Source organism: Aotus nancymaae, unplaced genomic scaffold (genome assembly GCF_030222135.1).
Source record: "Aotus nancymaae isolate 86718 unplaced genomic scaffold, 86718_ANA_hifiasm-v0.15.2.pri h1tg000059l, whole genome shotgun sequence".
In the NCBI taxonomy this organism is placed as follows: domain Eukaryota; kingdom Metazoa; phylum Chordata; class Mammalia; order Primates; family Aotidae; genus Aotus; species Aotus nancymaae.
The window spans coordinates 9608160-9730055 of NW_026988473.1; the positions used below are offsets into that span (position 1 = coordinate 9608160).

Consider the following 121896-nt stretch of genomic DNA (forward strand, 5'->3'; position numbering starts at 1 on the left):
CAGGGCGGAAAAGAAAGCGTGCCCCGTGGCATACAAGCCACACCCTGCCTGCGGGCTTGCACAGCGGGGAGGGGGCTGCAGGGGATCCCCTTTACTGGGCTGTGTGTGTCTGTGGGGGCTGGATCCTGCCCTCCAGGGGGCCGTTCTCAGTGCCTGCTCTCTGTGCCCCTGTGAGGTTTATCTGACCAATGTGCAGGGCTGCCGAGGTCCCTGGATGAGACAGGCATTGGGCAGGAAGCCCCGGGCTTGATGCCGGGCAACACGCCCACGGGTGAGGTCTGTGTAGGGTGTGGGAAGGAGTGTGGGTGGCGGAAGGAAGCTGGACCTGGCCCTGCCTCCACTCTCACCCTCAGCCAGGCCCCACCAAGGCTTCTTCCTCTAGGAAGACCTCCTTGGTTTCCACTCTGCATTTAGGTATGGCCTGCCTCTTCTTCCTCCATCTTCTATGGAGTCTAAGCTCCCTTCCGACTTTCCCCTCTGACAAAGGGGTTGGATAGAAAAGTGAGAAGTCTAAAATTCTGTAATCCTGAATGCTCGTTCCTCTCCAGACCCTGCTAATACCCAGTGTGGACAGAGTTTGTCCAGCCAGGTTCCAGGACAATTTCTGATACAGGATGTGTGAAGAGAACGGGCTATTCAAGGCACAAATGAGGATTCTTCCTGTGGGGTCCAGGGCTTATCTGGAAGTCCTAGCATCTGGATCCCAAAGAGGGAGTTCCCAGGGCTGATGTCAGGGAACAGAGAGGTTTCTTTATGTCGAGATCCAGAGTCAGGCAGGCCACACAGCAGCCACCACTGGAAATGGGATCTTTCAGCCCGAGAGACACTCAAAGGTGCTGGGACAGAGAACTCCTGAAATTTTTTTTTTTTTTTTTTTTTGAGATTAAATCTCATTCTGTTGCAAGGCTGGAGTGCAGTGGCACAATCTCGGCTCACTGCAACCTCCGCCTCCTGGGTTCAAGTGATTCCCCTGTCTCAGTAGCTGGGACTACAGGTGCCTGCCACCACCCCTGGCTAATTTTTTTTTTTTTTTTTTTTTTGTATTTTAGTAGAGACGGGGTTTCAACATGTTGGCCAGGATGGTCTTGATCTCCTGACCTTGTGATCCGCCCGCCTTGGCCTCCCAAAGTGCTGGGATTATAAGTGTGAGCCACCGCACCCAGCCAGCAGAGAACTCCTTTTATGAGGCCCTGTTTTCCACTGCCCCCGAGGTGTGTGGGAATCTAAAGGGAGGCCTGTGGGGCCCAGCTAATGAGCTCCCATTGTTCTGGCCAGAGTTCGGGAATCCCCGGGAGTAGAGAGGAGGTTCTATTCCCAGATTCTCAAGGGGTAGCTAGAATGACACGTGGGCGCCAGAGCCAGGGACAGAGCTCCCTGCCCAGGCACTTCATCGAAAGCTACTGGGCTACAGTCTGGTCTCTGCCTCCTCTGAGGGTGTTCCTGGCATAGGAAGGTGTCTAGGGGCACACGGAGCCCAGGTGGAACATTCTCCTGACCTCGCCATCCAGGCTTGTCCTTCAGCATTCCACCAGCTGCCTGACGTCATGGGTGGGCACTTGTGTATTTTTCTGGGGAGAAGGCCTGCACCTTTAGTCTGCGCCTCAGCGCCTCCCATGCCCCTAAAGAAGTCTCTAGAAGCTCTGGTGCGGGCCAAGGTGGCGCTACCTGGAGTGTGGTTTCATGTTCTGTTGGTTTGCCAGGTTTTGCTGCAGAGAATGCAACTTCTCCCCACCTCAGAGACTGCGGCGTGGTGACCTGGCCTTTGTGCTTTGTGTCTTAATTGCTGAGCTCCTTGTGCAATTGGTTGTTCTGCCACAGATGACAGCATTTCTTTCGTCTCCCCAAGTCCTGCGGTGAGGTGAGGATGCTCTGTTCTGAGGAGCCTCGGGTAGGGTGCTGGGGCTTGTATGATTCGTATTTAGAGCTGAAATGAATCCGTTACATAGAGAAGAGAGCTGAGGTCCCCCCAAGGTCAAGCGACTGACACAGGCCCACACAGCTAGTCCAGACTTAAGGTTCTGGATCCCAAGTCCTTCCTCCTGCATTCCCCAACCTTCCCTGTTGCTGTGGCAACAGCAACAAAAGGGGCCAGACGGAGTTAATCCTAGTACTTTTGACGCAGCAACCTCGTAACCGACCGCACACCACCACCCGACAAGCACGAGCTCTTGTTTGTGCCTTACAGCTGTGGCCGGGAGTGGATGGTTCTGTTGTCTGACCCCAGAGTCCCTGAGTGTCTCACAAAACTGTCCTGTTCCTTTGGATTTTCCCGATCTCTTTTTGCATTAACACAGGCTTCTTCCACTCTGGGAACAGCCCATTCATGTCAACCAAAATTCTAAAGTTAGCACCTTAGTACAGCCGATCAGATCTGATACGAAGTCCCACTGGCCCCCTACTTTTGGTGGACAAAGGGGCCTCACAGGCTTCGTCTCTCCTGGGAATTTGAGGAGTTCAGAGATCAGGAGAGGGGATGGGACACAGCGAAGCCTGGTCTGGCAGAGAGGGGTGGGTGAACCTCACCCTGAGGTGTTTCTTCCTCCGTATGGCCGCGGTCCTTTCTGATGTCAGATGCTTTTGTTTCCTAGGTGTATGGGGACTGGGACTTGTGCATTTCAGAGTGCTTGTCATGACTAGGCCCAACTCTGGGGACAGGGCGGGGACGACTACTCCCAGGTTCTCAAGAGGAAAAAAAATTCTGTACGTTTCAGAAATGCGATAGATCTGTTATCAGCCCTGTGCGCTGCAAAATGCAAGTTCCTTTCCTATTTGATCTGACAGTGAAAAAATTCAGATGCTTTATTGGAAGGTTAGAAAATAAAAAAGAACCCCTTCTCAGTCCAGAGAATCTGCCCCCCATCATCTTGGCGTGTCTGCAGCTGTGCCGGGCCTGGGCTTGTGGGTGGACCAGGAGTCAAGGCTCAGAGAGGAGCAGGGGAGGCTCAGAGGCCTTTGCTCTGCAGCCCCACCCACAGGCCCAGCAGGGTGGGCCCCTGTGCTAACACCCACCACCACCCTCCCCTCAGTTCTTGTCTCCATCTCACTTTGTCCCTCTTACCAGTCCCAAGGCAGAGGGCCAGATTTTCTTTACTTTTCTTAACTACCTCTTTTTTTTCCAGTTAGGAAAAATAATACTTATTTATAACGTCTTGTATAGTTTGGAAATACATAATACATGCAGAAAAAAAATAAACCTGGCGGGGTGTGGTGGCTCGTGCCTGTAATCCCAGCACTTTGGGAGGCCGAGGCAGGCAGTTCACCTGGCTGTCGGTCAGGAGTTCAAGACCATGCTGGCCAACATAATGAAACCACATCTCTACTAAAAATACAAAAATTAGCCAGGCGTGGTGGCATGTGTCTGTAGTCCTAGCTACTCGGGAGGCTGAGGCAGAAGAATCACTTGAACCCGGGAGGTGAAGGTTGCAGTGAGCCGAGATCTCGCCATTGCATTCCAGCCTGGGTGACAGAGCAAGACTGTCTCATAAAAGAAAAAAATTAAATCAGCCCAGAATCCCACCAGGCAGAGGTCTCCCCAGTAACCCACAGCTGTGGAGGTTGGTGCCAGCTGATGACCTCCTCAGCACAACCAGTTAGACCTTTATTTACTTCAGCTTTTCTCTTTACTTATAAAGCTTTCCCCCCTTCATTGTGAAGGTAGCATACTCATTGGAGACAATTTGGGGAGCACAGAAAGATATTTTCATGCTTCTTTAAGCAAAGAGAGGAAATTTATTCCCATCTCCCCAAGGTGACTGCTATGATCAGTTTGGAGTAGCTCCTGGTCTTTGTGGCCTTGTGAAAAAGCCTGTGTTTCTCTAGCTGTGAGCATGTTCTACAGAGGATTCTGAGTCCTGGTTTGTCACGCAACAACAGAGTAGCATAAGCGTTTCCCGTGTTAATACAAACAGCAGCTCTCATGTGTGTTCTGGGCTCATGTGCACAGACTCTGCCCAGCAAATGTGCAGGGCTCACTTCTTAATTCTCGTCTTGCTCAATTCTCGAGAAACCTTCTGAGGCAGGTGCTATTATTAATTTTGCAGACAAGGAAGCTGAGCTGGCCTCCCTGAGGTCTAAGAGTCAGGGAGCGACGGGGCATTGGCGTCACAGGCTCAGCCGGCTTCGGTTCCTGCTCTTCATCGCTAGGTTCTCTCTCCTGTGAATTTTTAGTAACCTTTCTAGTTTTGTATAAAGCCAGAAAATGATCATTGTTAAAAATTCAGAAATTACTTAACAGCACAAAGAATATTCAGAATCCTCTCACCCAGTGATATTTATTCTGCCAATTGGCAGATTTTTGTGCGTAGATAGTCTTCATATTTTTATAGTTGATGTTATTCTAACCATTCAGTTCCGAATGTGGTGTATTTTAAAATTTAGTTTTGTAAGTGTTTTCCAAGTCATTAATTCCTCTTGGCGAAACAGAATGTGTATTGATGGTTTATTAGTCTATTGAGTGGTTGGTCTTGATGGGTGTAATCACTTCCCCGAGGTTGCACGTTCAGCGCGGCTCTCTTTCTGAAATCATAAATAATTTAGGAATCAATACATTTCTGCACAAAATGGTTTGTGTACTTCTGACAGTTTCTTTAGGCTGCACATATTCCCAGGAACCGAATTGCTGGGCTGAGTGTTTTTACAGTTCTTAACTTATATTGCCAAATTGTTTTCCAGATGGTCGTAAGGCTTTCAATTAGCAATGTCCTGTTTACTCCTAACTAGATGAATATATGACTTGTTTTAACTTGCATTCCTTTTTTTTCTAATGAAGCTGAATTTCTAAATGTGTTTATTGGTCATGTGTGTGTCTTCTTTTGTGAATTGTCTAAAGCAGGGGTTTCCAATAAAACTTTCTGTGATGATAGAAATGGCCTGTATCTTCCCTGTTTAATAGGGTCCATATGGCCTGTATCTGCCTGTCCAATAGCAACTAGCCAAATGTGTCCACTGAGTACTTTAAATATAGCTAGTTAACTGGGTACATTTTAAATTTAATTTTGTTTACTTTTAGACTTAATTGATCTAAGGTTTTAATTGAAATCCTAAATTAATTTAAATTTAAATGGTCGAATGTGGCTAGTGGCTACTATATTGGATAGCACAATCCTAAGCCTTCCCCTAGTTAGGCATTTGGGTCTCATTGGGTGACTTATATTGATTTGTATGAGCTCTTTATTTGTTATGGCTACTAATCTTTTTTACATTTGTTGCGAAGATTTACCCCAACTTGCTATTTGACCTTTACTTGTTCGTTCAGGTTGTTTACAGGGTACCAAAATGTTAGGTAGCCAAATCTAGTGATCTTTTTTTGTGGTTTCTCTCATAGCTTTAGGGTTAGAAAGTCCTCCCCCACACAGAGGTTTGATAAATACTCTCATCAACTTGTTTCAAGTCTTTCTGTGATTTTTTTTTCCTTTAGCCCTTTAATCCACCCAGAGTTAATTTTGCTGTGTGGTATGAGGTACAGTGTGTCTTAGTCACCTCTCTGCTTGGCGTAGAATATGTACCGAGTGTATTTTATCTTAGATGGGACACTTTGGCGCTCTGCTGGTTGAGTTAGGGTGGGCAGTAGGTAAGCAGGATGAAATTAAATAGTAAGTAAAACACTGCTGTTTAACATATTGATTTGTTTTTAAATTTTGATGTTTATGAAGACTTTAATGGCAAAAGAAAATGACAGAGTGTAATTTTCAGAGAAAGATGCAAAATCACACCTACAATGTAATATGAACCATGTTTATAACTGCAATGAAAATACTGGAAGAAATACTCCAAAATATTAATGGTAATTGTCTATAGGGGGTTGGTATTTTTTTTTTCTGCTTCTTAACAATTCTATTCTTCCCCAATTGACTATGGTATTTTTGATGATCTGAAATATTATCAAATAGAGCATTTGGAGAAACAATGCGTGATCACCGGCTACCTCTAACTCCCCGTAGCCGTCATCTACAAAGCCTGCAATTCACACAGCCAAGCTCTGTGCTTAGGGCAGGCTAGTTGGCAGGGAAGGATCCTCACTGCTTTTCAGTTCAGGTTGGGACTGAAATTCCTTTGTAGTCACTCACAGCATGTGAGTTTCTCATGCAAGTGATACAACTTAGGACTGTCTCCCCATTCTTAAAATAAATATTATAACAGCTTTGCACAGGGCCAGTGAGGATACGTTTCGTTGTTGATTATAAAAGCATGCACACACACACGCATGCACACTCACACACACACACAGAGTATATGCATATGCAAAACTGCAGATATCATCAAAATGCATTCAAAGCGCCAAAGAGCACCAACATACATTTATTTTATTTTATCTTATTTCTTGCTTTTTTCACTATTGAAATATGTTAAGGTTATTTTTAATTTTTTTTTCAATTTGACCAACATGTATTTTTAAAAAGCAACGTTCCCTCATCCTATCACTTCTACCAGCCCCACTCCTCAGCTGTAACCACCACTAAAAGTTTGATCTGAATCTTTATTTATTTTACAAAATGGAAATGGGATCATATTATTCTGATTATTATATTATTGTTTCTTTTTTTCCACTTTCCAATAAATTGTGTTTGACTTTCCATGTCAGTACAGGCAGATTTATGTCATTCTCTTTAATATCTGCACAGCCATCTGTAACATAAATGTGCAATAATTTTTTTTTTGAGATGGGATCTTGCTATGTTGCCCTCTTTAATATCTGCACAGCCATCTGTAACATAAATGTGCAATAATATTTTTTTGAGATGGGGTCTTGCTATGTTGCCCAAACTGGGCTCAAATTCCTGGCCTCAAGCAATCTTCCCACCTCAGCCTCCCAAGTAGCTGGGACTACCATGATTTATTTTATCCTTCTTTATCATTCATCAACGATTTGTCTGCCTGTTACAAGGAGAGCACAGCAAACATGTCTTTAGGTGCCTGTGTTTAGTATCTTGTAGGATGGATTTCCAGATGTGATGTTGCTGCATGCATACGAACCTTTAAAAATGTTGAAAGATAGGTGGGTGGATCACGAGGTCAAGAGATCGAGACCATGGTGAAACCCCATCTCTACTAAAAAATACAAAAATGAGCTAGGCGTGGTGGCATGCACCTGTGGTCCCAGCTACTTGGGAGGCTGAGGCAGGAGAATTGCTTGAACCTGGGAGGCGGAGGTTGCAGTGAGCCGAGATTGTGCCACTGCACTCCAGCCTGGTGCCTGGCAACAGAGCAAGACTCTGTCTCAAAAAAAAAAAAATGTTGAAAGATAATGCTCAAGTGATTATTTTAAGAAAGCTGAACCATTGACATTATTATTGTCATGGGAGGAAAACTTTGATTACCTTCCATGTCCTCAATTCTGAATGTTACTGATATTTTTTAACTTTTACCAATATGGTAGGTAGAAAATATCAATTGAGTTTTAAATTTTTATTACTTTAATTAACAGAGAGATTGAACATTTAAAAAATATGTTTTGTGGACATTTGTATTTGTTTATTAGTTATCTAGTCATATTCTTTACCTCTTTTGTGGGGCGGGGGTTGTCAGTCCTTTTCTGGTTGATTTGTAGGTGCTCTTTATATATAATGTATATTAATCCTTAGTCTGTTGCATGTGTTGCAAATATTTTCTCCCAGACTGTCATTTGTTTTCTACTATTTATTTTTTATAATATCTTCCACTATTCATACATTTTAAATTTTCATGGGGTCAAAATTCTTTCTCTTCATGATTTTTAGTTTTTGTACCATGCTGAGAAAGACATTTTCCACATTTAAGTTATAAAAAATTTTTCCCCTATATTTTCTTCTAGTATCTTTTTTTTTTAATTACACAGAAACCTTTAATCCAACTGTACTTTATTTTTTAGTATGCCGTGAGATGTGACTTGTTTTAATTCTTTAAAATTACCTTTAAAATTTTTTATTTTTCAGATTTTTCAGGTTTTATTCTCCAAAAGGAGAGTAGCTGCTTCAACATCACTTTTTGAAAATTCCAGGTTTCCTTCCATAGTTTAAGATTAGCACTACATTATTGAATTTTAAAATAAATGATACAAATTTCCTTTTCTGAATTCTTTCTTCTTTTCCATTGATTAATCTGTTCCTGAAATGGTATACCCAATTTTAATTTGTATAAATCTTTAGATTGAACTATACTCTTGTTATGGGGAAGGACATTATTCTTCTTGCTCTAACAGTTCTTTTTCTTTTCGTTTCGTTTCGTTTCTTTTCCTTTTTGAGATGGAGTCTCACTCCGTCACTGGGCTGGAGCCCAGTGGCATAATCTCGGCTCTCTGCAACCTCTGCCTCCCAGGTTTAAGCAATTCTCCTGCCTCAGCCTACTGAGTAGCTGGGACTACAGGTGTGCGTCACCATGCTCAGCTAATTTTTGTATTTTTAGTAGAGACGGGGTTTCACCATGTTGGCCAGGCTGGTCACCGTCTCTTGACCTCATGATCCGCTAGCCTTGTCCTCCCAAAGTGCTGGGATTACAGGCGTGAGCCACGGTGCCCTGCCATTTCTCTAACACTTCTTAGCTATCCTTCTAAATTTTCAAATAAATTTGTCAAATCTCCCCAACCCCCACCCCTAATCCCATTAGATTGAAATTTCAATGAATTTCTGGATTGATTTGAAATAGAATAAACATGTTTACAATATTGAGCCTTTCCACCAAGGATCTGGTATTAGACTAAATAAAATTTATTCTCCTGGGTTCAATTTCCCCATTGGTGAAGAGAGGAGGTTGGATTTGATTTGAAGTTTTCTTCACGCTCTATAGTGAAAATCAACAACAACAGCCACAAGGACGACAACTGTCATTATCGGGACTAAAGCCAGCTGGACACGAGAGGAGGAGGCTGTGGAAGACATCAGCTCCTTCCCCAGGAGATTTTCATCCAGAGGGAAGATGTAGCATGTACAAGAAATTTTGGCCCAAATGCTCGGTTAATGTGTTGCAAATTCATGGGCAGAAGTAGGTTTTTTTTTTAAAAAGACATTAATAAATGGCTGGAGGGAGCTGCAGCTGTCAATCTGGCTGACCACCATCGTTGAGAATGCTTTGTACGTGGAAACTTTTTTCACTATTTTTAGTGAAATAAAAATATGAAAAAAGAGAAATTAGTAAAAACAAAAATAACAATGATGACTGTATCTAAAAATTCCTAGACCACCCCACACCTTTTTTTAGTGCCTTTCTATTTATATTTAAATATTTTTTTCTTTGAGACCGAGTCTTGCTCTGTCACCTAGGTTGGAGTTCAGTAGTGTGATCTCGGCTCACTGCAATCTCCACCTCCTGGGTTCAAGTGATTCTCCTGCCTCAGCCTCCCGAGTAGCTGAAATTACAGGTACAGGCCACCACTCCTGGCTAATTTTTGTATTTTAGTAGAGATGGGGTGTCGCCATGTTGGACAGGCTGGTCTTAAACTCCTGGCCTCAAGTGAACCATCCTCCTCGGCCTCCCAAAGTGCTGGGATTACAGGCATGAGCCACGGCACCCGGCCTGCCTTTCTATTTTTAGGAACCAGCTAATTTGGCTGAGTGTTTGCCTCTGACATAGTAAGAATGTGTCCAGTCTTGGACTCAGAGCTTCTCAGGGTCAGATGAAACCACGGAGACCAAACTCTATTGTGCGGACCAGGAAAATGAGTCCCAGATTGGGGTAGGGACTTCCCCGGGTCGCACAGCAAATTAGAGGCAGGAGGACTCCTGAAGGCATGGGGGGTGCCTTATGGTTTATCTCGTTTCCCTCCTGGCCTCTGGAATTTAAGGCATAGTTCTTCTCTGTGGGGACACTTGCAACCCTGGCCGCCCCAGCCTCCGGATGGGTAGCCTGAGGGTCGATGGAGGGTCTGGTGGGTGGGGAGTGGGCACTGCGCCTCCGTGGAGCAAGCTGCTACCACTTCCTGCTGATTCAGGCCTCTTGAGAAGCCCTGACTTTTATCGCTAAAACTCCCCGTGGTGCATTGTACACGGGGCCTGGGGCTCTGGCTTCTGATCCTGGATTGGATTCTGACCCGAGCCTGAGCAAGTCTCCTTTCTCTGGGGCTGCAGAAGGAGGAGACCTGAGCAGATGGCGTCCATGTCTTCCTGCCAGGGTCCCCGCCCACTGGAGCCCGCGGGGCTGTTTCCTGGCATCTGCCACGGGTTGGGTCTGCAGCTCCGTGTGTCCGTCCTGGTGGTGTGGGTGCGACCACAGTCCGAGTGTGTGTGATGGAGGGTGACCATTTGGCAGCGGCTCGTTAATGAAGTGGGCTCCGGGGTCGTGGCAGAAGATCAGGGAGGAGGGGCACCACGGCCTCACGCGCACACTCACTGTGAAGCCGTCCTGATGCACCGAGAGGCCCGACTCCCAGAAGGGCCCAGCCCTCTGGCATCTGCCCACATGCACAGGGGTCAAGCTGTGCCTAAAGGGAGCCAAGTCTCCCCAGTCACTCAGTCTAACAGAAGTCCTTGGCTGGTGTCCTCATCTGGGAGGTGGGGAGACTGCGGAGAATGGGATGTGGCCTGATGACCCACACCCCTGTGGACTGGCCCTCACCCTCTAGAGGCAGGAAACTGAGGCCCAGCAATATCGTCATCACCTTCCTCCTGTGAGACTGCCCTAGGTGGGTTCCCCTTCTTCCCAGAAGCTGGCTCCCACTTCCTTGGCACGATGAGGTGGGGTCCTCTGACTTGCCTAGTACAAGCATCCCGGGCCTCAGGCATCCCCGTCTCAATCCTTCCCTCTTCTCTCTTTAAAAATAGCTTCTTTGTTCAGAACACAGCCGCACCTCCACTCCCTGAGAAACCCAGCTCACAACGGAGACGTTTCTGTCCAAAGCAGTAACGTGGGTCATCTTTAGAGATGGCTCGTTCATTCATTCATCCCTTTGTTTACTAAGCAAGTACTAAGCACCTGGCCCGGGCTGGACACCCTGAGTACAAAGCGGATAGAACACAGTCCACGTCATGGGCCCGGTACTTTCCTTTGCTGGTGGCTGGAAGAGGTTTGGTAAGGGGCTTTCTCCAGGCTGTTGGGGACCTACCCAAATGTTCCTTAAAAAAGCAACGGGATCCCATCTGGAGGCCCTGCCATGGGTATGTCCCTGGAGACCCCCAGGGAAATCCTTGGCCCGAGGCCACCTTCTGGCTCTTGCTTCAGATCCTGCCCCCTAAAGGAGGGCCGGCTCCATCCCCACAGGGCCCACTGGCACCTCCCGCCTGTGGCCTATGCCTGTGATCACTGGCCCTTGGTCCATGGCAGTGACATTGCGGCTGAGCCCTTGCCACTGTGAGGGCCACACTGCCCTGTGAGTCAGGTGGCCCCCTGAGTCACGCTCACGTTTGCTGAAGGAGCCTCTGGTCCTCACCTTGGGTGGGTGTCTCTCCTCCCCCAGAGGCGCCACCATCACCAGCTCTGCAGGAAGTGGTTCTTTTCTGTCTGTTTCTCCCCCTTAGTCACACACAGAGGCTGGCTGGAGGTGGCAGGCCCTCAATTCGGAGGCTTAGAGGCTGCCGTCAACGGCAGGTGCCGGGTCCGGCTGGAGAGAGGGCCCTGGTGGGCCTGGGAAGTCTTTGGAGCATTTAATTTGTTTTTCTAAAATGCATGCACTTTTCCTATTTACTAAAAATATTGATATATGCTAGTCATAAATGATTCATAGAATACAGGAAAGAATGAAGAACAGTAAGCTCCCTCTAGCCTCACTAACAGCAGCCACCATTACTGCGTCTGATATGCTTCTTCTTAGACACTTTTCTTTGCAAACATATACATTTTAAACACACACGTGCACGAATGGGCCCATCTAACCCAGGTTTTTATGCTCAATGTCATCGCCGGCTTTCTGAGTTAGGAAATGTGGGTGCACATTCACTGTTTTCAAGGGAGTCATGGCGCATAAGCATCATTCTTCTTTCTGGGGACACTGAGAAGGTTTCCATCGTTCTCCTCTCACCAGCACTGCTCTGCCAAGCACCCCGTACAGTTAACTAGCGCTGCTCTGCGTGCACTCTTTCCATGATGGCTTTGCAATAAATCTCTAGGCGTAGGACTACAGGGTCATGGGGATATGCCTTTAAAGGCTCAGAGTATTGCTTCCTGTGTTTTCAGCAGGACCTGCTTTCGGTTGGGTGAGGGGAACCCAATAGAATCCCCTGCTGTCCTCCCAGGCCCCCTTGAGCCCCCTAATCCCTGCTGTACCCCTTCCCCAGTCCCGGTCTTCTTGTGGCTGGCAGACTCTTCCCCTGTCACAAGATCCTTACTGGTTGTTTCTGTCCTCTGTCCAGCCTTGTCGTTGTCATGATGATGTGCTTGCAGTGCTGGTCTGAGAAAGCAGGCGGCAGGGATAGGGTGAATCTGAGCAACGACCAAGCGTGCTGTCAGGACATGTGTTCTAAGCTGTGTGTCTTTGGGGCTGTTGCCTGGGTCTCCTGGCCCGCGCAACAAGGGTGCTGAAAACATCCAAGGCTTCGAAGCTCTTTGTAAATTGTAAAAGGCAGGGCAGATGTGAGGGAGACGATGATCAAGGAGGCAAGGGGCATCTTGAGGTATTGTAACTGATGAATCCCTTGTCCCTACCTCTAAGGGGACACAGGGACCTGCTGGAGACACACTGGGTAGTCTGCAGTCCTGCCCTGAGTGGGGGCACTGAGGGGCCAGAAGAAAGTGGGGGAACTTTGCTGCCAAGCCTGTGGTTCCAGAGGGAGGTCACGATCCTGGATTCATTCATTTATTCAGTAACTTACTAGGTGCCTGCTATCCACTAGGCACTGTCCTTGGTGTTGGGAGATATGGCAAGAATAAAACAGATCCAAAATCTCCCTGCCTGCCCTCACGCTCCTTACAGTCTAATCTGGAGGGATTGACAATGAACAAAATAAATAAGTAAAAGTATATTGTGTGTCCGACGGCAATAAATGCTATGGAAGGGACTAAAGCAGGAGAGGAGAAGGGGGAAGGGGAGGGAGAGACGGTAATTGAAATAGAGCTGTCAAGGAAGGCCGCACCCAGAGTGAGGAAGGGAGTTGAGGGCTCTCCAGGGGAAGAGTCTTCCAGCCCAGGACCAGCAAAGGCCCTGGGGCTGTCCAGTGTGCCCGAAGTCCAGTGTGGCTCAAGCCGTGTGAGCAGGTAGAGCACGAGGCTGTGAGGTGGGAGATGTAATGGGGGCCTTTTATATGGGATCGCTCCGCATCCAGCGGTGAGAACACCTCGAAGGGAGCGAGGGCAGGAAGCGGGAAGGCCAGTGAGGAGGCAGAGATGACTGATGACGACCGGGACCAGGGTGATCACAGTGGAGGTGGTGGGAAGTGGTGAGAGTCTGGCTATGTTTTGAAGGCAGAACCCATAGGATTTCTGGATGGATCACAGCTGGGATGGGAGAGAAAGAGGAGTCACAGGAGAAACCACAGTTTTTGGCCAGAGTACCTGGAAGGATGGAGAAGCTCTGTTGAGATGGGGATGATCAGGAGTTTGCTTTTGGCCATGTCACACTTGAGATGCTGTCAGACACCCAAGTGGAGATGCTGAGCAGGCAGGGCCGGGCGTGAGTCTGGGGGCCGAGGTGAGAGAGAGAGAGACAGCGAGCGACAGAGAGAGAGCGAGAGAGAGAGATCCAAGCTGGGAACATATTGGTGTTCGCGGTGGATGGGAAGGGACGGGGGGCGTTGGCGGCAGGGCCTGTGAAGTCACTGCCTGGCCTTTCTCAGCCCCTCAGTCACGCCTCAGAGAAGAGAGGCGGACATTTCTGCCCCAGAGCCCACCCACCTTGGCCCGCCAGCCATTCCCCTCCCCACCTCCTCTCCTGCCTTCCTTTCTTAGTCACCTGTTGTCTAAGTGTGGCTTGGAGGAGGGCGTTGCTATTTTGAGTTCTCTCTGCCCCCCACCGAACAGAGGAAAGTGCATGGGAGGCCGTCAGCGCCAGCCCCAGCAATCTTGAAAACCAGGTCACGCTGGAGCCTGGGGCCTCCACACTGGGCTCCAGCCGCATCTGTCATTGACCTGAGACTCATGCATCCCTGCTCCTGGCGGGCACCATCTGTCACCCACAGCTCCTCTGTCTGAGCTCAGGATGCAGAATGGCCGACTCCTTTGCTGGTTCCAAGCACAGGCCGTGGAAAGTGGCCTTACGTTCGTTGCATTTTCACAGAGGGACTTGTTCCCCAGGCTGACTGTCCACTGTGGCCACCCAGAAATTCAGTGGGTTTGCAGGTGCCCCACTCTCCTATTTCAAGCTACCCTCCTGCCTCGGCCTCCCAAAGTGTTGGGATTATAGGCATGAGCCACTGTGCCCGGCCATAATCAGTTTTATCCCATCAGATCTGGTATGTGGACTGAAACCTGTTTGTTAATTCCAATCTACACGGAGTCAAGCAGTACAAAAACTTGGAAACTTGGTTGAGTTTTTTATCTTTTATCCAGATTTTATCCAATTTAACCTAGATGCTCACTGGGTGGAATGTAAGAGCTCAGGGAAGATTCAGAACCCAAGCAAAAGTGTCTCTGGCTGAAGCTTTTCATCATTTGATCCAGCATATGTAAGGTTAGCTCCGAAAACAGAAATGAAAACACTGTTAATGATTTTAACAAATGCAAACCTTTTTTTGATGTATATTGCATGCACACACACACACACCCACGCACCCACACAGACGTACATCGTGTAACCTCCACCCAGCTCAAGATATAGAACATTTTCATCCCCCTCCCACCAAGAGCTAAGCGCTATTCTGCTGTCTCTCACTGTGGGTCCGTTCTCTAGCTTTCCATAAATAGTAGTGTTTAGAATCGTAGTGTGTGGACTCTTCCGTGCCTGGCCTCTTCAGCTCCTCATTATACCTATGAAATTCATCCACGTGTTTGAGTGTAGCAGGAGGTCTGGTTTTTAGTTGCTGTGCTGTGTTTTATGGTATGAAGGTGGCTTTTGTTTAGTGCTAATGATTTTACTTAAGCAACCTGAAGATGTAGATACTGTGTCTTTTTCAGGATTGTAGCCACAGAACCTGGCATGGACTTTGTCGAATGAATGAATGAATGAATGCATCATTGCTCTTGCCTTCAGTGGGCTTTCGCCAGGGCTGGGTTCTAGCCTCACAGTGTGGCATGGTCACCATATTCATAGACTGCCTCTCAGTCATGCTGGGCTTGTCTATTGAGGGCCTAGTAGTTGCTCATGAAAAGTTCTGGGGAGGGCCTGTGGTCCACAGTCCCCTGCCCCCCTGCTCTGGCCAGGGGATATCCTCTCTATCAGTCCCACAGCAGAGCATTACCTTGTTCTAATCTTAGTTCTGGGGTTGCTTGAGCCCCTGATGTGAGCCCTCTCCCCACCTTGGGGAGAGGGATGAGGACATTCCTACATCATGTCACCTGCAGTCCTCAGTGCATGCTGCAGGGGGAAATTGCCCAAACCAGAGAGAGGGACTGGACCTAGTGCCCTGCTGTGTGACAGTGGCCACACCACTGCCCTCTCTGGGCCTTGCTTCCCTCGTCAGCACAGAGAGCCTGGCTTTGTCTCACTTCGAGTTCTCTCAGGGCTTTGGTTCACCTTTGGTTCTCCTTTGCCAGTTGGCTTTAGGAGCCTGTAGGATGGGACAGGTGGGCGGTGTTCCAGAACTTCCCGCCTCTGTTGGCTGTTGGGATGGGCCGAGGGGTCCCAAAGCTGCCGGCCCTGAGTCGCCACTCCCGGCAGAAACCTGCTGCTCAGCCACGCGTGTTGCCGATTGGGCCACATCCCCCGGCTCTGCCCTGGCCCTCGCCTTTGATGGTGAAATGTGAAATCAGGAAGCGGCGAGCTCTTGAGTGAAGTTGTATCGAAATGAATCCATCAAGGCAAATGGGATCTTGATTTTTCTTCTGTTCCGTGGTTGCTGTTTCTTGAGTTGGAAACGTGAAAGGTGACAGGGTGCTTTCAGCAGAAAACGGAGTGAGATGGATGATGGAGCGAGTGTGGAGCGGGCCTGCTAGCACGCGGCCCTTGGTGGGGAATGGGCTCCTCCGACAGGCACTGGACCTTCTAACCGAGGTTCCAACATGCACTGAGGCTGGTCTACACAGGCCAGACATCTGGGTGGGCCCAAGTGAAGAGAGGCAGAATGTCTAGGTCAAGCTTGTCCAACCCACATCCCAGGATGGCTTTGAATGTTGCCCAACACAAATTCGTAAACTTTCTTAAAACATTATGAGATTTTTTTATGTGATTAAAAAAAAATCTTATCGGCTATAGTTAGTGTCAGTGTATTTCTTTCTTTTTTTGTTGATTTGTTTTTCTGGAGATGGAATCTCACTCTTGTCACCAGACTGGAGTGCAGTAGGACAATCCCAGCTCACTGCAACCTCCGCCTCCTGGGTTCAGGTGATTCTCCTGCCTCAGCCTCCTGAGTAGCTGGGATTACAGGTGCCTGCCACTACACCCAGCTAATTTTTGTATTTTTCGTAGAGATGGAGTTTCACCATGTTGGCCAGGCTGGTCTCGAACTCCTGACCTCAGGTGATCCACCCACCTCGGCCTCCCAAAATGCTAGGATTACAGGCATGAGTCATTGCACCTGGCCATGTCAGTGTATTTCATGTGTGGCCCAAGACAAGTCTTTCAGTGTGGCCCATGGAAGCCAAGAGATTGGATACCCCGGCCTAGGTGTTTTGTGTACACAGTAATAAATACACAACACGCCTGTGATCACTCCGTGTGCTCCTGAGAGCATCTCTACTCCATTATCGTATTCGTGTCTGCTGAGTTCAGATGCAGCTCGGATTGATTCTCTGCATAATCGGTGTTTCTTTCTTTCTTCTCTTTCTTTGAGACAAGGTCTCACTCTGTTGCTCGGGCTGGAGTGCAGCGGCACAGTCATGGCTCACTGCAGCCTCAACCTTCCAGGCTCAAGTGATCTTCCCACCTCATCCTCGCAAGTAGTTGGGACCACAGGTACACACCACCATGTCCAGCTAATTATTTTTTTGTAGAGACGGGGTCTCACTATGTTGCCTAGGTTGGTCTCAGACTCCTGGGCTCAAGCAATTCTCCCGCCTTGGCCTCCCAAAGTACTGGGATTACAGGCATGAGCCACAGTGCTCAGCCGTAATCAGTGTTTCATCCCATCAGATCTGGTACGCGGATTGAAACCTGTTTGTTAATCCCAGTCTACACAGAACCAAGCAGTATGAAAAACTTGGAAACTTGGTTGGGTTTTTAGCTTTTATCCGGGTATTTGGCTCGATTTAATATAGATGCTCATGGGGCAGAATCTGAGCACTCAAGACACGACCACCCAGTGCCTCCTGAAATACCACAGTGAGTCATTCCTTAGGGTGCCCTTTAAAAGCAGGAAATAGGGGAATCTTTTTGAATAGCACCTTAGCGTGGATTCTGTAGTCTGAGAAAGGGTCCCAGGACAGCATCAGTGCTGGGGAACTTTGGGAAGAGAGAGAAGGAAAGGTGGAGGGCTTGACCCTCTCTGCAGACTTCCCTCCTGGGGGCCAGCCCTGGATTGAAAAACAGGCAAGCAGCCAGGAGCAGTGGCTCACACCTGTAATCCCAGCACTTTGGGAGGCTGAGGCAGGCGGATCACCTAAGGTCAGGAGCTCGAGACCAGCCTGGCCAACATGGCAAAACCATGTACCTACTAACAATACAAAAATTAGCTGGATGCAGTGGCACGTGCCTATAATCCCAGCTGCTCAGGAGGCTGAGGCTGGAGAATCGCTTGAACCCGAGAGGAGGAGGTTGCGGTGAGCTGAGATGGCGCCACTGGACTCCAGCCTGGGCAGTAGAACGAGACTCTGCCTCAAAAAGAAAAAGAAAAACAAGCAGGCAGGTAGGCAGCAATGAAAAGAACACACGGCAACAGGGCCGCTCACATTTACAGGTCACTTTCCAGTGTACAAATTGCTCTCGTTTTAAAGACGAGGAGACAGACGCAGAGAAGCTCACGGAGGCACCAGTGCCACACAGCAAACAGGCAGCATTGTCAAGTGTGACCCTAGCACTTAAGACCTTTCCACGGCTGAGTGAAGTGTTCTCATAGATCTCCCAGTTGTCAAATTCCCTTCCTGCTTTTTTTTTTTTTTTGAGACGGAGTTTTGCTCTTGTCACCCAGGCTGGAGTACAGTGGCACGATCTCGGCTCACTGCAACCTCTGCCTCCCAGATTCAAGCGATTCTCCTGCCTCAGCCTCCCAAGTAGCTGGGATTATAGGCATCTGCCATCATGCCGGCTAATTTTTTATTTTTGTAGAGATGGGGTTTTACCATGTTGGCCAGATGGTCTTGAACCCCTGACCTCAGGTGATCCACCCACCTTGGCCTCCTAAAGTGCTGGGATTACAGGCGTGAACCACTGTGCCCAACCCTTTTCCTGCTTCTTACCTGACCACGCCATCAGCACGTCTTTAACTGCTGCTCCTCTGCAGCGTCCCAGAACTGAACATGTGAATGGCATACGTGAAATGGAAACAGGAAGTGTCTTTCTTGATGGTGGTCCCTGGGGCTTGGCCCTATCTCCCCAACTGGAGGGAAGCTTCTCATGGGACACGATCTCAGGCTTTCCTCTCTGCTCACCCCCAGCCTCCTAAGACTGCTCCATGGTTCAGTGTGGCTTCAAGTTGAAAACATGGCGGCAGGAGAGGTTTTGGAGGCTGGGAGTGAAGTGAAGTGGTTGACCTGGCCACTGTGTTTGAAGCCTCCGCGACTGGTTTGGTTTAACACAGAAGTGGAATCTGCATATTAAATGCTGCGATGCCTTAAAATCAACTCCCCCGAGAGCACCTTCCTTATTTTTCCCTTTGGCTCCATGTAAGTTGCTTTGGCAGGGTCTCTGCGGATCTCAGGCTTCCATACGAAAAAGTACTGCTTGCTAAGTAAAGCTTATATCCTGAGCCTCAGGGAGAAAACAAAGAAAAGATTTCCAGTAAAATCAGCCTCCACAGAAGTTCAGCAGAGGGGCCTCTTCACACCTGCCCCGGTTCTGAATGAACAGCACTTTATCTTCTCATCCTGTTCCCTGCTGCAGTCTTACGCCCCATGCCATCCCTCTTCCAGGTAGCTGCTGGAGTCGCCTCCATTCAGAAGAAATCTGGCCACATCACCACTGCTCTCCCTGCAATGGAAACGCCTCGGTCCAAGACCTGTAGCTCTGTGCCCTCACTCTCCCCTGTCATACACACACCAGGCTGGTCGTGTTGGTGGATTAATGGGACTGGACGGAGGGGACAGCAGGGAGTGGAGGTGGCTGTAGGGAACCAGGGTGAAGGCTACACCCCATCTAAAGAGAACCAACCCCACTCTGATTGTTGCCGTGTAAGAATATGACTTCCATGTTCCCAGATCCTGATTGTTCAACATAATTTTGGGAATCTGGGTTTTTATATGAAATAACCTAATTGTCAAGTGTTGGTTTATATATATATATTTAAAAAACGCCATATGGGGCCACCAACAAAGAGTGTCTGTGGGCCACACACCCACGTGTGTGGTGGCCTTTGCCCTTTGCTCTGTGCCCCCAAGACGTTGGCAGGTCTCCATAAATGCCATGCTCTTTCCTCTCTGTGACTTTCTCTATCCTGGTCCCTACACTGTCTTTGGCAGGTCAACCTGTCCTCATGTAGTGCTCGTAATGGCTATGTGACTTTGGGCCAGTTACTCACCATCTTGATGCCTCAGTTCTCCTCTATAAAGTGGGAGTAAGGGTGACTGGGAAGACTAGGTGAGTTACACAAATGCAAAGTGTTAGAAAACGCTTGACATATTGTCCACCAGTGTCGTCAGTGTCATCATCCTTATTATCGTCTTCCATCTAGTCTTGGCTGTCTCCTCTGAGATGCCTGCCTAGACTTCTTGAGAATAGCCTGTCCTCACCCCACTCCGATTCTGTAACACCCCATCCCCACAGCCATCTCACTGCACCGGTTTTCTGTTGGCTTCTCAGTACCCCCTGGACTGTGGGCGCCTTGAGAGGAGGATTGTATCTTTCTCTCCATGCACAATGTTGAACAAACACTTGGTCTGGAAGAGGCCTCCACAGAGGCTTACTGAGTGGATGCACCTTGCATGAACGGTGGCCTGGAAGCCTGAGACCACTTGCTATTTCCATCCAGATGTTATTGTTACCACCCAGACCAAGGCTGTGCTTCTTCTGGAGGCACAACAAGGTGGGTCTTATCTGGCCTCACCACAGCGTAACATCTATCCCTTCTCACAGCTCCCTGCTCTCTGATGGAAGCAAGGAAACAGGAAGTGAAATTGACAGGCACTGATCAACCTGGTTTCACATCTGGGGTGAATGAAAAGGATGGAGCCCCCCCACTTCCTGGGGTGGGGAGGGAGGGAGGGAGGTGGGGGTGGGGATGGGACATGAGTCATGGTGTGTCATCGAGAATTTTTTGGATGCATTGTTCAGTTTCAAAAGCATAAGGTGTTATTACTATGGGTTGAGAACCTGGAGCGCCAAATGACTGTGTCCCAAACAGGATGGCGCTGTCGGTGTCTGGTAAAGTACCTGGGAGTTTTCTTTGTTCCAAGAGGTGTTTGTGGCTGAGCAGAGGGGCCCTTACAGTGATGTTATGGTCCCCATACAGTAGCGATCCGGAACCTCTGAGCCCTGACTAGTTCTTCTGCCCCTGAGCCGGTGTTTAAAAGAAAAAAAAAACCCTCTGTGGTCGCAACCGAGATGTAATGATAGACTTTGAGCCCCGAGAGTCTCACCCAGCCTACTCCGGCACGTTTTGGGATGCTATGAAACGGAACCGAGCTGCCTGTCGTCATAAGAGAACTGAACGAGTGGGGGTAAGAATTGAGATCACCAAGAGTTGTGTTTCTCGCTGGTTGTACAAACAGGCGCTTGCCGGAAGCTGCCTCAGTGGGAACAAGGTGGAGTTTGTGAGGGCCCCGTTGAGTCTTTGCTGGGAATGATGGAGGTTTTTTCCACTTTCTCATTTTCCATTACTCTAATATGGTTATGACCTGGGACTTTTTGCGTGTGGGGTCCTGGAAGGTGTTTGTGATATTCGGGAGTTCTGGTGGGAGTCAGGTAGGGTGTGGATAGGGTAAACCTGAAACTTGCCCTAAATTTGTGTTCCATTCATCAATACCAGTTACCCGCAACATCTTTTAACCTTTATTCAAGAGATGCATGCGGTGGATGGAAAAATATGGGATTTGGAGTCAAGTGTGCCTGATCTTTCCTGGACAACTGGGTTGGACAAATTCCTCTACCTCTTTGAGCCCTGTTTCCTCATCTTCAATAATACATTTATGATGTAGAGTTTTGGGGCAATAATTAAAGGGATGATGAGCAGACATGTCCAGACAGGCTGACCATATGGCTGGAGAAGGTCAGTCTTAGGATCCCTCACTTGCACCGCCCTCCCAACGCTATTTATCTATTTTTATTTTGTTTTTTGAGACAGACTCTTGCTCTGTTAGCCAGGCTGGAGTGCAGTGGTGTGATCTCGGCTCACCGAAACCTCTGCTGCCTGGGTTCAAGTGATTCTCATGCCTCAGTCTCTCGAGTAGCTGGGATTACTGGTGCCCGCCACCATCCCTGGCTTATTTTTGTATTTTTAATAAAGATGAGGTTTCACCATGTTGGCCAGGCTGGTCTCAAACTCCTGACCTCAAGTGATCCACCTGCCTTGGCCTCCCAAAGTGCTGGGATTATAGGCCACCCTTTATCTGATTTTATTTGTGTATTATAATTTTTTTAAAGAGAGACCCCCAAATTGTATAGGTTTCAGGCTCAACGGAACCTGGACCCAGCCCTGATCTTATATCTTGAATAATGAAGAACTGGCTCTAGTGAGTAAGTGCTAGAATCCTGGCTTCCTCTGTCGATAGGGTCCAGCTGTTGGTATGCTGTATTTATCTCATATGCAGCTGCTAGGAAGAGCATTTACTTATTACCCCAAATGAGAATCACACCCCTAGGACCAGCTATCCTGTGTAGATAGTAACTATGGATAGTCCTCGATAGAAAATAAAAGGGTCAAGGTGACATATATATATATATAATTTTAAAAATTTGCTTCAGTGGCAGAAACAGGAGTAGAAGTGAAGGACTTGGTCCTAGTTGAGAAGTTTCTCAACTGATAATGACAGTTGACACGTACATCAGCTACTACAGGATCTCACAGGTGGGGTTATCAGTGGATAGGATGAAGATCTGTGAGGTGGGCAGGGCAGGGGTCATCATGATCCCCTTTTAGAAATGCACAAACAGACCCAGAAAGGTCAAGGAGGTCATCGGAGGTTGGACTGCTGTGAAAGGCACAGCCAGGATTCAAATTCAAGTCATCAAAACTCCAAATGTAGTGCTCCTTTTGTGGATACCACATTGCTTCTCCAAGAAGCTGAGAGCAAGAACGATGGCAGAGTGGCGCTGCTGACAAGTATTTGTTCTTTATGGAGAGCGACCCCATTTTAAGTGTGCCTGCTGCGACGGATGAGAGCAGAGTGGATGGTAGGGCTGTTTACTGAGCATCTTCTGCATCTGGGTTCACAAAGCCTTCTCAGTGCAGCCAGGTACACATCAGTCTCTCGGGTTGATGGAGGAGGAAGCTGAGGTCCACACAGGCGGTAGAGGGGCTGCTTGCTTCCTCCACTCTCTTTCCTTGGTTGTCAGGGTTCAAAGTTAATCTGATGAGGTTGGCAATGGTTCAACTTGTGGAAAACCAAAACGCCCGACTGAGTGGCCCCACGCTTTTTTTTTTTAGAAGAAAGGGTTTCACTGTGTTGCCCAGGCTGGCCTCGAACTCCTTGGCTCAAGCAATCCTCCTGCCTCAGCCTTCCAAAGTGCTAGGATTGCAAGCATGAGCCACTGCACCCGGCCGTGACGACCCTTTGATTCTGCGACTCTATTTTTCCTGATTGTTGAATTCAGGCTTTGGTATCACGCAGGGGGAGGTTTTCTTGTGTTTTGATTAATGTCGAATGTTACTCATCTAAAAAGTTAATGTTGAACATTCGTTGCAACTAATGTACCTATACACCTTCGGTTGGGATATTTATCAGTGCGAGGAAGCCTCCTAGATGTCAGAATGAGAAGGTGCTTTCCAGTGTGTCTATTCCAAGGGTTGCAAACCCGGGAACTACGGGGATCAGGCAGATTCTATACCCTGTGCTTCAGGCCAGGTACCAGTCGACAGGGTGTGGCAGGGCCATGCCATTCACAGTCAAGAACTTCAGCACTCTCTACTGACCAAACAAAACTTGTCTTAGAGGGAGAATGTAGACCACCTGCTGTCAGTTTACGACTCACAGGTGGGCAGACCCCTTCATTTCACCACCAGTTACTTCACTAAGGTCCTGAGCATCAAAGTAACTTGCCCGAGGTCAAGTTCGACCAGTCTTGTTTATTGTTGTAAATTAAAAAACAAAACAGAACACCTACATTTGGATGTAAGGTTTTATAGTTTAGTGTTGTCACACAAATTATTTTAGTGGGTGCTCATGATAGCCTCACTTTAAATATAAGATCGAGGTTCAGAGAGTTTGGCTAACTCCAACCCCGGGTTGGGTGACCCCACATCCTGCTTGCCTGGCACAGTCCTGATCAATACTGGTTGTCCTGTCATCATTATTAATAGCGTAATAGCCTCTTTTACTCTTCAAAGTGTCCTGCCTTGGGGGATAAACCACAGGCTACACTATGGGCCTCAGCCCAAGCCACAGACTTGGGATTCAGCCGTTTTCCTGGCCTCCTGAGGCGACACTTGTAGTGCACAGCCGTGCAGTTCTGACTCCTGATCTGGGACTCTTTCCTCCTGTGTCTTCTTGTGAGAAGGATGGCAAGGTGGGTAGAGCAGTGTGGCTGTAAGGAGCAGCATGGACTCCGATGTCCGTCTGACTTGGGTTCGAATCCTGGCCCTGCCACTTACCCGCCTGAGTTACTTAACCTCTCTGAGCCTCATTCTCCATTTCCATGAGATGGAGGTGGTAACAGCAGCTGCTTCATAGCCTTGGTTTGAGGATTCACTGAGAGAATGCATGGTTCCACTTAGCGCTGATGAGTGCTTGGAATCGGTTAACCATGGGCCCCTGGGGAATATGTCACATTCTGAAACATTTGAGGCAATCTATACCATCACTGACGCCTCCCTGAGGATGAACGATGGCCTGACCAGCTCCCAGGGCAGGAAGCCTGGCCTCAGCCCACGTGCTTGGGATGCTGGTGCCGGGGCTGGGCCTGTGGAACTCAGAGGGGTGGTGCTGAGGGTGTTTGTGACTCCCCGCTTGTTTCATGGAGGAGGTGGTTTTGGAGTTGAGTTTCTGGAGTGGGAAGGTGGTGGGTGGGCTGAGGCGCACTCTCAGATCCGGGTAAGACCTGTTTTCCCAGGAACTGCAGGGGCTGGTAAGGTACAGCCAGGGGGCTGGGGGCAAGGAAGGCTGAGCTGGTGAACCTGCCAGGGTCACGGGCTGGGTGTTCTCCAGGTAATCCAGGGAGAAGCACCCAGACCCCAGCCAAGCTGCCGCTCCATGGCAGAGGAGCCTGAAATCTAGTCTGGGTACCTTTGGGACTCTTTAGCATCCCCTGGGGGGCTTCAAATAAGAAATTCTTCTGTGCAGGCGGCACTCCAGGCTAAGTCAGGATTCTGGGGTAGGCACAGACTTCAGCAGTTTCTGCTGCTCCACTGGGGTTGGGCACCAGGGTTCCAGGCAGCGCGTCAGAGCTCAGCCCCCATTCTGGGTCCGATCATCATTTGCAGACCCATTTGTTACTGTGACAACCAATTATCATTGTGAGCAAATCGGGCAATGCTGGAAAAGCACTTTGTGAACCATTAGGGGTCATCTGGGTATAAGGCCACCGCCATCAATCCATCCGGCTGGTCACTCGGGACAGTATCTGCTGACAAATGAGTGTCACCGGGTGGCCCCCGGTTTGGGATTCGCTCTTTGGTCATGGCTAGGTGCAGTGGAGCATTGACCAGATGAAGAAAAGCACCTTTGGGGGCTTCAGGACGCCGCTGTGAGGTCTGCACTGGCCTGAACTTGCAGCAGTGATGCAGTGACCAGCTTCATGTGGGCGGCGCTGGGCCTTCCCCTCTCCAGGCCTCAGTTTCTTCCTCTGTACATGGGGACACGGTTGGGGGCCACCACATTGCTGTGAGAATTCAGCGTGAGGCTTCTGCTCATCAACACACTTTGAGGTCTCAAAATAAAAAATTCCCATTTGTTCACAACGATAAATGGCAGAAGCCTTAGTGTGGGCTGGAGCCTTCTCATTTTTTGTGATTCTTTGACAAGGCAAACCGATGGTCTCTTCTGATGATTTTCTATTTGCTCGGCTATTTTCCTACATTATTTGGGGACAGTTGTTCTCAAATTTCTTTTTTTTTATTTTAAATAGAGATGGAGGTCTCACTACGTTGGCCAGGGTGGTCTTGAACTCTTGGGCTCAAGCTCTCCACCGGCCTCGGCCTCCCAGAGTGCAGGGATTACAGGCATGAGCCACCTCACCTGGCCTAAAATTGCTTAAGAATTACAGGGGGACACTTTTAAAAAATGTAGCATTCCTGTTTCCATGCCAGAGGTTCTGTTCGGTTGATTTGGAGTGTGGCCCAGGAATCTGCATTTTCACAAATGCCCTTGGAGGAAGTGTTATCTATGTGTGTGTTGGGGTTGGCGGGGGGAGAGGTGAGCTCAGTGTGTGTGTGTTGGGGGGAGAGCTGAGCCCCCATTCCTTCCCTCCCTCATTTATCCCCAGCCTCCTGCCCCACCTTGACATGTCTCCACTGGGCACCTGCACTTGGCTTTGGCATAAATAGACCAAATAAAGCTGTGCAACCCTGGTCCAATTTTATAATGTTTCTTTCTTTCTTTCTTTCCTGTTTTTTTGAGACAGAGTCTGGCTCTATTGCCCAGGCTGGAGTGCAGTGGTGCAATCTCGGCTCACTGCAACCTCGTCTCCTGGGTTCAAGTGATTCTTGTACCTCAGCCTCCCCAGTAGCTGGGATTATAGGTGTGTGCCACCACGCCTGGCTAATTTTTGTGTTTTTAGTAGAGACAGGGTTTCACCATGTTGGCCAGTCTGGTCTTGAACTCCTGACCTCAGCAGATCAGGTTTGGCTGCTGCTTCTGACCCAGGAAACTGTGTTCTGTATCTGGGAGCCTCAGTTTTCTTGGCTGTAATGTAGGGGACGATATAGGGCTCAATGAGAGTCAGCCAACCTTCTTGTGATGCTTTGTGCTGGGCGGCGGGGCTCTGGGATGCCCTGCCTGTGGCTTCTCCCTGACCTTGGAGCTTGCCCCCTCCTGTTGCCCTGTCTTCGTGTCCCAGGGACCCCACTCTTCCTCACCCAGGCCTTCAGGCTGACCTCACATTGTGGCCAGTGTTTGGGGAACAGGAAGCAGCCCCATGATGGGCAGAGCCCAGCTCTCGGCCTGTGGGGCCGTGAGGAGGTTCAGGACAGATGACCACGTCTAATCTGAGCCCAAGGGACTGTGACAAATGGCATGAACCGCAGAAGGGACGCTGTGATGAGCAGCTCTTGGTCCTGGGGGCCCCCTCTGAGCTGCTGGGATAGGAAGAGTGAGGATGAGGCTGGGAGCAAGAGCTGCGGTTTGAGTGCAGGCCCATGTACAAGGCCGTCCTAAGCAGCTTGCTCACTTAACTCATTTAATCTTCAGTCGGCCCCGTGAGGCTGAAACTTACCGTCTCCATGGCAGAGATGAAGAGGCAGAGGCCCAGAGTCGCGAGGGAACTTGCCCACAGTCCCAGCTAGTAAGTCTAGAGTTCTGTGTTGAATCCAGGCCTGGCAGTGCGGCCACACCCACTCTCTGCTATAGTCATATGAATCATTAAGGTTGGCCTCTCATAGCACAGGACAATTTTCAAAAACACTTTTCCATATGGTAACTGAACTGATCCTTATAACACACTATGGGCCAGGTACTTGTTAAAAACAGCTTTGTTGAAGCATTATTTACATACTGCAAAATTCACTTTTAAAAAGAAACCTGGCCTCACTCTTGGCCAGGCTGGACTCGGACTTCTGGTCTCATGTGATCGTTCCGCCTTAGCCTCCCAAGTAGCTGGGACTATAGGTAACTTCACTTGTTTTAGTTGAAACTAAAAGTTTAATTATGTTTTGTAACCCGATAAAGCTGTGCAACCACAGTCCAATTTTACGATCTTTCTTTCCTTCTCTCTCTCTTTCTCTCTTTCTTTTTCTTTCTTTCTCTCTTTCTTTCTTTCGAGTCTGGCTCTGTTGCCCAGGCTGGAGTGCAGTGGCGTAATCTCGGCTCACTGCAACCTCTGTCTCCTGAGTTCAAATGATTCTCGTGCCTCAGCCTCCCGACTAGCTGAGATTACAGGCGTGTGCCACCAAGCCTGGCTAATTTTTATATTTTTAGTAGAGACAGGGTTTCACCACCTTGGCCAGGCTGGTCTCGAACTCCTGACCTCAGGTGATCCACCCACCTCAGCCTCCCAAAGTACTGGGACTACAGGTGTGAGCTACCTCACCCGGCCCAATTTTATAATGTTTCTCTCACCCCAAAAAAATTCCTTGGTACCCATGTGCAGTCACTCTTCACTTCCACCGCAGACTAAGGCGACCGCCAGTCTACTCTCTGCCTTTGTGGTGTTGCCTTCAGGTAAATGAAATCATGCAATCGGTGGTCTTTTCTGCTGGGCTTTTTTCCTTCGCATGCCGTCTTTGAGGTCCGTCCGCGCGGTAGCAAGTATGCATACGTGCTCTTTTTCACTGTTGGGTGTGATTTCACTGCACGGTTAGGCTGTTTTTGTTTATTCATTCACCAGTTGCTGGACATTCGGGTTGTTTTTAGTTTTGCCAGTAGGTTCTCTTCCTGTTATTGTGCCGTTTTGCAGCTGGAGAAACTGAGTTCTGAGGATGACTACTGTCCCCACTCTAAAGCTGAAATTCCTTGCTGATTAACCTGCCACAAAGTTTCAGAGCCATAGTCGAACCCCGTCAACCCAAACCCATCCCATGGTCCCTCATAACCCTTGGCTTCAGCTACGAGTCTGAGCACCCGTTTTTTTTCCCATTTGCTTTTTTTTTTTTTGAGAGAAGGTCTTGTTGCTCTGTTGCCTGGGCTGGAGTACAGTGGCACAATCTTGGCTCACTGCAACCTCGGCCTCCCAGGTTCAAGGGATCCTCCCACCTTAGCCTCCCATGTAGCTGGGACTACAGGTGTGCACCACCACGCCTGGTTAATTTTTGTGTATATATATATATTTTTTAGTAGAGATGGGGTTTCACCATGTTGCCCAGCCTGGTCTCGAACTCCTGGGCTCAAACAATCCAACTGCGTTAGCCTCCCAAAGGGCTGGGATTACAGGCATGCGCCACCACACCCGGCCCCATTTGCTTTTGAGAATCCCTATCCTTTTGCTACTCCAGCTTTCCCACAGAGGGGGAGCCACCAGCCACAAAGAACTTCGTGAGGCTGCTGAGGCCGGGAAATCAATTTAAATGGAATAGTGGCTTACTCTCTCTCAAGAGATGGGCTCACTTCCTGCGGCGGGAAGGAGGGCTGTGATGTGTGGTTTGGGCTTGGCCCGATTCTCCAGGTAGGAGAGGGAGGAACACACTGAAAGCCGCTCCTTGGTGTTAATTAATGAAAGCTCCCAGGTGCTGAGAGACTAGACCCAGAAACAAGCCGCTCCCGGGCACACAGACTGCATCTTCTGTTCTCTGTTCCCTCTTCCACAGTGTTGGGGAGACAGTGCTGGTCGGACCTCCACCTCCTCCATCTGCTGCCCCACGCCTCCAGCCCCCAGGGCGGGACTCCTCCAGGGTGTGGAGGGGTCATGGTGGGGAGATGCAGGCAAGGCAGGGGCCCCTCATCTGCAGGTCCACACTCACTGCGATTGTGGAGGGATGGCGAGGACAGAGCTCGCCTTGTCGCCCTGGTTTGGAAGGCCTGCTCCAGAGAGGCAAGGCTGGGTGGGAACTGCAGACAAGGACCTGCCTGGAGCTACCCCAAGACGATGAATGGCCCAGCGCATGGGGTTCAGGTTGGCCTGTGCTGATGTTGGGCTCCCTAGCCTCAGGGCGGGTCCCTCGTCAGGAAGGGAAGTGTGTACCCTTGACTTCCAGCCATTGGCTGGAGTCCTGTACCCTAGCCCTCCAGCCATCGGCTGCTCTGAGCTCCTGTCTCAGGAGGAGGCTCATCTTTCCTGGGGAGCAGCATGGGTCGGGGAGGGCACTGGACAGGGACTTAGCCAGAACTGGAGGGATCCTGGCCTTGTCGCTGTCCCATGTGACACTGGCCCAGGCTTTCCAGCTTTCTGAACTCATGTGTCCAAACCTGTGGAATGGGGTGAGACACCCACCCTCGTACCTGCTGAGTATGTTTCAAGCATCTGAAGGAGAAGGGAAAGCTCCCTGGGATTCGAGCCCAGGCTCCAGGGACCCAGCAGTTTCAGTGTGACCTGATCAGAGTATAAAAGCCTCTCACTTTTCCGAATTCCTTCCCAGGCCTCAGGAAATGGGAACTGCAGGTGCCTGCAGGGCCTGGGAGAGAATACAACAGTTCTGTCTAAGCACTTGGAGTTGAAACACTCACTGTTTGATCCCTCCAGAGCTGATTTGTTGGCATCAGCTGGCGATCATACATCAACGGCCAAGCTCACAGGAAGCCACTTCTACCGAGGCGTAAATGAAGCCAAAGGGAGTGTCAGTTGGAGATGGCTTTTTTGGAACAGGGAATCTCAATTATGATCGTATCCTAGCTGTGCTGTTATGGCACTGAAATTAGCAGTTGGTCCTGTTAAAAATCAAAGACAGTGTGAAATGAGTTCTGGGCAGCATTAAAAATGAGATAGTATCGCTGGGCACTGTGGCGCGTGCCTGTAATCCCAGCTACTCAGGAGGCTGAGGCAGGAGAATTGCCTGAACCCAGGAGGCGGAGGTTGCTGTGAGCCAAGATCGCGCCATTGCACTCCAGCCTGGGTAACAAGAGTGAAACTCTGTCTCAAAAAAAAAACAAAAACAAAAACAAAAACAAAAACAAAAACAAAAAAAAATGAGATAGTATCTTGCAGTGACGGGAAACACTATTGATAGTGTATAAAGTTCAGCTGGCAAGCTGCCCATGTAGATTTACAGTGTAATCACTGATACATCGTCTATTTTATAGTATTTTCCCTTCTTTCTTTCTTTTTCCTTTTTTTTTTTCCCCAGGCTGGTCTCAAACTCCTAGCTTCAAGGGATCCTCCCGCCTCGGCCTATATATTTTAATTTGTAAATTATAACTTTATATTTTTAATGTATAAAATGTTGAATACGTCATGTTTAAATGTATTATAATTCTATTTTATAAAATATCAGTTGCTGATATTTCTGTAGTAGAACGAAAGTTTATATTTAGGCAATTACCACCCGGTGGGCGCTGGCCGCATGCCAGATTGTAAACAGCCCTTGCTGTGTCTTAGAGTCCTCACAACCTTGTGAAGCAGATCCTCATCTTCCCCCCATTTCACAGATGAGGAAACAAGGCTGAGGAAGGTTAAATGATTGCCTAAGTTCGCACGCCTCGGAGGTGAAGCAGTCAGGTTCTCTGCACCTCCAGCCCCTCTCTCCATGCTGTTCTGTGGACTCACGCTTCCTCTGTGTCTGTGCAGAAGGGGGTGGGAGGCCAGAAGAAACGGCGCCTCGATGGGAGCTTCATTGTCTCAGGGTAGGCAGGTTATTTATGAGTGATTAAAATTTTTCGTTAGGCATTTGTTCATTTTCTAAAATGTCAGCATATGACTATGTGGGGAGATAAAACGACAGCAACTTTTCCTTTGCCCTCTCAGGTTCAGTGACTTGGGCCTAAGAATCAAAGTGATAAAAGACAATTGAACAGGAGAAAATATTTCACATGCAAGTTAGGGTTTCACAGGCAAGATGGGCAAACCCAGGAAGGGTTATATACCATTTTAACAAAAGGCAGTAAGTCTTGGAGAGGCAACTAAGGGCAGTCAGTTGTCAGAAGGTAAATATATGGGGGGACTAATGGAAGGTAAGGGTTATTTAGTAATATCTGATGCATCTTGTGCTGCGTAGTAAAAGTGGTCTCCGTCACCTGTGATTAAGAGTTGTCCTCCTCTTCTTGGTATGAGAAGGAGATATCTTTGCAAATGGAATTTTACGTTACTTTTACAAAGTCCGCCCACCTCAAACTCTTGAGTAGCTGGGACCACAAGTGTGCAGCATCAGGCTCAGCTAATTTTTTTTAACTTTTTGTGTAGATGGGGTCTCCCTGTGTTGCCCAGGCTAGTCTTGAACTAGGCTGAAGTGATCCTTTTGCCTCAGCCTCCCAAAGTGCTGGGATTACAGGCATGAGTCACTGATCCCTGCTTTCAGAAAGGGGGAGGACAGAGAGCTTATTCATTTCAGTGCACATTAGTCTTGAAGGCAAAGTGGTATATTTGGGGATGGCATACTCAATCTCCTTCAATTGTATATTACATTTAAACCAGGAAAAATGTGATTACATGTCTTGTTTTAAATGTACTAACTTTCAGCACACAGTTTAAAGGGAAAGAGTTGTGCTTTTAAAATAGTCACCGTGAACTTAGAAAACCAATGGGCCACTGAAATCGGAACTAAAGAAAGGACTGAAAACCAGTCAGCTTAAATAGCCATTAAAAAATGACAGGCTTTGGGAGCAGGGGTTGATGGAGCAGCCCAGAAAAGACCGGTGAGCTGGCGAGAGACACAACGCTGTGAGGCCACAGGAGAAACGGGAAGGGGAAGGAAACGGGGGAGGGGAAGCAGAGTCACTTGGCGCCAGACCAGAGGGGACCAGGGCCAGGACCCAGTGGTTTGTGGCAGACAGAGAGTGGCGCTGTAGGGTATGGACCTCTGTGGTGGACGTTGTTTCATTCATGCCATTTTAAAACAAGGAAGAGCCGAGGGGGAATAATCAGTCAATTCATTTAATTTAAAAAGGAAAACAGGCCCGGTGCAGTGGCTCACACCTGTAATCTCAGCACTTTGGGAGGCCGAGGCAGGCAGATTGCTTGAGCCCACGAGTTCAAGGTCAGCCTGGAAACATGACAAAACCCCATTTCTACAAAAACTACAAAAATTACCTGGGCACGATGGCCCGTGCCTGTAGTTCCAGCTCCTCGGGAAGCTGAGGTGGGAGGATCACCTGAGCCTGAGAGGCAGAGGTTGTTGGGAGCCACAGTCATGCCGCTAGACTCCAGCCTGGGTGACAGACTGACATCCTGTTTCAACATTAAATTAAATTAAATTTTAAAAAGGAAAACGAAGAAAAGCAAACTAAACTTATGATTTGCCACCCAAAGCATGGCTTCATTACAAAATTAAAAAAAGCGTCCTCTTCCCACAGTGGTGAAACCGTGTAGCTGAACGAAGAACACATAATTCAGTTGACCGTGTGTGAAAAATACATGTAAAGGGCTTTGAAATCTTAGAAGTTAGTCAGAAGCACGCAGCCTCGGCAGCCAGGGTTTATCAAGTGCCTACTGAATGCCAGGCACTGTGCCAAGATTGTCACAATGATTCGATAATTGTATCACTACTAGTCGCTGGCTTTGAAGAGTGCTGGCTCCATTCTAAGCACTTTTCATGCCTTAGCTCACGTAGACTCACAACAACGCAGTGGGATGAGGAAAGTGAAACAGAGCAGGGAAGTAAGCAGCTACTTAGTAGTGTGAGCTGGGCACCGTGACGACCTACCTTCCACCAGATAAGAAATCCGCGGGAGACGAGGTAGCTAACTCAAGGTCACGGGTACAAGCGCAGTAAATATTGATACACATTGTATTGGGTGTTTCTTTCGAACTGTTGTTTTGTGATGCTGGGCTGGGTGTTGGGGTTTATCCTAATCTGAACCAAGATGCTGCGGCATGGGGAATTTACCATCGCTTCTTGGCTAAGGCCAGGTCTTAATGACAGCTTTGGCTGAACTTTAGTTAAAAAGGAAACGCGGCGTGTAGCCAAGCAGGTAGCTTTCTGTGATCTCATTGGAAACTGGACTGGTGCTTCAAGAACAGGCATCCTCATGGCTTTAGCTAAGATTCTAAGGAGGAGGGAGGGGTCGGGGGGGGGACGGGGCAGGATTGGAAGCAGTTACCTGATGAATTGTGCTGAGTTAGCAATAGGTAGAAACAGAAAGGAGGCCTGAATGAATGTGTCAGGGAAGGCTTCCTGGAGGAGGCAGGGTTCACAGCGGCACCAGGGTGGATAGATCAGGAGGGAGGGTGGGCCGGGCAGTGAGGTGACAAGCACCAAAGCTTAATGACCAGAAAGAAGGTGATGCTCATGCAGTTTGCTGCAGACGTGCACTCGATGCAAACTTCTTGCCTGTGCCTTGCAGCAGTAATGGGGACTTTAGTGGGTAGAGGGCATTTTGGGTTTTGCTTTTAAATTGAGGCTTTCTCTCAAGTCACCCTAGAACCTGGGAGGCCACTCCTTTAGAGTTCTAAATTAGGATCTAAGTTAGGATCCATAGGAGGTGGCCCTTCAAGGGTGATTTTGATTTTACTGACTTTGTCACCTTTACCTGGTGGGCAGGGAAAAGATCAGCTGTTTTGATGGGTAAGAACAAAATGTGGGGTGGTTGAAGAAGATGTGGGAAGGGCCCACGGTGCACTTCATTCTGAAGTTGCAATGACTGAGGGTGACTTGAATCAGCCCATCAAAGTGACTCCCCCTCCTCGGGCGGCCGAATCATCAAAGCTGGGGAAAGGGCTGGGAGTTAGGGGCCAGTCTTTTGTCCTGTCTCTGACTTGTAACATCTCTTTATTTCCCTTCCCATTCACCATGGGTATGAGGCAATGGTACACAAAATGGAACAGGATGAAAAATAACCCAGAAAAATCAGGGTGATAGGAAAACATGGGTGAAAAGATGAATTGATGTGAAAGTTATCCATGTGATGCATTATATCAAAAGGTGTGTACATATTATAGGTGATGGGACACTGGTTTGATTTTGAGCTTCCTGGTGGCCAAAGCAAAGAGGCCAACCCAGAAGCTTGAGGGCCCTCTCTACTGTCCCAAAATATATTCTCATCATCTCTTGAACAACAAACAGCTAGCTTCATGATGTTGTTTCCTGCTAAATCCCTCAATGCCTGAAGGTCTGCCCCAAAGCACAAGTCAGTGAAAGCAGTTCTTCAAGGCCAAAGCAAGTGAATATTTGGGAAAGATATAAGCTGCTAGGTGTGATTACTGTCGCGGCGGGGATTTATATCGGGAGTCAGAGGCACTTTTTAAAGCTGGAATTCTCAACAAGGGTTTTCCCTAACTGCCTTCAGAAACTGGCCAGTCTTCAGAAATGAAGTGATGCACAAAAGTGTGCCTGGCACGTAGTAGGTGCCCAGTTTAGGTTTGTTGTTGCTGCGGTTAGATAAAGCCAGTCTGCCTGGTTGAATCTCACACTTGTGCTTGCTATATGACATCAAAAGCTCTTTGCTGGGAAGAGGTCCATTAGGAGCATTTACCAGGGGTGTGATGCTGATAGCAGGTGGATTATTGAGAGATTTGCTGCAGAGCAAACACAGAGCTCAAGGCATCCTAATATGTATGTTTGAGGTTTAAGGGAAAATGCAGGTGGTGGAGAAAACGGGCAGAACTCTAAGAGCAGTGTGTAAAAAAAGAGCACTCGACCACTGGGAGAAAGGCAGATGGCTGCACAGTTATGCTTCTTTGAATGCTCCTGGCCTGGCTGAAGACAGAGCTGCATTCCGGCATGGTTGTAGCCCAAGTTGGCATCAGAAGCCATCTTCCAGTCACCCTGCAGATCTGGAAATATGTATTGTTGAAGTCTGGTGGTAATTTGAGGGCTTCCACAGTATCATTTCAGAGAGGATCACTATTCTTAGCTGTGCAGATTGCTCTCAATTACACTGAGCACTTCATATTCTTAAGAAACCAGCTGCTACTGCAAGAAATGAGAGAATGCTACAGCTGGAGGCATCTCAGGAATTGCCATGTCCTCTTACAAAGGACGAAACTGACACCCTGACCTGAGTAGTGAATTCGTAGTAGAATTAACTCTACAGCAGAGGCTGACCCCCGCAGTCCAGATCATTTATTGGTATGTTAATGACTAAGTGAAATGTTGCAAACGACCTCTGGTGCATCAGTAGAACATCGGTTAAATAAATAATGGTACATCAGTGTGACAAGATGTATGGGTGGAAATATTTTAACATGGACCATTAAAAAAGAATGAGCGATGGTCTTTTATTGCTGTGGAAGGATGTCCATGACATACTGATGAGGAAAAGTAATTTACAAAACAGCATGTGCGTATCTCTATATGTTTGTCCATATGTATGTATGTGTATGTACAGAGGTGGTTATCTTCAGGTGGTAGGATTTCAGATTATTTTTACTTTCTTCTTTACAGACTTTGTGCAGTGTTTAGCCTTTTTTTTCTTTTTTTCCTTTCTATGAGTGTGGATTTGTTATAACAAAAAGTTATATTAATTTTTAAACATGTAAATTGCTCATTTAAAACAGGTTTCAATAAATTATCAAGGAAATACATGTTTATGGTACAAAACTTGGAAAATTATTTTAAAAACTAAAAAGAAAAGAAGAATCTCATCCAAATTTACCATCCAGAGTATCGTGGGCAGCCGCTAGGTTTGTTTGCTGTACATCTTGCTGGGATTTGTAAGAATCACTTCTGAAAACTGCATGAAATTCTCTTAGATCTATATGCAGGAATGTGCCAAATGGGTTTCCTCGATGTTAGACACCTCATTCTAGTTTTTCCTTATATAGTGGAGGATATCTTTGTGCGTATATGTTTGTTCACACTGTTTTCTTGGCAGTTCCTAAACGTGGGTCTCCTGGTCAAAAGCGCAGGCATTGTTAAAGCCCTCGGTGCTCATTTTCCAGCTGTTTTTAAAAGCTGTCTCTCAATTTACATTCCAACCTGAAGCACAAGGGAATTTTCCAGTTGCTTTTAAAAGCTCTCTCAATTTATATTCCAACCTGAAGTGCAAGACAATGCCTATTTTGACCCCAATCTTATGGACTTGGTGACTGTCTTTTAAAAATACTTAGTAATTAATGAATCATCTTTGAGCACTGCTGGCAAGCTGGAGTCTGGTGCAGAGCTCTGGGTGCTGTGTGTATTGTTTGATATTGGCTTCGTGACCTTGGCATCCCTTCCAACTTACTCCAATAAAGATCCCAGGGACATGAGGGACAGAGAGACCAAGTATCGTCACTTATAGGTTGAAGGCAGTTCTCCCTAAATCCAAATGGTATTTGTATGTGTGTGGTGGGGTGATTTAAGTAATTCTGAAGTTACCTAAAAGATAAGCTGGAGAGAATTACCAAGAACTTTTTGAAAAACAGATGTAATGAAACCAAGTTTGCCCTTCCAGATATTAAGATTTAAGTATTTTATAAAAATAGAATGAGAAGATAAGATAGAGCAAAGTTTATCTGATTTAAGAATGAAGGAAAACTTTACCAAACATAGAATATGAAGGAAGCCACAGAAGAAAAATAGAAATAGCTTTTAAAATTCTATTTTAAATTAAAAAAATGAGCAAAATTTTAAGCTATTATTTGCTAAGAACACATATTTGCAATATGCAGAAAAAGTGATGACTAGCTCTTGTATATATTCCTTCATTTAACATTTATTAAGTGCTCATAATGGTTGATGCACTGTTATAAATGCTGGAAATTCAAAAATATATTAAATACTTTCATATTTCCATAAGAAAAAGATTGAACCCAATGAAAAAATAGGTTAAAATGTAAACAATTCACAAAAGGAAAGCAATTTTTAAAAGGCCAATAAGCATATGAAAAACAACCCGCTAAGCTCCCTCACGATCACCAGCATGTCAATGAGTTCAACAGTGAGACATAACTTTTCACTCTAAAAGTTAAAACATTTAAAACGGTTAAACTGAATTTTGACCAGTTGAGGGATAAACTGGTTAAAATGTTTTGGAAACAATTTGATAATAGTTTTTTAAGATTATTAATATGATGTATAATTTGATCTAGAAATTCTAGCTCTAAGACTTTATCCTAAGCATTGAATTAGACATGTGGCCAAATTTTACCGACAAAAATGCTTATCACAGCATTGCTACACACACACACACACACACACACACACACACACACAAGCACACACAAGCACACACAAATAGACTCAACCAAGAGCTTTAACATTTGAGTAAGAGTTTAATAAATTAAGGTGCACTTATACAGTGGAGTATTATGTAGATATTCAAAACTTTTTTCTAAGAATATTTAATGTATATTACTAGGTAAAAATATGATATAAAATGATATAAATTTAAAAATATATGGGTTCAAAAACACACAATGTTCATACACATGTACATATATCAAGGACTGAACCCATGTAAAAAATTGTCTGGATGGATGAAAAGCAGGTTGTTAACTTTGGGGAGGAGGCTCTTAGTTCAATTTTTAATTTTAAATCATTAATATTTTGTTTTTAAAATTTTGCTGAGGGAGTACTGCTTTTGTAAATAAGGAGATGTTTTAGGAAGTTAATGTGAGATTAAAAATATGAGTAATATCAAGCACACACACAAGTACCTAGCAAAACACACAGGAGAAAATAACATTGATGAGTAGGAACTATATTTTTATTCTTATGTGTATTTTCTAAATTTTCTGCAACAAATAAATGCAGCTTTTAAAGCTGGGACGTAATCCATGACTATCATTATAAAATGTGTAGGCCGGGCGCGGTGGCTCAAGCCTGTAATCCCAGCACTTTGGGAGGCCGAGGCGGGTGGATCACGAGGTCAAGAGATCAAGACCATCCTGGTCAACATGGTGAAACCCCGTCTCTACTAATACAAAAAATTAGCTGGGCATGGTGGCGCGTGCCTGTAATCCCAGCTACTCAGGAGGCTGAGGCAGGAGAATTGCCTGAACCCAGGAGGCGGAGGTTGCAGTGAGCCGAGATCGCGCCATTGCACTCCAGCCTGGGTAACAAGAGCGAAACTCCGTCTCAAAAATAAATAAATAAATAAATAAATAAATAAATAAATAAAATGTGTAACACATTGAGTTGACCTTCCTGTTCATTTTTCCAGGCTTAGGTTGGCCCCAAATTCAGGAAACATAGGATAAACTTGTTTTAAAACATTCTATTTGTTAAACCTCCAAACCCTGTGCTCAATATGATTTTCTTTAACTGCTAGACACTTTTTCAGGTGTAGTACCTCTACGCTTGGCAATGGGTCCAATTGTTAATCTGAACAAGGTACAATAAATAATCACTCTTTGACTCTTGTTTCCAGAATTTTGGGATACTCTGAACTGTGTTTGTTGCACTGGAAGTTGCAGAAAAACATATTGCACATAGTATTCAAAATGTAATGTGCTGTTTATCTAAACATGGTGCAAACATTTTGGAAAATAGTTTGGCAGTTTCTTAGGCAATTAAACTTTAACACATCTACCATACAACACAGCCATCCCACTCCTAGGTGTTTGCCCAAGAGAAGCGAAAGCATGTGTCGCTACACAGCGTGTCCACAAAAACTCACATCAGTACTGCTCGTTAACGGCCCCAAACTGGAAACTACCCGGATGTCCACTAACGGAGAAAGAGGCGAACGGTGGTACACGAACATCTACATATATATCCACATTTCTCTACAGTGCAAAAGGAAACAACCACTGATCACACCACATGGACTCCCAGAACACGACAGTGGGGGAAGAAGGCAGAAACAAGCGTGCACAGTGTTCAATTTCATTTTTGTCATATTCTGGAAATGACAACAGTAAGCTGCAGTGACAGTGTCAGTGATGGTGGTTTCGTGGGGTTGGGGCGGGAGGCAGGAGGCACTTGCTGGGGCAAGGAGAGGTTCTAGATCTGAATTTAGGTGGTTGCATGGATATTTGTCAAAACTCATCCAGTTGTCCACTTAAAATGGGTGTATTTTATTGTATGTATATTATCTCTCATCAACGTTGATTTTTTTTAAGCGAGCTTATTCCATGCAGGGCCAGCTATAGAATTACAAATTAAGATGGTGGCAGCAGAGTGTTAAACCAAGCTTGGGACCCTGCACGTGAAGCTGGCCCTGGTGCTGTTTCCTGACTTTTTCCATACCAGGGTGTGTGTGTGTGTGTGTGTGTGTGTGTGTGTGTGTGTGTGTGAGAGCGAGAGAGAGAGAGAAATTTACATAAATGGGATCTTACTATCAGTGCTGTTTGTAAATTTATTTTTTAACTCAATAATAATGTGCTGGGGTCACCTCTCCAAGCCAACAAATTGGGCTCTGCTTCATTGTCCGCAGAGCATACCGCTGTGGGTGTGTCTAACCAACGACACCATCTCTGATCGATAGCCTTTGAGGATGTCTTCCATTTCCCATACTCAGCATCACTCGGCCTCAAGCAGTGCAGTGCTCTCTCACAGACGATTCTGAGGCCTCTGGGCCCCTCCTCCCCAGGCGGGTCTCCCGGTGCTGCAGGGAGGTTGTTTGCCTTGAGCATTTCCCTTCCTGCCTTCTCTTTGTCTTGAGCTTTAAATAGAATGGTGAGGGCTCTAGAATGATTGACTTTCTTAGCTCAGAGGCTGCTGCCACCACACCCCCTGGAGGGTCCCAGGAGCCTGAGCCCTGGCACCTGAATTATGCCTTGTCATTCCAGAGGCCTCGAAGGAGTTGCATGGGGCTCCTTAGGGGCCAGGAGTCCATGCCCCCAGCATTGTCATCGAACACTCCCTGCATTTTCCCTGCCATGTCCTGGGAAGGGCTCTGAGCCTTGGGATTTCCACAGTCCACCACGAGACAGCTTTATATCTCCATGGGCGAGAGGCACTTCTCAGTTTCAAAAGAGCCTCAACCTGCATTTCCACCACATACAGCTTCACATTGACTTCCCATGCCCAGAACTACCTTTGGGCTGCTGGCTTTTAGGGTCTACCCAGGTGAACCGATCGATGCTGCCAAGGGACTTGGGGTCACCTCCTGCTGGCCATCTGTCAGGCCACGCAGTGTTTATAGCCATCAGGGTTGTTTGAAGTGGGAGAGGACAAGTGGCCTCTGACTGGCTTCAGTGGCCTTGGGGAAGTCTGCTGACCCGGCCCCTCCCACTTTTGCTATGTAATATGATCTGCACCTTAGGTGGGCCTTATGGAGAAAACTTAATGCTCCAAAATGTTAAGGTTTTCTTTTTCTTTTTTTTAAATTAAATTAAATTTTACTTTATTTTTGAGACAAAGTCTCATTCTGTCGCCCAGGCTGGAGTCCAGTGGCACGATCTTGGCTCACTGCCACCTGCGATTCTCCTGCCTCAGCCTCTTGAGTAGCTGGGATTACAGGCGCCCACCACCATGCCGGGCTAATTTTTGTATTTTTGGTAGAGACGGGGTTTCACCATATTGACCAGGCTGGTCTCAAACTCCTGGCCTCAAGTGATCCTCCTGCCTCAGCCTTCCAAAGTGCTGGGATTACAGGCGTGAGCCACTGGGCCCTGCCAAGGTCTGGTTTCTTCTTTTCCACAACAGGAGGCGCTTCCCTCAGTTTTGAAGGAATTTAGTCTGTCCTGCCAGGGCACCTGACCTGAGCTCCCCACAGCACCGGGAAATACATCCTCTGCGAAGAGCGCACCGAGGAAGGGGAGACGCTCCTGTGGGAAGGGGCTTCCCTGGGAGCAGGGCCAGCTTCTGTTTTATCTTGTCTGGGTGGGCAGCTCTGTGTCCTCGTGGTCTGGTGGCCTCTGTGTTCAGTGAAGCAATCGCCATGAACACCCTGGAGAAAGGATCCTCCCACCCCATCTGGATTGAGGGTCCCGCTGTAATTGATCATCCGTGTGCCAGGGAGAGGGGATATTACATGGTCAAAGATAAACAAAATTGGCCCTGGCTAAAGGTGGTAAAGACAGATTTTATTCAGTGGTAGCTTCGATAGTAGGGAAGAGGCCCTACTGTAAACCGAGCTCAACGTTGATTTGTACAGAAGTAACTGGGCGTTTGTTTTTTGAGACAGAGTCTTGCTCTCTTGCCCAGGATGAAGTGCGGTAGTGCGATTATAGCTCACTGCAGCCTCAACCTCCTAGGGTCAGGCAATCCTCCTGCCTCAGCCTCCCAAGTAGCTGGGACCATAGGTGCACACCACCACACCTAGCTAATAAAAAAAAAAATGTAGAGACAGAAGTCTCCCTATGTTTCCAGGCTGGTCTTGAACTCCTGAGCTCAAGGGATCCTCCTGCCTTGCCCGAGATCATAGGTGTGAGCCACCGCACCCGTCTTGGGTGCCCTCTGACTGGGTTCCCTCAGTGTCCTCTGTTTTTAAGGGAGAATGAGGGAGTAGGAAGGAGTGAGCCAGGGCTCAAACAGAGTCAGAGAAGTGAAAAACTACGTGTCAGCGTGATGAGGCCAGCTGTGTAGACCAACTGACCTCTGTCAGAGTCAGGTTCCTGCCCTCCCTCAGGGGCTAGGACAGGCCCTATCCTTGCTGATGACGCCACTTCAAAGAAATGGTCTCAAGTCTTGAGAAAGCCACGTCTGGGCTGTAGGAGGCATACATACAACTCACAGGGAGAGAGAAAGGATTTACAACTGTAAGTTTTTAAAGAACTGTCCATCCTCACGTGTTGGCTGGAAGAAACGGTTAATTCTTTCGGCATCCCTGAGCTTTTCCACACAGGAGTGCAAAGCGGGGCTGGATTGTCCCAGGCGGGTGGCCTGAGGCTGTGAGAAGCTTTGCTAGAGCTTGGTTGAGTGTCTCAGTGTGGGGTTTGGATGGCGTTGTTCTTGCAGAATGCTTTGCAGTTTTCATCACAGAATGTCTGTCTTTCTCCAGCTTTGTTCTAGGCTGGTGATCTTCAGATGGAAAGGGGTATGGGTAGTCTGGAAGGGAGTGGACTTCCAAGTCAGCTTTCTTCTCGACTTCCTTCCACCTCACCAGTGCATCCATCAGTTTGTCTTCCCCGGCTGCCTTTCTTAACTGCTGTTCTGGTTCACCAAAAAGATGCAAACCTAACCCATCCTGGATCCTAGCAGGTGAAAAAAGCTTCTGGGGCAATAAAGGGACAGTTTGAGGTGTAGGCACTGGAACTAAGACAGGTAATAAATCATTTCGCAGGTCAGATGGCTTTTAATATTTATCTTCAATACCATTTTATTATTTATTTATTTACTTTGAGATAGAGTCTTGGTCTGTTGCTCAGGCTGGAGTGCGGTGACGCAATCTCAGCTCACTACAACCTCTGCCTCCCGGGTTCAAGCAATTCTCCCGCCTCAGCCTCCCAAGTAGCTGAGATTACAGGCGCCCACCACCACACTCAGCTAACTTTTGTATTTTTAGTAGAGACAGGGTTTCACCATGTTGGCCAGGCTGGTCTTGAACTCCTGACGTCAGGTAATCCACTCGCCTCGGCCTCCCAAAGTGCTGGGATTACAGGTGTGAGCCACCTCGCCTGGCCTTCAACAACATTTTAAAAAGTAAAAAATAATTTGACTCTAGATCGCATTGTGACATTTTTGGCCTCCAACTTGGACAGAGTTGGAAAAATTCACTATCACAAATTCCTTCTGGCTCCATGGATTCAGGGATCACATCTATAAAAACGAAAACAGGATGCTAATTCCTGTCTTATCCTAGCAACAAATAATATCCATCTCTGGGTATGTTAACTGAGTGAGAGAGAAAAACCTAAACACCCCATTCAGATAGCTTTCCAGTAACATTTGGCTTTCTGTGGCTAATCATCATTGATATTGATATAAAAAATAGCATCAAAATTTGTAGTACCCATGCTATTTTGTTTTGTGTGTGACTAATAATTGTAATGACGATGCAATCTAGAGGAAAAATAATTTCATCAGAGCCTTATGATCACAGGAAATAATAAAGTTTTAGCATTTTAATTTATATACATTTTGTTTCAAAGAATCAAAGGGCACTGGGCATGGCAGCTCACGCTTGTAATCCCAGCACTTTGGAAGGCCAAGGCGGGTGGATCACCTGAGGTCAGGAGTTCGAGACCAGCCTGCCAATATGGTGAAACCCCATCTCTCCTAAAAATACAAAAAAATTAGCTGGGCGTGGTGATGCACGCCTGTAATCCCAGCTACTCTGGAGGCTGAGGCAGGAGAATCGCTTGACCCGGGAGGCGGAGGTTGCGGTGAGCCGAGATTGTGCCACTGCACTCCAGCCTGGTTGACAGAGCAAGACTCTCTCAAAAAAAAAGAATCAAAGGATAATTACTGTAGGACTTCAAAGCATGATAACATATTAGGATAAGATTATGTGGAAGGGGTGGAATCAGAGCCCAAGGAGAAAAAAGGAATGGTGTAACGGCACTAGCTGCTCAAGAAAGGGCATGCTCGTATATTTTTAAAATGGATGATGGTGGGTAGCAATGTTGTATTCCACTAGGTTTATTTAAAGGAGGACATAAGTTTTAAAATGTCAGTATTGAAGTATGACATTGGATATGATATATGAATCACATCGTGCTGCGTCCAAGTTATGGCAAACCATTTTAGAAAACAGCTTTACAATGTGCGAGGGCCTGCAGTGCAGCTTTCTTGAAACCATTCTGCTGGACCAGAGGGAAGCACACCATGGCCCCATGCTTGGTTTTGTACTGCCCACAAGGCAAGTGTGGCTTTGACATTTTTAAATGGTTGGAAAAAAGGAAAGAGAATAATATTTCATGACACATACAAATTATATGAAATTCAAATCTTGGCATCCATGGATAGTTTGATGGGAACCCAGCCGCATTCATTTCTTCTCGTGGGGCTGCTTTTAACAGAGTTAAAACAGAGTTAAAAGCAGAGTTGAGCAGTTGCAACAGAGACTGTGTGGCCAGCGAATCCTGACATATTTATGATCTGCCCATTTACGGGAAGAGTTTACCACCCACTGCCCCAGACCACAGACTCAGGAAAGCCTCCCTGTGGCTCCTGCTCTGCTCCTTACTGTGGATAAATCAGAAACAAAAAATGTGCTGTTTGGAGTAAGTGATCTCTGAGTTTTCTAAAAACTTAAGTCTGGGAGAGCAATTCATACTCAGGCATTAATGGCTGATACTTCCCAGGAGTGCCTGCTTTTAAAAATGAGCCCTGAGGAGGCAACCCTTTTAACGCAAAGGGGTGAGGTGCTCACAGCAGGATTTCCTGCACCTGCATGGGTTGGCAGTGATTTCAAAGGGGCTTTTCCCAGCATCCGTTGATGTCAGTGTTTGTGATGAACAGACAAAGGTTTGTACTGATCCATCTGTCCATTTACAGATATCGATCAACATCCCCAGAGGCCAATCCTGGCCCATTCCAAGCCCACAAACTTCCCAGACCCCACGGAAGCCCCAGGGAAGGCCAGGCACAGAGGGGCTAGAAGCTCATCCAGCCTCCCCCCGTGCCAGGCTTGGGCAGGATCGGGGAAGCGCATCGGCCTTTCATGCCCTCCGTCCTTGTCTATGAAAAGCTCATCTCTTGTGCAGGCCTTGCAGGATGCCCTGGGAAGTGCCAGGTGAGTTACAGGCCAACCGGGGACAGGGCGCACCTGCACGCTCTGGTGCTCCAGGTGCCCGGGAGGATGCTGTGCAACCCCCCAACCCACTCCAATCGGCTGTGCAGTGTGGTCTTTGCCAGGGGAGGAGGTGGGCATTCGGGGTCTCCACCAGCATAGTCAGCCAGGATACCAACCGTGCTCTGCGTCTCCTTAAGCTGGCTTCTGTGAGGGGAGAGGCCATGAGCAGTGGGACAGGGGTGACAAACCCAGTACCAACAGGATCCCAAACCCATCTGGGAGGGCAGCCTCTACCTGGCTCCAGGCCAGCTGATTATAGCTTACTGAGAAGATTTCAGGCCCAGGGTGGCCAGAATTTCAAAATTTTCAAAAGAAACCAAGAATCTGGAATTCTATATGAAATCTCCTGATTTTCAAATGTTGGCAAGTCATTCCAAAGGAAATTCTAAAACACTGAGCTGGCTTCAAAAAGCACATCCTTAGGTCAAATTTGGTCCCCAGGCTGCCAGTCTGAGGCCTTAACATTTGAGCTCAAGAGGCAGGACTCATGTCTCAGCTCTGGCACTGGCCGTGTGGCTTGTGGGCTTATGGCTGAAGCCCTCTGAGTGTCAATTTCCTCCTCACCAAAGTGGGGGAATGGTCCTGGACTTTGCAGGCATATGGTGAGGCTCAACTCTGCCTCCAGCGAGAGGATCATAGGCGGGTGCGTGAAACAGGCCTTACAAATGTTGCTCTTTTCCTGGCTTGGAAACTTGGCAGTGATTTCTGGTGCCAAGAGAGGTCACGTTATGTCCTGTTATCTGGAGGACTTGAGGCTCTGCCCACCCATGCATTTCTCAGTTGCTCTGGAAGGGAGGGCCAGATTACCTGGGTAATGGGCCAACGGGCAACCTCATGTTGCCCTTGTAGGCACTGCCAAAGGCCCACTTTGCAGTCCCACCACCCACCCAAGGAAGCCTCTCAGACTGGAGGCGCTCTGTGTCCCATTGATCAAGACCCTGGGGAGGGGGCGGCTGGTGAGATGGTGCCGATAAACTTATCATATGGCACTCTGCCTTCCGGTTTTTGTGTGGGTGTCTTCCTCTTAGAGAAAAATCGGTTGTCCTTGAATTGATGTATGGGAGGGGTCCGTTGTCTCCTCCGTCCTCTAGGGTCCAAGGCCAGTGTGAGAACATCCCTGGAGAAAAGCCTGCTTAGCGTCTGGTGCCCAGCCCAGCCGAGGCCCGGGGGACCACAGTGTGTACTGGCGGAGCCCAGACTTCTGACTCCTTGGATCCGGGTGTGAGCTCTGCTTCTGCTGCTAGCCGTTTGTTGCCTAAGCTACAGGGATAATAACAGTAACGACCACAGACGGTTGTTAGGATTCAGCGCAACGATGTATGGAAAAAGCCTGGCACAAAGCAAACGCGTGGAAGGGGAGGAAGAGGCGCCGTTGGAGTAGGAATGGAATAAATGTTTGCAAATTGAATGAAAACAGCAACGAGAGAAGGAGTAACATTCGTTCTCAGCAGATCAGACAGAAATGTTTTTTTTTCTGCCTTTGGAATATCGTATTACGACTCCTACCACCGTGCCCCAAAGGCTTGCTTTCTAATTATGTCTCATCTTTTCATCTTGCTTAATTAAAAAGCGATGTGCTGAGGGAGTTCAGGATTCAGAGCTGTCGCTCACAGCTCAGGCAGGGCTTTACGCAGGAGAGTGGGGTCTCTCGCCTGCACAGGCACGGCCTGGGCTCCTGCAGCCTGGAGAACGACAACCCAGGGTCGTGTCTGGGACCTTCGGAAAACCTGGGTCTGACTCAGGGTGTGATGCCTGGATGGGATGGGGTAGAGGGAGCTGATGTTGAGGGTAGGGGGTCCGAGAGCTGCAACGCTGAGCTCTTTTGGTGTTTCAGATTGGGGCAGAAATGAGGGATGACAGTGACATTCACTTATAACTTCATTGTTGTTATTAAGACAGGGTCTGGCTGAGTCACCCAGGCTGAAGTGATGAAGACAGCTCACTGCATCCTCCACCTCCCAGGCTCAAGTGATCCTCCCACTTCAGCCTCCCGAGCGGCTGGGATTACAGTCATGTGCCACCATGCCCAGCTAGGTTTTAGAAATTTGTTGTAGAGATGGGGTCTCTTGCTTTGTTGCCCAGGCTGGTCTCAAACTCCTGGGCTCAAGCGATCTTCCTGCCTTAGCCTCCCAAAGTGCTGGGATTACCAGCATGAGCCACCATGCCCAGCCCATTTACAACTTTTTAAAAACCTTTTTAGGACACAGATGTGCTGGTTGCAGCATAACCTATTTATAGAAACATCCGTCAAAGGAACAGCAAGCCTACTTTTTTTTTTTTGAGGTGGAGTTTTGCTCTTGTTGCCCAGACCGGAGTGCAATGGCGCGATCTTGGCTCACCACAACCTCCACTTGTGGGTTCAAGCGATTCTCCTGCCTCAGCCTCCCGAATTTATTTGTTTATTTTGAGACGGAGTCTTGCTCTGTTGCCAGGCTGGAGTGCAATGGCGCAATCTTGGCTCACTGCAACCTCCGCCTCCTGGGTTCAAGCGATTCTTCTGCCTCAGCCTCCTGAGTAGCTGGGACTACAGGCATGTGCCACCACACCTGGCTAATTTTTGTATTTTTAGTAGAGACGGGGTTTCACCATGTTGGCCAGGATGGTCTCGATCTCTTGACCTTGTGATCCACCCACCTCTGCCTCCCAAAGTGCTGGGATTACAGGCGTAAGCCACCACACCTGGCCGCTAATTTTGTATTTTTAGTAAAGATGGGGTTTCTCCATGTTTGTCAGGCTGGTCTTGAACTCTGGACCTCAGGTGATCTGCCCGCCTCAGCCTCCCAAAGTGCTGGGATTATAGGCGTAAGCCACAGTGCCCAGCCACCTACTTCTTAAAAAAGAGAGACAATTAACTGAAGAGCCTCCTATACTGCGTAAAAGCTGTGGAATCAACTTCTTGAAGGGTGCCTATGCCTGGTAAACCTGAGATGAAGCCAGTCAGGGCCTCTTCATGTCATTCTTCCCTGCAACAGGGAAGAATCATGCTACGGGGTGGCAAGGCAGACAGTTTCCTGAGAGTTTCCCAGAGCAGCGGACCAGATGTTTCTACTGTGCCCTAACAGTATTAGATTAGTGAGGTCTAATCTCTTACTGGAATTGGCCCTTTATGTTTCCATGTTCCATTCACCTTTGTAGAGTAATACTTTACCAGGTGTCAAAATAACTGCATAAGCAAAGGCGTCCAGGAGGGTGGGTGCAGGCAGTGGTAGCCTCAGCGTTCATTCACCTGCAGATGTGGGTGGTTCAGATTCCGCATAGAAGGAGACATTTAGGGGAGTTTATGTCTGGGGAACGTAAGTGCAAGGAGTCTGAAAGTCACTCATGCAAAAATGGAGAGCTGCCCTCACCTTCCTCAAACATTTATTAAGCACTTATTATGTGCCAGACCCTCTTCTGGGTGCTGGGGTTACAGCAGTGACCACAGCCAGCACAAATCCCTGCCTGCACAGAGCTGGCGTTCCAGTCGGCCTCTCCTTCCTGGTGGTTCTCTATGGGGGATGGGCATGACTTGTCATTCCATTGCATTTAGTGTTCAACAAATAGTTGTTGGCACCGGGATCCACCAGACAGCCAGTGCCACGTCTTACCCGTCTTTGCAACCCCAGAGATGAGCAGAGCGTCTACCCAGGTAGACACTCATAAAGTATTGGGTCTACTGTTTTAAAGACATTCTGCTGGGTGTTGGGTTGGAGGAGAGGGGGCAGAAAGAACAAAACCAAGCCCAGGCCTTGCCTTTGTGGAACTTATAATCTTGGGGAGTAAGTAGGAAATGTATAAGATAGAAACATGATATATGGAATCAAACAATTAAGGAAATGGTTGGCAGGTGGTGGGAGCCAGTTTCTCACTGTTGGAATGGGAGGTTGTGGATCAACAAGAAAAATCTAGAATAATCCATGTGTAATGGTTCGGATTTGGTGGCATTAGTGTGAACTCACGTTTACCTTTTCTTTTCCTTTTTTTTTCAAGACAGGATCTTGCTCTGTTGCCCAGGCTAGAGTGCAGTAGTGTGATCATAGCTCACTGTAGCCTCAAACTCCTGGACTCCAGTGATCCTCCCACTTGGCTCCCAAGCGCCTAGAACTACAGGTGTGCGCCACCATGCCCAGTTAATATATTTATTATTCTGTAGAGACGGGGATCTTGCTATGTTGCCCAGGCTGGTCTCGAACTACTGGGCTCAAGTGATCCTCCTGTCTTGGCCTACTAAAGTTCTGGGGTTACAGGTATGAGCCTGTAACCACTTTTTTTTTCTTTGAGACAGAGTCTGACTCTGTCGCCCAGGCGCTGGAGTTCAGTGGCATGATCTCAGCTCACTGCAACCTCCACCTCCTAGGTTCAAGCAATTCTCCTGCCTCAGCCTCCCGAGTAGCTGGGATTACAGGTGTGTGCCACCACTCCCAGATAATTTTTGTATTTTTGGTAGAGACGGGATTTCAACCATGTTGGTTAGGGTGGTCTCAAACCCCTGACCTCAAGTGATCTGCCAGCCTTGGCCTCCCAAAGTGCTGAGATTACAGGCGCGAGTCACCGGGCCCAGCCCATCATAACCATTTTGAAGTGTTCTATGCCATGGTATTAAATACATGCATAATGTGCAGTCATCACCACCCTCCATCTCCAGACTCTTTGCATCTGGCAAAACTGAAACTGTGTATTCATTAAACACGAATACCCCAAGCCTCACTCTCCAGCCCCGGCAACCACCATTCTACTTTCTGTCTCTATGATTTTAATTATTCTAAATACCTCCTGTAAGTAAAGTCATATAGTATTTGTCTTTATTTCACCTCGTACAATGTCTTCAAGGTTCATCCACATTGTAGCATGTGCTAGAATTTCCTTCCTTTTAAAAGCCTGGAGTATCTTGTAAGTGCCAGAAAATCGACATGATCAACGGAACCCACAACGCTGGGGTTCTGTGAAACTGTCCCAGGAGCCCGTGGAACGAGTTCCCAGTGGTCAAACCTGGAATAGCTTGAATCACAAAGTGGTACTGGATTCTAATCCAAGTAAATATCCGTGAGCCCATACTGATATAAATAGAAGACAGAATAAGTAAAAGAAAGTATGCCAGGTGCAGTGGCTCACGCCTGTAATCCCAGCATTGTGGGAGGCCGAGGTAGGGGATCACTTGAGGTCAGAAGTTCGAGACCAGCCTGGCCAACGTGGCAAAACCCTGTCTGTACTAAAAATACAAAAATTAGCCGGGCATGGTGATGTGGGCCTGTAGTCCCAGCTACTAGGGAGGCTGAGGCAGGAGGATCGCATGAACTCAGGAGGTGGAGGCTGCAGTGAGCTGAGATGGCGCCACTGCACTCCAGCCTGGGTGACAGAGTAAGACTCCGTCTCAAAAATAAATAAATAAATGAAAGTAGACAAATATCCCATGAAGAAAACTTGTAAATAATTTATGTAGCTGCTCTGCCCTGAAAGAGGTTGGGCATAATTCCTTCTTTCTTTCTTTTTTTTCTTTTTTGCTTTCTGCTTCCTCCTAACCCCCATTCCTTAAGTGTTAGCTGTGCATAGTGACCTCCTTGCAGAGGCGACAGTGTGGAAAAGAGTAGCTGTGCAGCGGAGAAAGTCCGGCCATCAGGCTGATGTCCACAGTGACAAGTCATGTTGACGGCAGTGACCCTTGAAATGACATGATGAGGACAGCACTTGACCTCTGCAGCCTTTCTCCCCCAAACCTGCAACCCAAATCTAAGCATGAGAAAAATATCAGGGGATCATTTTACAAAACACCTGAGCAAACACTTCTCAAAACTGTCGCTGTTATGAAAAACAGAGCCTGAGAAACTGTCACAGCCAAGGGGAGCTTAAGGCGACACAATGATTCAATGGGGCGTGATATCTTGGGTGGAATCCTGGAAACGAAAGGATATTAGATAAAAACGAAAGCAATCTGGGCTGGGCACAGTGGCTCATGCCTGTAATGCCAACATTTTGGGAGGCTGAGGTGAGAGGATTGATTGAGCCCAGGAGTTCAAGACCAGCCTGGGCAGCATAGAAAGACCCCATCTCTACAAAACATAAAAAATGAGCCGGGTGTAGTGGTGCGTGCCTGTAGTCCCTCTGCTTGGGAGGAGAGGGGAGGATCTCTTGAACCTGGGAAGTCGGGGCTGCAGCGAGCTATGATTGTGCCACTGTACTCCAGCCTGGGGATCAGAGCAAGACTCTGTCTCTGAAACAAAACAAAACAAAAAAACAACCAACAAACAAAGAAACAAAACAAAAAAAACACTGAAGCAATCCGCAATCCAAAGAACATGTGGACTTCAGTGAATAACCGTGAATTAATATGGGTTCATTAATTGTGATAAATGTACCGTACTAATGTAAGATATTAACAGTATGAAAACTGAGTATGGGGTGTAGGAAATTACTAGGCAATTTTTCTGTAAGTCTAAAATGGTTCTAAAATAAAATGTTAATTTAAAAAAATGAAATATACCCTGAAAAAAGATGGGTAGGAAAGCTCACTGGCGGGTGGAAGGAAGCAGAAGGGAATGCAGGTAGCCGGAGGAAACTGCAAACACTGAATGGACGGGGGCATCCGGCTGCCCAGGGAAAGGCTGCGGGCCGCGTCCTGCCACCTCATTCTCCCACACTGATGATGTTCTTTTGTCTTTGCCAGCTCCAAGCCGCAAATGCTGTGTGTCTGCTCCTGGGGTACCTGCTGGCCCTGAATCACGCCTCTGCATCCCTGGGACTCTAGGTACTTTGGGATCCAGAGAAGCAAGCTCTTTTATCCCAGGACCCATGACTGCCCAAGCTGTGAGCTTCCTGAGGGCAGGGACCCTGTTCTCTCTCCCAGAGCCAGGGCTCCATGTTGGAACTGGCCCTGACAGCGTCTGTTAAACTTCCATGAAACGAACGTTCCTGAACTTGAAGCCATAGGACAGGACTCTGAAGATCACCAGATCACGTCATGAGAAAACAAAGCCCTTTTCAGCTGTGTACCGGTCCTTCCCGTGACAGCAAGGAGAACGTGTCGGGCTGGCTCCAGGATGTCTTTAACACCCACCTCTCTCACCCTCGCCCACCTCCACATAGAACCAAGAACACGCAGGTCCTAGACTCAGACTCTAGTGGACGAATGTGTCTAGCAAAAGTGACAGTATTGCTTTATTTTAGAATTATCTCCAATTTATACCAAGTGATACGGGTTTTCCACTTGTAATAGCAAGGTTATTTTTCTGAAGTTTGTTTTAAATTTTAATTCACTTTCAGACATACAGTAAAATTGCAAGCATAATAGAGTTTCTAGACACCTTTCACCCAGGTTTATCTAATGTTAATATCCTCTACCCCCCTCTCTTTCTGCCTCTCCCCCCACCTTCCCCACCAAACTAACTACCTACCAACACACACACAAACACACACACACACACACACACAGACACACACACAATTTTTTTTCTGAACTATTTAAAAGTATGCTGTTCTTTCACCTCTTTTTTGCAATGGAGTTTCATTCTTGTCACCCAGGCTGGAGTGCAATGGCACGGTCTCGGCTCACTACAACCTCCACCTCCCAGGTTCAAGCAATTCTCCTACCTCAGTCTCCCAAAGTGCTGGGATTACAGGCACCTGCCACCACGCCTGGCTAATTTTTGTATTTTTAGTAGAGACGGGGTTTCACCATGTTGGGCAGGCTGGTCTTGAGCTCCTGACCTCAGGTGATCTGCCCACCTTGGCCTCCTAAAGTGCTGGGATTACAGGCCTCTTTTACCTCTGAATGTGTCAGTACTCCACTGTGTATTTCCTAAAAGCAAGACTATTTTGTTACATAAGCATAGTACCCTTTTCGGAATCAGGAAGCTAAGCCTGATGTCACTGTGTAATCGCTAGGTCTCCTTCCTGTTTCACTGCCTGTCCCGGTAATGTCCTTTACGGCAAACAACAACAGCAACAACGAACACTGCAGGCCACGTCTTGCATGCGGCCGGGATGTCTCTTTGACACTTTTCGTCTGAAACAGTCCTTGAGTCTTGTATTGTGTGACATTGGCATTTTTGAAAAGTACCTGCCAGATACTTTGTAAGATGTCTAAAGATTCCTTCTTAAATAAATTTAAGTTTTAAAGAGGTGAGTCCACTTAAAGAAAAACTATCAAGTGACCCAAAGAACAAATGGTCTACAGATAAAGCAAACACTCTGAAGATGGACGTGGATTACAGTTTTGAGAAATGCTGCCTTAAATCAACTTCATTCTGCCCCTGGGGCTTCATCCCACTGGGATGGTCAGGTCTTGGGTCAGTGGGTCAAGAACAGTCAGTAAAGTGGTGACACAAGGCTGTCCTAGACTGTGTGCAGGGAGCTCGGTCTTGGAGGCAGAGGTGGGGTTCTGGGCTCTCTACCAGACACTAGTGAGGGTCTGGGAAGAAGGCATGCTTTTGGGTGGGTGCAAGGTTCATGCAAATCCCAGATGTGACTCAGTGAAAGAACAGGCAGGCCGGGTGCGGTGGCTCATGCCTGTAATCTCAGCACTATGGGAGGCTGAGATGGGAGGATCACTTGTGCCCAGGAGTTTGAGACTAGCCTGGGCAACATGGTGAGGCCTCATGTCAAAAGATAGAAAGAGAGAGAGAGAGTGAGAGAGAGAGAAGAAAGAAGGAAGGAAGGAAGGAAAGAAGGAAGGGAGGAAGGAAAGAGAAGGAAGGAAAGAAAGAGAGAAAGAAAAAAGAAAGAAAAGAAAAGGAAGAAAGAAGAAAGAATTAGTCAGGAGTGGTGGTGAGTGCCTGTAGTCCCAGCTACTTGGGAGGCTGGGGTAGGAGGATTAATTGAGCTTGGGAGGTCAAGTCTGTGGTGAGCTATGATCGTATGACTGCACCCCAGCCTGAGCAACAGAGCAAGGCCCTGTTTCTAAAAATAAATAAATAAGAAAGAAAGAAAGAACAAGCCATAAATTCAGGAGTGGAGAAGAAAGCTTGACAAAGCAGTAGGAAGACTTGAGTCTGGGGAGAAAAGGGGGACAGAAGAGCCTGGAACAGGAAGGGAGGGAGGGGATCTTGGGGTTTTTACCGGGCAGAGCTCCAGGGTTACTGCTACTGCCGTCACCCCCATACTTCAGACGGGTCCCCACAGCCAGAGGGGCTTTGACATTAGCAGGAGGACTTGGCTACTTCCAGCCCTGCACTAACTATCCCCAGGGCAGGTGGCCCGGGGACACAAGGCTGCAGTGGGTGGCCTTGCCTGGCCCTGGACCACAGAAGGGCTCTCTTACAGGCGGGTTGTTCTTGCCAGAGGGTGAGCGTGGCATGAGCTGAGGGGGTCCTGCAGGGACAGGCGTGTGTCTGGGGCTGCTGAGCATCCCTAGAGTGTGCCCATCTTTCCTGCTGCACGCAGGATGCACCCACCTACTCTTCAGGGTGCCAAGAGGGTGGGAGGGTGCAGGCGAGGGCACGAACGTAGAGCAGACTGCGGGAAGTCAGGGCACCGGCCACAGGAGGGGGAAAAGAGGGTGACTCTCAGAGCATGCGGTAAAGGGTACTGCTGCATCTGGCTATGCAGAAAAGCTGGGGCGCTACTGACCCCAGTTATTTCAGCATCTCATCCTCAGAGAAGAACAGGCTTCACCTGCCTTGAAACCAGGGCAGAGAAGGAGGTCTGGAGGGAGGGATGGTCACCCCAGAGGGGAAGCCATGGGAGGGAAGCGGAGCCCCATGGGCCCAATGCTGGCATTTCTGGGGAGAGCCATGTGTGTGGCCTGGAAGCCCGAGGAGGGGAACGTGCTTGTGAGTGTCTGGACCAGGATCATTTTCTCTCCCTGCCATGTGGAACGACAGAGGGGAGGCAGTGAGTGTGTGCCTGGCCAGGCTCAGCCAGGGGAGGGAGGAAGGCAGGAGACTGAGGGGCTGTTTGTGAGGAGGGGGCTTGAAGGAAAATGAATCTCAGGCAGAGCCCATGGCCCTGGGAACCACTCCCTCCCCTCCCCCTCCTACTGCACTTGGTGGGTAGCTGGGCAGGTGGGAGGGGCTGGGGGAAGGGATCCAAGGAGGGGGCACCTGCCTCCGCCAGGATTGGGCTGGCTGGGGTCCTCTGCAGAGGGGTTGGGGGATCCTTCCTCAGGAAAGAATGTGTCATGGTCTCCCGCCCCACCCCCACTCTCTCCCCCCACCCCCAACCTATCACCTTTCCATCTTCTCCCTCCTCTCTCCTGCTCGCCCTGTGGTAGCTGCGCTGGCTGGCTGGGAATCTGGCTCCCCTGGTCCTAGCTGGGTGACCTTGAACTAGTTCCAAGGCATCTCTGGGCTTCACTTTCCTCACAGGGAAGGCAACAGACATTAGGAGAGTTTCAGGCTCTGGGAGGTTTTGAGAATTAACTGAGGTCACAACGTAAGGTGCGGCCGTGCAGGTTCAGGGCCAGGGAAGACGGAGGTTTGTCTGGCTGTGCTGCCTTCCACTGTCTGCTCAGACACACCGCTCCTCCCTCTGTCTTCCTCTTTTCCTCTCCATCTCACGACTCTCTCCCTCCCCGCCCCCACCCCCACCCTGCTCCTTTGTCTTCCTTTGTTGCTATTTCGGTCCTTCCTCGATGATGCTGGTGAGAGGTGAGCCTCTTTTCATGTCAGGATGCCCGAACTCCGTCAAACTGGTAAACAGCTGAAGGATGTGGTGGGAGATGAACTTTCCATTGAGGCTTCTTTCAACCCGGCCCTTCCCTGGGGCTCCCCTGCTCCTCCTGCTCCAGAGACTCCATCCCATCCTCATAAAGTGAGGACAGGGGCCTGGGGCGGCGGCCAAGAGAGGTCCACGCCAGGTGGCCACGTGGGCTCCAGCCACTCCTTCCATTCACTAGCATGTCCAGAGGGTCTTTGAGAGGGGCGGAAGTGGAAACTGCAGATGGGGCGATAGGGAGGGGTGGGAGCAGACAGGTGCACCTCAGAGGTGAGGCTTCCAGGAGAGAAGGTTAGGGGCCAGCAGTCGATGCCCTGCTGAGGAAGAAAAACCTGCACCTGTGCTCGCTGGGAGCAGCCTTGGAGCCTCCAAGTCATGTCCACGCGGGCCCTGGTGGGATAATCCTGCCGGAGCCTGCTCCTAGCCTGGTCCCCTCTGCCTCTCTCAGATGTCTGGAGGATGCCAATTAATTGTGGGGCCTGAAGAACTGTGTGTTGCTCCAGTGGGGCATTGGGAGGCACAGAAGTGAGCCTTTGGTGTGGATTATACCTTCATGTGGAAATGAGGAGGTCATGTGCAGGGGCAGCCAGGGACCGGCCACACCGTGAGCGGCTGACAACCGTGAGAAAAACTCTGAACCTTCTCAGGCCCCAGTTTCCTCAGTCATAAGATGGGGATGATGCTGGTTCCTCATGGTGCTGTTGAGAGCATAAATGAGTCAGTACCTGTAGTATGCTCAGAACAGTGCCCGATGCACAGGTTCTGAGTGTGCACTCAGGAGTTGACGCTCTCATTAATGTCACTGTCATATTGTCATCGTGGCTGGGGGTGGCTGTGTTGGCAAATCATCTCCCAGCTCTGTGATCACTCTCCAAGTCCTGAATCCTTCTCCAGCTCGTTCCCTCTTCTCCACCTCCCAGTGCTGGCCACCTCCCCACTGGCCTCCCTCCCTGCAGGCCCCAGCCCCATCAAACCTCCCTCCACTTCATGGCAGTTACCTTTCTAGAGCATCCCTCTCGGATCACTTCCCTGCCTTAGAAACTGCTCCCGACTCCCAGCGCTGCTAAGACAATGACCAAACCCCCGGGTCAAGTTACACAAGACCCTTGGAGACCCTCCCCAGGGGCTTTCCCACCGGTGCACCCCTTTCCCCCCGGGCTTCAGGCAGCATGCACCATATTTGCACATGTTGCTACTGAGAACATCCTTCACTCTTCCATCCAGCAAACTCCTACACATCCTTCAATGGCCGGCTTGATTGTTCCCTCTTTTGTCATGCTTTTCCCAATAAACCCTGGCAGAGTTGGTGGCTTCTTCCTCTGTGTCCACACCGCCTCTGTGGCAGTGTGGTGGAGTCTCACCTGAGGCATAGGTTATCTGCTCGGACAGCTTATGGGAGAAGACTCAAATACAGGTTACATCGCTCTTCCCTTAGGAAAGTTCTCTGGGATACTGGAGAAGTCAAAAGAAAGCAAGGAACCCAAGAGGGTGCCTGAGTTATTTCTGTATCAGAAAGGGCAGGACACCAAGGGGGGTTCACATCTGCTTGTTTCTACATCTGAGAAACAATTGTGTTTACCTGGGGTGGGCCTAGTGGGGAGGAAGGAGCAGGTGGATGGGGGACAAGATTTGAATGGTAGGAATTCATGTCGTTGGAGTTTTAATGATGTGAAGGTATTTCTCATTTAAAAAAAGAAAGGGCCAGGCGCGGTGGCTCACGCCTGTAATCTCAACACATTGGGAGGCCGAGGCGGCTGGATCACTTAAGGTCAGGAGTTCAAGACCAGCCTGGCCAACATGATGAAACCCTATTTCCACTAACGATACAAAAATTAGTTGGGGAGGGTGACATGTGCCTGTAATCCCAGCTACTTGGGAGGCTGAGGCAGGAGAATTGCTTGAACCTGGGAGGTGGAGGTCGCAGTGAGACAGATCATACCATTGCACTCCAGGCTGGGTGACAGAGCAAGACTCCATCTCAAAAAGAGAAAAAGGAAAGAAAAGAGAGAGAAAAGGAAGGAAGGGAGGGAGGAAGGAGAGAGGAAGGAATGAAGGAAGGGAGGGAGGAAGGGAAGGAAGGAGGGAGGGAGGAAGGGAGAGAGGAAAGGGGAAAGAGGAAGAAAGGGAGAGAGGGAAGGAGGTAGTGGGGAGGGGGGGAGGGAGGGGGAGAGGAGGGAGGGAGGGGAAGGCAGACAAGGAGAGAGGGACTGTAGGAAGGGAAACAACACTCCTTGGGAAGATGCCTGTATGTGAGTCTGCTCTGCTCTGGTCCCAACCCCGATGTTTCCCCCACAGCACCAGGGCAGCCTGTTGAAGTGGTGGGCTTTGTTTCAGGCCCACCATGTATGAAAAATGAATCCGCAAGAGCTAAAATCTAATCCACTGTGGCAAGGTACCCACAGGATGAACGGTTTTCGGGATCTGAGAGAACGGAGGGTCCCCAGCTGCTGTCTGTCTCCTCTGGGCGCTTGTTCACCACGGAAAGTAGGGGCTGGGTTGCCCGTTGCCTTTCTCTTTGCTTCTGAGCCTACACGTGAGTTCATGTGGGTTAAACATGCTCATGATGAGCGCTCGCAGCCTGGTGTTTCCACACTGGGGCTTTGGGGTTAGGTGGAAAAGTTGTGCTACCTGCCAAGCTGTGTGGCTTCTGGCTACTCGCCTAACCTCTCTGGGCTTCAGTTGCCCTGTTTACAAATTAGGGAGAATAATACCTTCTTGGACTGCCCTTAGGAGGATTGTAAGGAAGGATACATGGCTGGCGCATAGTAAATGCTACCCACCCTCATCATCACCATGGTGATGGACGGAAGTTATGGCTCCCTGTCTGCCCCAGATACTGTAAACTCCCCAAGGGCAAGGGCCAGGCTTCATTCCGTCCTGTGCCTCCCGGAGCTCGGCACAGAGCCAGCTCTATAACGGTGCCCCGGTAGTGATGATTTTCCATTCCCGCATCCGGTGTCCTGGGATGCGGCTGGTGTCTGTGGTGTTGGTAGGCAGACAGGCCGGTGTCTCCAGATGCTAGGCTGGGGCTCTGGTAATGCCCAGCCGAGTGGCTGTGGTGGCACTGGGACACGGAAGAGCCATGGTTAACGCTCAGACTCTGAAGCTAGGCTGTATTTAAGTCCCAGCACTGTCACTGTTTAGCTGTGTGACCATGACATTTTACTTAACCTCTCTGGGCCTCAATTTTCACACCCATGAATGAAATGGGGTTGGTGTGAGACTTGACTGTCCCCAGCCTCATCTTTTCTCAGGCTGGACCCCCCTTGACCTCACAAGCCGTGCAGCTGCGTGCTCTGTCTTCGCTTGTGTCCTTCCCTCGGCCTGGAATGCCCTTTCCTCTCCACGTCTGTGGCTCACCCCTGTTCATCCTCTACGACCCAGATCAGGCATCAGCTTCCCAGGTATTCCCTGTGCATCGCTCTCTCCCTGTGCTTGCAGAGCTGTCAGTCAAATTTGGACGGTGCTTCCATTCCGGGACGCAGCCCTTCCCCCCACGCCAACGTTTCTGGAACCGTTGGGTTCAGCTGCCAAGTCCATCCAGCCTCTTCGTGTTTCCTCTCCTAGATCCTTGAGGGGTATTACAACCTGAGGTCTCCTAGGAGTGGAGGGGAAGCCATCTGCTTATGTTTGTGACTTCCCTGCCAGGCTGGTGCTCCTTCAGGTCAGAGCCTGGCTGTCATTCATCTCGGCTTTCCCAGCCCCGGCACAGGCCTGGCGCGTGTCGGCTCAACAAGGAGCAGCTCCCAGGTCCGAGTCCCCGGGAGGCATAGAGATGGAGGCCACCTGGGATCAGCCCTCCTGCTGCGTGTGACTCCTGTCTCCAGGCTGCCAGGGCTAAGGCAGACCTTCCCAATTTCTCTGAGACCGTGGGGGGCCCTGGGTGGGAGTGCTGGGGTGAGAGAGGTAGCTCTGGGGAGGTTGGAGAAATAGGGGGGACTCAGAAGGCATCGCCATCTCCCTGTCTGAGCTGGGGTGGGCCTGGGGTGGGGAAGGATTGAATTGTGTTACTACCAACTCTCAATGACCTTAGACAGGTCCTTTCCCCCACCCCTCCAGGTCTCAGTGTCCTCACCTGTGAAATGAGAGTGGGATGAGACATTCTCCACGTTCCCCCCAACTCTTGCCCCGCCCCACACCCAGCACCAACGCACTGAAGACCCCAGGAACTGCTGAGTGTCTCCGCGCCCCCCCCACCCCCTTTCTCCTTTTAAGGAGCGCTCTCACCTGCAGGGATTAATCTACCAATGACAGGGAGGATTTGTTGCCGAGCCTCTAACCCTCACCACCACCTGTGAGCTACCTCCTACGGACCAACGTACAGCAAACAAAGGCTCGGAGATGTTAAGTGGTTTGCCTGAGGCCACACAGCCAGGAGGGGTGGAGTGGGGAGTTGAACCCAGGCTTTCACAAGCCCCCTGCCGCTGAGTCTGCCCCACCCACCCCAGCAGTGGCTCTGCCCCTAGGAATCCCCCGCCACCCTGGGGAGGGTTCAGAGGGCCCGAGGAGGGGGCCCAACACTGCAAACCACATCCTGTGACGGTTGCCCTGGGGAGCGCGGCTTTCTCTCCACCTCTGGGACAGGTGAATGGAAAGCAGGCTCCGCCCAGCCCTACAGCCCCGCCTCCTTCATCACCTGCCCCTCGGGGAGGGCTGGTTGAAAACCTGAGTCCTAATCCTCACCCCGCAGACAGCGTTGGGCACTGATCATGGCAGCAGGGCTAGAGTCACAGCGTAGAGTGGGCAGAAGACTGGAGGAAAAGCCGATTCCTCTGTGCGGTCCGCTCCAGTCTCCTCCAGCTCCACTAGCGGAGGAGCTCCTCATCCCCAGCGCCTTCTGGCGTGGTGCAATCCTTTGCCAGGCAACTCTAAGCATAAAACTCCCTGGAATTATCCTACCGTTGAAGCTTTCGGGATCTCAGGTGGGAACTCTTTCGGCGCCATAACCCCTGCCGCTGAGCCCAGGGCTGGTGTGGAGCAGACCAGTTGTTAAAAAAATACTATACCCAGTATTAAAAAAATGTTTTCGACATAGAGTCTCACTCTGTCACCCAGGCTGGAGTGCAGAGATGTGATCATGGCTCTCTGCAGCCTCAGATTCCTGGGCTCAAGCCACCTCCCTGCTTCAGCCTCCCAAGTAGCTGGGACTACAGGTGTTCACCACACCTGGATGAATTTTAAATTTTTCTTTCTTTTTTTTTTTTTGGTGGAGACAGGTTCTCACTATGTTGCCCAGGCTGGTCTTGAACTCCTGGGCTAAAGTGATCCTCCTGCCTTGGCCTCCCAAAGTGCTGGAATTACAGGCGTGAGCCACTGTGCCTGGCCTCCCCAGAGTTTATCACAGTGCTGAGCTACAGGGGGTTTTCCAGTTCTCCCGGCATTTCCACCTAAACAGATAGAGTTGCCCCCACCATTGCCCCGACCTGGCCTCCCCCACACACGCACACGCGTGCACACACACACACACACTCTCTGCACATGGAGAGGTTGCTGTTGCTGCTCCTCCTGGACCATTCCTATGGAAGATGGCTCCTTATAGCACGTGCCTCTGACCCTCTGCCCGTGGCTTTCTCTGGACACAGGAGTGTACTCAGCTCACTCATAGACAGCTTGGTAGTGCTGGGGCCGGGGGTTAATGCTCCTCAGCTAGTGACAGGCAGGGATGGTGGGTCAATATCCCAGCTCCCTGCCCCCTTGGGTTCTGAGGTGTATCTCCCAGAGGTCCCCAGCTCCACTGAGCCCTGGCTGCCCACAACAGCAACCTGTTCATGAACATCGTCTTCCTTTCTTCCTCTTTTCTCGTTTTCTTACTGCTGCTCCCGGGATCACGTCTCAGATAAAGGATTTGAGCTCAACTCTTTGTCTCATTTGTATCCAACACACACTCCCCCCCACATGTATGCACATGCCACACACACATGCCACACACACGCATGCACATGCCACACACGCACACATGTATGTACACACCACACATGCATGCACATGCCATACATGTACACACATGCCAAACACACACATGCATGCACATGTCACACACATGCATGCACATGCCACACACGTACACATGTACACACATGCCACTCATGCACACACACATGCACACATACGCACATGCCACACACACACCACACACACATGCACACACACACGCAGCCTGGGTTCTATGAGGTTTAAGAAATTGTCATTCCACGCCCTGGGTTCATTCAGCAATTCAGTTTAATCTCAGGATACTCAGAACAGTACACCCAAGCCTGGCCTGAGTCCGTGGGCCTTTCTCTGGGGGCTGGGAGACGTTTGCAGCTCTGGGCGCAACACTGAATATTCACGCATTTACCCGGGAGCATCTCATCACTTCAAGGAGACACATGGGGACTCAGGACTTAGTGCAGCTTCTGAGTCCCTTCCTGGAAGACATCTCTATGCTTCTACCCTCATGGGGACTTGGCCCCTATCTCTGGGGTCAGTGGTGGGACTGGGCTGTGACCTTCTTTGTAAACCATAGGAAGCTCAGAATATGACCGTCCAGGGACAGTCACTGCAGAACTGTCTGTGCCCCTGGCGGATGTGGAGTGTCTGGGGCGGGACTGACCTTGGGCCCCAGCTCCTTGGTTGGGGGTACACAGTCAACCTGTCATTGTCAGCTCATTGTGCCCAGGAAGGCTATTTTCCCTGCCTGGTGCAGTTACCACCCTGAGCAGAGCCTGGGACACCTGGTGTGCTGCCCCATCCCCCCAGCAGCCACCTATCATCAGTGACAACAGCCCAGCAGCCCCAGCACGTGGGTCCTCCTGCAGCAGCACTGGCATGGGGGCCCAGTTCTGCCCTTCCCAGGACCTCTGGGCCCTGAAGTGTCAGAGACGCAGGGAATCAAAGCGCCAGACACCTGAGGTTTGGAAGAGGCCTCCAGAGTCAGCCAGTCCAGCTCTCCAACCTTCCCACCAGCTGCCCAGAGGGAGGCCGGACTCTGCTTGTTCATCCCCAAGACAGAGGGCTCACACCTCTTGGAGGCAGCATCCTCCTGGGGCTGCTGTTTGGGGCCGCTGTCTGGGGCCGGGGGAGGGCTTTGCCAGCAGGTTCGGCTTGATGGATGGAGACTGAGGGGTACAAGGTGTAACGTTTCCTTCCATCTCTCCAGGGGAGGCCTCTCAGCTCCATGGGGAGGTGACTGGGAGGGTGGGGGAGGGGAAAGGGAGTAGGTAAAGCAGGAGGCCAGAGGGTGGGAGCCACCCCAGGAGCCTTAGCTGGCCCTGGTCTAGGGGTCTAGGCTGCGCCGATGTCATCATAGTCATCGTTGTCGGTGGAGTCAGGCTGAGGGCTGGGGGACCCTGTGGGCAGAGAGGCCCAGGTTAGTGGGAAACTCAGTTCCTGCCCCTGCAGCCCCACGGGACGGAGCTGAGTGGGTCGGCTCCACATCACTCTCCCCACGTGATGCGGCATGAAGCCGTCTTGTCCTCTTGCTTCCGGCCACGTCCCATTAGCACTGAGGGCAGAGCCTCGTCTGTCTGGTTCAGGGCTGTGGTCTCCACGACGGCACACACTGCACGATGTGGTGGACGACTGAATGCTGGGAGCCCCTCTGCTACCAAAGTCTCCCCCAAGGGGCCAACCAGCTGCTTCTGCTTGAATGCCTCCACTAACAGGGAGCTCACTTCTTATCAAAGCAGCCCGTCTGAATATTTCTCGACCCCGTCCACATCCATTTCCCCACCTCTTCATATTCTTATTGTGTTTGTTTTTGTTTTCCTATAGAGGGAGGGTCTCGCTCTGACCCTGCAGTGGCACGACCCACAGTGACACCATCACAGCTCACTGCAGCCGGGATCTTCTGCGCTCACATGATCCTCCCAACCCAGCCTCCTGAGTAGCTGGGACTATAGGCACGTGCTACTACGCTCGGCTAGGTTTTAGTTTTGTAGAGACTGGGTCTTGCTGTGTTCCCAGGGCTAGTCTTAAACTACCGGCCTCAAGCAATCCTCCTGCCTTGTGCTGGGATTACAGGCTTGAGCTACCATGGCTGCCTTGCTTTGTTTTTTAAAAAGTTACTTTTCCAGCTGGGCATGGTGGCTCACGCCTGTAATCCCAGCACTTTAGGAGGCCGAGGTGGTCAGGAGATCAAGACCATCCTGGCCAACATGGTGAAACCCCGTCTATTAAAAATACGAAAATTAGCTGGGCATGGTGGCACACGCCTGTAGTCCCAGCTACTCGGGAGGCCGAGACAAGAGAATCACTTGAACCCGGGAGTCGGAGGTTGCAGTGAGCCGAGATGGCGCCACTGCACTCCAGCCTCGCAACAGAGCGAGACTCCATCTCACAAAAAAAGTCACTCTCCTTTTCTTCTTCTCCTCTTCCTTTCTCCTTTTCCCCTTGAGCTAATGCATCCAACAGTTCCCCACTCACCCACTCCCCAGTCCCTCTCTGTCCCACTCCCAAATCCCTTCCCCAGATTTTGACACCTGGACAGCCAAACTGCTCCTCCGAAGGGGGCTGGGGTGGCGGCTGGAAGTTCTGGTACCACTCCCCGGACGAGGTGCTGGAGCTGTCATCAGCCAAGGGCCCTGCTGGAAACCCCCAGGGCCGGTCACCCTCTGCCAGCACACAGTCACTTCGCAAGTGCCAGAGCTGGGGGGGCCCGCACCACTCACGAGAGCCAAGTCCCCAGCTTGACAAATGACAAAGTGAAGGCCCAGAGATGGGAGGAGACTTGTTCAACGGCACACAGTGAGTGGCTGCGGAACTGGGGAGAGTCCTGACCTCAGCCTGGCTCAGGGCTCCCCGCTTTATGCCCCCTCCAGCCAGGCTGGCTATGGGATGAGGGATGGAGGAGGCGCAGCTTACCTGAAAAGGCTGGCTGGGTGCCGGCCAGCTCCAAGTTTGGGGGCTGCTCTGGGAAGGAACTCTCTGGAGAAAACGCCTGGGGGTTCCATGGGGGCGGCTTGCTTGTGGGACTGTTGCAGTAATCCTCCCCGGAAGAGGTGCTTGACTCGCTGTTGCCCCTCGGGCGATGCTGAGGGCCCAGGGATGGCGGGTGTGTAATGCTGTATCCAGGGTTGGCAGCTGGGACGTGGGAGGCATGCAACTCTTCAAGTCCTAAGCCAGGAAAGGGAGAATGGTGACGAAAGAAGCAATGCAGCAAGAGGGCTTTAAGTCAGACTTCAGAAAGCACTTACTGCTTATAGGATTTGATAAAGTCAGGAAAGACTCATTGAGAGAGGTTCCTGCTGGAAGGTCTCAAGGTGAGCTGAGCTGCTGTCTGGAGGCAGGGCTGCCATTCACACCCCTCCGCAGCCTGACTCACCTTCCTCCAAAGGTGGCATCTGGAACCTGCTCTGCCGGACCTCCTCATCTGTCACCCGATGCCGCTGGGAATCTGCAAGAAGAGGTGGCAGTGGGGAGGGGTGAAGTCTCAACCTCATCACTTTAGGAGCCTGGAGAAGGGGCTGGATTTCCTTGGGGCTGGGGAGGCTGAACAGAGTGGGAGGAAAACTCCAGAGGCAGAGAGGGCTTAGTGTTTCCCTTCAGATTCCGGGCTCATATCCTCATCCAGCGACCCTACGTTTCAATCAAGGGCCAACGTGTTTAACTAGCCTGGGGCCAGAAACTCCAGTTAGTGCACTGAACCCCCCAGCACCCAGCCCCAGCTGTCCCTCCTGCTACTTAGAGGGATATCAAGAGTCTGGGTTCTGTCCTTGTGACCTGGTAGTTCTGGGCAGGAGAAAGAAAGGTATTTGCCCCTTCAAGAAGCCTTCCCAGAGTGAAAACCAGATGGTCTCGAATCACGGCATTACGGGCTCTGTGGCACCTTCAAGTTTCAGAATCAGATAGAGATTTATAGGGTCTTGAGAACAGGAGTGTCTGGGATCTTGGAGTCAGCTCTTTTGAACCCGGTACGACTGACTTTGAGTCTCTATGTTACAGTACTGTGGACTCTCAGTCTTGCATCTTACATGCCTGGACTCAGAATCTCATGTTTGACAGATATTTCATCCCTGCGGCTCCCAAACACTGGTCCACAGGCCAGGAGAAGTGGAATCACCCGTGTCCCACCCCCAGAAGCCGTGGGTTAGCAGGCGGGGCAGGGACGGCTGTCTGTTCTCCAGTATCCATTCAGGCTTTTATCGGGACACAGCTGCCCAGGACAGAGGCTTCGTTTCCCCACCTCTCTTGCAGCTAGGGGGTTTCTGTTCTGGGTGCTGGGTTGTGGGTGGGAATGCCGTGGCCATCTCCAGCATCCCGTCTTTCCCTTACCCTTGCCTGGAATGTGGACATGGAGGTGACCCATTCTGGACCGTGTAAATAACGGCGACACCTTAGGGACTGCACAGTAGCAAGAAAGAAGGGGACTGGGCCCCTGCCGATTTCTTAGGACACTGTCATTTGGAGCCTTCTGTCACACACAGCAGAGCTCTCGTCCTGACCGATACATTAGGTTTGGGGCGGGGCTCGGGAATTTTTGACAAGCTCCCAAATGATTCCACAATAGAGTGTGGGACGCTGTGGCCTATTCCAACCTCCCAGCACTCCCTGGGCCCTGCCTTCAGCGTTTTCTTTCCTCCTCCTATCCCCAGAAGGCAAAGACAAGAGCTGGGCCAGCTGGCTATGAGGCGCAAGCTGGGGAGGTGGGGAATGGGTGGGGCTGATGGGGTCAGACAGGGCAGGATGGGGCACGGAGGGGTACGGGCGTGTAAGAACCCCTGGCAACTGAGCCTCTCGTCTGCACTCCCCTGTCTCTCGCACAGAGAACCACCTTTAGGTGAATGTCAAAGGCCTGGTCTTAAGACCCTACATGGCCAGAGACAAATGTGGGAGAGACAGAGGTCAGAGTGGAGATGACCTGAGACATCGAGTAACTCCAAGGTCACAGAGTACTTTGAAAACGTTGATGTAGGACCATTTACAGTCAATCCAGTGGGTCACCGGGGGATTCTGCCCACGTCATACAGGGGTTACGAGGCGGGACTACTGATGATCCCCTGGCCAGCTGGGTCCCCTCCCTGATTCAGGCAGGTGGGCCCTTGGGAGCCCGGCCAGACACTCACTGTAGAAGGTGGTCAGGGCCACAGGAGGCTGGGCACTGAAGTCATAGTGCTCATAGTCTGAGTCTGAGCTGGAGTCTGAGTCATCAGGGCGCGGGGCCTGGACCTGGATGGGCAGCATGGAAACTGGGGAGAGAACAGAGTCGGGGGCACGGCAAAGTGGCGGGCGGGAAGGAGTAGGGAGAGACGGTAGAGAGTATGTCTCATGTCAGAGATGAGAGGCAGAGTGGCAGGGGAGCACCAAGTAGCCTTTTTTTTGGTGGGGGGGCAGGATCTCACTCCGTTGTCCAGGCTGGAGTGCAGTGGCGCCATCACAGCTCACTGCAGCCTTGACCTCCTGGGCTCACATCATCCTCCCACCTCAGCCTCCCGAGTAGCTGGGACCACAAGCGTGTGTCACCAACCCAGATAATTTTTGAATTTCTTTGCAGAGACAGGTTGTCACCACGTTGCCCAGGCTGGTCTCAAACTCCTGGGCTCAAGCGATCCATCTGCCTTGGCCTCCCAAAGTGTGGGGACTACAGGCGTGCACCACCGTGCCTGGCCTGGGTACCCCATCTTGTACAAACCACCCAGTTTGGATTTTCGAGGCTCCCTTCATCCACTTCCAATATGGAAGTTTAGTTCTCCAACTAAACATTTATTTAGCAAACACTTAACACAGTACTTACTGTATGTGAGGCACTATTCTAACATTTACAAATATTATCTCATTTAACCCTCATGAGAACTCTGTGAAGTAGGTACACCATTATCCCCATTTTACCTTGGAGGGACCTGAGGCACAGACAGGTTCTTACCTTGCCCAGAGCCAGCTCTAGACTGTACTATTCAGTGAGCGCCTGCTCTGTGCTAAGCCTTGTGTTAGATGCTGTATTCACAGTCTCTTCTCAAATATATGGCCACTCTGTGCAAAGGATATTTATAACATTTGGCTGAGTTTGGTATTGGTTTTTATGTCATTGAACTCCTTCCAATAAAGGTGATTGAATATATTCATAATGCAAGGTGATTCAACTCAAATTCCTCTGCAAGACTTTCAAGAGGTATAAATCCACATATCAGAAAGGATGAGTGACTGACCCAATTTTTTTTTTTTTTTTTTTGAGACAGAGACTTGCTCTGTCACCCAGGTTGAAGTGCAGTGGCATGATCTTGGCTCACTGCAACCTCTGCCTCCCGGGTTCAAGTGATTCTCCAGCTTCAGCCTCCCGAATAGCTGGGATTATAGGTGTGCACCACCACACCCGGCTAATTTTTGCATTTTTAGTAGAGACAGGGTTTTGCCATGTTGGCCAGGCTGGTCTCGAACTCCTGACCTCAACTGATCCACCTGCCTCAGGCTCCCAAAGTATTGGGACTACAGGCTTGAGCCACTGTCACTGGCCCCAGTTTTTTTTTTGTTTTTTTTGCTCAGAAAATATGAAATAAAACTACGTTCTAGAAGAATTTTGATGAGGCTTCGCAAGGCTGATTGGGCAGGACACTGAAAGGGATGATGATATCACAAGCCTACCAGCCAACTAGCAGAGCAAAGCAGAGCAGAGCTTTCCTCTGAGAACCAAGATCTAAAATGCCCTTAGTCTGTATTTGTCCAGAACTGAAAACTCTAGATTTCTAGCGTGACTGAACTGGAAGGTCATTGCCCATCAACATCCAGGAATGACTTGAGCCTGCTCAAGGTTGCAGGGCTGTGAGTGGGCTGGCCCCAATCTCATCTCTAGCTGTGTACTGCTTTGACCTAAGCAGTGCTGACCTTCCAGAAAGTACACCCTTCCTGTCCTCCCCAGCCCTCCCGCACCCAGGATGGGGGACATCCTACCTTCTTCTTTGGGGATGGTGATGGGGACCGCTTGATAGCTATTGCTCCCTGCTGGGATGGTGCTGGGTAGGTGCTGGTGGTTCACCATTACAGGGAGGGCTGAGGGAAGGGGAGGCAGAAATTCTACAAGTCATTTTTTTGCCCTCTCCCAGTCTACCTGGTTCTGTTCTGTTCTCATCAAGACACCACCCTCCTCATTCCCCAACACTGGCAGGAGTGTGCATGCACACACACAGACACACACACACACATACACACACACGTACAGAGTCTGGTCCTCCAAGATGGTGGTTCCATGTCTGCTGGGCATGCTGAGAAAATCCTTCCCATGATGGGGAACTCCCCAAGGCTAGGGACGGGTGGCCATTGCTGGACCACACCACTGCTGCTGGGGTTCTGCCAAGGCTCACATCCCCCCGGGACGGCTGCGGCTCCCAGAACCTTGCACTTACCATATTTTCCTTTAATTCTCAAGAGGATGAAGGCTATGGAGATGAGGGAGCCAAGGAGGAGAATTCCCAGAACAATGCAAGGGATGAGGAGCATTAGCTCCCGAGAGTCCGTGTTCTCTATTTTCACTGTCACAGAAGATTCTGGAAACAAGAATTCGAATTCAGGAAGAAAGAGGAATGGGCACTTACCCTTCTTGCCTTTTCATTCTCTGTACAGCTGATCTACTTCCCTTTTCACCCTATCTTCCTCCTCGCTTCCTTTCCCAATTTTCCCTATCTGCTTTTAAGTGTGTGGTATATAGTAGGCGCTCAATAAATTTATATTGAATGCATGAGTAATTGATTAAATGATTTACTGCCTGAAAAACAACCCTGGCCACCAGGCTGCAGGCATCTATCTGTCTGCTAGCTCTTCGGTATTTAGTCTTTGTTCAATAGACAATTATTGAGTACCACTGTGCGCCTGGCACTCGGCCCTGGGGCTACACATACGACAACAGTATCACAGGGGCTCTGTCTAGTGGAGAGGTCAATAAGTAGCCCAATCCAATATGGTGAGGCGCCTGCTGTGATGGAGATTTGAGCATCGACAGTGGGGGCGTGAGGCCCTACAAAAGGCACCTCATTCTCTGCGGGGAAGACCAAGGCTGACTTCCCAGAGACAGTGACTCTGAGCCACCTCTGGCAGTGAACAGACCATCAGCTGTGCCTGGGACCCCCCTTCTTCCCCTAGACATCCCCTCCATGAGGACTGGAGTGGGGTCTGGAATTCAGGGTCTCCCACCCTTGCAGCCCTGCCCTGCGGTGACTTCTTGCCTTCCCCCTGCCTCAGCCTCCCCTCTGCTTAAAAGAATGCAAAGTAGGGGCCGGGCACGGTGGCTCAAGCCTGTAATCCCAGCACTTTGGGAGGCCGAGGTGGGTGGATCACGAGGTCAAGAGATCGAGACCATCCTGGTCAACATGGTGAAACCCTGCCTCTACTAAAAATACAAAAAATTAGCTGGGCATGGTGGTGCGTGCCTGTAATCCCAGCTACTCAGGAGGCTGAGGCAGGAGAATTGCCTGAACCCAGGAGGCGGAGGTTGCGGTGAGCCGAGATCGCGTCATTGCACTCCAGCCTGGGTAACAGGAGCGAAAAGTTGTCTCAAAAAAAAGAAAAAAGAATGCAAAGCAGAAGGATGGGTACAGGGGGCAGTGAGGAGGGTGCCCAGAGTGAGCAGACCACAGGGCTAGATGGCAAGCGGTGACAGCAATGGGCTGGGGGATGAGATCATCCAGACTGCCTTGCCAGGGGCAGTGTCTGCTTCCCCTGGGAGAGAAACCTCTCCTCGCCTTCATTTTCTCCTCTCTCCCCTTTCTGTCTGTAAATGGGGAAGTTAAGGCCAAGATGGGAGCTAGATCTAACAGCAGGAAGCAGATGTCGGAGTGAGGCTGGGTGCTGCGGCCATGCGAGGTCCGTGAACCCGGCCATGCGAGGCCCATGAACCTGGGTCCAGAGGTCCGTAGCTGCTGCTGGGCCCCGGGCCCGGGGCGTGGTCCCTGATCTCTCTTCGGCTTCACTCTTTGCCCTTCAGGGCTGGGGTGTATCCCCACCCTGACCTCAGTTAGAGAGAGCGTGTGCAGGTTGCCTGCGGGTCTGGCAGGAGCTCGCACGGCGGTGTGTGCAGTTGGAGCATTTCATTTCAGTCTCTGTGCTGTCCTCTATTGCTAGGGCCTCTGTGCTCTCTCCCCGAGCCCCTGTTCACTGTCTCTGGGGTGTCTGAGAGAAGATGACAGAGCCAGAAGGCAGAGCAAGGGAGTCTGGGCCGGCCCTGTGGGTATTCCAGGACTGCAAAGGGCTCTAGGCCTGAACTAAATGCTCACAACAGCAGACCTTCAGACAGTTCTTGCTGTCTTCGAGGCTCTGTTCTAAGCGTTTTACAAAAATTAATTCACTGGAGCCTCACGGCAATGCTAGGAAGAAGGTACTGTAGGCTAGTCACCCCCATTTTATAACTGAGGAGTCTGAGGCTCAGGGAGGTTCAGAGTTTCCCAACAGGACACAGCTAGCAAGAGGCACAGCTGGGACTGGAATCCTGGGAGTTTGCCCTGATGCCGGCCAAGCTACACACAGCTGGGGAGTAGAGCAAGACCGGATCTGAAATTCAGAGCCTTGGTTGTCAATCCTGGCCAGCAGTCACCAGCTGTGACTTCAGCCTCGGAGCCGCAGCTCCTTTCTTGATGTAAGGATTATAATGAGACCTCTCCCATTTGGCTGCAGAGAGATTAAAGGGTTGGGAAATATTGGTTATAAGGCACTAGGCCCCGTGTCTGGCCAATTATAAACACAGGGCAGTGTGCCAGCATTCCCGATACCGGGCTGGGCCAAGTTCACCCTTCCCCCGCTGCCCCCTGACCCCTGACCCCCGCTCGAGGTGGTATCAACTTTCTTCAACTCTTTCCTTCTGCCCTCCAGGAGCTCACAGGAAAGTGGGGAGATGGCCTTCTGTCCAGTAAGTATCAGGACTCAGTGAGCTATGGGCTGACTTGGCAAAGAAGGGATGTAGAAGGAGCAGAAAGTGCCCACATTGGCTGGAGGTGGGGGTTGGGGACCAAACCATCCCTCACCCCAGCACAGATGTGCACAGGAACACACACACACACACACACACACACACACACACACACACGCTCAAGCTTCTGGGGAACAGCTTGGTACCCAGCAACACTTACCTATAGTGACTGGCTGAACACTTGCAGGGACTTCGGGAATGGACAGATTGTGCAAACTCCGGGAGGCTGTGAGAAAGCACCACCCAGTCACTCAGTGCATGCTACTGAGCACCTACTGTGTGCCAGGCCTTGGGTTAGAAACTGAACGGGACAGACAAGTGACTCAGAACTAGGCTTGTGCTCCCATCAGGGGCATGTGGCTAAGGAAGCTTACCTCCCTACCTCCCTCCCCCGACAGTAAGGAGGAACTCAGGGATTAAATGCTGGGAAGGCTCTTTGGTTAGAATAAAGGGTTAATAGAATTATCCCTTGTTTCTGTGTAAGCTACTGCAGGCCACAAATCCCCTTTCCATTCAGCTTCAGTTTGTTCTTAAGTAGCCTAGGAAGATGAAGAGCTGAGATTATCTTCATTATCATAATCGGCACTCCCGTTGGGTAGGTATGCTCACAAAGAAAGGAGCTTGAAAGTCCCTCAGCAGATAGAATCAGGTTTCCCAGCTGTCTCAGCATCCACACATGGAGGTTAAGGGATTGTCGGAGGCCTCCTTGCTTGTGAATGGCAGAGCCGGAATTTGTAACCAGGTGTCTGAACGCCGTAAGAATGCAAATATCATGCTTCTTCAGGTTGAGCACTCATTTTTTTCCAACTTTAACACATCTGAAATTGGGATCGTGGCCTTGATCATTATGTTGGGTGGTTTATTTTGGCAGTGTTTGTTCTTTATGGTACATAAAATAATAATGGTGCGACTTATTAACAGCCATCTTAGATTTGGTGAAATATGGTGGAACCCAGCTCAGAGTGGGTATGAGGCTTAGCTGAAATAAGAGCTACTGAGTGCTCAACAATGCCTAGCACGTGATCAGGGTTCCAGAAGCTGTTGCCAATATTATTAGTAGGGCCTGCTAATATTATTTTTACTGTGATCACCAGGCCTGGGATGGCAAATTCGTTTCAACTCTTGAGTCAATCCCAGCCCATAGGAACCATTACTTAGCACCTAATGTCTTCATATATGATTCATCATTCTGGGGCTGAGTGGAGCATCTGAAAATGCCTTGATTGATTCGCACCGTCTGCCTGGGCACCGTAAGGACAATGGTCCTTCTTACGCCTTGTGTGCTATTGCTGATCTGGTGCCTATTCTGGTCCTTGGACTGTAAGTTTTTAGGACATGGATTCAGGCAGAATTCTGGCTCAAATCTGGGGAGCGAAGTGGGATGGATTACCTGAACAGAGGACCCTGGCTGCCAGCGACTGGCTGCAGAGGTTGGAGTTGTTGAACCTCCAGGAGCAGTTGGAGAGAGTGGGCTCCTCCCCGGTACATGAGTAGTACATCCTGCCAGCCAAGGAGTGGGGCAGCCCCTTGGGTCTCTCCACCACAGTGCCACAGCCCAGGGTCTGGCAGAGCACCTTGGCCTCTGATGTGTACCACTCACTGTCACACACCGTGTTCCAGACCCCTCGGAAGTGGACCTCCACCTGCCCCTCGCAGGCGTCAGCACCACCGGTCAGGCGCCAGGACTGGTGCTCTGGAAGGAAGGGGCAGGAGGCAGAGTCAGGTCAGGCTCCTTTGGGCTGAAATTCCTGCCAGCCCAGACCCAGCAGTGCAGGCACCAGTGCAGCCATTTGGTCTCCAGATCTTGTGTCTTCTCCCTCCTGCGTCTGTGTCCCCCGCACCTGCCCCATCTGCTCTAGCCAGCCCTACTGGGATCTCTAGACCCTTGCTACTCTAAGCGTGTTCTGTGCAGCAGCAGCAGCAGCATTGCCTGGGATCTCGTTAGAAACGCAGACTCTCCAGTCCTGCGCCAGACCTACTAAATCAGAACTATATTTTAACACGCCCACCTCCCCCATCTCCTGCATATCAAATAGAGGCACTGTCTGGTCCAGAACCTTCTGGCCTCACCTGGACAGACCAACAGCCTCCTCAAAGGCCTCCCTGCCTCGTCTCCCCTTGCTGCTTGAATGCAGGTGGCCAACTCCCACTCTGTAAGAGTCCCACTTTTTTTTTCTTGCTCTGTCTCCCAGGCTGGAGTGCAGTGGTGCATCTCAGCTCACTGCAACCTCCACCTCCCAGGTTCAAGTGATTCTCCTGCCTCAGCCTCCCAAGTAGCTGGGACTACAGGCGCGTGCCACCACCCCCAGCTAATTTTTTGTAGTTTTTTTTTTTTTAGTAGAGACAGGTTTTCACCGTGTTAGCCGGGATGATCTCGATCTCTGGACCTTATCATCCACCCACCTTGGCCTCCCAAAGTGAGTCCCACTTTTAATGTCACCTCTTCCAGGAGGTGTCCCGCCTTAGGTTCCAGCTCGGCATTGCCCGCTGCCTCTAGACTCCACCTGACTGCCTTTCTTGGGGGCATTTACCACTTTCTCTCCTGAGTTATGTTTGTCTCAGTCTCATCTCCTCCCTTCCTGAACTCCAGATCAAGGGCAGGGAACATCTCTGCCGCACTAACTCCAGGCTTGGCGCCGGTAGGCCTATGGTGAGTGTCGGTGGTGACCACTGTTCAGCGACTCCGCCCACTGACCTGAGCACACCACGCCCGCGTCCTCTTTGTGGCCGCAGTAGTGCTGTCCCGGTAGCCCCAGGCAGTCCCACAGGTAGACTTCGGTCCCGGAGCAGTTCACCTGGTCCCGGTGGATGGGCCCGCGGCCGGGCGTGAAGTGCAAGCCGGGCAGGGCCTCGATCGCCCAGCCGCAGCCCAGTTGCCTGCACACCACGTGGGCGTCCTCCAGGTCCCAAGTGTCATCGCACACCGATCCCCATTCGCCACGCTCCAGCATCTCCACGCGGCCGGCGCAGGGGCTGCCACCGTCCACCAAGCGCAGCGCGCGGTTCTCTAGGGGTAGGAGGGAGTGGTGGACGCTGGGGCACTCGGCGAGGAAGGGAGGAGGGTTGGGGTGATGGTTGGACTGGCAGGAGAGTTTTGAGCGGGTTGTGGACCCAGTAAGAGGGCTGTAGCCTGGTGGGCGAGACCGGGAATCCCCCCAGGGCTGCAGATGGAGTACGTAGAGATGCAGGTTGGTGGGAGGGACCAGAGACCTGGTGGGAGGGGCCTGGTTCTGCAGGTTTGGAGACCTGGGAGCCCCTAAGGGACCTGTGAACCTGGCAAGTTTATGTATAGGGGGGAAAGGGGAGGAGATAGAGGCCCGGAACGGGAGTGGGGAGGGAAGCGGCGGGCCCAGTAAGTGGGGTTAGAGATCGGGTTAGCATTGGGAACCCAGGGGTGGGGCTGGGGACCAAGTGGAGGGGTGGAGTCTGGAGACCTGCCCAGAGGAAACGCTCAGGTCTGGAAATGACTGGAGGCCGTCGTCGGGTATGGGAACCCGGTGCGTTTGCGCTGGTAGGCGGTGGGGGTGGAGGTCAGGAGGGCGAGGCTTGGGTCCAGGGGCTGGAGCCAGGGGCAGGGGCTGAAGGCCTGGGCAGTGGGGCAGGTTGGGGCCCGGGTAGGAGGTGCACTCGTACCTTCACAGGTGACCCAGGCCGGCCTCCCGTCGCTGCGGCACGCGTTCTCCACCACCTCGCAGAGCTGCCACTCGGCGCCGCTGCACAGGAGGGCGGGCGCCCCGGCCAGAGTGGCGTTCGCGTCGGCGCTAGTGTTCCCGGCTGCGGGCGGGGGCGGCGGCTCGGGGGTCGGCGGGGCGAACTGGGAGGCGGCCTCCGCCCCACCGCAGCCCAGCGCGCGGCACACTGCCTCGGCGGCGCGGCCATCCCACAGCGCCCCGCACGCGGGCTCCCAGGACGCCTCGAGCCGGACCTCCACCGTCCCGCTGCAGCCGCTGCTCCCGTTCGTCAAACGGACCCGGAGCCGCTCCCCTGGAAGTGTCAGACGAGAGAACTGAGAGCGGTGGGGCCCGGGCGCGCGGTTGCCCAGGCTCTGGCACTGACTCTGTGCGAATCTTTGACAACGCCCTGCCTGGCTCTGGGTCTCAGCTTTCCAATCTGCAAAATGGAGTTGGGCTGGCTCATCCTGAGCCCGCCTTGATCTGGATGTGGCCTCTAGACTCCATCCCTGCACTTGGTCCCCAGCCCCACCCCTGGGCCCGACCCTGTGGTTCTCCTTAGAGTCAGGAGCAGGTGGGGCTCAGGAGTGACTCTAGAGGTTAAGACGAGTGACAGACAACCGGGGTCCAGTCCCCACAAATCCTCCTCACTTGCTCCTGTCTCCAGAGGCACCTTTTTGTGAAAGAAAGGGAGAGTTCTGGGAGAGTTCTGTGGGTGCATCCCTCCCCCTCCCCCTCCCCTCCCCCTCCCCCTCCCCTCCCCCTCCCTCCTTCCCCTCCCTCCTTCCCCTCCCCCTTCCCCCTCCCCCCTCCTTTCTCCTCCTCTGAGGAGAAAGCCAATGAGGTCCTCGCAGCTGTCACAGTGACCAGAGAATCCCGGAGGATTGGCAAGGGGCTGGCTGTGGGGTTCATGATGGGTTGCTTCAGTTGATGGTGGTTCTCACTTCCCCAGAACCCCTTCTTTGGGAACCACCGGCCGCTTTTGGCCCAGGATTGCACCCCCAGTGCTAGCATACAGCTTTGCACAGAGTAGTTCCTTAACAAAAATGTCTGTTGAGTAAATCAAGGACCCATCTGGTGGAACCCTGCCACCCCCACCAAGAGCTCTTTAGCTTGTTCTCAACAAATCCCCTTAAAATGGTCCAGTCAAGCTTTGCGCAGTGGCAGTATCACAGCCAATGAGGTTTACCTGAGGCGCGATTATTGCTAATTGAACACTTTTCCCAATACCCCGCCATGACGACTTGAAATATAGTCAGCATTGGCGATTTTTGGCAGTCTCTACGGGGACTGAATTAAAAAAAAAAAATGCTCCAGCCATGCCTGACCATCTGTATGTGACTTATCAGTAGGCTCTCAAAAATGGTAGTTTTAAGATCTCAAAGTGAATTAATAGTGGAACCTCAGGTGATGAGTCAGGAAGAAGTGTTGTCTGGAGTCAGGGAGCCTCCCTGGTACCCTAAACGTCCATTGCCCTTCTTTATTACCCTAGGGGACCACCTACAGAAAGCTGACCATAGACCCCCAGAGAGAATGTTTGCTTACCTGGCTCCCAGAGCTCACTCTCTGCACTGCTGGTGCTGAGCCGGTCAGATGGAGCTGGAGACGGATGACCTGAAATTAACCAGCAGCAGCACAATGGGTGAGTGAGTTCAGGTGTGGAGGCCACAGAGGCACCCTGATGAGTAGGGGGCGCTTCCTGGAGCCTGTGGTGGCTATATGAGGCCTTTGGAAAGACATGGTCCTCAGCTTTGGGTGCATTTGCATTTGCCTCCCTTCCTGGTAGGGAAAGTTCTCAAACACCGGCATTTCAGGATCCTCGGCTTTATCTATTCATTGCACACACATCTTCAGAAATCAGAGTAGAACAGGGAGGACTAGCAGTGGGCATTGGGGCCATACCCACAGACTGGCTTCGTGACCATGAATGGGTGACTTAATCTTTCTGTGCCAGTTCCAATTTGTTAGCCATGACACAGGAAAATATCATGAGGCTGAAATGAGACAAACTATGAAATACGTGACATACAGAAGAAGCTCAAAAGTGGAAGTGATTTAGAAAAAAAAATTTGTAGAATTTGTTGAGAATTTCATACCAGACTTTAGAATAGTTGGTACATCCTGGGCTGGGAACCACTGGACTGCAAAGTGCTTTCAGACACTGAGAAACTAGCATTCACTAAGGGCCTATTCTGTGCCAGGTATTTGCATATATTATTCTGTTTACTTTCAACGATGCAATGAGGCAGGTATTAGCATTCTTATTTTACAGATTAGGAAAAGGAGGCTCCCATAACAAAAATCAGTTGTCCCTGCCAAATAGTGTCCATTTGTTCCACCGGAGCTACTATCCATTCTGCCCTGGGAGGCTAACCTGTTTGTATTAACCAGTGTCTTCCTGGGTCTTATGGCTTCTGTCGAATTTAGCCAGTGGGGAACCCTAGCAGAGACAGGAAGCAGCGAGGAGAGCGAAGATGTGACGCTGATTCCTCTGGCCCCTCCCTGTGAGGCCCCTCGGGCAGGCTGTGTCCCTCCTGTGAAGGACATTGTTTATTCAAGGTTACCTCTCACTGACTGTCTCCTACTGGGACCCACTGATCACTCCCTAGTTGTGTCTCCTTTGGCCAGAAGATGCTCCTAGATTCTACTTACTGCATTGCCTTTTGTAAATAGTTCTTCTGTAAATGCATCCCCTTGAAATTCGTATTCTAGGTGTGCCATCTGTTTCCCGGTGGGACCCTGACTGATGCGTGGCCTGAGGCTACCCAGTGAGCAAGCTGCCGAGACAGGATTTAAACTGTCTCCAAGGACTTGGCTCCTCTCTGGGCTGGGATGTTGGGCTTGCAAAGCACAGAGGGAGGCTCTGGGACAGGGTCTCTTGTGCTTGCCTATGAACTCCTCTGCATTTTCTGGTTTCTCTTGCACTGAGGTTGGGCTGGTTGAAATCTGGGCAGAAGACGTGTGCTCAATTTTTTTTTTTTTTTTTTTGAGACGGAGTCTTGCTCTGTTGCCAGGCTGGAGTGCAGCGATCTCGGCTCATGGCAATCTCTGCCTCCTGTGTTCAAGCGATTCTCCTGCCTCAGCCTCCCAGGTAGCTGGCACTACAGGTGCCCACCACCATGCCAGGCCAATTTTTTTGTATTTTAGTAAAGGCAAGGTTTCACCGTGTTGGTCAGGATGGTCTCAATCTCCTGACTTCGTGATCTGCCTGCCTCGGCCTCCCAAAGTGCTGGGATTACAGGCGTGAGCAACCACGCCCGACCTGTGCTCACTTTTGAGACAAGGCAGGTAAGAGGCAGTAAGCCTTTTCCATTTACGTCTTCCCTGTTGAAGGATATTAGAGGCTCTGTGTTGCGGATGAACTGCAAGAGAAAAGGGGCTGTTGACCCAGCTTGGATTTTTGTGTGAGTAAGAAGTAAGCCTTTATCATGTGAAACCATGAAGATTTTGGGGTGTCCTTGTTACTATAGCCTTGCCTAGCCTGGCCTGATAGATGCAGAGGCTGAAGACTCGGACATGACCGTTACACATTCCTGGAGCTTCACCAGAGCAGATTCCACGGACTCACCTCCTGCGCCTGAGCATGTGCGTGTGTGCGTGCACACCCTGGCAGACACAGCCCTCTCCAGGAAACCGTGTGGGTCTCTCCACCATCAGGCAGAAGGTCATCAGCCCTCTAATTGCCATCCTCGCTAACTCGCTGGCTGTCTGCCCGGCCTGACCCCCTGAAGGGGAAATGACTCCAGATTCAGAGCACAGACTCTGCGGCTTCAGATGCCCACAGGTTAGGATTTCAGAATCCCGGTTCCCACAGCAACGGTCCCAGTGCTCCAGCGTAGTTTTCAATGTCACTACATGGGGTGGGGGAGGGGGGATTGAAGGATGGCTGCAGTGTGTATAATTGTGAGGTGTGTGCATGTATGTGTGAGTGACTGTGTGCATATATGATTGTGACCGTGTGTGTGTGTGGTGTGATGTGTGTGTGTGTTGGAGGGGGGCTTTAGCTCAGTTCTGTATCATCTCTCTCTCTGGGACTGGATAATCACTTTCTCGTGCATAAAGACACAAATGTGTTCTCCTAGGTCAGAAAACCCTAGCAGGCAGGGCCCAAGGCTGGGTCAGCCCTGTGTCCCCCACGGTGTCCAAGGGAGTGTTTGTTGACTAACTGACTGAATGAAAGAGTGAGCAGCAGCTGCCAGCCCCAATGCAGTTTGTCAAAAGCAGATATGCTCGAGGGCTTTATTTTTGTGTCAAGCATTCACCCATCCCCTATCCCAAGAAGAGAACCTGGTTTCTGTGTTCTCTGACTTCTGTGCTGCAGGAACAAAAGCAGAAATTACCTTGAATTGTCTTTCCATCCAGGCCTCGTTTCACAAAGGGCCGAATGCACGATCAGTGTTTCTCAGACATCATAATCACTTTTTTTTTTTTGAGACAGTCTCGCTCTGTCGCCTGGGCTGGAGTGCAGTGGCATGATCTCAGCTCACTGCAACCTCCACCTCCTGGGTTCAAGCGATTCTTACACCTCCATCTCCCAAGCAGCTAAGACTGCAGGCGCTCGCCACAATGCCAGCTAATTTTTGTATATCTTTTGTAAATACGGGGTTTTACCATGTTGCCCAGGCTGGTCTCGAATTCCTGAGCTCAAGCAATCTGCCCACCTCAGCCTCCCAAAGTACTGGGATTACAGGCATGAGCCACCGTGCCTGGCTGATTACAGATTTTTGAATGGCAAAAACTCATAAACAGAGTGAATGCCCATTCACAGAGGAAACTGCTGAATCAATTCTGGTCCACTTACAGCGTGGCATCTTATGTAGCCTTTATAAAGAATGAAATAGACCCAGATGGGTTGGCAGGATTTCCAAGCTGTGTTGAGTAGGAAAAGCAAGATGCAGAGAAGAAAATGTAATATGATACAATTTTTGTAAAACAAAGCCAGAAGACCCCCTCTGTGAACTGGTATGATTACAAGAATGTGAAGATAAGTGTGGATGAACACACAGCAGATGATCAAAATGGAAAAATTAAAAGGGTGGGCTTTCGGGGAAGGGGTCGAGCAGGGCCAGCTCCATGGGTGGTAGACTGCATGCAGGGCCCTATGCTTAGAAGGACCCACACTTGCTCAAATGCTCTGCTGTTGCCGTCTTGAAATTCCTCATAATTTGTTGAATCAAAGACCCTGCATCTTCATTTTGCGCCGGTCCCTGAAAATTACGTAGCTGGTCGTGGGACACAGGCACAGCCGTGGAAGATGCGGGGGAGGAAAAGCAAGCAGAGAAGGTAAAAGGCTGTGCTTTAAAAATCACGTGGCCGAGCACGGTGGCTCACGCCTGTAATCCCAGCACTTTGGGAGGCTGAGGAGGGCAGATCACCTGAGGTCGGGAGTTCAAGACCAGCCTGACTAACATGGTGAAACTCTGTCTTTACTAAAAATACAAAAAAATTAGCCTGGCATGGTGGGGCGCACCTGTAGTCCCAGCTACTCAGGAGGCTGAGGCAGGAAAGTTGCTTGAACCCTGGAGCCGAAGGCTGCAGTGAGCTGAGATCGCGTCACTGTGCTCCACTCTGGGTGACAGAGTGAGACTCTGTCTCAAAAAAAAAAAAATCATGTATGATATGATTCTACATATGTAAAATTAGGTATGTATGTTGATATGAAAAAAATTAGAAGATATTAAAACCTAAAGGGACAATTTATATGCCTTGCCTAAAATAGAAGGTAATTGTAAAAATAAGCATACTAAAAATAAACCCACGTCAGAGATGCTAAAAGACACATCATCATTAGACTATCTGATAGGATCAGAAGGAATGACAGAACATTGAAAAATAATAGTTATTTAAAATTGTTTTGCCATGCGATTCGGTGTGATTTAATGCTAAGTTCATTTGCCACCTGAAGTTACACTGTGTGCCCCTGAAAATCATCTCTAGTTGTGCCCCAAATTCTGGAAAGTGATGGAACAAGACCAGGAAGGGATGGAGGGGAGTGGTTGGTTTCAGAATAGGAGAAGACAGAGGTTGGGAGCGCAGACCGCAGCCCAGGAAGGAGGCAGCTTTTTCAGGCCAGTCCCAAGCAGAAGCCCCCGAGTGGGACAGGGCCTCTGCTGGGGTAATCCGAACAAGACTCCAGTGGGACGGGCGGTGGAGGACACTGTAAGCACAGGAAGAACGAAGGCACCAAAATGCCTCCTTGCCTGGAATCTGAGAAAATGGGACAGTGATACTGATACTCCTTTGTGTCACCCAGGCCCTTGGGGTGTCCCACGGGCATCTGAGAGGTGAGGGACTTGAGGAGAAAGGAGGCTTAGACATCGAAAGAGAGCTGAGCCTCCCGCTGGCCGACGCAGTGTCAGAGCAAGCCTGATGGGGAAACTTCCAGGAACAACAAGGAACTTCCCAAATACTGCCCTGGCCATGCCCAGTGACCAGTGTCAGGGAAACGCCAGTGACAGCTGAGGGTTCTCTCTGTCCTCCGGCTCTGTCGGATGTGCTGAGGAAAACCTGGTTGCATCCTGAACGCTAGTTGAGTGGATGATGGATGAAGAGATGCTGTACAGAGCTGGAGGCAGGGTGGAAAGGGACGATGGAAACGTGGAGGCGGAATCTATAAACAGTGAGGCTTGGCGCATGTGTCACCTGCTAGGAGTACAGTTTAAAAAAACAGCAGAAAGTGTCTATAAACACAGATGTCAACAGCCTGAACAACGACAGCAAACCAAGCCCTTTCAATCCAGTAATTCCGTATCTGGGAAGCTATCCTAAAGAAAACTATCTCAAGTACCAGACTCCATGGAGATTAAAGTCATGCTTTGGAACCAGATGGTTCTAGATTCCTTTTTCCACCCATTTGAGCCCCAGAATGCTGTGATGTGCTGTTTCTTTTTCTTTTTCTTTCTTTTTTTTTTTTTTGAGATAGAGTCTCACTCTCGCTCTTTTGTCCGAGCTGGAATGCAGTGGTGCAATCTCCGCTCACTTCTAGGTTCAAGTGATTCCCATGTCTCAGCTCCCGAGTAGCTGGGGTTACAGGCACCCATCACCACGCCTGGCAAATATTTTTCTTTGTATTTCTAGTAGAGATGGGGTTTCACCACATTGGCCAGGCTGATATCGAACTCCTGGCTTCAGGTGATCCGCCCACTGCAGCCTCCCAAAGTGTTGGGATTACAAGTGTGAGCCACCACTCCCAACCCTGTGCTGTTTCTGATAGTATAATAAAAACAAACAAATAACCCACACACACACAAAATTCAAACTGGAGACAACTGGGTTGTCAACAGGTGATTGGAGGGTTGGTTAGAAAAATATAGCACATTAGAAATATTTGCCAAAAGAAATTTATAGGGAGTATTTAATGACGTGGGGGTAAGTTTATGCCACAATGTTAAGTGGCAGAAGTAGAATACCGACTTATGCTAGAAAAATGGTTGTGCTCTCCCCTCCGGCCCCCATCCTCACCCCCAGCCAGGTTTTAAGCTTCTGGAGGTCTTCCAGGACCCAGAGGGAGCCCGAGTTCAATGCCCCATTCTGTCCTCTCACTGCATCCTGAGATTTATTTTCTTGTGGGCCCAGCCACATTTAATTACATAGCAGTTCTGGTCATGAACTGTTTGAAGATCATTGGCCCACTAGATTCTAAGCATCACATGGGCAGGAACTGAATCTATTTTCACCCCCATATATCTGGTATCTTGCGCAGTGCCTTGCCCAGAAGAGATGCTAAAAGAACATCAATAAATAAACTTTAATCTCTACTATAGAAGAAAAGATCATAGGAAAAAAATATACATGCCCACATGGTACTAATATGTTTTTATCTCTCCTTCCCTCCCTCCCTCTCTTCCTTCCTTTCCTTTCTTTCTTTTTTTTCCTCTCTCTCTCTCTCTTTCTGTCTTTCCTTTCTTTCTGTCTCGCTCTGTCTCCCAGCCTGGAGTGCAGTGGCACAATCTTGGCTCACTGCAACCTCTGCCTCCCAGTTTCAAGCAAGTCTCCTGCCTCAGCCACCCGAGTAGCTGGGACTATAGGCATGCACCACCCTGCCTGCCTAATTTATATATATATAATATAAATTTATTATGTATATATATTTAATAGAGATGGGGTTTCACCATATTGGCCAGGCAGCTCTCAAACTCCTGACCTCAAGTGATCTACCCGCCTAGGCCTCCCAAAGTGCTGGGATTATAGGCGTGAGCCACCACGCCCAGCCTATTTTCCTATTTTCTTTCTGCTTTGTGTTGTTCTAATTTTTTCAAATGTTCTATATCAAACAAAAAGTAAAGGTCCCCCAATGAATACACAGGGTTTTTTTCCTGGGGGAACATGTGGGCTAGCTTGAAGTACTAATACAGTGAGCTTTCATGTTGACTACCCGTGCCCCTGCTCACGAAGCCTGCAGAGAGCCCCTGTGCAGACAGCGTGGCCACGTCAGCTAAAGCCGTACTCATTCCCAGGGAAGAAATAAAGAGCTCCTGTGTCTGGCAGGTCGGGGTGTTTCTTCTGGAAAAATGTCAGCATTGTTGGGGGCACAGTGGACGGGGAGGGGTCACTGGGCTGGGCATCAGGAGATGAGGGTTGATTTCTGTCATTAACTTGCTACATGACCTTGGAGAGTTCTTTCCTTTCCTGGCCCCGTTTTCTCACTTGGATAATGACAGATTGATGAGATTTTGCTCTCGGCCAATCCTTACATTCTTTGATTATAATTAGATAAAATGTGTAATGAAAGACAACATCTATTGAGCACATTCTGTATGCCCCATAGATGATAGCTACTACCTGTGTGCTTTACACGTGGTATCAAATCCTTACAACTACCGGTGAGGTACATATTATTAACATCATCATCCCAGTGTCATCACTGAGAAAGCTGGGGCACAGAGAGCTTAGGTGAATCACCCAAGGTCACCCAGCTGGTCAGTAATCAAAGCAAGATTTGAACCTGGACAGTCTGGCTCTAGACATCACCCTGTTAAGTACCACAGTGCGCTGTTTTTATGCTGTCAATATAGACGGGAAATCTGTCCTACCTACTCCGTTTGTCATCACAGAAGTGGGTCCATGGCACACAAAGCACTCACATGTATAAACGCAGGGGAGGAGTGTACATTTGAAGGGCTTAGAGATCACTCAGTGCAACTCAGAGAGAGAATCATATGCTGCTGTGCCGTCCAATGCAATAGCCACCAGCCACGTGTAGCTGCTGAGCACTTGAAACAGGGTTCGTGCCAAAGAGAAACTCAAAATTTCATTTCATTTAATTCAATTCATTTCTATTTGATTTACAAAATGTTTTCCATTTAATTTTAAAGGCATACTTAATTCAATCATTGGAAAACCTTTTTAGATGGTTGGAGCAAGTTAGACCCTCCTTTTTCAGTTGTAACTAGTATGAAATCTAAATACAGATTGAATATTTCTGATGGAATTTTAGTGTTCAAATTGAGACATGCTTTAAGTGTGGATCACAAGTTCTGTTTCGATGACTTAGTAAGATGAAAGAATGTAAAGCATCTCATTAATAATTTATATTTTGAGATGGAGTCTTGCTCTGTTGCCCAGGTTGTAGCACAGTGGCACGATCTCAGCTCACCGCATCCTCCGCTGCCCGGGTTCAAGTGATTCCCCTGCCTCAGCCTCTCAAGTAGCTGGAACTACAGGCACATGCCACCATGCCTGGCTAATGTTTTTCTATTTCAGTAGAGATGGAGTTTCACCATGTTGGCCAGATGGTCTTGGTCTCCTGACCTCATGATCCGCCTGCCTCAGCCTCCCAAAGTGCTAGGATTACAAGCGTGAGCCACCCTGCCTGGTAATATTTTTTTTTATTGACATCATGTGGAAATGATATTTTGGATATATTCGGTTAAATACATATATTATTAAAGTAAATCCATCTGTTTCTCTTTACTTTTTTGAAAAAATGCAGCTGCTAAAAAATTTATTTATCTTTTATTTTATTGATTTATTTTTAGACATAGTCTCACTCTACCACCCAGGCTGGAGGGCAGTGCTGCCATCTTGGGCTCACTGCAACCTCTGCCTCTCGGGTTCAAGTGATTCTCCTAACTCAGCCCCCTGAGCAGCTGGGATTACAAGCATGCATCACCGTGCCTAGTTAGTTTTTAAAATATTTTTAGTAGAGATGGGGTTTCACCATGTTGGCCAGGGTAGTCTTGAACTCCTGACCTCAGGTGATCCGCCTGCCTTGGCCTCTCAAAGTGCTGGGATTACAGGTGTGAGCCACTTCGCCCAGCCAACAATTTAAAATGATAAATGTGGCTCACATATTGACATCAGACCGCGCTGTATGGGGGAAGAACATGGGCCTTGCATCCGAAGGCTTGGGCTGGAGTCCAGCTCTGTTCCTTATTAGCGAAGTGACCTTGGGCCAGTCACTTTGCCAGTCTGAACCTTAGACTCTCATCATAAACTCGAGTTAAAAATGCTTCTCTCAGAAGGCTTTTTGTCTGCAAGTATTTTGTCAGCTGTTGGGATTATGCGCATGTGGTTATTACCATTTCCCAGGCCAATGATTTGGCTGAATTATTGCAAAATCTGAGGCCCAAGGGAAGTGTATCACCAAGGCCCATGGGTGGGGAGTTCAGACTCCCAGTGCAGTGACCTCCCAGTTAGCCCCGCTGCTGCTCTGGAGCACTGCCAGGACAGGGCAGGGGGTGTCCCCCTGCAAGACTGGCACCAGGCCCCTATGACTAGTGACCCCGAACCTTGGGAGAGGCACGTGTCCTGCTGACCTGCAGACCACCATGCATCTTGTGTGTGAAGACTGGCCTTCTGTGTCCTGAGCAGTGATGGCAAATGCTACGTGAACCCTGGCTGGATTATTTTACACGTACACGTATCTCCTGAGGCCCTGGCTCAGGCTCCAGGTATTCAAGTGGAGCAGGACCAGTTCAGAGAGCTATCCAGAAACACTCACCTGCCCCTGGCCCACTGCCCAGGCAGCTGGACTGGTGTTCCTGGTTTGCAGGGGGACATTTGAGAAGCAGCCAGATGGACTCCTAGTTTTCTACTCCCAACTCGCACTGAAGGGAGCAGTTAGCCATCTTGGGCAACTGGGGTCCAGCATGCAGGGAGATAAGGGAAGAATGTTGTGATGCTTTCCACTGCTCTGACAGGGAAAGGGGAGGCCCCAAGGCATGGCGAGCACCCATCACAAATCTGGCACAGCTCAGCAGTAATGGCTGACATTTATTCAGTATGATTTAATTCTCACAGCAAGACCACGAGATGGGGGAATGGAGGCACAGAGAGGTTTAGTAATTTGCCTAAGATTACACAGCTAGCAAATGGCCGAGCTGGGATTTGAACCCAGGCTGTCTGCTTGCAGAGACCACATTCTTAACCACGCCACTGCCCAGGGTTGGAATCCAACATCCTGATTTCTGCTTTGGTGATCATGCCAAGGGCAAGAGGCAGGAAGTTCTGACAACCCCAGAGGCTTTCCAAACTCCTTTCTCCTCTGCAAAGGTCAAGCAGCCCTGAGTTTAGAAATGATAACCCACCCTTCCCCCGCAACGGTGACACAACGCAGAATGCAAGACCCAGGGACTCATTTCCCCAAAGACCCCAGACTCCAAAGATAAGCAGCAATGAGGAGACCTTCCTTCTCCAGAGCATGGGGTCCTGGTGGCATCTGTCATCCCACAGCCCTCACAGCAGGGACAAGATGAGACTTGGTAGTCTCGCCTCGCACTGTCCCCGCCTCTTCCTCACTTGCTCTCGAATAACGCTCCAGCACCGTCTAGGGCCTGAGGACACACTGGCCAATTGGAAGAGGAGGGCTGATGAATTCAGGGGAGGAAGCCCTGAGGGGGAGTGTGCCTGAACTGTAGGACTATTTTCTTTTTAGAAATGCCCTTGATATTGTTAATGGTGAGCAATCAATAAAACAACTAGAAAGAAGGATGCCTGTAATTCCATTAAAATTAGAAAGAGGCCGGCCAGGCAGGGTGGCTCACACTTGTAATCCCAGCACTTTGGGAGGCTGAGGTGGGTAGACTACCTGAGGTCAGGAGTTCGAGACCAGCCTGGCCAACATGGTGAAATCCAGTCTCTACTAAAAATACAAAACTTAGCTGAACATGGTGGCCTGTAATCCCAGCCACTTGGGAAGCTGAGACAGGAGAATCGCTTGAATCTGGGAGGAGGAGGTTGCAGTGAGCTGAGATTGTACCACTGCACTCCAGCCTGGGTGACAGAGCAAGACTCCATCTCAAAAAAAAAAAAAAAAAAAGACAGGTACACTGGCTCATACAAGTAACATAATTCAATTGGGAGGGCATAATTATGTTTGACCTTTGAGAAGACTTGGAGAGGTTGTGACACCCAGTTGGGCTGAGTTTCCTTTGTCAAGAAACTGAAGCTATGGTGGGCTCAGTCACACAGTGCTGTCCTAGCCTGCTCAGGTGACTGATGCAGTGACTCCATCAGCTTATACCCACTTGGCTCTCCAAGGCCAGGAAGGCTAGCGTGACTCCTCTCCCCTGGTGCCCAAAGGAAAGTCAGCAGTTTGGTGCTTTGCTTTTATTTTACACATACACTTAGCTCTTGAATACCAGTCCCAGTTCCTAGCACGTGGAACCAGTTCAGCAAATGTTAATGAAACGGAACATAGAAGGGTAATAAACTCATTTCTCAGCTTTCAGGAGAACGTGGCTCATGCCTCTCACTTCCTTGGGAGGGAGGGTATCACTTGGTATTATGTTACAGGATTCTGGTCTGTTTTCACACTCCCCGGTTACACCTAAGCAGGTCTTGGGGACACAAAACAGTTTGCCCAACTGACAGAGAGAGGTGGCAGTAAAGGCTCAGAGAGTCCCAGCCCCAGAGGACTGCAGTCGCTCAGGTCAAAGAAATTCAGCCCTTTTACCTTTCTTTTGTCCCCCCATGTCACAAAACAGAGGATGTTCACCTGCGTGGGTCCTTCCACGCACGCCCAGATTTCATCTCCCCTCCTCTCTGCCACCAAATCCAAGGGGAAGTAAAGGACAACATTTCACACTCTCCTCTGTAAGGAAGCTTAAAGATAAGGTCAGCACAACTTAATAGGCTTTGGGGTATGGCCAGTGGCTGAGACTCCCCCTCTTTCTCTCCCAAGAAAGCGAGAGCGTGTGAACCACATTCTCCTGAAAGCTGAGAAATGAGTCTCTTGCCGGCCTGAGTTCAATTCCATTAACGTCTGCTGAACTGGCTGCGCACTCTGGAGCTGCAGCAGGTGTGATACGAGGGCAGTGAGTGTGAGCGGGATGATGGAGGGAGTAGGCGATCCCCGGCACCAATTCATCCATGTAACAGCCTCCATTCTTGGGAAACTCGTCCTTCATGATTTAGACAGGGACTCCGGGGACAGATAGTGATCTAAACCCATCTCTGTGGATCACTGGCTGTGTGACCAAGGGAAAGTCACTGAGCCCAGCTAGGTTTCGTCTTTAACCTGGCGCTGGGCATGATAAATGAGCCAGACCCCAAGAGTGCACGCATGGGTGAGCTACGTGAAATGCTCAGGACGAGGTCTATGGCAGCTGCTGTTAGTATTCCCCAACCTGAGGCTTTCATCCCCTTTCTCTTGTTTAGTCCTTGGTGGCTCTGGGGCGGCAGCTGGCTATTGATTCTACATTGCATCCCAGGCTGAAAGGTGACTCTGACAGCCCCTTAGCCTTCTTTTCTGCAAGGGGGTGATTCTGGTTCTCTGAAGGCTGCGCTCTCACCTCACTCCTTGCCTTTCTTGTGAACCTTATCAGAGCTGCTGCAGACTCACAACTTGGCTGCTTCCTTCCCTGGCTCTGCAAACATCCAGTGTTTCTAGAGAGGAGATGTGGGCTGCGGTTGCTGTGGTAACAAGAGTTCCTCTAACAGAAAAGGCTCCTGGGGTCCTGGTTCCAAGGCTTGCTCAGGCTCCCGTGCCAGACGGCGCCTTCCTTCCAGCTACCAGACGGTAAGATGAGAAAGTCTCATGGAGGGTTGTGAGCAGCTCAGTGAAATCCCATGGGATAAGAGTAGGGATTTGGCTCCAAGAGAGCCCAGCAGGCCAGAAACACTGGCATTTCACCAGCCCCGTCTTCTTGCTCCCCCGCCAGACTGTAGACCACTGAGAGGAGGAGAGAATGTTCAGACCCTCTTTTATTTATTTATTTATTTTAATTTTATTTATTTGCTTTTGAGATGAAGTCTCACTCTGTTGCCCAGGCTGGATGGAGTGCAGTGGTGCGATCTCGGCTCACTGAAACCTCTGCCTCCCAGATTCAAGTGATTCTCCTGCCTCAGCCTCCCGAGTAGCCGGGATTATAGGCGCCCACGCCACCATGCCCAGCTAATTCTTGTATTTTTAATGGACACGGGATTTTGTCATGTCAGCCAGGCTGGTCTTGAACTCCTGACCTCAGGTGATCTGCCTACCTTGGCCTCCCAAAGTGCTGGGATTACAGGAGTGAGCCATGGCGCCCCATCCTCAGGTCCCTCTTTTAGAATTTCTGTTCAGTAGGTCTTGGTTGGGAAAAAAACATCTACCACATCATAAGCATTGGAAGGAGCACTGAATTGAAATTAAACAAGCCTGTGTTAGAAACTCGGCTTCCTCCTTACTATAGTGTGACCTTGATGAATCTCTTCATATGCCCAATTTGCCCCCCTTACCTCAGTTATCAAAAAAGCCTCACAAGCCTGGCACAGTGGTTCACGCCTGTAATCCCAGCACTTTCAATGGCTGAGACAGGAGGATCGCTTGAGGCCAGGAGTTTGAGACCAGCCTAGGCAACCTAGTGAGACCCTGTCTCTACAAAATAAATTTAAAAATTAAAAAACGAGGCTCGGCGCAGTGGCTCATGCCTGTAATCCCAGCACTTTGGGAGGCCAACGTGGGTGGATTGCTTGAGCACAGGAGTTTGAGACCAGCTTGGGCAACATGGCAAAATCCCATCTCTACCAAAACTGCAAAAAATTAGCTGGGCATGGTGGTGTGCTCCTGTGGCCCCAGCTACTCAAGAGGCTGAGGTTGGAGGATCACTTGGGCCAAGGAGGTTGAGGCTGCCATGAGCCAAAATCATGCCACTGCACTCCAGCCTGGGCAACAGAGTGAGACCCTGTCTCTCTTTCTCTCTCTCTCTCTCTCGCTATGTGTGTGTGTGTGTGTGTGTGTGTGTGTGAATAAATAAATAGCAATATATAAATAAATAAATAAATTAGCCAGTCATGGTGGTACATGCTTATAGTCCTAGCTACTGGGGAGGCTGAGCCAAGAGGATCACTTGAGCCCCGGAGTTTGAGGTTGCAGTGAGCTATGATCATCACTCCGCTCCAGTCTGAGCAGCAAGGTGAGATTCTATCTCCAAAACCAAAACAAAATGAAACGAAAACCTCACAGGGCTAAGGTAAGATCACACACAAAAAAAACCCCCAATACCTGACCCAGAGCAAATACCAAAGACCTCGTGGAATCAATGACTACACAGGCAAATATGTGAAAGATGAATACGTGTGCATATATGTATTGTAGATGGAGAAAACAAATTGCAAACAACACTTTCAGGATGATCATAGCCTTATAAATATAGTGCATAGAAAAATGGCCGATGGTACCGCATGGATTTCAGGAGACTCACACCTTGATCTGAAAGCTATATCCTTATGTACAAATGATAGAAAAAAATGTTCACATGCAGACATGTGCAGGGATATTGACTGCAGAACTGTTTGTAACGGAAGAAAATTAGAAGCAATCTAACAGTTCATCATCTGGAAATAAACAGACTGTATTGTCTCATCTACTGGATTAGTCAGTTGAAGGAAAGAACTAGATGCATATCTATCCACTGGTTAGATTTTGAAAACAATGAGAAAGTTTGTAGAACAATATGTCCAGTAGGGTACAATTTATATAAAATATAGTATGTGTCTCAACACCATCCATTGTGTATGGTGACATTTTTTGTGTAATAAAAGCATAAAAACATGGAAGAAAAGGGTACACACACCACACTTGGGAATGCGTGTTCTTTCTTTCAGCCAGTTTTCTTTCTTATTAATATAGATCTGAGCAATTACGGCAAAAGTATAAACATTTTCTAAGTCTGGGTGGTGAGGATGCATTGGGTTCATTAAAATGTTCTCAGGCCAGAAGCAGTGGCTCACACCTGTAATCTCAACACTTTGGGAGGTCGAGGCGGGCTGATCACTTGAGGTCAGGAGTTCAAGACCAGCCTGGCCAACATGGTGAAATCCCATCTCTACTGAAAATACAAGAATTAGCCGGGTGTGGTGGCAGGCGCCTGTAATCCCAGCTACTCAGGAGGCTGAAGCTACTTGACAGGAGATGGAGGTTGCAGTGAGCTGAGATCGCACCACTAGCCGGGCGCAGTGGCCCATGTCTGTAATCCCAGCACTTTGGGAGGCTGAGGCAGGAGAATCACTTGAACCTGGGAGGCGGAGGTTGCCCTGAGCTGACATCGTGCCATTGCACTCCAGCCTGGACAAAAACAGTGAAACTCTGCTAAAAAAAAAAGATCACACCACTGTACTTCAGCCTGGATGACAGTACAAGACTCCATCTCAAAAACCAACAAACAAACAAATCCCATTCTCAGTGCATTTCTGTGTGTTTGCAATAGTTCTCTCTAATAAAATGTCTAGAAGATTCTATAAGAGGTTAGTAACAACAGTTACTTTTGAAGGTAGCTACGGGTAAATTTTAAAAATTTTCTTCTTTTTGTATTTTCTAAATTCTGTGCTATTTTTACTAAATACAATTTTAGGAAAATAAAACAAAACAAAACAAAATAAAAACAAAAATTTTTTTAAAAACAGCATATATGAAAAACCTTTGTAAATTGTCCGAGTCAGATCAATGCACCTGCCAATGATTCTTGTGCTCGTCTCCGGGTGAGAAAGCCATGGGTTTTTATAGTTTTAAATCCTTGAATCTCCTTAACAATGCTCAGAAGTAGGCACTGTTATCATCACCACTGTGCAGGTGGAGGAATGTAGGATTCAAGAAACAAGGAACTTTCTGGGACTCTAAAGCCCCTAAGAAACAGAGCAGGGATCTGAACCCAGAAAGAGGGTCTCCTGGCCTCTGATAAACTCCCGAGGGGGTGCAGCAAATGCTCAACAAATTCTAGTTACTCTTATTATCAATGGAAGTCCCTATAGCTCACTTTACCTCCCCCAGCATTCTTTGCGCCATGCCCAGGGCCAGGCCCACGCTGGACTCTGCCATGGAAAGTAAAGGTAGTAGAGTCCATGGCCCAGCCTGGAGGTCAGGTGTTAAGAGCTGGCTTGACACCGGGTGCCGTGGCTCAAGCCTGTAATCCCAGCACTTAGGGAGGTTGAGGCGGGTGAATCACGAGTTCAAGAGTTCGAGACCATCCTGGCCAACATGGGGAAACCCCGTCTCTACTAAAAATACAAAAGTTAGCTGGGCATGGGGGCAGGCGTCTGTAATTCCAGCTACTCTGGAGGCTGAAGCAGGAGACCCTCTTGAACCCAGAGGCGGAGGTTGTGGTGAGCTGAGATCGCGCCACTGCACTCCAGCCTGGGCAACAAGAGCAAAAAGCTCCATTTCAAAAAAAAAAAAAAGAGAAAAGAAGAAAAGCACTGACTCTAATCATGTCTCTCTGAGGTAGGTGCAGAGGCATGAAACTTGCTTGAGGAACCTGGAAGAGGGAGAGGGCTGCTCTGTAAGTGGGGCAGGGGCTGGCGAGTGCGTCCTGGAAGGTATATTGCAGGGGAGGCGCCCTTTGGGCCAGGACTCGAAAGTCAAGGAGCATTTCACTGGGGTAAGGGGGGCAGATCCACATTCCCGAGGACTTTCCCTGTGCCAAGTGCTTTGCAGACATTGCCTCATGACTGCCTTGTAAGGAGGTGCCATTATGAAACTCATTTTACAGATAAAGAGGTTCAGAGAAATTAAGTTCCTAGCCCAGGGTCACATAGCCTGGCATTGACAGAGCCAGAATTCAAATCCAGTTTTGAATTTGTTCCCCAGATTCACTCTTTCTACTCTTCAGGCACCCTCAACAAGTGGAAAGAGGTAAGAAGGCAATCCAGGGGGAGGGCACAGCTCCAGCAGATGCCTGGAGGTGAGCCAGGCTAGACATTCAAGATAAGAAATTCAACAATAGAATCCCCCAGAGCATGGTCCTCTGTGCAAAAGCAGGGCTAGATTTCTGCAGGCTGGGAGGAGGAGGAGTGAAGGCTGAAACTGCTGAGCTGTGACTGATTTTCCAGGGGGCCTGTCCCCACCCACTGGCTCTCAGGAGGGGCCCTGGTTCTAGGTCTCCAGAGCTGCAGCAGCACCAGTTTTAGGGTGAATAAAGCTTGTGTGTGGGCAAGGGGTGAAAATCCTCCCCGCTCCAGGGGCTGATGCTGAGATCTTTCCGGGGTGGCCTAAAGCCCCCTAAGATAAGGACCCCTCGAGATCAGACATCCAGAAGCCATCAGACACCATCAGCATCCATCCATGGAAGGAAACACACCCTCTCCCGAGCAGGTGGGAGTGTAGGCCGGGCTGGAACCAGAAAGTCTCCTTGGGGCATCAGGGACAGGCCCTGGCAGCCAGGCTCACCAGACACATGTCCTGTGCCCATCCTAACAACGGCCCTTCCTCATCTACCCCTCATCTCCTCTCTTTAAATAAATCCAGGTTGAAAGAGAAGCTGGGGGAGCCACCGGGGATGTTCAGACTGATGCTTCGTGGCTACCTTGTGTCCTTAATGGCTGGGGGCTGGCAGTGGCCCATGGCCACAGGGACCCATGTGGCTCAGAGTCCCACTGGATTCAGGAATTCAAATTCAGGAAATGAACGTGGGTTCCCTGGAAGGGAGGTAACATCCGAATGGCCACTGCATTCGCCAGCTTTATGTACACAGCACACACGCTCTTCTTCATCTCCACGAGGAGCCTGTGAAAGCCCAGTTTTCCAGATGAGAAAACGGAGGCTCCGCAGCATGAAATGACTTGCCCAAAGCCACAGTTACTAAGAGGTGGAGCCAGGCTTCCGGCCTCTCTACATCTGACCTATACTCTCAGCTGTCAGCCCATACGACTGCCCCCTACTCCTCTTCACAAGTCACACATATGATGCTTCTGAGGTGGCTCAAAGTCCTTTCGAATTCCCATCTATCTTAACCCTCAGTCAGGGAGACACCACTTTTTCATCCCATTCTCTCAGCTAAGCTCTGGGCCAGGCCCCATTCCCTGGTGGAGGATACAGAGGCCTGAGCCACTGAGCTTGTGGCAACAATTCGTAGTTTATTACACTCAGATATCAGTGCTGTCCTCAGGCTTGGAACAAAATACTCTGGAAAGAACAGAGTTAGGAGGGAATAACTAACTCCAAAGAACAGGGGACAATTGGGAAGGGTTTTAGAGGATGAATAGGAGTTCTCAGGAGTAAGAAATCGATGGAAAGATACCTCTTTCCAGGTCTTTGCCAAACGACCTGAGAGATGGAACTGGCACCTCTCCAAAGGATGAGTGGGCTGGAAGAAGAGGTTAAGTAAGGCAGTGACCCACCTCTTTCTCCATCCCCCCCACCATTCCTCCACACCATACACACATCACACACACATGCATACAGGTACACACATACACCACAAACATACATACCTGTACATACACACACACACACCACACACATACATACCTGTACACACACACACACACACCACACATGCATACAGGTACACACATACACCACACACATACATACCTGTACATACACACACACACACCACACACATACATACCTGTACACACACACACACACACACACACACACCATACACGCACTGCTATGAGTTGTTAAATTGTTCCCCTCCTCTTAAAACAGTCCTCATTTCCAGTACCCCAGAATGTGACCTTATTTGGAAATAGGGTCTTTCTCAAGGTAATCAAGTTAACATGAGGTCATGAGGGCAGGCCCCAATTCAATATGACTGTTGTCTTCGCAGAAGGAGGAAATTTGAACACAGGTACATCCACATAAAGAGAACGCCATTTCAAGATAAGGCGGAGACTGAGACAATGTTTCTACAAGTCAAGAAACGCCCAAGATGGCCATCAGAAGCTCAGGAGAGAGCGCTTCCCCCTCCCAGCCCTCAGAAGGAGCCGGCGCCACTCACTCCTGGATGTTGGACTTTGAGCCTCCAGAGCTTTGAGACAATAAATTTCTTTTTTTTTTGAGATGGCGTCTTGCTCTGTCGAGAAGGTTGGTGTGCAGTAGCGTCATCTCAGCTCACTGCAACCTCCTCCGCACGGGTTCAAGCAATTCTCTTGCCTCACCCTCCCAAGTAGCTGAGATTTCAGGCACCAACCACCACACCTGGCTAATTTTTGTATTTTTAGTGGAGACGGGGTTCCATCATGTTGGCCAGGCTGGTCTCAAACTCCTGACCTCAGGGGATCCGCCCACCTTGACCTCCCAAAGTGCTGGGATTACAGGCGCAAGCCACTGAGCCCGGTGGAGGCAATGCTTTTCTGTTGCCCGTACCACTGAGTGTGTTGCAGCAATTCTAGTAAATTAAACCACAGGAGCAGGAATTGAGAAGAGCTTCTAGGGCATTCCAGATTAGGGGGTAAGGAACCCACAAGAGGCAGAGCTGGGTTCCTCTTTCACTTTGAGATGCCACGGAGTCTACGAGCCCACAAGTGCTTCTCGGAACTGAATTTCAAGGTTATGTTGACATGGCTAGGGCTGAGGCAGCCCCGCCAGACGCAGGTGACTAAAAGTTCCACGGAGATCTTCAGGGAAGGCTTTAGCATCTACCTAGACTGCAAAAGCTGAAGATGACATATGGCCGCACGCATTTTACCTCAGAGAGGTTTGGGAACCTGCCCAAGGTCACGGCGGGCGTGGCGGAGCCTGGCGTCGAGGCTGGTCTCAAAGTCACCTGACAGGCGTGGATCAACGCTAGCCTGGCGCCCATCAGCACACCCACCTTCCTGCGGGCGAGACTGAAGGCCCATAATGTGCCACAGACTCAAAAACTTCCTCCTTCAAGAACCAACAGTGTGAAGGTGCTGGCTGAGACTTCTTTTCTCTCTTTGCATTCCTTCTAATGTGGTTGTTACAACGTTTTTTACAATAAGGATGACTAATGTTTACATCACATCTGAATTTTCAGCTAGCACTGGGTGGGAGGGACACAGAGTGAGTCCAATTACAAAGGAGGAAATTGTCATGACCTTGGGTAAGTCCTTACCCTGTTCCAAGGCCTCAGTTTCTCCATGGTTAAATGGGTGGGCTGGGCCCATCAAATCTTTCCACCAGCTAGCAAAATGCTTCTCAAATCAGGTCTGAGACAGAAAGACAATTTAAGATATGAGATTAAATGGAATTGAATAACGCAGTAAACAAATTATTCCTTTTCCAATGTTTCACTCCTGATTGCATTAAGGAGAAAGTCTCATTGCGGTGCCATTCCGTCTTTAACACCTAACACTTTATAAAACATTTTATTTTTGCAGAGATGGAGACTTGCAATGTTGCCCAGGCTGCTCTTGAACTCCTGGACTCAGGCAACTTGGCTGCCCTGGCCTCCTAAAGTGCTGGCATGACAGGCGTCAGCCACCGTACCTGGCCACCTAACGCTTTTTAATGAAGAGAGAGCCAGTTCAGGCTTGGACGGCAGGCTGTTTAATGACATTTTTGCTTTTGCTGTTTTATTTCTTTATATAGATATATTCCAGTTACTAAAGTAGCATTGGTTTGAGATATGTGGTAGTGACAGAAGATTTCTAGGTTCAAATAAACTTAGGTTTAAAAAAGGAGTGGGTGGCTGGGTGCAGTGGTTCATGCCTGTAATCCCAGCACTTTGGGAGGCCGAGGGGGTGTGGATCACCTGAGTCAGGAGTTTGAGACCAGCCTGACTAACATGGCGAAACCCTGTCTCTACTAAAAATACAGAAATTAGCCGGGCGCGGAGGTATGTGCCTGTAATCCCAACTACTCTGGAGGCTGAGGCAGGAGAATCACTTAAACCTGGGTGGCTGAGGTTGCAGTGAGCCAAGATGATGCCATTGCATTCCAGCCTGGGCGACAAGAGTGAAACTCAGTCACACACACAAGAAGGACTGGATGCAAGCTTCAGCAGCACATATACTAAAACTGGAATGACTCCGAGAAGATTAGCATGACCTCTGTACAAGTGTGACACCTGAATTCATGAAGCGTTCCATTATTTTTGTCTCAAAAAAGAATTAAAAAAGGAGTTGATGTAAAAAATTGTTAAGTAATTGTATATGCATAAGGGGCAAATTAAATCACATCCTTCTAAACCTAAAACTCTGATGAGCTCCCATTTTCCCTGGATTAATTCCAAAACCTATCATCTATGCCCTCAAGCCCTGCCACCCTCTCCAACTCCATCTCCTTCACTCCCCAACCGTCTGAAATCAATCTCATTCCTGCCTCAGGGACTTGGCCCTTGCTCCTCCCTCTGCCTGGACTGTCCTCTCCCTGATCTCAGCACTCCCAGCTCATCTCATCACTCAGGCCTCTGCTCAAATCCCCTTGGAGGCTCTGCCTGGGTCTTCGTTGCAACTGCCGTCAGTCCCCTTACTTTGCCTGATTTTCCTTGGTGCACGTATCCTTCTCTGAAATGATACTATACATACATATTTTTTTTTGAGGTGGAGTCTCGCTCTGCTGTCCAGGGTGGAGTGCAGTGGCGAGATCTCCACTCACTGCAACATCTGCCTCTCGGGTTGAAGCGATTCTCCTGCCTCTGCCTCCCGAGTAGCTGGGATTACAGGCATACACCACCACGCCTGGCTATTTTTTGTGCTTTTAGTAGAGACGAGGGTATCACCATGCTGGCCAGGCTGGTCTCGATCTCCTGACCTCATGATCCACCCGCCTCGGCTCCCCAGCGTGCTGGGATTACAGGCGTGAGCCACTGCGCCCAGCCCTGAAATACTATTTTAAAAATGGGTTTACTTTTTTTGGTCTATTTTCCCTATTACAATAGAAGCTCCTTGAAGACTGGGACTTTGTCCCATATCCTCAGTGGCTGAAAAAAGTGCCCAACACATAATAGTAGCTCAACAAATGAATGGCAAACTTGTAAAGATGGAGGGAGAACTGGCCCTGGTGTGGAGAGCTGCTGACCCCAGTATCTGAGGAGGGTGAATGAAAGACAGCAGCCGCCAGAGGCTCAGTGGAAGGTGAGCTCAATCCTTGGCCTCGTTAGTACCAGCCTGCCATGTACTGAGCCACCTGCCTCCCTCTCACTGAGGCAGCAAAGAGAGCCGAGTCAGCAGCTGTAAATGCAGAAGGAATGATGGAATTATAACATCACCCCTGGGCGACCATCCTTATAATAACTGATTCTGGTAAGAATCAATAATAATGTTACAACTAGTAGGCAAAGATTTGAGGAAGAGCAAGGTATTTACATATTCTCAAAGAATCTTCCCACAAGATACATGTTAATTACAAAGGAGGAAATTATCTTTAGAGCAGAGAAATCTAGCAGACAACACCTTAGTCAAGCGAGTTAGACTACCGGAGAGGGGACAGGCTGAGCCCACATGCCTCCTGATGTGATTCACTGGGAAGGCCAAAAGTTGCTTCTGCGATATTCCTGCCAAAGAGGCATGACTTAATCTAATCATGAAGAACCATCAGACGACCCAGATGAGAGACATTTTACAGCATAACTGCTTCTATGCTTCAAAAAGATCAATGTCAGGAAGGAGAAAGAAAATCTGAGAAATCATTCCAGATTCAAGGAGAATAAAGAGACAAGAATTAAACGCAGCCTACTGAACAAAATTGTCTTTTGCCTTAGAAGGTATTATTGGAACCATTTGCAAAACATGAATAAATTCTGTTGGTTATCCAATAGAATTCTATCAATATCAATTGATACAATTAATAATAAGTGTACTGGGGTTATGTAAGAAAATGTCTTTATTACATACAAAGAGGAGCTGGTACTACTCCTTCTGAAATGATTCCAAACAATCCAAAAAGAGGGAATCCTCCCCAAATCATTTTATGAGACCAACATCATCCTGATACCAAAAGCCGCAGAGACTCAACAAGAAAAGAAAACTTCAGGCCAATATCCATGATGAACATAGATGCAAAAATCTTCCATAAAATACTGGCAAGCCAATTGCAACAGCACATCAAAAAGCTGATCCATCATGATCAAGTAGGCTTCATCCCAGGGATGCAAGGCTGGTTCAACATACGCAAGTCTATAAACGTAATTCACCACATAAACAGAACCAAAGACAAAAACCACACAATTATCTCAGTAGATGCAGAGAAGGCCTTCAACAAAATTCAACAGCCCTTTATGCTAAAAACTCTCAATAAACTAGGTATCGATGGAATGTATCTCAAAATAATAAAAGCTATTTACGACAAACCCACAGCCAACATCATACTGAATGGGCAAAAACTGGAAGCACTCCCTTTGAAATCTGGCACTAGACAAGGATTCCCTCTGTCACCACTCCTATTTAATATAGTATTGGAAGTTCTAGCCAGAGCAATCAGGCAAGAAAATAAATAAAGCGTATTCAATTAGGAAAGGAGGAAGTCAAATTGTCTCTATTTGCAGACGACATGGTTGTATATTTAGAAGATCCAATCATCTCAGCCCCAAATCTCCTTAAACTGATAAGCAACTTCAGCAAACTCTCAGGATACAAAATCAGTGTGCAAAAATCACAAGCATTCCTATATACCAATAACAGACTTAAAGACAGCCAAATCAGGAATGAACTGCCATTCACAATTGCTACAAAGAGAATAAAATACCTAGGAATGCAACTAACAAGGAACGTAAAGGAGCTCTTCAAGGAGAACTACAAAGCAACCTACTCTCACAATTCCGGGGGAAAGTAATAGAAAAATAGACACATTGAGAGAAAATAATAGAGCAAATATGGAAAATTGTGAACATTTGGAGAGTCTGGGGAAAGAGCATGTGGAAATTCTTTGTATTATTCTTGCAACTTCTTGGTAAGTCTGAAATTAGGCTGAAATTAAAAGTTAAGTGAAAAACCAGGCCGGGCTCGGTGGTTCACGTCTGAATCCCAGCACTTTGTGAGGCTGAGGTGGGAGGATCACTTGAGGTCAGGAGTTGAAGACCAGCCTGACCAACATGATGAAACCCCGTTTCTACTAAAAATACAAAAACTTGCCAGGCGTGGTGGCACCGGCCTGTAGTCCCAGCTACTCAGGGAACTGAGGGATGAGAATCACTTGAACCTGGGATGCAGAGGTTGCAGTGAGCTGAGATCACGCCACTGCACTCCAGTCTGGGCAACAAGAGCGGGACTCTGTTTTAAGGAAAAAAAAGTTTAAAAACAAAGAAGAGGCAGAGCCTGAGGTCTGGAGGAGGCGTCGGAGGGGCTGGGTAGAGCAGCTTCATGAAGCCAGCATGTCACTGCACAGGGTCACCTGGTTCATGTCAGACCACGTCAGGCCACACTGGGCCACAGCCGTCCCCTGCAATCTCTCCCCGGGGGTTGGGGGTGAAGCCTGTGCCTGGTTCCCACAGGCCCCGCCATGCCCTGCTAGGAAGAGGGCCTGCAGACCGGGCCCCTTAGGCCGGCTCCAAAACCCTGTGTATGGCGTTCCCCGCTTTGCACCTCGATTCCCTCCTCTGACAAATAGGAGGAGAAGGCTGGCAGCTCACTCGGGTTTCTTCCAGCTCAGACACTGTCGTGATATTTCTAGAATCCCACCCCGGCAAAGCAACACATTTCTCCAAGGAGAGGAATCCATTTGGCAACTGTGCATCCTTTAGTTTGGCTGAAGGAGGGAGGGAGGGAGGGAGGGAAAATCAGAGCATACCAAACTGCATGGGGGATGGGCCTCCTCCAGTCCTGGGGGGCTTCCTTAGCCCTGTCCCTGCCCCCACTGCTCCCAGGCACCCCTCCCAAAAGAGGTGAACACCCAAGCAAAAGGGGTTCTGAAGTGCAGATAAAAATCCTTCCTCCAAACCCCGGTGACCAGAAGTGCCTCTGCTCCCAGCCCTGCCAGTGACTGGTGGCATTACTTAGGCTCTCTGGGCATCAGTCTGTCCTTCTGTAAAATGAACAGAGCCGGGCTTGGCTTTGCATCCGGCTCTGAGGACACAGTGTCATCCCTGCATCCTCCCTGCCACAGGGCTCAGTAGATGACTCCAAATCAGAAGTGGGGTGTTTAGATGGGACCCCCAAGACACCCCAAGAAGCCGCTAGCCCTGAGACCCCTCCTCATTCTTACCGCCTGTGTCCCCACATGACTCTGGTCCCCAGCCCCATGCACAGACCCCTCCCCCCTGTATCTGCTGGCACCTCCTGGAGACCTCAGCCCAGCTCAGGGTCCTGATGGAGATTGGGGGTGGACCTTTTTATGTGCCCCCACCCCTAACACATGGCGGAGACCCAGGGGCACCCACCCTCCCATACAAGGGAAAACAGGGGACCACATTCCTATGATGGGGCCATCTCCCAATCTCCCAGCATCTCCCAGGGACCAGAGCCCCAGCCCCGAAGCTTCCTCCTCAGCCCGTCAGCCCTGCCTCCTGCCTCTTGGCCTCACTCAGCTGCCATTTTCAGGCAGAAGGCGGTCGGGATGCAGGAGCCTACAAAATGGAGGGTGGAAACCTCTGTCTCCCTCTGTTGTCCCCGGGAGCGCCTGCCCGGCCCCAGTCCAAGCAGCAGCTGTGGCCACTGGTCTCTCCCAATACCCCAAGGAGCCCGGCCTTTCCCCAAGCACGCCACAGCCAACATCTAGGGAGCCCCACGCAGCCCTGAGCTCTCATGGGCCCTGCTTTACAGCTGGGGAAACGAAGGCTGGGCAAGGCCACTCAGCCCGAAGTGGGAGAACTCAGGCTCCACGTCGTTCCCTGACAGCCCAGCTGATGGTGGTGAAGTGAAAAGTCCCTGGAGGAAGGGCGGACCTTTCCTGTAGGAGTCTTGAGCGGGGGAGGGGTCCCCTGCCCAAACCCTACCCAATTCCCGGGCTGGGAAAAAACATCGCGTTTGGAGTCATGAGGTCAAACTAAATATCTGTCATCTATTAGTGGTGCGATCTAGGAAAAGTCACTTGATGTCTCGGAGCCTGTCACTTAGTAAAATGAAAGTATCAGCAGTAGCGCATGCCTCCGAGGGCTGTGAGGAGGAGAAGGCAGGTTCACGTGTTTGCAGAGCGCTGCACCCAAGGACGTGATCCTGGGACTGCCTGCCTAACATTTGTAAATGTACGTTTTGTGGCGCACCTTCCCTGGGCCACTCTCTGTGCTTGGCATTCATCGATCCTCATGGCACACCAGTCTGGGTCAGGAGGCAGAAAAGAGCCTGGACCTCAGCTCCTGTGGGAATTTCAAGTCTTGCCCACCCAGCATGACCAATGGGAGCAGCAGGACTGGCTGGTCAGCATCTCCCCTTTGCCGGCGCCTCGTGGGCTGTCCCACCTCCAGGTTTCTGCTCAAATGGGTCCTTCTTTCATTTGATTTAATTAATTACTTAATTAATTTGAAACGGAGTCTCACTCTGTTGCCCAGACTGAAGTGCAGTGGTGCGATCTCAGCTCACTGCAGTGGGGTTCAAATGATTCTCTTGCCTCAGCCTCCTGAGTAGCTGGGGTTACAGGTGAACCCCCCACACACACCTGGCTAATTTTTGTATTTCTTTACACTACAAGTGAGGTCAGTGTTGACCAGGCTGGTCTCAGACTCCTGACCTCAAGCCCGCCTTAACCTCCCAAGGTGTCAGGATTATAGGCGTGAGCCACTGCGCCCAGCCTTGGAATGGGTCCTTCTTTCTGAAATACTTTTTTTTTTTTTTTTGAGACGAGGTCTTGCTCTGTTCAGGCTGGAGTGCAGAGGTGAGATCATGGCTCACTGCAGCCTCAACCTCCTGGGTTCAAGTGATTCTCTGCTTCAGCCTCCTGAGTAGCTGGGACTATAGGCGTGCACCTCATATCCGGCTAACTTTTTAATTTTTTGTAAAGATGAGGTCTCACTGTGTTGCCTAGGCTGGTCTGGAACTCTTGGACTCAAGCAATCCTCTCACATTGGCCTCCCAACGTGCTGAGATTATAGGCATGTGCCACCAGAACGGGCTGAAATCCATTTTCTCCCCTTAACTTTTTATTTTCAAATTATAGACTCACAAGAAGTTGCCAAAATGGCTCAGAGAAATCCTGTGTCCCCATCAACCAGCTTCCCCCAGTGGTGACATATCATGACATGGATTTAAATTTGGCAGTAGCTACCAGCCTGGGACAAAGTACATAACTTTCTGAGCCTCAGTTTTCCCACCCATAAAAATGGGGTGATTGTCCCCACTTTGTCAGGATGAAACAGCATACGCATAGCTGGTGCTCAGAGAATATTAAGCCCCCGGCAGTGGGTGGCGGTTGCAGTTCACTGGATTGCACCTGCTGCCACACCTATCCCAGGCTGGTGCTGGTGTGTCTTACCATGACACTTTATAAAGTCTTCAAGGGAAAACCTTCATGCCGCATAGCAGTGCCAGCACAGGGCCTGGCACACAGCAGGCACTGAATGAATATGAAAGTATGGAGCCTAGGCCTGGCGCCATGGCTCATGCCTGTAATCCCAGAACTTTGGGAGACTGTGGTGTGCGGGCGGATGACCTGAGGTCAGGAGTTCGTGACCAAATTAGCCAACATGGTGAAACCCCATCTCTACTAAAAATTCAAAAAATTAGCTGGGCATGGTGGTGTGAGCCTATGGTTTCAGCTACTTAGGAGCCTGAGGCAGGAGAATCACTTGAACCTGGGAGGTAGAGGTTGCAGTGAGCCCAGATCATGCCACTGCACTATAGTCTGGGCAACAGAGCGAGATTCCATCTAAAATATATATAGAGAGAGCGAGCCTCCTGCCCAGCAAGCTCTCCCCAGCTCAAGGTACCTCTTTAATTTTGCCTTCCTTCCTGGCTCCAGGTGCATGGCAGCCCCCAGGCAAACCCCATGAGGGCGTGCCATGATGAGGGAGGCAGCCACACTTGATCCCGTCTGTTGCTAAGAAGACTTCCGGGGGTCCAGGACCTCAGAGGCCCCTCAGGGCTGTCCCTGGACTCAGTGGTGAGGCTGCAAGGCTAGAGGATGGCGTCTGGGGCGAAACCCTGTACTAGGATACAGCCCATAGGGCGGCCAGATAGAAACAAGCCAGGCAACTCCTACTCAACGGAAAAAGCACCAGCCTGCTGGCTGGGAGACCCAAGCTCGAGTCCTGACACTTACTAGCTACAAATGTTGGACAAGCCTCTTAGCCTCGCTAAACCTCAGTTTCCTCATCTATAAAATGAGGTTGCTATGTGGGTAATGGAGCTCATACTGTGCAAACAGCGCTACGTTAACCACCACATTAGCAAGGGATTCTCTTTGGTCTTGCTGTATAGCATTTATAAGCTAACAGCTTTGAGCTCTGCATTTTGTTCAGCTGTTTTCAGATACATCACCTAAATTAACTTGCATACTTTGGTGAGCTGTTTTATCTCTAGCATCAGGCAGAGAAAGAACCCCGGGGCCATGCAGAGATGGAATTCAGAACCCACATCTGCCTGATGCCAGGGTCCACGATTCTATACGGCAGGATGGCGGCTGGGGTTATGATACTAAATGTCTAGTGGCTGGATCTCTGCTCTATACAGCCAGATGCGCTGCTCCATGACCTGTAAAGCCTCAAGGAACACACACAAAGTACAAGCATGTTTGGGCTGGGTCCTCAGTGTTCAATTTTCCCATTTTTTCCAGGAAAGAAAGAAACTAGGGCCAGAGAAAGGAAGGAACTTGCAGAAGATCCCCCAGCAAGTTAGAACCAGAGCTAGTTGTAAAAGTCCCCACCCACCTCGCCCCTCCTCAGGGTTCCTTCTCCTCCCCAGACTGCAGGGGCCGTTTCTGAGAGCTGAATCAGGGGACATGAGCTTGAGTGCCCCCGAATCTCAAGCCTCACTGGGAAAATTCAGGGACTTCCCAGGGTGCTTGGGAGCACCTGAAATGGGGGTCTCATGTCCAGGACATCACCCCAGGCAGCTGAGCAGTCAGTGTCCCCAGGCTCCGTGTTGTGGGGGACACAGTGCCCACCCCCTTTGTCCTTTCTCTGGATCAGTATTTCCAAAGGACACATACCCAAAACTACGCATAATGATTTAAGTGGTCATTGACTTGGCATTATATACCACTGTATTCCATGGTGAGGAAGGTATGCTCGCCTTTTATTTCCCTTTCAGCCTTTCTGATTACAGACTTGGAGGAGAAGCCCTCCCATGGGGTTAGCCTTTAATATCGCTCTGACATCTACAACCCTCCCTTTTGAGGACAGGGAAAGCAGCAATGTATCTGGCTAGAATGTAATGACATTGTTTTATTTCCATTGTGCTTATTTTCACCATTATAATCATGACGGTGATTTATAATGGCTTTCCCTTCAAGGGAGTGATATAAAGTTTCTTCTCAAAATAAATGTATTTACATTTTAAAACATCAATTAAGAAAGAGTAGCCAGGCATGGTGTAAAGTGCCTGTAATCCCAGCTACTTGGGAGGCTGAGGCGAGGGAATCCCTGGAGCCCAGGAGTTTGAGGCTGCAGTGAGCTATGGTCGTGCCACTGTGTTCCACCCTCGGCAACAGAGTGAGACTGTTGAAAAGAAAGAAAGAGACAAGACAAGACAAGACAAGACAGGAAACGAAAAGAAAAGAAAAGAAAAAAGAAAGGAAAAGGACAGCTGGGCATGGTGCCTCACGCCTGTAATCCCTGCACTTTGGGAGGCCAAGACGGTCAGATCACCTGAGGTCAGGAGTTCAAGACTAGCCTGGCCAATATGGAGAAACCCTGTCTCTATTAAAGATAGAAAATTAGCCAGGTGTGGTGGTACATGCCTGTAATCCCAGCTACTCAGGAGGCTGAGGCAGGAGAATAGCTTGAACCTGGGAGGCAGAGGTTGCAGTGAGCAGAGATTGTGCCACTGCACTCCAGCCTGGGCGACAAGAGTGAAACCGGGTTTCAAAAAAAGAAAAGGAAAAAAAATAGAAAAGAAGGAAGAAAGGGAGGGAAATTACGTTAAGTAAATTGCCAGGTGGATGACACTTTGGCCAACACCGGGGAGGTGGACTGGAATAAACTATCCTTGGGAAGATCTACTCTGGAAAACGTACCATGTCCTGAGTCTGGAGAGGGGCCAGCGCTGAGCAGAGGATGGAGGGCCTGGAGGCCACAGTGGCTGAGGAAGTAGATGTGACCTGGGGATCCCAGCCTCACCAGGGTCTGCTCAGGGCAGGCCTGAGCACATGGCATGGATGTTAATGTTCATGGTGTCCCATCTGTGGTCCAGGCAGGGAGAGGGTGACCACGCACCTGGGAAGTCTACCCTCCAAGCTTCGGTCCCAAAGACAATTGGGGCCACCTATTTATTCTTCCTTGCCCAGGGAGAAGGCTGATTCCTTAGCTCAGAATCTAACAGCTGGGGGCTGAATTTAATTCTTGAGTGTTCTATACATATAATAAATAAGGCCTTAATAAATGTGGTCTGGGCCAGACACGGTGGCTCACGCCTATAATCCCAGCACTTTGAGAGGCCGAGGTGGCGCTGGTCACCTGAGATTGGGAGTTCAAGACCAGCCTGACCAACATGGAGAAACCCCATCTCTATTAAAAACACAAAAAAATTAGACGGGTGTGGTGGTGCACGCCTGTAATCCCAGCTAACTCCGGAGGCTGAAGAATCGCTTGAACCTGGGAGGCAGAGGTTGTGGTGAGCCGTGCTACTGCACTCCAGCCTGGGCAACAAAATCAAAACTCTGTCTCAAAAATAAATTAAATAAATAAATAAATAAATAAGGTCTCAACGAGGAGGGCCGTGAGCAGTGTTTTTCACTCCTTCTAGATCCCTCTGTAAAGTTCGAGCTCCAGCGCCCTAGGAGCTACCCCTTTCCATGGCCTCAATACAGTGAAGGCCACGCTAACTGTCCTCATCAGTCACTGACCTGTGGCCAGAGAGCCAAGCTAAGCCAGAAGAAGGATGCAGAAGCCTGTCATACATGATTTATGCATCTATGAGATGAAGTCTTGCCAGGCAGGAAGAATGTGAAAAGAAGTCAGAATAGAAAAGTCAACACGTGTGTTTAATTCAGTCCAATCAAGCACTAAGGCCAGATGAAGGACAAATGTAGGGGATTAGGTTCGTATAACTTGAATTCAGAGGTCATGAGTAAAGGAGCCAGACTAATTAGAGGGCACGGACTATCAAAAAGGGCACACGTGCATCCATCAGCAGCACAAGTTCCGTGGGTTGGTGTATAAAGTCCTATATTTGTGATATTTAAAAACATTTGGCCATTGAGTTCCTCATGAATATGAGCAGGTAATTGACTTCAGTTCAATTTTGAAGTAGAAAATGTGAGAGAATTTGACGATGTCTGTAACATTAGAACATTTAAGAGAACATAATATTCGCTTTAATAACTCAGAAACAGAAAGTCAAACACCACGTTCTCACTTAGGGGCCAAACAACATGTCCACACGGACCTGCAGAATGGAGTAGTAGACATCGGAGACTCCAAAAGGTGGGAAGACAGGAGGGGAATGAGGAATGAAAATTACTTCTTGGGTACAAGGTACAATATTTCAGTGCTGGGTACGCTACAAGCCAGACCTCACCACTGTGTAGTATATCCACATAAGAAAACTGCTCTTCTACCCCCTATACCTGTAAACAATTTATAAAATAACTTAATACTCACCTTGTTTATGCTAGTTTTTTTGTTCTGAAAGCATTCTTTGAAATTCTTGAGAACATTTTGTTTCTTACTCTATAAAATGTGGAATTCATTATATTTGTAAATGTGGTTTAGAGTATCAAAGGCAGTGCTATCCAATATAAATATAATGCAAGTTACCTATGTAATTTTAAATATTCCAGGGCCCCCCCCGCTACTTTTTATTGAGACAGGGTCTCCTCCATCACCCAGACTGGAGTGCAATGGCACAATAACAGCTCATTGCAGCCTCAGACTCTTGGGCTCAAACCATCCTCCCACCTCAGCCTCCTGGGTAGCTGAGACTACAGGCTCACATCACAACTCCAGGCTAATTCTTGAATTTTTTTTGGAGGGATGGGGTTTCACCATGTTGTCCAGGTCTTGAACTCCTGGGTTCAAGTGATTCTCCTGCCTTGGGCTCCCAAAGTGTTGGGGTTACAGGCGTAAATGACCACACCAAACCAAGAACCCCATTTTTAAAAAGTTAAAAAGGAATATATGAACTTAATGGTGATAATAAAATTCATTTAGCCCATCATATCAAAATTATCATTTCGACATGAATCACATAAAATTTATTGAGATATTTTACATTCTTTCTTTAAACTCATTTTCAAAATCTGTTGTATATTTTACACTTTACATATCTCAATTCAGACTATCACATTTTAAATATGTGATTGTAGTGACTACCTACTGAACAGCACAGAACTAAAAGAGTTTGATTAGCTACATTTGTAAGGGTATTTATTATTTAAGGAAGCTTCCTCTGTTCAACTTCATTTGCTCAAATATTAATCAAAGGCCCATAGAAAACCATTTATCAAAATTACAGGACTTATAAATAAAATATGATTAGTATGTTGAACTCGCAAATCAAGGAAAAAACAAATTAAAAATTGTTACTTAAATAATTACTATTTTTTTTAAAGTAACCACAAACAGCCTTCTCATACACAAAAGCAGCCTGGTTGGAATTAGAGCCACGGAGCTTAGCACTGCCCTGGCGGGAGAGGCCTGGGTCTTTGTTACTGCATTATAGTGTCAGACCTGGACAAAATCTTTCTTTTCTGTTATTTTTTTTTTTTAAGATGGAGTCTCACTCTGTCACCCAGGCTGGAGTACAGTGGCAGTCTCGGCTCACTGCAACCTCCGCCTCCTGGGTTCAACCGATTCTCCCACCTCAGCCTCCTGAGTAGTTGGGACTACAGGCGTGTGCCACCACACCCGGCTAATTTTTGTTTTTTATTTTTTTTTAGTAGAGACCGGGTTTCACTATGTTGGTCAGGCTGATCTGGAACTCCTGACCTCATGATCCGCCCACCTCGGCCTCCCAAAGTGCTGGGATTACAGGCGTGAGTCACTGCGCCCAGCCTGGACAAAACCTTTCTTATAGAGGTCTGAACAAAGCGCCTCCATTCCACGGACGAGAAAACGGGGCTGGAGAAGAAAAGAAGCAGAGCCACACGATGAATAGAGGCAGGACCAGGGCAGAACCTGGGGTCTCATGATGCCATCCCACCCTCCCCGTCAAGGGCTTCCAACTCATTCTCTGTTCATTCATCCTCAGTTGGCTGATTAGGAAACTGAGGCAGAGAACTGGAGGCTTGAATCTCTAAGCAAATAGAAACCAAGTCCAGGCCCAGAACCTAGGCTGCCCGGGCAGAGGAGATAGACCACGTGCTGGGGTTAGAAAGGAAAGGAGAGAGGAAGTTTGCCCAAGCACCTCGAGGCTTCGGTCAGGTCTGCCAGGGCAGAGGAGGGCAGGATTCCACCTGCCTGTGGTCCCAGGGCAGAGTCAGGCAGCCTCACCCCGACATAGTTCTTGGGGTGAAGGCCTGGAACTTTCACACGTACTTCATTCTCCCAGTTCCCTTTCCTCCCTCTTTGCTGTCATTTTTCTTTCCCCTTCTTTTTCTCCCTGGAGGCCCTAGTCTCTTTTCCCCTGTATGGTCGGCCCAACACAAATTCCCCACAAGGAGACGTGGGTCAACCTTGCCCTCTGAGGGTCAGGTTCTGTAGGGTTTGGGCCTGCTGAGCCGGACACAGAGGAAGAAAAGCTCAGCCAGACCTGGGGTGTAGCAGCTCTGTGTCCCTTGCATCAGCCTTGGAGAGGGGCAGGGGGTGACTTGAAGGTGCAGTCTTCCTTTTGCCTGGAGAGGCCGTATTTTTCATAGGACACACACCCCTGACAACCCTCAGGAGAGTTTACGGAAGCTGCGTTTAATGCTCTGAGATGGCAAGGTGAGAAAATTATTCCCTGCCCATGGTGTGTTCAGTCCTTCTGCAAAGTCAAGAAGAAAATGACTCCTGGAGCCAGAGGTCACCTCCTCCCCACTCCCTCATCTCCCCTTTCATAGGATGAGCTCTGGGTCTTTACGGTCTTTTCACTTTTTGCTAAAGCATAGTACAAATTGGGTTTTGCCATCATTTACTTTTATGCTTCCCTTTACCTTTTACTTATGGCAAATGATGCTGATTTTCCACTTACAAAAATGATGTCAAGTTTCCTTTCAAAACGGAGCTTGCATTGATAACAACAAGTGAGTCACGTAAATATCAACACAGTTTCAAAAGCATAAAGTGGATGACAGTACTGAGAAGGAGCAGGTCCGGCAGGAGCTGCCGGGGTGGGGCAGACTGAAGAGAGGGAGCTTGGAGGCTCCAGGCCTACTTTGTTCTACTTCCGTGAGCTCTGCCCAGGACCCTGGGTTCCTGCCTCTCCTGTGGCCACCATGCAAAGCCAGTTCTCCCAGTTGGCTGCTGGGCCAGCTGCCATGGCTCGGATGCCAAGGGCACCCGGTGCTTAGCTCAGCCCCTGGCCCTCATCCCTGCTGGGAAGCTGAGAAGGAGCTGGTCTGAAGATCTTTGGATCTCACTTGCTCCTGAGCCTGTGTCTGGGCTTTGTGGGGAAGAGGAAAGGGGGCTGCTCTTGGACAGTCTGTCTCAGCTCAGGGGCAGAAGCCAGCCAAACTCCCAGAGCTGCTGCTCTGGAAACTCCTGGTAGAGTTAGTGGGGCAAAGCTACATGCACAGGGCTGAAGGCACACGAACGCCTGCTCCCAGAGCCAAATGGCTTTCCCCGAACCGGTATGAGGCCACGGGCTCGGAACACACACCTGCGGATCAAGGCAGAGAGGAGAGCACCCCCTGCCCAGAATTTCCTGACATCTACCCGTCCTCCAAGGCAGCTCGATGGCCCCTCCCGACTGGGCCTTCCTGGGTCTCCCCTACCACAAAATGAAAGCACTTGGCTCCCCGGCTACAGGGTGGGCCCAGACTCCCCTGGCCCAGAATCCTGTTTCCATACCAGTTTCCTCAACCCCCCAAATGTGAGCGCTCAATGGGGTCAGGCTCTCTTGCATCTCCAGGCCCCTGCCCAGGTCCTGCCAGCTTGGACCTTGCACTCAACAGGGGCCAGCAAGTATCTGGGGAGCTCAGCCCAGTGCCCCAAACCTTCTGGCCATCTGATTCCCTGGCCCAGGTGGCCAGGGTGCCTTGTCATTTGGGGGGGCAGCTCGAGACGTGGGGGTGGCCTTCCTGCTCACTTATGCCCTAGACTACCCCATCTGGTTGTGCCGAAACCATTAGCGCCTGGCTGTCCACAACTCCCCTTGGCTTCCCTGAGTCCTGTTTCGGGTGGTGCTTTCCTGTGATTGGCAAGAGCCTGCTGGACCCCAAGCCTCAGCTTCGGCATTGAAAGTACCACCATCGATGGTCCTGCCTCTCTGGAAGGTGAAGGGTTCCTTCCTAAGAGTTGGCAAGAAATAGGAAATAGGGGAGTTCCTGAGTTTAAGGGTGGGAGGGGCACGTCCCTCCTCACACCCTGGGGACCCGCTGGTAAGGCACAAAGCATGCTTCCCGCATTCTCTTGCTCCAGGAGGCTTCTCAGGAAGGGAGCCTTGTCCAGGCACAGCCCTGGGCCCTCGAGGGCTCCTGTGTCCTCTTCAAGCCCCAGAAACTGGAGCTCCCTGGCACCTGAGTATAGTCTTGGCTAAAAGACCCCAGAAAGGTGACCACAAGGAAACAACCAGAAAGGGGACCGAGAGGGCCCAGCTCCTCCAGCACAAGTGGCAGGAGACGAGGGAAGCGGGACTACCTGAGAGGGCGGCCATCAGCAATCCAGCGATCCCGACGAAGAGCCACATGTCTGGAGCTGTCTCTGGTGGCTACTCGTGGCTGTCCATGGGAAGCACCATCGTGGGCCCGGGAGGCGGACACAGTCTCTGTGCGCCCCTGGCACGAGTCTGCTCTGCCCTTTGCTGTTCCTGTTCCTGTGTCTCTCTACTCTCTCCGCTCCGACACGCATGCGACCAAACCCAGCTTGTGAGTGTCTCTCACGCCTCCCTGTTCTGCTTGTGGTTTTGGTCTGCAGGAAGCTGGGCTGCTGTTACAGGGGCTGGTGGGGAGAGCCCCAGCTGCCTGTGCTGGGAGCCCACCCATCCAGGCTGCACCCCGAGAGTCACAGAGCCAGACACACGCATGCCCACGCCTCCACGCGAACACACTTCCCTGAGGGTCTTCTAAGAAGGGAAGTGGATGGGCCATGCCTCATTTCTGGTGGCCCAAAAGGAAGAACTGATAACGTAGTAGCTGATCAATCAATACATATTGGAAGAGGGAGTGTATGACCCATGGCCTGTCCCAGTCCACGGAATTTGGCTGTCATGGATTAAATCCCGAGCTTTACCTTAACCTTAGGTGCAATGGTGGCTGCGAAGGAGGGTGTAGTCTCAATGCCCTAAGTCTCTCCTCTGAGAAACATAATTGAGAAGGGCCTAGGAGATGACCATCCCACAAGTCCTTCTACAGAGAAGGGAGCCAAGGCCCTGTGGGAGCTGCCCCTGAGATGGCACAGTGGGGCCAGCGCTCCCATCTCCAGGTACCGGACTGGGCGTGCCTCTGCAGGAGTCAGGCATGGGAGCTGGGTCTACAAGGCTGAGCAGGATTTCGACAAGCAGCAGTGATGGGAGGCCTCTGGGCCAGGAGGAACAGCAGGAGCAAAGGGCTGAAGGAAGCCCAGGGCTGCCTGAGAAACCCCGAGTTGTCCCACTGCACTGCAGCAGACTGACGCGATGGGAAGAAGGCAGGGACCAAGTGTGCTTAATTCACAACGGTACTCCCTGTGGAGCATACAGCAGGCACTGAATAATGTTCTTGAATGAACATAGGAATAGATAATTTGGTTGTCCAAGCAGGACCCTGGAAGCGGTCAAGTCCGGAAGGGGTTTGGTTCCAAATCCTGGCTCTGCCCCAGTCGTCCCCATCCCAGGTCCAGCTCCCCTCGCCTTCCGCTTCCTGCATCCTTGCTTGTCTTCATTTCCCCCATATGTGGAATGGGAGGAGTCTTCCTCCATTGGGTTTGGTCCTAAAGGTGGGTGTAGGCATTTGATGTGGCAGGTATTGGAGCCACACGGAGCCAGCCAACCCCCCACCCCCCGCCCACCAGACTGAGACCCCACCCAGTCCTGCCCCAGCGCTGGCACCTGCTGCCACTGCCCTCTGGTGGAAGTTGCTGGCAGCACAGGTTTGCACGGGTGCCTGGAGCTCCCATATGCAATTCCATTCATTTACCGAGACTTGGTGTGCAGAACTCTGGACTGGACTCTGTGGAAGGGAAAAAGAGGAAACCATATTCTTGCCCTCAAGGAGCACAGATTTCACATACACAAGTGACCAAACCACAGGCCAGGGTAGAACACACATCATGCGAGGTCTCCTGGTCCTAAGAGAAACCCGTTTGAAATGGGCCAGGAAGAATGGCTAGACTCCATTTCTGACAATATGGAAGACAGCATATGATGAAGAACTCTCCTAATACAAAACACCACAAAAATATTGTAAACCGTCTTTTCAAATGTGTACCTGAGGTGGCAAGAAATGAAGAAAATTATCCGAGGTCAAAAATGACAAACCTGGGCAACATGGTGAAACCCTATCTCTGCAAAAGGTGCAAAAATTAGCCAGGCGTGGTGGTGTACACCTGTGGTCTCAGCTGCTTGGGAGGCCAAGGTGGGAGGATTGCTTGAACCCAGGAGGTCGAGGCTGCAGTGAGCCAAGATTGTGCCACTGCACTACAGCCTGGGCGACAGAGTGAGACCCCGTATATATTAATATATAAAGATAACAAAACAAAAATCCAAAGGGATCACAGCCAGCAGAGAATTATCTGTTGATCCAGTTGACCAAGAACTTCAGTCTTACAAACATGGACAAAAGTTAAAGCTGAAAAACAAAATCAAAGTGAAAAACCAAATCTGAAATCTCTACCTTAAACAAAGAGCACTGAAATACAACATCCCCAGTGGAGAACTTGAAGAGAAAAATTCCTTAAAGGGAGCTGACACAGAGCTCGCCCAACTCAGCATGGACTCTGAGTGGGAGAAAAATAACTGTCAACCCTGAATGCCCCTCACCACAAGTCTACTCACTAATAGCCCTGGAGGTGGAACTCATGGTACCTGTGTGGCAAAAACAACCACACACAAAACAAACAAACAAAAGGTAATATGAGAATTTAAAGTAAGGTAAACAATAGCTCCCTAAGCACGTGGCAGAAAATCCTCTCTGGAGTAACTTGCCCTATATTCATGACTCAAAGAAACCCCACAGAAAAAGTTCCACAGAACATGAGTTCACATGGCTGTAAAAAGGAAAAATCATAAAACACGGGACACGAGGCACTTTAGGTGAGAGTGGCACAAAGCAATAAACTAAAAATGCAGACTTTTGAACACATCTTAGATGTTGGATTATGGTATATAGAATGTAAAGTCAGGATGTCTCATATGCTTAAAGAATTAAAAGTTGTTAATTGAAAGTATTGATAAGGAACAAGAGACTATTACAACTGACCAGGAAGATTTAGGAAAAAGAAGCAAGCAATTATGTAAAAACGTAATTTTTGAAAATAGAAGCTCAATGTACAGATTAAACAGTAGATTAAGGCCCAGGACTTTGGGAGGTTGAGGCAGGCTGATGGCTTGAGGCCAGGAGTTCAAGACCAACCTGGCCAATACAGTGAAACCCCGTCTCTAGTAAAAATACAAAACTTAGCCAGTCGTGCTGGTGCATGCCTGTAATCTCAGCTACATGGGAGGCTGAGGCATGAGAATTGCTTGAACCCAGGAGATGGAGGTGACAGTGAGCTGAGATTGCACCACTGTACTCCAGTCTGGCTGAGAGAGTAAGAATCTGTCTCAAAAAATAAATAAATAAATAAATAAAAATAAACAGCAGATTAATATGGCTGAAGAGACAACTAGTGAGCTGAACAACAGATCTGAAGAATTTACCCAGAATGGAGCACAGGAGGACAAAGTGATGGAAAATCTGAAAAAGGTTAAGAGACATAGACAAGGAACAAGGATTTAAATATGTCTAATAAGAGTTCTAGAAGGAAATGAAAAATTTCTAGAATTGATGAAAGACACAATCCTCAGATTCTGGAAGCTTCCCCAACCCAAGCATGATAAATAAAAACAAATCTACGTCAAACATTCCGGTAGCAAAACTGCTGATCACTAGACATAAGATGGAGTGATGATGAGGTAGATGGACAGCTAACATCTCAATATCAACTATTAAAGCCAGAAGACAATGGAACAACATCTCAAAGTACTGATAAAAAATAGCTGTCAATCTTGACTATCTTTGAAGTGTAAGGTTTAAAAGACACATTTTCAGATGAAAATTGAGAGCATTTATAACTAATAGACTCTCACCTAAGGGAATTCTAAAGGATGTTCTTCAAGAGCAAAAAAAGTAATCTCAGAAAAAAAGGCTAAGATTCTAGTTAGAATGGTGAGCAAAGAAATATGTCAACACAGAAGTGGATTGAATAAGCATTGGTAGCATAAAACAATGACAAAAATGACCAATTTGTGGGGTTAGGAAAAAATAAGATAGGCTGGGCACAGTGGCTCATGCCTGTAATTGTAGCATTTTGGGAGGCTGAGGTGGGTGGATCACTTGAGGTCAGGAGTTTGAGACCAGCCTGGCCAACATGGCTAAACCTCGTCTCTACTAAAAATACAAAAATCAGCCAGGCGTGGTAGTTCGTGCCTATAATCCCAGCTACTCAGGAGGCTGAGGCAGGAGAATCGCTTGAATCTGAGAGGCACAGGTTGTAGTGAACCAAGACTGCACCAGTGCACTCCAGCCTGGGCAACAGAGTGAGACTCAGTCTCAAAAAAAAGAAAAAGAAAAGAAAAAAAGAAAAAGAAAAAAATGAGATAAAACTAAAGAACCATAAAACAATAACAAATTGGTGAGGAGGAGTGACAGAGTGGGAAAGGTCTATTATTTGGTGGGAGGGCAAAATATTGACTAGCGTTTGAACTTCTTCAATTAAACATGCATGTTAAACTAGATGAACAATAAAATGGAACCTGTTGGGGAGAGAAGCCTGCTGTAAAGCCAAAGAAGGCAGGAAAGGAAAAGAAAGAAATGAAATAGGGAGAAGCGGACAAACTGAAGGATTGGTAGGTTTCAGCAGGTAGCTCCGGTGTTGGGTGGCGGGAAGGGTGCTCCTGGAAGGACACAGGGTAAGCAGAGGCAAGACAGCACGATGTGAGTCTTGTTCTGGCTAGATTGACATGATACAACTCAAGCAGCCCATGTTTCACAGACATGAAGCTTCAAAACTGAAGCTGAAAGGCGTACCCAGCTGGGTGTCCAAATCAGTGAGCTCATTTTTATTTAGAGCTCTTGGAGCAGGACCTTCTGAACTCAGTGTGCAAGGGACACCCAGTGGCTCTGCATCCTGTAGAGAACTCAGGAGTTTTTCATCCAGACTGTATCTCCCTCCTGACCTTGAAAATAAACAACATTATTGAGGGAAGCCTGACTCTCCCACCAGAAGGAAGAGAGGACCTAGAACCGAAAGGCCGCCACCCCCACCATGTGGCACAGGGGAATTTAATGCTGAGGGGTACTTAGTGAGCACTTCCTATTATGCCAAACACTTTACATGGAATCTTAACCCTCAATTCTGACTGCAATTCAACCAAATAGATTGTGTCCTTAGCACAGCCTTGCAGATAAGGACACTGAAGTTAGAGAGGTAGTTTGCTCAAGATCCCACAACTGGCCAGGTGCGGTGGCTCATGCCTGTAATCCCAGCACTTTGGGAGGCCGAGGCGGGCAGATCATGAGGTCAAGAGTTCAAGACCAGCCTGGCCAACATAGTGAAACCCCGTCTCTACTAAAAAATACAAAAAAATTAGGCAGGCATGGTGGTGGGCAAATGTAATTTCAGTTACTCAGGAGGCTGAAGCAGGAGAATTGCTTGAACCTGGGAGGCAGAGGTTGCAGTGAGCTGAGACTGCACCATTGCACTCCAGCCTGGGTGACAAGAGTGAAACTCTAGCTCAAAAAAAAAAGATCCCACAACTAGGAACTAGTAGGGCTAGGCTTTGAACTCAGGTCAGTTTGGATGAAGACCCTGGGCTTTTAACCACAGGGAATTCAGCCTTTATGGGGAGGGCTGGGGGGATTGTGGTACAAGCATAAGGGCTTTGGCTGAAACACAGCACCATGGGTAGGAAAAGGTTTGGTTCTATCAGACTCTGAATTTTGGACCAGCTCTGCTCCTGGGCCAAGCCACGCCCACTCCTCTCTTGAATCCTGAAATTCCTCTATCCTGACCACAGTCCCCAAACCAGCCACAGCCAAACCTTGTCTTTCCTGAGGCCCAGAATTTTCTACCATGTTCTAAATATTTAACATCTAATTGTACATACATTAGCTCTAATCACATAGTCATTCATTCAACACAACTTTATCATGTGTTCTAGGTGCTGGGGATACTACATGGGCCAAAACAGAGAAATATCCCTTTTTACAGAGCTTACATTTTAGTGGGAGAAAAACATATAAATAATAGACATAATAAATAGATTATATGAAAAAAAGAGGCAGAGCTGTGTAAGAGAGGCTGGGAGTGCTGAACGGGGTTACAATTGGACACACGTGGTGTCTTAGCTTAGCCTCTTCCCCCTCAAACAGAGCCTGGAACAAGGGCTCGTTTGCGACAGGTGATTTGGGAGTGTGATCCAAGGGAATGGGTTGAGGAACAAAGAGAAGGGAAATAGGAAAAGGAGGAAAGTCAATAAAAGGATGCCTCGTTGAGTTGGCCACGCCGCGGACAACTGGTACTCAATCTCAACTTCTGAAATGGCTCTTGTGACTGTCTGCCCCGTGTGTGGTCCCCCTTCCTACCACCCATTGCACCAGCACTGATGTGGCCATGGAGAAAAGCTGCCTAATGTCCGTTTTTTTTTTTTTTTTTTTGAGACAGAGTCTTGCTCTGTTGTCCAGGCTGGAGTGCAGCAACACGATCTCGGCTCACTGCAACCTCCGCCTCCTGGGTTCAAGCTATTCTCCTGCCTCAGCCTCCCAAGTAGCTGGGACTATAGGTGCGTGCCACCATGCCTGGCTGTTTTTTATTCTTTTTTTGTATTTTTAGTAGAGACAGGGTTTCATCCTGTTAGCTAGGATGGTCTCAATCTCCCGACCTTGTGATCCGTTCGCCTTAGCCTCGCAAAGTGCTGGGACTACAGGCATGAGCCACGACGCCCAGCCTAATGTCCTCTTGATAGCCATAGGCCTCCCTGTGGTAGAGCTTCTCTGCTGGGCATTAACACACGTCGTATCCATCCAGATGCCTCTACCCCAGATATCCTTGTCTCTGGTTTTCCAGTCTTGTTCCTTCCAGCCCCCTGCCCAGGAGCCCATGTATACCCATACATCAACCCACTTGTCCTTCCATGTACAGTGAATGGCCAAAGGTACTATCCCATCTCTGCCCACTGCCGGGATTTCCCTTTACCATTGTCCTTCAGAGCCACCTCTGAGTGAGGCTGTAGTGTGGCTTCTGTCCATTCCTGGTTAGTAACAACCTCTTGTGCTGCCCCATTTGTGAACCAGGTCTGAAGTTTCCCTCTTCTATCAAAAGGAGCTCTCTCAAGGCCATAGATGTGAGTCAAAAGAGAAATATGGATGCAAAGAGGCAGGTGCCATCTGTCCATGTAACTTGCTTGTGCCTTCTGGTTCTGTTTGTGTGTGAAGCAGTTGGACAGCTGCTGCTCTTCTCCTCAGATCTTATAACCTGGTGTGTATGGCAATACCCAGCTTGTGATGGGGTCTTGTAGTCCCCTCGTTGTTGGTGACCCATCGTCAGGCACACGTCTCCATCAGGGCCCAGCAGCACCCCAGGATGTGGTTTTAAAATGACAAGCATTTCTCTGCTGCAGGAGCCAGGGCTTTGGTTTGGCACCCTAGAGATTTGTGCTGCAAAATCCTCTTTTTTGAAGCCTTCCAGAGACTCCATATGGCACCCTTATCCATGTGGGTATCTCAGATATGACCAGACACGATTGTACTAGGGCGTCACAGCAGCTTGCACTACTGCCTGGACCTGCCACGGAGCTTTGTCTTGTGCTGGGTCCTACTCAGCACTGGCAGCCCCCGAAGTCACGTGATAAATGGTCTGACACAATTCCCCAGGACGCTTTAAAACCTAGAAGGACCTACCCTGTGCTGTGCCTTGTTCTTAGTGGTGAGGGATGCGAGGTACAAAAGCTTGTTTTTACCCTACAGATAATGTCTCAACATGCCTCAGACCTTGGGACGCTTCAAATCTTTCCCAATATGGCAGCCACCAAGATCCTTATGGAGCTTATTTTTCATCTTTTAGCATACAGAGGGCAGCAGTTCTCACATTTTTTTTTTATCAGAAGACCCCCTTTATAGTCTTAAAAATTATAGAGGACCCCAAAGAACTTTTGTTCATGTGGGTCTTATCTACTGATATTTATTGTATTAAAAATTAAAACTGGCCAGGCAAGGTGGCTTACACCTGTAATCCCAGCACTCTGGGAGGCCAAGGTGAGCAGATCACAAGGTCAGGAGATCAAGACCATCCTGGCTAACATGATAAAACCCCGTCTCTACTAAAAATACAAAAAAAAAAAAAAAAAATTAGCCAGGCATGGTGGCACTCACCTGTAGTCCCAGCTACTTGGGAGGTTGAGGCAGGAGAATCCCTTGAACCCGGGAGGTGGAGGTTGCAATGAGCTGAGATTGTGCCACTGCACTGGGCAGCAGAATAAGACTCTGTCTCAAAAAAAAAAAAAATTAAAACTGAGAACCCCAGAAGATGGAGAGTACAACGATGGGTACCAGAGGTTGGGAAGAGTAGTGGGGGTGGGGGAGTGGGGATGGTTAATGGGTACAAAAATAGAGCTATATAGAATGAATAAGAACGAATATTTGATAGCACAACACTGTAACTACAGTCTAGAATAATTTATTGTACATTTAAAAATAACTAAAAGCATATAATTGAATTGTTTGTAACACAAAGAAAAGATAAATGCTTGAGGTGATGGACACGCCATTTACCCTGATGTGATTATTACACATTGTATACCTGTATCAAAATATCTCAGGTAAGCCAGGCGCAGTGGCTCACGCCTGTAATCCCAGCACTTTGGGAGGCCTAGACAGGTGGATTGCCTGAGCTCAGGGGTTTGAGACAAGCCTGACCAACATGGCGAAACCTTACCTCTACTAAAAATACAAAAAAATTACCCAGGCATGGTGTTGTGCTCCTGTAATTCCAGCTACTCAAGAGGCTGAGGCAGAAGAATCACTTGAACCTAGGAGGCGGAGGTTGCAGTGAGCCGAGTTAGCACCACTGTACTCCAGCCTGGGTGACAGCGAGACTGTCTCAAAAAAAAAAAAAACAACGACACGTACTCCAGAAATATATATATATATATATATACCTACTACGTACCCACAAAAATTAAAAATAAAAGAGTTTAAACAAAAAACTGAGATATTTTAAATATTTACTTAATAAATTTTAAAATACCAACCACAAACTCATTACTTATCAATATAAATAACATTTTCTGTGAAAAATTACTATATATCCCAAACCCCACAAAATTATTGGAGGCCGGGCATAGTGGCTCACACTTGTATTCCCAACACTTTGGGAGATCAAGGTGAGCTTATCGTCTGAGGTCAGGAGTTCAAGACCAGCCTGGCTAACATGGTGAAACCCTGTCTCTACTAAAAATACAAAAACTAGCCAGGTGTGGTGGCAGGTGCTTGTAATCCCAGCAACTCGGGAGGCTGAGGCAGGAGAATTGCTTGAACCCAGGTGGCAGAGGTTGCAGTGAGCCGAGATGGCACCAGTGCACTCCAGCCTGGGTGAGAGAGTGACACTCCATCTCAAAAAAAAAAAAAAAATTATTGCTATATTATTTTATATTTTTGAAAATGTCTTGAACATCCAGCTTTGTAGAAGCCACCTGGATTCTCATATCTGCTTCATTTAAGTTGTGGAGATATGTTATTTAGGTTGAAGTATAGGGGGAAAAGTCTGGCATCACAATATGGAGTAGATAAAAGGAGGAGTATTTTAAGAGGCTTTTAAAAGTAATTGCAGATATTCTTCTCTAATACCATGACAAAAGTTGGCAAGTGATAGTTTCTAAAGGTTAGTTCCGATATGAAACGTGAAATCATATCAATGATCCTTTATACATTTTTAAAGTCCATTGTTCTATCTTGTACGTTGAATGGAACTCTTATCCAGGCATGATTTTGTGAAAACATGGCTCTGTCACTGTTGAACATACTGGTTCACAGATGCAGAAGTTACTCGGATCTTCCAAATGCTGACATATTTCGTTACACAACGTCGAAAATCACATTCGTTGATATCATCTCTGATCCCATCAGAAAACCTTAAGTATCGGGAAGATGTCAAGATCATGACACGGGTTTTCTAACATTTGAATTTTTACTTAGCTCTAATTTCCTCATTGGCAACAAATACTGTCGTATTCTTTCAAGTGACAGGCTCGTTTTGTTCATTTTCAAAGAACTGTCTGCCAAATTTTGAAGTCTGAATAACCATAGCTTCAAGTAAAAATGGTGCTCCATGGGGGAAAAATCTAGTTCAGCTGGCGAGTCCAAAAATAGCACAAGTGTTTTTCCCAGAGCAACCTTCATACCGTAGTATTCGGCAGGAGTGCTTTGTGCTTACTTCTCATTTGTCACATAGAATAAAGATTGTGCTTTAAGAATATTAATAATTTGGCTGGGCATGGTGGCTCACGCTTGTAATCTCAGCACTTTGGGAGGCGGAAGTGGGCGGATTACTTGACGCCAGGAGTTCGAGACCAGCCTGGTCAACATGGTGAAACCCTGTCTCTACTAAATAAACAAAAAAATTAGCTGGGCGTGGTGGGGAGCACCTGTAATCCCAAATACCTGGGAGGATGAGGTAGGAGAATAGCTTGAACCCAGAAGGCGGTGGTTGCAGTAAGTGGAGATGGCGCCATTGCACTCCAGCCTGGGTGACAAGAGTGAGACTCTGTCTTAAAAAAAAAAAGTATTAATAATTTAACTGCTTCATTTAGGACATTCTTAAGTAAAGAATGCATCTTCTGAATGCATGAGGATGAAAAATCCAACAGCTACTACTGCAGCTTGATGCCACTGCT

The 121896-nt window shown here is 49.1% G+C and overlaps 1 protein-coding gene, 1 long non-coding RNA gene and 2 other non-coding genes across 8 annotated transcripts; 3 read left to right on the forward strand and 1 right to left on the reverse strand.

The window, feature by feature from the left end:
* Positions 1 to 32561: 32561 nt before the first annotated feature.
* On the forward strand, positions 32562 to 46830 carry LOC105718606 (uncharacterized). 2 transcript variants are annotated; one of them, XR_010338301.1, is made up of 3 exons: positions 32562 to 32648; positions 44160 to 44397; positions 45549 to 46830. It is a non-coding gene; the product is annotated as an uncharacterized LOC105718606 (long non-coding RNA). The 2 variants fall into 2 exon arrangements; XR_001107797.2 differs by lacking the exon at positions 32562 to 32648 and adding an exon at positions 41664 to 41921.
* Positions 46831 to 61284: 14454 nt separating this feature from the next.
* CD6 (CD6 molecule) lies at positions 61285 to 111835 on the reverse strand. 4 transcript variants are annotated; one of them, XM_012454281.3, is made up of 13 exons: positions 111471 to 111830; positions 76165 to 76233; positions 74582 to 74932; positions 73644 to 73955; positions 72339 to 72641; positions 71109 to 71174; positions 68397 to 68537; positions 67945 to 68043; positions 66126 to 66248; positions 64385 to 64456; positions 63925 to 64176; positions 63543 to 63644; positions 61285 to 62411 (listed from the first exon to the last, which is right to left on the reverse strand). In XM_012454281.3, the coding sequence occupies exons 1-13, from the start codon at positions 111517 to 111519 to the stop codon at positions 62347 to 62349; spliced, it is 2004 nt and encodes a 667-aa protein (XP_012309704.3). In that variant the 5' UTR covers positions 111520 to 111830; the 3' UTR covers positions 61285 to 62346. The 4 variants fall into 4 exon arrangements, with proteins under 4 accessions (XP_012309704.3, XP_064220913.1, XP_064220915.1 ...); XM_064364843.1 differs by having other exon boundaries at positions 63543 to 63647; XM_064364845.1 differs by lacking the exon at positions 67945 to 68043 and having other exon boundaries at positions 111471 to 111835.
* On the forward strand, positions 75769 to 75909 carry LOC135270373 (U4 spliceosomal RNA). The gene has a single exon (XR_010338519.1). It is a non-coding gene; the product is annotated as a U4 spliceosomal RNA (small nuclear RNA).
* Positions 96720 to 96822, forward strand: LOC135270277 (U6 spliceosomal RNA). Its single transcript, XR_010338442.1, has one exon. It is a non-coding gene; the product is annotated as a U6 spliceosomal RNA (small nuclear RNA).
* Positions 111836 to 121896: the final 10061 nt, after the last annotated feature.

Bases quoted from the DNA above. Each gene is read 5' to 3' on its own strand.
- CD6 (XM_064364843.1), bottom strand. From the start codon at position 111,519: ATGTGGCTCTTCGTCGGGATCGCTGGATTGCTGATGGCCGCCCTCTCA. The intron at 66,249-67,944 runs GTAGGATGTCCC...TTCTCTCCCCAG, and splicing joins CACCATCCCCAAAGAAGAAG to TTTCCATGCTGCCCATCCAG. The intron at 64,457-66,125 runs GTGAGTGTCTGG...CTCTTCTTGCAG, and splicing joins GGCCCTGACCACCTTCTACA to ATTCCCAGCGGCATCGGGTG.